The sequence below is a fragment of the Microtus oregoni genome, unplaced genomic scaffold (assembly GCF_018167655.1).
Source record: "Microtus oregoni isolate MIOR12 unplaced genomic scaffold, Mior012 000005F_ref0000423, whole genome shotgun sequence".
In the NCBI taxonomy this organism is placed as follows: Eukaryota; Metazoa; Chordata; class Mammalia; order Rodentia; family Cricetidae; genus Microtus; species Microtus oregoni.
The window spans coordinates 29822443-29942407 of NW_024543064.1; the positions used below are offsets into that span (position 1 = coordinate 29822443).

The 119965-nt window shown below is 46.3% G+C and overlaps 2 protein-coding genes across 5 annotated transcripts; one reads left to right on the forward strand and one right to left on the reverse strand.

The window, feature by feature from the left end:
- Nucleotides 1-26571: 26571 nt before the first annotated feature.
- On the forward strand, nt 26572-54443 carry Cap1 (cyclase associated actin cytoskeleton regulatory protein 1). 4 transcript variants are annotated; one of them, XM_041651686.1, is made up of 13 exons: nt 26572-26718; nt 41136-41257; nt 42133-42233; nt 43889-43966; nt 45907-46050; nt 46140-46225; nt 47449-47554; nt 48652-48829; nt 51181-51365; nt 51537-51660; nt 51791-51873; nt 52188-52331; nt 53339-54443. In XM_041651686.1, the coding sequence occupies exons 2-13, from the start codon at nt 41146-41148 to the stop codon at nt 53420-53422; spliced, it is 1425 nt and encodes a 474-aa protein (XP_041507620.1). In that variant the 5' UTR covers nt 26572-26718; nt 41136-41145; the 3' UTR covers nt 53423-54443. The 4 variants fall into 4 exon arrangements, with proteins under 4 accessions (XP_041507620.1, XP_041507618.1, XP_041507617.1 ...); XM_041651684.1 differs by having other exon boundaries at nt 26576-26737; nt 41133-41257; XM_041651683.1 differs by having other exon boundaries at nt 26577-26737.
- A 941-nt stretch (nt 54444-55384) lies between these two features.
- Ppt1 (palmitoyl-protein thioesterase 1) lies at nt 55385-76433 on the reverse strand. Its single transcript, XM_041651688.1, has 9 exons — nt 76306-76433; nt 69365-69474; nt 68896-69023; nt 68236-68306; nt 66484-66586; nt 60901-60991; nt 59277-59375; nt 57717-57788; nt 55385-55881 (listed from the first exon to the last, which is right to left on the reverse strand). Exons 1-9 carry the CDS (start codon nt 76427-76429, stop codon nt 55759-55761), a joined length of 921 nt encoding a protein of 306 aa, XP_041507622.1. The 5' UTR covers nt 76430-76433; the 3' UTR covers nt 55385-55758.
- Between the last annotated feature and the right edge of the window lie 43532 nt (nt 76434-119965).

Genomic DNA, 119965 nt, shown 5'->3' on the forward strand with positions numbered 1-119965 from the left:
CACACCAATAATAAGTAAACAATTTTAACTAGATGTCTCCCGGACAGAACTGCCACGAATGTATTAACAGTATTCCAGGAGCAGGTGTACCGTCAATGCAGGCCTGGTCTTCTCGTATTTTCTTACTGAGTGGCACCTTTCACCACATTAAACCCACATCACATGCGATCCCAGCATCCTGGATTGCCCAAGCTCCAGACCCATAGGCTGAGTCAATTTCGATTCATTATGAATTATCCAGTCCCAGGAATTCTGTTACAGCAGCATAAAACAGAACTAAGACACACCTCTGGACCTCTGCTCCAGCCCCCTTCCCAGGAAACATTCACTAGGTAGGGGGTCGGTTGCAGGGCGTAGACAGGGATCGATCCAATCTAGACCTTAGCTGGGGCTGGGACTTGATGGTAGAGAGACTGCCTTGCACATTCGAGGGTCTAAGTTTGATGGACTCCCAGCTCACAAGCCAGTAGGGGTGTAACCACAGGCAAGCTAGAGACCCTCCCTGAGCCCTGCGCACATGTTAATCAGCAAACACAAACAATGGTAAGGAGTCAAGAGAACCACAGGCTTTGTCCCCTTCCTTCTCCCTTTCTCCTGGCTCCTTGTTATATAATGGCGCAGGCACAGCCTGGAGGAGTAGCAGGGTTTAGTTTCAAAGCTTTGGCAGAGCCTTTGTGCCATTGTGTAGAAAAGGGAGAAGTCATTAAGAGGTACCTGATTCTTCAATAGGCTTGCCCGGTATTCCCAGCAGGCCTAAAAGAGCACGATTTGAAAGGACGGGGATCAAAGAAAGAAAACTGCTCTTCCTTGCAGAGAAGTCCCGAGCCCTTTGTGAGAGAGGCAACGTTGCGAATTCTGGGAGTCAGGCTGCTAGGGCAGGAAGCCCCAGCGGGGAGTTGTAGAAACCTTCAGGGAAAAGGAGGCCAGGAGGTGCAGTATAGGCCAAAAGTGGGAGGTGCAGACTTCCCCTTCCTGTTCTGATAGAGTTGGTGGCATTAGGACTACCTCTATACCATAGGGCGCTGGTGCAAGTTATAAATGCGCGTCTGCTCCCTGAGTGTTGTCTCTCCCTGTCTGGAAAGAAGGGTGCCAGTTGTGTGACTTCAAGGTTATGCTAAGCAGCCAACCCCACTTGACAGTCCTCATTGTTGTCAAGTGCAAGAAACACCTGTCAGAAGGGGCCAACTGGAGGTAGAACAGGGGTGAGGCCTGAATGTGCAAAGCTCTTTATCCTCGGACATCACTTCAAATCAGCTCCAAATCCAGTCCTAAACCCTGCGGGGGATTCCACACTGTTCTTAGTAAGAATCTTGAATTCCCAACGACTGCATTCTCGGGCCATCCTTCTGGTTTTCAGATTCTGTCTCTTTTTCTCCTTGTGGTGCTGGGAATGGAAATCAAGACTTTGCTTGTGCCAGGCAGGTACTCTGCAGTTGGGCTGTGTGTTCTTCCCTGAGGCTCACTCACTTTCTTCCTTTTTTTTTTTTTTTTTGTGGAGACAAGGTTTCTCTGTAGCTTTGGAGCCTGTCCTGGAACTAGCTCTTGTAGACCAGGCTGGCCTTGAACTCACAGAGATCCACCTGCCTCTGCCTCCCAGTACTGGGATCAAAGGCGAGCGCCACCACCACCCGGCACTTCCACATTTTACAAGTACCACTGGTTCTAAACATGCATGTGGGTATCAGTGTGTTCTAAAAGATTAGAGGGGGCTGGAGAGATGGCTCAGAAGTTAAAAGCATCAGCTACACTTCCAGAGGATCTGGCTCTGATCTCCAGCACCCACACGGAAGCCCACAAACCTCTCTAATTTCAGTTCCAAGAGAGCCAACGCCCTCTTCTGGCTTCTATGGGCACTGTGTGTCCTTAATGTACACACATACATGCAACGCGAAAATCCCATTCGTAAAATAAAACTAAATAAATCCTAATAAATAAGTAAAAAAAAATATTTGAGGCCGAGGGAAAGAAAAATGAAGAGTCATTTGTCTGTTTGTGTGGCTCAAACCCAAAGCTTCCTGCAAGCCCGTCTCAGTCTGAAACCAATGTCTGTAATAGTTGAGGTATACTTAGACTTCGCAGCAGGAGGAACTCCATCTCAAAGTTCCTCCCAGTTACCTAGGTACCCTAAAGTTGCACACTTCCCCATCTCTCAAAATTATCTGATTTCCCTTTCCTCTGCTCCCATCCCCGTCCTAGGACTGCCTTCTGTAGTCCAGGTTTATTTCACTCTGGCATGCAGATCAGTGAAGAGATCCCCGGTTCGGCCCTTAGCCCTGGTAACTCTGTCCACTGAGTCGAGTCTTGTGGTTAGTGGGAAGCATCCTCTCTCACGCTATGTCATCTAGCTTACGGTGAGTCGACCAAGAAACCCAGCTGATGCGGTCTCATTCGGCGCTGTCATTTTCTGGTGACTCTCTGGGCTGTACAACTCGTCATAGAGGAAGCACAGGACAGTTAGCAGAGTTGGGAGGGTGAGCTTTAGCCAGACTAGCAGCTCAGGCTGTGGCGTTGACTGCTGGAAAAGACAGGTGTTCCTGCACGTCGAGTTTAATGAGGAGTGTACTGACTTTTCTTTACATTGGAATCAAAGTCTCTCTAAATGAACACTTTAATTTGCCACTCCTTAAAGCACAGAAAGGAGTGAAGTTAGTTAGCTTAGGTTTGGGATTTTGCTTGTTGATGCTGTTGTTATTTTGAGACAGGGTCTTGCACGCCTTCCTTGTGATTTTTATTTTATTTTATTTTTTGAGACAGGGTCTCGCTATGTAGCCCCAGCTGGTCTGGAACACACACTTGTAACATCCAGAATACATTACATGCTTCCTTATTCCCAGAGGGAGAAATCAGGGCACAGTTATAAGAGCAAATCAAAATCAAAACCCAACAGGGTGAAAATGCCCACAGATTTGCCCATGGGCCCCTCGGACGGAGGTTACTCTCAAGCGACTCGAGTTGTGTCAAGTGGCCATCAGACGCTAACTGTAACTGGGTGCCCAACTCTGGAGGTGCCACCCTGAGACTGGGTGAGTCTCTGATGAGGACGGTGCACATGGCAGGAGTGAGCAGTGGAGTGAGCAGTGGACCGAACTGCATTCACCTCAAGAGAAGGAGAGGCAGCTGGGGTACCCAACTCAATAGTTCTCAGAAGACCCCGCCTCCAAGGGGTACTACCACCTCCCCAGTGTTGCCATTTTGTGGGGATCAAAGCCCATAACTTCAGGACATTTTTGAGGCACTCATTAGAACCATGACAGTACAATTACTTGGGGTAATTTTTACTTAAAAATGGGGGTAGAGCTACCTCTGTAGCGGCAGTTTCTAGAGGCTTTGATCATTCAGAAATTGGAGTGGAGCCGGAAGCAAAAGGCCTCAGTTACAAGCAAGCTAAAGAAGCCAGAGGTCTCCCTGTGTACCGCGGAATTTGACTGCATCACGCCAGACATCAGTGAATCACAATTCCAGGTAAGCAGGAAGGAAGTAGGCCAAGTGCATCTGCTGTTTGCACACTGCTCTCACTGTTCCGTAGAGACAAGGCCAGTGCGCTAACAAAAAAGCTATCTAGAAATGGGGCGGGAGGGATGGCTCAGTGCAGCTGCTAACCAGCCCTAACTCCAGTCTCAGGGGATCCTCCACCCCCTGCTGGCCTCCACGGGATCTTCATGCACATGGCGCATAGATATACATGAAGGCAAAATACACATATTGAAGGGAAAAAAAAAAACACCTTTCTTAACGGGGCCTTAGCAATGTTGTAGTCTTTCAGGATTGTTTTTCCCCAAGACAGGATTTCTCTGTGTTGCCCTGGCTGTCCTAGAACTCGCTCTGCAGATCAGGCTAGCCTCAAATTCATAGAGATATGCCTGCCTCTGCCTCCCAAGTCCTAGGACTAAAAGCATGCCCCACCAGGCCCAGTAACATCTTTTAGAGTTCTTAGCAAGCCCTTTTTGGGTTTGCTGAATTAAGGGCGTGGTTGCCAAGTGACCCGAAAGGATGACGAGTTCTCAGAGGGTTGATAACTCTCCGGCAAGCAGTTGGAGAGCCTTGGGGACTCTACTCCCTGTTCTCTTCCCCTGTGTCCTCATACTGCTCAGATCCTCAATTTCCTGTTCCTGGGAGCAGCCGCACAGCCTGGGAAGCGGGTCAATTTTTTTAAAAAATAAGTTTTTACTTTACAGGTATAGGTGTTTTGAGTGTATGTCTATCTGTGTACCACATGTGCACCCCTGGAGACCGGAAGAGTCGGAGGAGGAGGAGCCTCTGGAACTGGAACTACAGACAGTTGTGAGCTGCCACATGAGTGCTGGGAATCAAACCCAGGTCCTTGGAAAGAGCAGCAAGCGCTCTTGATCACCGCGCCATCTCTCCAGCCCATACTGGTTTTAATTATCTGTTGGCATGTGCACTTGAGTGCCGGTGCCCTCAGAGACCAGAAGCCTCAGATCCCCTGGAGCTTGAGTTACAAAGAAAGTTAAGAGCCATTTGACAGAGGTGCTGGGAACCAAACTCAGCTCCTCTGGGAAGGCAGCCGGTACTCTTAACCGCTGACAAGTGGGACATTTTCTTTAAAGGAAAAAGAATACTGGGGCCAGTGAGGTGCTCAGAAGGTAAGAGTGCTTGCTGCAAATGCCGAGTGACCAGTTAGATCCCTGAAACCCACATAAAGGTGGAAGCGGGACACACCTTTAATTTCAGAACTGGGGAGGCAGTGGCAGGTAGATCTCTGTGAGTTCAAGATCAGCCTGGTCTACAGAGCAAGTTTCAGGGTAGATAGGGTTATCTAGTGAGATCCTGGTCAGAAAAAAAAGAAGAAGAAGTAGGAGAAGGAGAAGGAGGAGGAAGAGGAGGAGGAGGAGGAGGAGGAGGAGGAGGAGGAGGAGAAGAAGAAGAAGAAGAAGAAGAAGAAGAAGAAGAAGAAGCTGAGAAACCATCTATACAAATCTGTTGCCCTCCTGACCACCACATACATGCTGTGACACACAAGCCCCCTCTACATACACACCATGTGCACACATACAATAAATGAGCGCAGGGAACGGAGACATAGCTCAGTTAACAGAGAGCTGTGTAGCATGCATGAGGCCCTGGGTTTGAGAAATCAATCCTCAGCACTGCATAAAGCCTGGCTTGGTGGTACACACCTGTAATGATGGCACTTGGGAAGTAGAGGCAAGAGGACCAGGAGTTCAAGGTCATCCTCAGCTACACAGTAAGTCGAGATCAGCCAAGGGTTCGTAAGAATCTGTCTCAAAAAAAAAAAAAAGAAAACATTAAAAATATGAATACAAAGTTAAGTACATGGTCTTGGAAGGGTGTCATACAAGAAAGGGGTCATAAATTAGACTCCGCGGGTTTCACAGTAAGTATGCCTCCAAGTCTGCCCGAGATTTAGAAAGTCTCTTCCGGCCCACTGTATTTCTGGCCATCTATTCTTCTGGAAGACAGCATGGAAAAGAACCAAAGGCCATGGCATTCATGTCTGCTGAATGGATGGCATAACATCAGAGCAGCCGGGTCACAGAATCCAGCCTCTTTAGTCCATCAAAGGCCGACTTTGAAACGAGAGAAGCAACTGGACATGGCAGGAACCTATCTGGAAAACATCCGGGTTATTATGACTGTTTTCCAAGCGTTCTCACACTGATTGCTCAGAAGTTGTTCGCAGCGTACAATGCAGCGTGGAGAAGAGCCAAGCTAGGCTATTTATAACTTCCTATAGCAACAACATCGCCCTGCCCGACCTTTTTTTTCTTTCATTTCATGGGGCCTGGGAGTATGGCTCAGTGGTAGAGAAAGTATTTTATACTTTAGCATGCATGAGACCTTGGTTTCACCGCGGCAGCTAATAAATAGATAACTAGATCATTAATGGGACGGCCTCCCGGCTTCTGTGCTGCGGCCAGGAGTGGCGGGGCTAAGTGTGCTTGCTACCTTTCAAACAGGCCTATGGTGGACCTAATGTGTTCTGATCTTGGCTGCGGTTTGGAGAGCTCCTGGTGGAACAGGAATGAACGCCGGTGGATGGGTTGGAGTAGTGGAGGCGAGAGGTGCCGGGGTTTAGTCTTGGTACTGAGGACTTCCAGGAAACAGATTCTGGGTACCTTTGGAAGGAAGCGCCCACGGGGTAATGATGAATGAGGTGCAGGGTGGAGACGGAGGGACAAGAGGGGAAAAAGAGCTCAAGGTTGTTTCTAAAGTAAACTCCAGAAAAGCACACGTTTGGAAAAAGACGAGAGCTCTCTTTTGGAGAAGTGGGGGTAGAGAAAGTTGGCCAATGGGTGGTGAATGACAGACAGGAAGTTCTGGTGTGCTAATATTGTTCAGCAGGGCCTTGTGTAGTCTGGGAACTGTTCTATCACTGAGCTAAGTCCCCCCACACACACTCCCCGTCCTATTTGTTTACGGAGAGAGGAGTTGGGGCTAGAGAGCTGGCTCAGCTGTTCTGAGAACAGAGGACCTGGTTCAGTTCCGAGCACCCACACACTAACTCGCAACCTTCTCTACCACTTCCGGGAGATCTGCTGCCCCCTTCTGGCCACAGTGGGACAGGCATGTGGTGAGCAGGCAAACATGCTGGCAAAGGCTCACAAAACATAAAGCTATCTCTTTTATTCCTAATGCAAAGCGTCATGAGCCTCACTCTGAGGAGGGAGCGCTCAGCCACTCAGTGGACAGGCTAACTCAAGGCTGATAAGCTGATTCGCCTTGGAAAGTTTCGAGAACAGGATACAGCCTTGAGCATATATTTATGTTTCCAGGAGTGCTTTTCCTGGAGACATTCAGGTTTTTGCCAAGTGTCCTCTCTACAGTTTTAAAATGGAGTTTTATTTTATTTAGCCGTTTGATAGAAAGGACAGTGCATTTTGTTTCCATTTTCCACACGAGAGCAATTAATTGGTCTTTTGGAATGGGACTTACTATGTGGGTGCTGGGCACTGAACCCTGATCCTCTGCAAGACCAGCAAATGTTTTTACTTGCTGAGTTGTCTCTCCAGAGTCCCCAGATAAATAAACCTCTTTTAAAAAATGAGAGATCTTGGAGGCTGGAGAGATGGCTCAGAGGTTAAGAGCACTGACTGCCCTTTGAGAGGTCCTGAGTTCAATTCCCAGCAGCCACATGGTTGCTCAAAAACCATCCCTAATGAGATCTGGTGCCCTCTTCTGGCCTGCAGGGATACATGCAGGCAGAACACTGTGTACATAATAAAATAAGTAAATCTTTTTTTAAAAACACACACATATGTATAACAGAAAAGTATCAATTCAACGTCCTCTTCCCCACTCCCCAAAATGAGAGATCTCATTTCCAGTGTAGCTTTGGTTGGCCTCCAAATTAAAATCACCCTGCCTCAGACTTCTCAGTGTTAGGATTGTAGGCTACATCATTGCTTCCAGCTTTACAAAACAATAACAGCAAAAACCCAAACCTTTTTTTTTCCTTTTTAAAAGATTTATTGCTCAGTAATGTGTGCAAGTGTGTCTGTGTGTGGGTATGTGCATGTATGTCTAAGTATGTGCATGTGTATCTATGTGTGGGTATGTGCACGTGTGTCTGTGTGTGGGTATGTGCATGCGTGTCTGCGTGTGGGATGTGCATGTATGTCTAAGTATGTGCATGTGTATCTATGTGTGGGTATGTGCACGTGTGTCAGTGTGTGGGTATGTGTGTCTGTGTGTGGGTATGTGCACGTGTGTCAGTGTGTGGGTATGTGTGTCTGTGTGTGGGTATGTGCACGTGTGTCTGTGTGTGGGTATGTGTGTCTGTGTGTGGGTATGTGCACGTGTGTGTGGGTATGTGCACGTGTGTGTGGGTATGTGCACGTGTGTGTGGGTATGTGCACGTGTGTCTGTGTGTGGGTATGTGTGTCTGTGTGTGGGTATGTGCACGTGTGTCTGTGTGTGGGTATGTCACGTGTGTGTGGGTATGTGCACGTGTGTGTGGGTATGTGCAAGTGTGTCTGTGTGTGGGTATGTGCACGTGTGTGTGGGTATGTGCACGTGTGTCTGTGTGTGGGTATGTGCACGTGTGTCTGTGTGTGGGTATGTGCACGTGTGTGTGGGTATGTGCACGTGTGTGTGGGTATGTGCACGTGTGTCTGTGTGTGGGTATGTGCACGTGTGTGTGGGTATGTGCACTGTGTGTGGGTATGTGCACGTGTGTGTGGGTATGTGCACGTGTGTCTGTGTGTGGGTATGTGCACGTGTGTCTGTGTGTGGGTATGTGCACGTGTGTGTGGGTATGTGCACGTGTGTCTGTGTGTGGGTATGTGCACGTGTGTGTGGGTATGTGCACGTGTGTCTGTGTGTGGGTATGTGCACATGTGTCTGTGTGTGGGTATGTGCACGTGTGTCTGTGTGTGGGTATGTGCACGTGTGTCTGTGTGTGGGTATGTGCACGTGTGTCTGTGTGTGGGTATGTGCACGTGTGTGTGGGTATGTGCACGTGTGTCTGTGTGTGGGTATGTGCATGTGTGTGTGGGTATGTGCACGTGTGTCAGTGTGTGGGTATGTGTGTCTGTGTGTGGGTATGTGTGTCTGTGTGTGGGTATGTGCACGTGTGTCTGTGTGTGGGTATTGCATGTCTGTGCAGGCGCCTGTGGAGGCCAGAAGCATCAGACCCCCTACAACTGGAGCTGCAGAGACTCTTTATGAGTTCTGGGGACTGAACTCCTGTTCAGCAGGCACTCCTAACCCTGAGTCATCTCTCCAGACTCAGGAATTTCTTTTGATCACGAAACTGACCAGCTCAAATGCCCTAGTCTGTGGGATGTGACTCTAAACAATTTGAATTTTCAGGTCAGTCCAGGAGTGGGCTCTGGAATTACCAATGCAAAGAGCATATGTGTGCAGGTAAATTCTGTTCCTTTTACCCTAGCATGCAGACATTCACATCCAGTCAGTATTATAACTAAGTCAACACAGCCAAATTCCACTTCCCCTGGAAGGTCTCTCAATCTTAAACAAACAAACAAAACAAAACAAGTATAAGAAGTAAACTCAGGATTACTTGATTTGTAATTTAAACGATGATATTTGGAAGGCAAGTCTCAAGGATAAATACCAGCGGTTCTGAAAGAGAACCACGTCCTGGGGACAGCAGTCTTCTGTGGGCCTTCCCGTTACTCATTTAGCTGATTAATATAATGGTCTCCTTCGTGTGCGAAAATCTGCTTCTCTTCTCCAACGAGAGACAATGCCCAGCCGGCTCTGTCATTTCTTCTTCCTTGTTTCACTTACTCATTCTCTAACCTTTAGTGAACCCTTCTGTGCACCAGGCACAGTGCTAGGCCACCTGGACATGACTGTGAGCTCCGGCTCTTCTGGATCCTTCTTTCCAGTTGAAAGGTAGAAAAGTAAACACTCGGGTCTTCCAACTTCAGTAATCCCGTAGATTAGACAAGTTGGAAAACTCCTTGTTCCACACTGGCTAAAAAGAGATAGCTAGTGGTGGACACATTTGGATCACATTTATACAGTTATTAAAAAGTAAAGATGAGAGAGCCGGGCGATGGTGGCGCACGCCTTTAATCCCAGCACTCGGGAGGCAGAGGCAGGCGGATCTCTGGGAGTTCGAGACCAGCCTGGTCTACAGAGCTAGTTCCAGGATAGGCTCCAAAGCCACAGAGAAACCCTGTCTCGAAAAACCAAGAGAGAGAGAGGGAGAGAGAGAGAGAGAGAGAGAGAGAGAGAGAGAGAGAGAGAGAGAAGTGATTTCTAATGCAGAAGACTCTTCAGGGTCCAGAATGAATGCAACTAAACTCCAGGCTGGGTGTGAGAGGAGAAGACCCAGCTATGCTATTCCAACATTTGGAAATATTCTAGGGTCTTCTAGGGTATACTTCAGGCCGGAGAATGCTACACAATGGTGTAAATATCAGGAGATGGCCGAGTTCCACAAACCACTTGGCAAAGCACTAAATCAAGTGAGGTGCTGGCCAGTCAGTGGCCAGACAGTATGGATTGGGAGTGGGAGTACAGAATTACAAATGCCAGGAGGAGGTGCTAGAGAGATGTCCCAGCAGTCAAGAGTGCTTTTTTGCTCTTCCAGAGGACCTGAGTAAGATTCCCAGCAGCCACATACTGGGTGGGGAGATGCGGGGGCGCTTGCAATGGTTCCTAACTTCAGTTCTAAAGGATCTGCTGCCCTCTTCTGGCCTACGGAAGCACTGCACTCATGTGCACTCTTTTCCTCCCTCCTCGCATTATATAATTTATAAAACAACAAAAACAGAAACAAAACCAGGTGTGGTGGCACACTCTTCTAATTCCAACCATCTGGAGGCAGAGGCAGGAGGATCTCTGTGAGTTCAAGTCCAGTCTAGTCTACATACTGAGTTCCAGGCCAGCCCAAAAAGGATACCTCCCTTCCAGACAAAACAAAAAAAGAAACTGTAAATGGGGAGCTTATCACTTCTTTTACTATGTATCATGACTTCTTTTATTTGTGTGTTTTTGGTTGAAATATATATATATATATAATACTATGAATAAAGTTAGATATATTTAAAAGGGAATAATGGTGATGGCGAACATGCCTTTAATCTCAGATGGATCTCTGAGTTTGAGGCCAGCCTAATCTACAGAGTGAGTTCCAGGTTAGCCAGGGCTACACAAAGAAACCTTGTCTCAAACCCTTCCCACCGCCCCACCCCCATGCCTCCCAAAAAGCTAATTATCCTTCTCTTGCCCTAGAATTGCGTGTGTTGTGGGCTGGTGTTGGTTAAATCTGTCATCTGCCCACAAGTTACAATGGAGGAGTATCCTGACCGACCCCGGGGTGTGTGGGGAGGAATGGCTGCCCTTCCTGGGCATGGGCTGTGTCTTTTTGGAAGGAGCTGAGTATGTCTTTTGTTTGCCTTTGAAATAATCATATTATGTGAGGCAGAAGCATTTAAAAATCGTATATGGTATTTTAAAACGTGGGAAGATGTTGCTTGGCAACCCGTGGTTGGAATGCAGGGGACATCTGTTGTTTTCCTCTATCAGCCTTCTATCGCCGTCTTTTGGAGAAGCCCTTCCCCCACTGCACACTTGGTGGGGCTGTCAGTCACGGTTCAAAGCCCCCCTGGTCAAAGGATGCTATCCCATCACAACCAGGCCAATTGGAAGTTCTTCCTCTTGGGGAAAAAAACAGTGGGAGACGAGAGGGCAAAACACTTGGAATTGATGTAGCGCTGTGATCTGTGTATTGGGAACTACTGACATCCCTGGATATTTTAATAGAATACTCCCCTGCCCTTTGGACATTTTCCTCAGATTGTTTTGAGTCTATGAATCGTTCACATTTTTCTTTCAACAAATATTTTAATTTTTGACGCAAGGTCTTGCTAGGTAGCCCAGGCCAGTCTTAAACTAAGGTCAGTCTTCTTTCCCAGCCTCCCGAATGATGGGACTAGAGGGCAGGAACCACAGTTGGCTGGCTGTTCCTTCTTAAGTTTGTCAGAGCTGGTTGCTCTTGCTTGTAGCCAGAAAGCTTTAGTTCCCAGTTGCTCCGTTGGCATTAGCTCGGCTGGGAGAATACCACAGCAAAGGGGACACGCGAGTGAGAGGAATTATAATGATCGAGCTTCTCTAATATATGCGCATGGCAATCTTCTCCCCAGGCATACCTCCACAGTGTGGAAAGTTAGAAAAGCGCTCTGGGAAGACGCCAGAACTTTCTGACGCACTGTACTGAGAGCTACTCCCTAAGGTGTGCCTGTATGAGTTGGGTGCCACAGGCAGGCAAGAGAGCTCAGGTAAAAAGCATTTGCCCTGGAGGCCAGAGTTTGATCCCTGGAACTAAGTTGCGGTGGGAGGAGAAAATCAACTCTTTTGAAGCTTGTCCTCTGGTCTCCACGCATGCACGGTGGCACAAACACAGATTCTACACACATACACAGGAATAATAATGACATGCACTGTGAAAGCCTCAGGGAAGTGTCGCTGGTGCAGACTGTGGTGTGAACGGGCCCAACAGGGGGCGGGGCACGAACAGCCTAATGTCCATTAATTGATGGATGTATAGAAACGTAAGCGCCCCTAAATGAAATATTGAGCCCCTAAATGAGTGAAGTGGCAGACGCTACACATGGATGAAGTCTGAAGGCATTGTGAAGGAAACAAAGGCCACGTACTACACGCTACTCCTAACGTGAAGTGTGGAGCGGGAAGCGGAGCTTGCCGAGTGCCAGGGGAAGGGACTGGAGAAAGGCTGCTAATGAGCCTGCCGCTTCTCTTGGGGGTAATAAAACTTTCCTGGAGTTTGATAGCGACAGTGGTTGCACAACCTTATGTAAAGGTACATATTATGTACTCGGGAGGGTGAATTTGATAGTGTGTGAACTGTGTGTTGATAAAGAACACCAGAAATGATAGCGAGGTGATTCCAGTGCTCGCGGACTTTGTTAACACCACCCGGCGTCGTTTTCCATCAAACTGTTCAGGAAGAAGGAAAGCCTAAGGGTTTGGGGATGCAGTCAGTAGCAGCGTTCTCCGCGAGCACGCATGTAGTTCTATATCCAGCACTGCCCAAGAGGTTATTGCTAGAACAAGATTATGGATTACGAGCCTCTAACTTTGAAAAGCATGTACAGTTCTACTTACGAATGTAACACAAAGTTCTGCAAAATGCAGGCAATGCCTGCGCAGATAGTGTAGAAAGTCAGCGTCTCCTTTATCTCTACCAGGAAAATTAGAGACACGTTCATACTTAACACAGCAATCCCAATATCTCAGGTGCATAGTCGATGCCTTTCCTTTTTACATTTATGTATCTATTTGTATATGTGACTATGTATGTGTGTGGGAACATGTGTACAACAGCACACATGGACAGCTTGTGGGATCAGGTTCTGTTTTTTTCCACCATGTGGGTTCTGGGGATTGAACTTAGGTCTTCAGTCTTGGTGGCAAGCGCCTTTCCGTGCTGAGCCCTCTCGCCAGCCTTGCTTTAGTTTGAGTCTAAAATCTAAAACAGGATGACAATAGCTTGTACTTCTTTTTAAAGTTTGGGGTATGTGAAGCCTGGTAGTGGTGGCGCACGCCTTTAATCCCAGCACTCGGGAGGCAGAGGCAGAGGCAGGCGGATCTCTGTGAGTTCAAGACCAGCCTGGTCTACAAGAGCTAGTTCCAGGACAGGCTCCAAAGCTACAGAGAAACCCTGTCTTGAAAAACAAAACAACAACAACAAAAAAAAAAAAATTAAAAAAATCTGTAAGGTTGCACAACCATTGTCAATACCAAATTTCCGATTTACCGTTCGGGAGGTAATTCAGCGGTCACGACTGGAGGTGTGTGGCACTTATAAAGCCTAGAGCAGCAGCTCCCGACCCTGGCAGCTGGAGCGTGCAGTTTGGCTTGCTATATTCTGGCAAATCAGGGAAGAGACGACTCAGGTGGGAAGTGGAGCCTGTCTGTAACCCTCACAGCCCACACGCGTATCTCTGATTGCCAGCTAGGCCCCATGTGCAAAAGGCTTCTTACCTGTTCAAAACTGTCATCTGAGGACCAAGCAGCAAACATGCAAACATGTGCACGGGGGTGGGGGAGGGGCATTTTATAACCAAACTTTAAAGAGAAAATTACTCTGGCAGAGTTTTTATCATCTAGGGCCTATTAGGGCAGATTAGATGAAGTGAGGGAGGCCTTTGCCCCTACCCTCCTAGAGGCAGGAAGTAGACTGAGCAGCCTAGTCATTCGTAAACTTAGTTTCCCTTTGGAAGAGAAGGGATGATTCCGGAGGGGGCGACTGAAAGCCCAGATGTTGGAATCAAAGCCACAGGAAGTGACCCTCAGACAGGAGAGAGGCCTAGGGTTTCAGGATTGTCTTTGCTCCCAGTTTGCTCTGTTTCTGAGGGTACTACTACAGAGGTTACCCCATGCCTTTCCGGTTTTTGGAAGAGGCAGAAGAAACCTGCCTGTTCAGTTCACTGTGTAAGGAAGGGCTGTCCATCTAGGAGGCAAACCAAGGAGTATTATGATCGACTACGTAGGAGATGACGGTGGCGTGGAGCGGATAGCTGGCGATAAAATGACTATGTGATGAGACTCAGAACATGTCTTGAAATTAGAGACCACAGGCTTCGTTGGTTTATAGGAAATGATACACAGTGGGCTGAGGCATTGGATATGACTCAGCAATCTTTACCTTGAAGAACTAGGTACTCTGTGATTCCTTAAACATTTTACATATTCCCAAGTACTGAGACTAAAGGTGTGCACCACCATGCCCAGCTAGGCTTATTTATTTTTATGTGTTTGAGTGTTTTACCTGTGTGTATGTATGCACCCTGATCCGTGTGCCTGGTGTTCACAGAGGCTAGAGAGGGCGATGGAGTCACTGGGGCTGGAGTGACAGAAGTTGTGAGCTGTCACATGGGGATTGAGAACTGGACCCAGGTCCCCTGAAAGAGCATCAAATACTCTTAACTGTTGAGCCACTTCTTTAGCCCCTCCTCCATGACTCTTTTGGACCGTTCCTTTTCAGATGAGGATTTTACTTATTTATTTATTTATGGTTTTTTGAGACAGGGTTTCTCTGTAGCTTTAGAGCCTGTCCTGGAACTAGCTCTTGTAGACCAGGCTGGCCTCAAACTCACAAAGATCCACCTGCCTCTGCCTCCTGAGTGCTGGAATTAAAGGCGTGCGCCACCACTGCCTGGCTCAGAAAACCAAAAAAAAAAAAAAAAAAAAAAAGTAAAGATACATCATTTTAGATTTATGATCTTCCTTGCAAGAGAGTCCAAAATCAGTTAGGCAACGTTGGCACGAGCCTTTAAACCCAGGCCGAGGCAGGAGGACGACAGATTGAAGCCTTGGCTAAGGAATGAGCTCAAGATCAGGCTGAGCAGCTCTGTGAAGGTTTCACAGAGATACAGGATGGTGGCATTCCGGCCACCAAGCCCTGATCCACCTCTCCAACCCCACACGTGGATCTTTATTTGATCGTCATTCTTGTTAGTCTGGTTACACTGCTCTGTCAGATTGGCCAGAATTAATTTTCCCTAACGTAATTTAAAAGAAAAGCTTAAATAACACCATTGCAGAATGAAATTTAATTCTTTACTGGGAGATTGCCACCCATCTTTGGGTCAGAAAACTCTGGTTTCAATTTTAGACCCTAAATTGGCTCAGGTCAACTTTAGTTTCATTGTCTGAAAAAGGGATTAACCCAAATTTTTCAAAATTAAAAACAAAAATTCTATATACTGAAAGACTCAGGAGAACAGGATCTCAAGAAGTCTTAAGATTTCAGACCTAGAAGCTTCTTTTATATTGAAGGTTACAGGACTCCTTGAAGCCAGAACTGGCAAGGCTGCCATCTTGTGGCGACTTAAGTGTGTGCTAGCTAACGTCATTCCCAGCAACTAGAAATAAAGCTCTACCTAAGTAAATCAGACACTCCAGAGAGAAGCTGAGATAAAGATAACAATAAAACAAAAACAAGGTTGCGCCATACTGGATAGAGCAAGAAATAAAGGACCTAAGAGGGGATTTTGTTGTTGTTGTTGTTGTTTTTTGTTTTGTTTTGTTTTTCAAGACAGGGTTTCTCTGTGGTTTTGGAGCCTGTCCTGGAACTAGCTCTGTCTCGAACTCACAGAGATCCGCCTGCCTCTGCCTCCCAAGTGCTGGGATTAAAGGCGTGCGCCACCACCGCCCGGCTAAGAGGGGAATCTTTAAAAATGAAATCCTGGAGAGATGGCTCAGCGGTTAAGAGCACTGACTGCTCTTAGCACTGACTGCTCTTCCAAAGGTCCTGAGTTCAATTCCCAGCAACCACATGGTGGCTCACAACCATCTGTAATGAGGTCTAGTGCCCTCTTCTGGCCTGCAGGCATACACACAGACAGAATATTCTATACATAATAAATAAATATTTAAAAAAATGAAATCCTAGCTGGGTGGTAGTGGTGCGCCTTTAATCCCAGCACTGGGAAGGCAGAGGGCAGATCTATGTGAGTTTGAGGCCAGGACAGTCAGAGATACACAGAGAAACCCTGTCTCAAAAAACCAAAATAAAAGAAAAAGAATGAATCTTAGTACGGCGATGACGGCCCACGCCTTTAATCCCAGAATTTAGGAGTCAAAGGCAGAAGGATCTTAGTGAATTCAAGGCCAACCTGGTCAACAGAGCAAGTTCCAGATCAGTCAGGGCTACACAGAGAAACCCCGCCTCGAAAAACAAAATAAAAACTCAAAAACAAAAAAATGAATCATCTCATCTGCTCAGAGCGGTGGTTCCTTTAATCCCAACACTCCAGAGAAAGAGGTTTAGCCACCTCTGTGAGCTCAAGGCTGCTGGGGCGACACAGCCAATTTCTTGGTTTCCTCTGCCCTCAGGCTCGGGAGGGTGTACTCCTCATCAGCTTTCTCACCTGTTGAAATAAACTTTGCTTACTCTTAAAACAAAACAAACAAACAAACAAAAAACCAAACTCAAACAAAACACCGTGTCCCAACAACAACAACAACAATATTTATATCTAGTAGGGAACTCTGAAAAGGGGAAGAAACAGTTGATTTGGGCTGGAGAGGTGGCTCAGAGGTTAAGAGCACTTCCTGCCCTTGCAGAAGTCCCAGGTTCCAGCACCATAAGACAGCTGGATTCCAGTCAGCAAAGGACAGGAGTGAGTTCGTGTGACCAGGAGATTCAATTGCGACGGAGCTTCTCCAGCTTTAAGGATGACTGGGAAAACAGAAGTTGCCGATGCTGATATAGGGCAGTGCACTCCAGAAGAGAACTTTACCTGTAACTCGGGGTCCAAAGGAGTCCATGTCCTCTTCTGGCCTCCACAGGTCCCAGACACTCATGTGGTGTGCAACCAAAATCAGGCATGATGCTCATAAAACGAAGTCAAATGTTTCCTTCGTCCTGGGGATTTCTCCGAAGGGTTCCTTCTCTGGGACTTCCCATCATTCAGTCATGAAGGCTGTCTCTTTTACTTCCTTTCAGCTGTCTGGCTTACTAAAGCTCCAGGTTTTAAAGGGAAATCCTCTTCTTCCCTTTATGGTCCTGTTACTCTGTTGTCCATACATTGTACTTTTCTTTTTAATGCTGTTTCATCTCAGCATCCATCATGAGACCATGATCCAGGCCCTTTCTCCCAATAAAGTGGTAGTCCAAAAGGGTATTAATGTGTTAGCTCCTTTTCCCTAACGAACCGATCATCTGTGCCCTGCCTCCATGCAACACTGAGGATTGAATTTAGGACTCAGAGTAGGCCAGAGAAACACACACACACACACACACACGCACACACACACGCACGCACACGCACAAAGGAGGAGGGAGAGACAGAGGGGGGTGTATGGATAAAGACGGATTCAGTCCATATATGACAAACTCAGCCATTGTCCCAACCTGAAGCTATGTAGAATGCACTCTACTGGATTCAACAGAAACACAGGGATATGTGCTATGGCAGGAGTGGGGCTTTTAGGACGTGGTATGCCTATTTCATGTCTTCTTTTTGTTTTCATTGTTGAATGAAGACAAAGAGAGTATAGAATGGACAGGGGACGCGTGCTGTGAAAAGCTACTGACTGAGGCCTTGCGATCAGTCCCTGGAAGGTTTCTTGATATGCTGCTTAATATTTACGCATTGGACCTAACTCTGTCCTCCTACCCCGGTCCCTTACTACAGTTGTGGCATATCGGAGTGGCTCACTTTAAAGTCCATAGTCGGCAGAGCATGAAGGTGTGTGGGGGGGGTCTTTTTTCTTTTTCTTTTTAAATTGTTTTTATTGAGCTATACATTTTTCTCTGCTCCCCTCCCTTCCTCTCCCCTCCCCTTCTACCCTCTCCCATGGTCCCCATGCTCCCAATTTACTCAGGAGATCTTGTCTTTTTCTACTTCCCATGTAGATTAGATTCATGTATGTCTCTCTTAGGGTTCTCATTGTTGTCTAGGTTCTCTGGGACTGTGAACTACAGGCTGGTTTTCTTTGCTTTATGTCAAAAAGTCACGTATAAGAGAGTACATGTGATATTTATGTTTCTGGTTCTGGGTTACCTCACTCAATATGATGTTTTCTAGATCTACCCATTTGCCTGCAAATTTCAAGATGTCATTTTTATTCCACTGTGTAGTACTCCATTGTGTAAATGAACCACATGTTCTTTATCCATTCTATGGTCAAGGGGCATTTGTTTCCAGGTTCTGGCTATGACAAACAATGCTGCTATGAACATAGTTGAGCAGGTGGGGGTCTTTATGGAACTGGAAGAAGCATGAACATTACCTGGAGACCCTGGACTCCTTGCTGGATGAAATACTGGAAGGGACTTTACATTGCTTCCATTGTTAGGGTAGAAAGTGGGTGTGGGACATGCTATTGGATTATAAAGGAATTGTTTGAGGTCTTGGGGGTTTGTTTTAGTTTTTGCACTGTAAGAATAGAGAGAAGGGTGTATGCTGATGTGAGGCACTCAGAAAGGTTTAGCATATGTGCATCTGTCACTCTGATGGGGCCGTCACCTGCATCCCCTTCACACTGGCCTCACTGCTGTCTCAGACTGCTTGCCAGAAACAACTGAAGCAGAGAAAGGTTCACTTTGAATCACAGTTTCAGAGGGATCTTAGTCCATCACAACAGAAAGGGACTGGAACGTGCTGTGGTCATCACAGAGGAGGGATCCCATGGCAGAGCTGTTCACAATGGCAGCCACCCAGGCGGCAGAGAAGGCAAATGAGAACGGTGGGTGAGCAGGACCTTCAAAGATAGCCTTCTGGTCATCCATTTCCACCCGCCAGGACCCGCAACTGAAAGGCTCCATCCACAGCCTCAAAATAGGGCCACAAGTGGGGACCAGGTATGCTCAAAGGGAGCACCTGTTGGGGCACATTCCAGATTTCAGTCATAGCAGGCGGTTATCCCACGTGTGAGGGTCTGAGAGCGGCTGCCTTCTCTACCAAAGCTGACACTGCTCACCGTGGATTTCCTAGTGCACTAGGCCCAACCAATTCCACTCTCTTTTAAATGGACTTTATTTGTATGTATGTGTGCCTCCTTGTCTGTAGGTACACACGTGTGTACAGGTGCCCATGGAGGACAAAAGAGGGATTAATTATAGGTGGTTGTGCGCCATCCAGTGTGGGTGCTGGGAACCGAACCCGGGTCCTCTGTAAGCAAGCGTTTTTAACCACGGAGCCATTTCTCTCGTCCTTTCACTCTCTCTTTCCACAGTCAGCTGTAATTACTGTTATTTAGTGGTATGTGTATTTGGAGGTTGGAGGGACACCGCTACATGTCACGGTACACATGTGGAGGTCAGGGGACAACTCTGTGGAATCAGTTCCCTCCTTCCCACTTCTGTAGGTTCCAGGTACCAAACTCAGATCACCTAGCTTCTGCAGCAAGTATGTTTACCCACTGAACCATCTCTCTGAGTTCCCAAAGACAAATGAGTTCAAGTGAGTTTGAGTTATCTGACCTGTTTGTTTAAAGACAGAATTGCGTCTCACGCTAGCCCGGAACTCACTTAGTAGCCCAGGATGACCTTGAACGTCTGACCCTCCTGCCCCCACCTCTCTAAGGCTAGGATTAGAGTCACGTGCCAGTATATCTGGTTTAGCAGTACTGAAAATCAAATCCAGGGCTTCGGCCATGTTAGGCAAACACTTTACTAGCTGGGCTACCCCTCCAGCCTGACAAATGAGGGGAGAAAAGACAACACAGAATTTGTGAGTGTCCTGGCTGGTCAACTTGACACACAAACCAGAGGTATCTGAAAGGAGCGAAACTTAACTGAGAAAATGATGCCATAAGACCCAGCTGTAGGGCATCTTCTTAATCAGTGATTGATGGGGGAGGGCCAGTCCATGGTAGGTGGTGCCTTCCCTGGGCTGGTGGGCCTGGGTTCTATAAGAAAGCAGAGGGAGGGGGCTGGAGAGATGGCTCAGTGGTTAAGAGCATTGCCTGCTCTTCCAAAGGTTCTGAGTTCAATTCCCAGCAACCACATGGTGGCTCACAACCATCTGTAATGAGGTCTGGTGCCCTCTTCTGGCCTGCAGACAGACAGAATATTGTATACATAATAAATAAATAAATAAATAAAAAGAAAGCAGAGGGAGTAAGCCATGGAAAGCAAGGCAGTTATTAGCACCCGTTTATGGCCCCTGCAGCAGTTCCTGCCTCCAGGTTTCTGCCCTGTTCAAGCTCCTGTTCTGACTTCCTTTGATGATGAACTGCAATGTAGAAATGTAAGGAAAATAGACCCTTTCCTCTTCACCTTGTTTTTTTTTTTGGTCATGGTGTTTCATTGCAGCCATAGAAACCCTAAGACAGCGAATGAGAGGTTATAGCTATGGGCAAGTGGGCTCAGGGCCTTTGGGGAGGAAACATTGTGTAATCGAAACTCAGAAAGGTCCCTCTGAGAGACAGGGAAGCTGAACTCAGCTCACTGAGATATCTGGCTATGGGACCGGAAACAGGGTCTGCGTTGTGGGTTCTTGAGAAAACTTCAGCTTTCCAATTTCAGACACTGCCTCTTCTTCTCTTTCCTCTTTCCTTAAATATGATAAGACAGCTTCGGCTGCTGCAGCTTACTTGCAGCTGAAGGGGTAAAGATGGGAGTCAGTGGGGGTGGGGACACACATGCCTTTAATTCCAGGACTCAGAAAGCAGAGGCAGGTGGATGAATTAATTCCAGGTCAGCTAAGGCTGAAGCATGAGACCCCGTCTTCAAAAAAAAAAAAAAAAAAAAAAAAAAAAAAGTGGCAAGGGGAGGGGTCAGAAGATACTGGCTTTGAAATTGAGCCATTAAAACATTTTCTAAATGCCATTGCAGCCAGGTTTTCTGTTATTTGTGGGCAAAGCATTTCAGACTCCTAGCTGATTTGCTTTGGTCTCACTTGTAGCCAAGAACACAGTCCCTGACCCTGACCATCAGATAGCCATGAAAGCAAACTGGCAAAGGAGAAATCTTTCTGGTGAGACGGCATTGGCAGTTCTGGAGGCACCGGCTGTGTGTTGACACTTCAGATCCTATTTTGCTCTCTGGTGGCCTTCACCAGGGGCACAGACAATGGGTTCTTTGTTCTGAGTACTAGCTGTTAGCATTCATTGTTTCCTAAGACCCAACTGTTTTTATAAACGGTATAAATTTGCTTTCTTAATCTTTATCAGCCATTTCAGCTGGGTATGAATTTCCTTTGTGGAGGTTAAGTGAGGATAATTCCAAGATCACACAGTAAGTAGCAGATTGGGGTTCATTTCCAGGTTCTGGTGACCCAGAAGTCAAATTTTAACCATCACATTTCATCCTTGCTATTTCTGTTGGCAACTCCTAAGTGTGGCCGAGGGTGCCTTTTCTCAGGCTGCAGCCTGCCCCCCCCCCGCCCCCCCCCCCCCCGCCTTAGGAAGGGGAGAAGGACGGCAGTCTCCTGAAGACTGTTGTCTGCCGTCAGTCCCTCCTAGCAGAGCAGAGGATACAGGATCTGCCCGGATGCTGCAGGCGCTGTGCCAGGCTACACAGATCACAGATGCACCCAGTCCTCTGAGCCAGGCTGCAGGGATCCACACTGTCCATGAGCCAGGCTGGGAAGTGCTCCAGATGAACTGTCAGAATTCTGGGTCTGAAACCCTGAGAGATAAGGAGGGGACTTGGGTACCCAGCCCTCCCCAGACAAAGCGATTCTGCAGACCTAGAATGTGCTGAAACCCAGCCCCCACCCCAGCAAAAAAAGAAAAGAAAAGGAAAGAAAGAAAAGAGGTGATAATATATGCAAAGAGTGATGGCAATTCCTCTTTGTAAACTGATCCACCACAAGTCTTTCCTCCCTTCCCCCACCCCAGACTAGAGTTTAAGTTCTCAAACTCAAAGCCTCCAAACCCCCAAATCCTGTTCTGCTCTCGCTTGCCATCACCAGCACCCCAAGTCTCAGGGCCACCTTCCTACCCTTTTCATTTAGTCAAATTTTTCCCATAAATATTTATTATCAATTCTGTGCCAGACACACAAAGAATTGCAAGGAGAAAGAAACCAACAGGGGGGAGAAAGACATTCAAAGATAATTGCTTGCGCCCAGCATTTGGGAAGCAGCGGCAGGTGGATCTCTGTGAGTTTGAGGCCAGCCTGGTTTATATAGTGATTTTCAGGCTAGGCTGTGCTACATAGTGAGACTCGGTCTCAAAACAAACAAGCAAGCAAGCAAGCAAGCAAGCAACCCACCCCTCCAACAATTAGGATTATAGTGCTCACTGAGGAGGAAATGTAATATTAAGTAAAAATATACACGCAATGTCAGTCCTTCCAGCTACTATAGAAAAATGCCTGAGACTAAGAAATTATTTTCTAATAGTTTTGGAGGTTGGAAGTCCTCAAGCTGTCTGATAAAGTCCTGCTCTGGGCTTCTGAGATGGTTTCTTGTTGCCAAGTCTTTACAGGGTAGAAGGTAGGAGAGCAAGTAGGCAGAGGTTTCAAGCCTTTCAAAGGCATCAGTGCCATCCATAAGGGCACAGTTCTCAGAGCCTAATCATATCCTAAGAGGTCCATCACTTGCTATTGATGAGGATTGTTTCTATGTGAGTTTTAGAGGAATTCCAGTGGTAGTCCTGGGGGACCAAATGTACCCTAAAGGATCATATTCATCTATCCTCTTTCTATCCTCATGATCAATATTCCTTTCATAAGAATGGTATATTGGTCCGGGTGGTGACAGTGCACACCTTTAATCCCAGCACTCGGGAGGCAGAGGCAGGTGGATCTCTGTGAGTTTGAGGCCAGGCTGGTCTACAAGAGCTAGTTCTGGGACAGGCCCCAAAGCTACAGAGAAACCCTGTCTCAAAAAACAAAACAAAACAAAAAAAAAAACCCCAAAAAACATTATTTATATATTTTAAGAATTATGTGCATGTATATATATCTCTGTGTGGGTATGTGCATATGAATGCATGTGTTCACGGGGGCCAGGGATGTCAGATAATCCTGGAGCTGGAGTTACAGGCAGTTGTGAATCACCAGATATGGGTGCTAGGAACCAAATTTAGGTCCACAAGCGCAATACACTCTTAACTGTTGAACCATCTCTCCAGGGCCTGTCCTCTTTAAAAAGAATAGAAATGATCAAGTTATTATCATTGTTTTGTGTGTGTGTGATGCATATGCTTATGTGTATGCATGCCACAGAGCCATGCAGAGGTCGGAGAACAGTTTTGTGGCGTTTTTCCCCTCCCACCCTTCTGGAGGTTCCAGGGATAGGACTCAGGTCACCAGGTCTTTGCAGCAAGTACTCCTACTCACTGAGTCACTGTGCTGGCCCTCTTTCTGCCCCTGTCTCTCTGTCTTGCTTACTCGAGTCCGTGCTCTACAGCACAGTGCTAAAATACAACCGAATAGCTCTCCCATTAAAGTCCATCTTGCCAGTGGGGGCACAGCCCAGGACTGCACTGGACCGCAGCAAGTTCTGCACGTTCGACTCTGGTTTAGCCTCTTCATCCAGCCATGTGTCGAAGTCGTCTTCTTCAGGAACTACTCACCTCATCTTGGCCGAATTCCCGTCTCCACTGTTTTACCCCTCCGCCTTAGCTCAGGAAATGACACTTCAGCATCATCCAAGGCACTTATTAAACACGTGCTAGATGTGAGCAGGCTGTGGACAAGACATGGGGCCTGGGCACAGAACAGCATCAGTGAGAAAAAGAAACCTGGAAGCTACTGTTCGATCACAGTTGTGGAACTTGAAGAAAAACCATAGCGCTTGGTACATAGGAAGAGCTGAATATGTTTCCTTCAATATCTAGACAAACATGCGATGGGTAATGTTTTTATTCTGTGACTGGACTTACAAGTGCATGCATCTATGTATGCATTCCAAACAAGCAGTTTCTTAGGGTATGGGCTCTAAGTCATGCGTTCATTTTCTATAATAATCTTAGAAAATGACTTCAAAGGCCGGGCGGTGGTGGCGCACGCCTTTAATCCCAGCACTCGGGAGGCAGAGGCAGGCGGATCTCTGTGAGTTCAAGACCAGCCTGGTCTACAGAGCTAGTTCCAGGACAGGCTCCAAAACCACAGAGAAACCCTGTCTCGAAAAACCAAAAAAAAAAAAGAAAATGACTTCAAAAAGGTCCTTGTTTTTATTTCTCATTGCAACCTCATGAATTATCATTCCAGCTTAGGTAAGGAAATGGTCTTTCACTTATGTATGCATTATGCATGCGTGTATGTGGGCATACATGCCATTTCAAGTGTGTGGAGGTCAGAGAACAACTTTGGGAGGTGGTTTTATTTGGGTAACAGGCATTTTCAGGCGTGCATAAGCACTTTTAGCCCATGAGCCGTCTTACTGGCTCTGTTCATCCCTTTTCTTCCTCTTTCTCCTATTGCTCTTAGATGTATGTATGATATGCACATTTCTTGCCCCTATTCAAGAAAGGGATTTAGGAGGGTGAGATAGATTGGGGGGGGGGTGTTGGGTCTGAGCTTCATACACACTTAAGTTTAACCTTTTGAATTTTTTTTGTTTTGTTTTGTTTTCAGATAGGTTGTTGCTATGTAGCCCAAGCTGGCCTCAAACTTAGAATCCTCCTACCTCAGCTTCTCAAGAGCTAAGACCACAGGTGTGCACCACACCTGCCTAATCTTCTGATGCCAAGGTGGTGGAGGTGCATGCTTTAAATTCCAGCACTTGGAAGGCAAAAGCAGGTGGATCTCTGAGAGTTCAAGGGCAGCCTGAAAACTCTGCCTCGGAAAAAAAAGAGTATTTTTGGTTAAATATACATATATATTTTTAAATTAAAAAATATTTGACCAGTACACCTTTTAATTCTAGTACTTAGGAGGCAGAAGCAGGCATATCTCTGTGAGTTTGAGGCCAGTCTGGTTTACATGGTAAGCTCCAGGCCAGCCAAGGATATGAGAAGTTGTCTCAAAAAAAAACAAAAATTTAATTTTGTGTGGGAACTGAGGGCATTTAAGTCATCAGACTTTGTAGCAGGTGTCTTCACCCCACTGAATAATTTTTCCAGTCCAAATGTATTTGAGATAGGGTCTCACTGTGAATCCCTCGCTGGTTTGGAACTCACTATGTATATCAGGCTGGCCTTGAACTCACAAAGGTCTATCTGCCTCTCCTTCCCGAGTGCTAGAACGAAAGGTGAGAGTCACTACGCCTGCCTCCAAAATGTACATATTTTAAATATACACTTTGTCAGTTTGCCATGTTGTCATTTTTCTTTTAAACGTACTAGGATCATAGAATTGGGAGAGGCCAGTAAGGTGTCTGAATTCAGGCCCCTAGTAACAGGCTCAAATCAGGAATGGAACCCATGTGTATCTAGAGCCAGAGGCATCCAATGCCTCAAATGATTCCAGATCGATCTATCACTGGGGTTAATTAAACTCATTGGTTTTAAGAATCAGTTCTGTCTTCCGTTCAAAGTTCCAACATCTACTTTGTGACCTTGGCAAGTTATTCAGCTTCCTCCTTTGAAATTCCGAGGATGTAATGGTACCTACCACAGAGAATTGCTATTAGGATTAAATGAAAATGGTTTGAGCACTCAGCACAAGCCTGGCATGTAGTCAGCACGCAGTAAATGGTAGCTATTATTACAAGAACTGTGTTTATTGAGTGATTGACTCTGGCATATAACACCTGCATTCAACTTGAACATGGAGCTGTCAGTCACTCAGTCTAAGGGGTAAGAACCCTAGCACAGCGCTAATTTTTTTTTCTAGAAATAAATCTTTGTGTGAGGATAATGACCGGTTGGGAAGTGTTAAGTCCGGAGAAAACAAAGACGTGACATCCTGTCTAAGAAGCAGGGAGGCGAGGACTGCCCAGCAGGGTACAGTTCTCAGTGGCACATGAATTCATTAGCGGGCACCTGAGACTACGTAGCCTGGGGCGAGGACGCCTCAAAAGCAAGATTTTTGAGGAATGGGACAGATCTCTAATTCTGCTCATTTCATTCTCAGGGACCACACCCCGCTGGATGGGAGGAAGGACTCCAAAGCCTCGGGGCGGAAGCTTTCAAGCGGCCACAGACCTGACCATCTATGGTCACAAAGCGCACAGTGCAAACAGGAAGTGGGGGCGCGAGTGGAAGGTTTTCTCCACCTTCCCCGCCGTAGCCACAGAGCCGAGCAAGGGTGGGCATGCCCAGACGCTCAAAGCCGAGCCTGCTACGCTCAGCCTCTGGGAGTCCAGTGCTTTTCCGCACCACAGACAGGGAAACCAAAGTTCGTACGCCCAGCGAAGAGTGGAGCTTGGCTACGATCCTCACCACCAGAGGCTCTGGCTCTCGGAGCCTTCACAGCGTTACTGTTGTTCCTTGAGCCGCTTCCGGAGTGAGGGCAAAAAAAAAAAAAAAAAAAAAAAAAACAAAAAAACGGACCAGCCTCAGTCACCGAGCACAAACTGACAGGAGACTCAGCCACTCATCTGTCCTCCTTTGCGGAGGCGGGGCTTGGCCAGGGACTTCTGATTCTCATTGGTCCGGGCTTCGGGGCGTGCCCAATCTGCAAACCCGCCCCTTCTCCTAGTCGCCCCACGCCTTGGAGGCGGAGCCCTTCCCCAAGTGCTCCTGGGCCGGAGTCTCTCTCCGGTGGCGGGGAATGAGGGCGGAGTCACGAGCCGGGTGGCCAAACTTCTTCCTCTCTCCCGGGCTAGCGTTTCAGCCGGTGCTTCATTTCCGGTGGGGGTGCCGCGCCCAGTGAGGGCCCGGAAGTGGGTCGCGCGAAGACCGCTGGGCGGTTCTTGCCGGAAGTGGAGAGCGGCTGATCGCAGTCCGGAGGTGAGGCGGAACTCTTAAGGTGAGGGTTGGTGTTTGGATAAGGATTGGGGTGGTCTTTGGAGCCCACCCTTTCCTGGTGTTGGTAATGGCCTTGTTAGCCTACTTGTGTATGGGGAGCCCTGTAGAGGGGACCGTGGTTCTTCGGCGATCTCGGGTTCCTGGGTGCGGTCTCTTGAGGTGGGGCCGGGGTATCAGAATGAGCCGGGAGATCCCGAGGAAGCCACTTTCCTCTCGATTTCGCAGCACTGCCTACAGCCTCCGCTGAGGCTGGACTCTGCGAGACCTTAGCATTTCATTCTGATCGGGTCTCATTCCCATTGCACGGATGGGTAAATTGATCTCGGAGAAGAAAAGAATCTGAATTTAGAGAGATTTCCAGTTTCGGGTCCTTTCTACGTTCATTTCTTTGGAACCGCTCTAACTTGGGGTAGTCTTTCGATCTGGGCAGCTGCAGGTTGAAGGCTACCTGCTTTGTGGAACTAAAAAATAAATAAGTAAATTTTTGGAATGCCTGTTTAAAATAGTAAGCCCTGCGTTTACTTTCAGAGAGCTCCCCTTGCTCTTAGACTGCCGCTATTAATAGGAAGCCAAGCTTAACTTTATGGGAGGTGCTGTCTACTTCTGGATCCGAAGTCAGATGGTTCAGGTTGGGTCTGGCTCAGTCGTCCGGTGCCTGTAGCCGTAGGATTCCTTATTTAACTTTTTTTAATGCCTGGTTTCGCTCGTCTTTCACGTGGAGGTGTTTGATCTCTTCACAGGACTAAATTCAACAGATAACAAAATTGTGTTTATTCTGTGTCAGCAATGCGGAAGTTTGGTCCAATACAGCTTTGGAAAGTCTAGTCCTTGCCCCCGTGGAGTTAGCAGGGCAAAGCCGGTTAAGAAGTAGTTATAGATGTGTTGAGGGAGCTGTGGAAGGACGCAGCAGGAGAGTCAGAAACACTGTGGAAGATGAGATGGGGCTGAGGATATTTTAGACAGAGGTTAGTATCAGAACTGCCCGCTGTAGCTCTTTGTACTGTTCCCCTTGAAGGGAAGCTCCAGGGTGAGGCCAGACGGCACATTCATCATTCGCTAAGAATTTATTGGACCTTACTATGTGTGAAACACATTAGTTGAGGCACTTAGCCTTTGTAGCTAGGAATACACTTGTGGAGTTTACAGCATGGGAAGGGGCCAACAAATCAAGGATAGCTGAGTGTGTGTACTGTGTGAGCACAGAGTTGCTGAGAGCATAGAGGAGAAATATCCGAGCCACACTTCTAGGCAGAAATGGAGGACTTAAGTCTTTCAGGATTTCCTTAGGCATATAAAGAACGTAGAAAACACATCTTGAGGCAAAGAGTACTATGGGTACTCTATGGGACATAGAGACCTGAGCCTGTGGAAGACAGTGACCAGTCAGCCTTGCTCAGTTCCATTGTTACTTTGGAGAGAATGAGAGGTGCTGGTCACGTTCTGGAGGCTCTTGGAAGCATGCTAAAGAACTGGATTTTAGCCTGGAGGCTATGAGGGGTTTGAAGGGTTTTCTCACTTGGCAGAATGGGAAGGGACCAGACACTGCTTAGACCAATATGTAAAAGATGCTGCCATGTCAGGACTTGAACTAGAGAGGGGAAATGGAAATGGCCAGGAGGGGTTGTGTTTGAGCAGTTTCAAACTGGAGTCTCAGCCATATGTAGTGGTGCACGTCTGTAATGTCAGCACCTGCAGTTTGAGGCAGGAGAGTCACGAGCTGAAGACCAGCCAGGGGCAGATATCAAGGCTGGAATCCAGAGAACTGGAGGCTTGTTATTTCTAGGCGTGAAGAAGTAGTTGTAGTCTAGAAATTGTTGGTATTCTGGCCTAAGGAACCGGGTGGTACCATTCAGACAAGGAATGTAAAAGGCTCGAAGAAAGGAGGACTGAAGTTGTGGAGTGACCAAGCAGAACAAAATCCGGAGCCTCCCAGGTATTTGTAGTTCAGCCAGCCAGGCCAAAACATCTCATATGGTGGTCCAGGCAGAGCACCCTGCAGGAGTTCAGGTGTGGGGGCCGCAGCGGGGCAGCAGCGGGGCTGGTCTGTACTGCTTAGACAAGTACTCAGACCTGGAGTTGGGCAGAAACTGGGGCTGGGGGATCTGCCAGGTTGTTAGGGGCTTTCAGTGTCCAATCCGAATGGGTTTGGGTTTTAGTTTGTGGCTGTCAGTTTGCTGGTTGGGTGGGTCAGCTAGAAGAGCTTTCTGTAGTAAAGTATTTCCTAGTCTTCCAGAAATACTTCAGAGATCACCTGAGTATAACTGATGACTCAGAGAAGTTTAATAAAAATGGAAGCAATAAAATACTTTAAAGTATCACCTAGCCTTCAGGCCAAGAGGTAGCTAGCGCTGTAGACTCCCTTAGGGCATCCAGCTCTGAGGAGGCAGTGTTTGAAATGTTTCCATCCTGACTGGGACCTCTTCATTCATGTTCTTGGTAGTGCATGCAACTTTTAGTTGATTAAAAAAAAAAAAAACTGGGCGGTGGTGGCGCACACCTTTATTTTATTTTATTTTATTTTTTTGGCTTTTCGAGATAGGGTTTCTCTGTGGCTTTGGAGCCTGTCCTGGAACTAGCTCTGTAGACCAGGCTGATCTCGAACTCACAGAGATCCGCCTGCCTCTGCCTCCTGAGTGCTGGTATTTGGCGCATACCTTTAATCCCAGCACTCAGGAGGGAGGCAGAGGCAGAGGGATCTCTGTGAGTTTGAGGCCAGCCTGGACTACAAGAGCTAGTTCCAGGACAGGCTCCAAAGCTACAGAGAAACCCTGTTTTGAGGAACAAAAAACAAACAAACAAACAAAAAAAAAAAAACAGAGACTGAGCCTTTAAAGTTATGACTTCTTCATTTCAGTTTTCTGTGAGACAAGATTCATTGTGCTTAGAAAAGCAAATACAGAGTATTACTGGAAGTTAAACCCTTTGGTTTGAAATTTAATGCCAAGGTTTGAAATCTGAGGGCCATATACTTTATCTTACCCAGTGGTTGTGATATTCCTTTAGATACCATCATCAGTTTATCTACCACTAGCCTGTCTTCTGTTCCTGCCATTCCACTTTCTGCACCAGAGTGAGTCTTTGAAAATTCTTTAAAACGAATAGTTTTTTTAGCCTCTGTCCATTATTCGCGTTATTATTGAAAACTTCACATCCTAAAGAATCAAGTCTAAATTCCTTTTCCAATTTATGGTGTCTCCACGACTAGACTCTTAAGAGTTGTCTTGTGCTGTGCCATGTTGTGTTGTGTTTTGGAAGTGCTGGGTATTAGTCTGGGCCTTGCGCTTGCTTGTCTACCACTGAGCTGTAGCCGCCCCACTCAGACACTTACCTAAATTAATATGCACACTTGACTTTCTAACGCAGATTAGCATTTTATGTGAGTCATTTGTACTCCCTTATGCTTCTTATATTAGAACAGTTTTTTTCAGCCTTGGCACAGTTGACACTCGGGGCCGTCCTATAAAGATGTTTTGGCAGCACCCTTGGCTTCTATCAATTGCATGCTGGTAGCACTTCCTCAATTGTGACAACCAAAAATGTCTTCAGACTTTGCTAAATGTTCTATGGAGGAAAGAATTTCTCCTGGTGGAGAACTGCTGAAGACAACTCCGTAGGCGCTGGTGAGGTGGCTCATGATGCAAAGGCCCTTACTGCTAAGCACGGCCACCTGAGGTGTATTCCTGGGACTCACGTGGTGGGAGAGAACCGACTCCTGCAAGCTGTCCTCTGACCTCAACACATGCACTGTAGCATGTGCGCACCCACACAATACATAAGTGTAATAGACAGCATAGCTGTGCTTTCTTCAGGGGCTTCTTTCCTCCGCTTAGGGATCTGAGGAGGCTCTGTAGCTGCATTGAGCACATTATAAGCATTTCGTACTCTGGAACGAAGGAATCACTTGTTTTCATTGAGGCACCGGAAAGTTATTGTGCTTTCAAGAAAGTCCTTGGTTGTCTTCAAAGAACTTACCACCCTCCAGGGCATCCCTCTGTTTCAGTTATTACTTTTTTTTTTTAACATTTATTTATTTTATGTGGATGTGTGCCCAAGTGATGTATGTAAATCACACTCTTGCTGCTTGTAGAGGCCAGAAGGCAGCACTGGATCCCCTGGAGCTGGTTACGAACAGTTGTGAGCTGCCTGATGTAGGGCTGGCAACCTCAGGGTCCTTTCTGAGAGCAGCAAGTGCTCATAACTGCTGAGCCATCTCTCCAGCACCCCAGTTGCATCTTTTCATAGAGAAAGGCCAATGATTGGCAGGTGCTAGCAGCAAAGTTTGCGTTACTTACCTGCAGGTTAGCAGGTTTGCCTCTCCCAGTGCCATGGCTAATGTAAACTGCTTTGTTCATGTTCATACTGCTAGCCTGCTTGGTCTAGAGGATGGGGATTATAGAGCTGATAGGCTTGTAGTTCTTCTGTTTTTAAATTAGTATAACTTCAGCACTCACCATGAAATTATTTCTTCTTGATATACCATTATATAAGCCCAATTAAAAAAAAACAGCCAAAGCTCTGAAAATATTACTCTGCTACAGTGCAGCTTTGTTTGCCTTCTATTACCAGACATGTGCCAAACTTTTCCATTTGGCTGGAAAATAGTTGAAATGTTTAATGGAAGGAATAAGCAGCCTTGCTATTTTTGTTTGAGGTTCTTTTTTGGGGGGAGAGTGTTTCCGTTCTTTTTCCTCCAGAGGCCGTTACAATTCCTATATTTAAGTTAATTAGAGACTTAGAATCGCAGATCTTCTCATATCTCTCGTTGTAGCTGAATCATGGCTAAGGATGGATTTCATCTTTGAATCTATCTTTATATTTGTGAACAGGGAATGCTGTTCTATTAAAGCAACCATCCAGGCAGAAATCAGCAGTGTGGTTGTTCGCTGTGCAGTATAAACAAGGAGGTAACAAGGGCCTGCTGAATGTTCATAATACTCTTCTCAGGGTGAGGGCAAGGGGGCCCCATAGCCACACAGAGTTGTCTGTTAGCCCCAAACACTGAAACAGCTGGTTCCCCAGTCTGACCGCAGCTCTCGGCGATATTACCCGTTTCACCTAACACTCGTGGAGTCTCAGAGGACCATGGCAGAAGGGAATAGGAGACAAGCCCTGATATTGGGTTGGATCCCTTCCCTCCCTAGAAGATAGGCCTTTCTTTTCTCTTTTAATCTAATCCTCAGGTGGCAGTGACTTGGGCACTAAATGTCATTGGTATCATCAGTGAAACCAAAATCTTAGGGAAGAACAGTGGCTCCTCATTTCGGTTAGATTTAGATGACATCTTTACTTTGCAGAGTCGATTCTTTGGTTTCTGGGTTAAGTCAGCTGGCTTAGTCAGGGCTTCTATTGCTGCAACAAAACTCCATGACCAGAAAGCAAGTTTGAGAGGAAAGGGTTTATTCTGTTTCATACTTCCAGATCATAGTCTATCATTGAAGGAAGTCAGGACAGGAATTCCAATGACAGGAGCTGGGAATGAATGGAGGTCATTGAGGGGTGCTGCTTACTTGCTTGCTTACCATGGCTTGCTCAGTCTGCTCTCTTAGAGAACCCAGGACCACCAGCCCAGGGATGGTACCCCCCACCATGGGTTGAACACTCCTTCATCAATCACGATGGATCTTATGGAGGCATTTTTCTTAATTGAAATCCTCCTTAGATGGCTTTAGCTTGTGTCAGGTTGACATAAAATCAACCAGCACACCAGCCTGTAGGTAGGTATCTCCTATTAGCATGTCTAGAGTCTAGTCCTAAGGATTTCTGTATTGTTAGGGATAAAAGAAAATAATATAACTTTGTGGTAGCTTGAAAAAGATGTCCTGAGAGATAGTGTTCTCCCTCATCCCTTAACCCCTTTTTGAAACAGTGTCTCACTCTGTAGACCAGCTGGCCTCAAACTCAGATATCGGCCTGCCCTGCTTCCTGGTGCTGGGATTAAAGATGTTCTCTCTCTCTCTTTTGGTTTTTCGAGACAGGGTTTCTCTGTAGCTCTGGTGCCTGTCCTGGAACTAGCTCTTGTGTAGACCAGGCTGGGCTCGAACTCACAGAGATCTTCCTGCCTCTGCCTTCCGAGTGCTGGGATTAAAGGCGTGCGCCACCACCGCCCGGCAATAAGTTTTCCCTCTTTTTTTCATTCTAAAAAGTGATATTTTTTTTTAAAGTTTTGGAAAAAAAGGAGAATTTGCTGAAAAGTCCCTCACCGTAATGTGATAGCCACTGTAAATCTTTATTTGTTTTTCTCCTCAGTGTGTTCAGCTGCTCCCCATAACCAGGAACCTCAGGCGCAGTCACTGTCCATGGGTACATAAATAAATAGGTAACCCTGAGAGAACCTCTTGGTGCGGCCACTTCCACTGCATCGCGATAGTTCCTTTCTTTTTTTTTTTTTTTTGGTTTTTCGAGACAGGGTTTCTCTGTGGCTTTGGAGCCTGTCCTGGAACTAGCTCTGTAGACCAGGCTGGTCTCGAACTCACAGAGATCCGCCTGCCTTTGCCTGGGATTAAAGGCGTGCGCCACCATCGCCCGGCGATAGTTCCTTTCTTAAGATGAAGTCTCAGCAGGCATACAGAGGAAAGTCCAAGGACAGCTGGGTTATTAGGAATAGAGGCTGACTGGACGGTTGCTTTCATTTCCGTTTTATTTGAGTTGATGACTTAGAACTCCCACGGGACAAAGTAGAAACCATTTCTTAGGCCTGGCTCTGGAGTTGTGACCAGAGCTGCTGGAGTAGCCCAGCCTGTTGCCTTCTGTATGAGTTAATGAGCAGCAAGAAGTTGTTGGGATGAAGAGGTTGAGAGTTTTCACACGAAGCTCAGCGGCAGTATTTGTGTAGCCTGTACGAGGCCAGGCGTGGCTTCTGTCCCCAGTACTACAAAATGCAGAATGAGGAAAAAAATGCAACTTCTGCAAGAATCTCTAGCCATTTCTAGTTTTTCTTGGTTTCAGGCCACAAAAGAAATTGCTGGAGAATCAGGCTCATCCTTTCCTTCTGCTCTGCATGGTGATGTCATGAAGTTCTTCTTGCCAGTGACTTGTAAACATTATCTCCAGCCTTGATCCTTTCCCAGGCCCTCTTTCTAAATACTTACCCGACATTTTTATTCAGAAGCTTCGTCTTCTCTTCAGACTCCGTACATCCAAAATGAACATCATCTTCTGGCTCTCACTAGAACCGGATAGAACCTGCTACTGCCTTAGCCTCAACATTCTGAGCCCCCCATACCTGTAACTCTAGACTGCCTTTCTCTCCCTCCTCTGAACGCTGTTGTGCCTTCAGTCAGGCCCACGGTCACCCTTGTTCTCTGTCTGGTTCCTCTTGTCAGTGTGCCCTCCAAGGGCAGAGCTGAGAGCAGTGGGTGGGAACTGCAGGGAGGCAAGTTTGCCTCCATATAAGGAATACTTTGAGCTGTTAAATAGAATGGCTGTCCCAGAAGTCTAGGCTCTCCATCACTGAAGGTGCTTGGTCAGAGGCTGCCCAGCTAATTGCTAAGAACATTGAAAAGACTGTTCTGGCATCCAAGGTGATTTCTACAGTGACTTTTAATCAAGAGGCGCTGATTCTATGAAAGCTTTCCCTTTGGGGCAGGGAAACTATTTTAACCTTAAAGAAGAATATCCCAGTCCTTAATTTAGGTGCTAGTTATCCAGTTGCCTAAAGTTTGTAGGCTAATTGATGGTTTTCATTTAGTTTGAATGCCCAGGCACCAATTACTGTAGGGTTTTTTTTTTTTTCCATTGAAACATCATTTATGATGAGTTGGGCATGTTGGCACGTCTTTAATCCCAGCACTCCAGGCAGAGGCAGGTGGATCTCTGTGAGTTTGAGGCCAGTTTGGTCTACATAGTGAGTTCCAGGTCAACCAACACCACATAAGACCCTGTCTTGAAAAAAGAAAGAAGGAAAAAAAAAGAAATCTTTTTGTATTAACCTTTTTTTTCCTGAACAGCTAAAAGATGAATAATCTTACGAACTCTGTTTTTTTCTCTTTCATTCAAATCCTGTTCCGTTTACCACATAGTACCTAGAAATACTTTTCTTTCTTTTATCTTTTTTCATTTCATTATTATATCAAGCCAGACACTATCTGACTTTCCCTGGATATCTGACCTAGCTTGCTTAGCAGCCTTATTTCCATATGCCATACCCTATGCATTCTAGCCTTTTGTTTTTTTTTAAATAGCCTATTTCTATCACTTTTTAAAAGGATTCATTTTTAATTTTATTATTTTTAAGAAAAAGTCTCATTATGTAGCCCTTGCTGGCCTGGAACTTAGATCAGGCTAGCCTCATATAGATCCCTTAAAAAAATAAATGGGCTTGAAAGTAGGCTTGGAGAGATGGCTCAATTTATTCCTATGCCCCTCCCAAAAAAAACCAAATTTAGGGGACTAGAGAGATGGCTCAGTGCTTAAGGACACTAGCCGCTCTTCCAGAGGACCTGGGTTTGGCTCCCAGAACTCACATAGCAGCGCATAACTGTCTATAACTCAAGTCCTAGGGGATCTGATGCCCTCTTTAGGCTTTTTTTTTCAAATTATTTATTTATTTATTATGTATACAATATTCTGCCTGTGTGTATGCCTTCAGACCAGAAGAGGGAACCAGACCCCATTACAGATGGTTATGAGCCACCATGTGGTTACTGGGAATTGAACTCAGGACCTTTGGAAGAGCAGGCAATGCTCTTAACCTCTGAGCCATCTCTCCAGCCCCCCCTCTTTAGGCTTTTTGGGGCACCAGGTATACATGTACACAGACATACATGCAGGGAAAACACACACATGAACATACAAATTTTTAAATATTTATTTATTATGTATACAATATTCTGTCTGTGTATATGTCTACAGGCCAGAAGAGGGCACCAGACCTCATTACAGATGGTTGTGAGCCACCATATGGTTGCTGGGAATTGAACTTAGGACCTTTGGAAGGCAAGGCAATGCTCTTAACCACTGAGCCATCTCTCCAGCCCCATACAAATTTTTTATTTTATTTATTTATTTATTTTAATATTTATTCATTTATTATGTATACAATATTCTGTCTGTGTGTATGTCTGCAGGCCAGAAGAGGGCACCAGACCTCATTCCAGATGGTTGTGAGCCACCACGTGGTTGCCGGGAGTTGAACTCAGGACCTTTGGAAGAGCAGGCAATGCTCTTAACCACTGAGCCATCTCTCCAGCCCCCCCCCCCCCATACAAATTTTTAATTGAAGGAAACTATTCATGGTGTGGGTGTTGGTTCTTTTTCTGACTTGTGGGTCCTGGGTATTGAGCTCAGGCTGTCAGGCTTGGTGGCAGGTACTTTTACCTTCTGTGCTGTCTTCCTGGTCCTAAAATTACATATTCTAAATAAGAAATTATTTCACTTTTAACTGGTACTTACTTTTAGGATATCTCTATATAAATATGGTTTGTGCCTGAAAAGGCAGGACTTATTTTTAGGTGAACATTATTTTTTGTGAGGTTTTGTAAAAACAAGCAAAGAATGATAAGAAGGAGAAAACCACTTCCCCACAGAGATGAAGAAAGGAGAGAGGCCAGGCCTGTGTTTAGATATTAGTAGGTAGGGTGCCACTCAAATTGTTCATCTATCCAGAGGTCTGCTTTTGGATAGCCTGCTGTATTTTTAGCTCCTGTCTTTTTCTAATGCTGGATCCAAAGTCAAGCTATGATCCCAGCCCCATGGTGACAACTGCCTGCTGGTTCCTTTCTCTCTCTTTTCTTTTCTTTCTTTCTCTCTCTCTTTCTCTTTCTTTCTTTCTTTCTTTCTTTCTTGTGTTTGTCCATCCGTCTGTCAGTCCATATCTTTGTTTCTTTTATTCATCCATCCATCTAGCTAGCTGTTGTGTGTGCTCGTCCATTTGTCCATATGTCTGTCTGTGTGTGTCCCTGTCCATCTGTGCAGAAGCATGGGGATTAAAGGACAACTTGCAGGAGTGTTTTTTCCCCTTTATGTGAGTTCTGGGGATCTAACTCAGGGCATTAGGCTTGGTGGCAAGTGCCCTTATTTGGTGAGCCATCTCATCAGCTCCTGCGTTTGGTTATTAAGAAATGATTTTAGGCCGGGCGGTGGTGGCGCACGCCTTTAATCCCAGCACTCGGGAGGCAGAGGCAGGCGGATCTCTGGGAGTTCGAGGCCAGCCTGGTCTACAAGAGCTAGTTCCGGGACAAAGCCACAGAGAAACCCTGTCTCGAAAACCAAAAACAAAAAAGAAATGATTTTAGGGGACTGGAGAGATGGCTCAGAGATTAAGAGCCTGACTGCTCTTCCAGAGGTCCTGAGTTCAGTTCCCAGCAACCACATGGTGACTCACAACCATTCATAATGAGATCTGGTGCTTGCTTCTGGCATACAGGCAGAACGGTATATATGTAATAAATAACTAAATAAACACTTAAAAATATTTTTAAAGCCAAGGCGGTGGTGGCGCACGCCATAATGAGATCTGGTGCTTGCTTCTGGCATACAGGCAGAACGGTATATATGTAATAAATAACTAAATAAACACTTAAAAATATTTTTAAAGCCGGGCGATGGTGGCCCTCGCCTTTAATCCCAGTACTCGGGAGGCAGAGGCAGGCAGATCACTGTGAGCTTGAGGCCAGCCTGGTCTATAAGAGCTGTCCCAGGACAGGCTCCAAAGGGTACAGAGAAACCCTGTCTCGAAAAACCAAATACACACACACACACAAAGAAGAAATGGTTTTAAACCTCTGTGTGGTGGCAGAGATAAGTGCGCAGTATCATGAAAGTACATACGTGGACACGCTCTTTTAGGTAGGTGATATCTTACCTGAGTCTTAAAGGACAATAAGAGTTCCTGAGATAGGGCAAAGTGCAACCAGGCCAATAAGTGAAAGAAGACATGGCTTTTTATAGAAATGCAAGAAAGTCCTGGTTGCTGTAGTGTGGTTGAGCTAGGTGGAGTGAGCTGAAACCAGGTGAGCACAGGTGAGAATGAATGAAAGGCTCGCTTAGGGAAAGGCTCTTTGGACTTCAGCCTGATGCTGAGGGCAAAGCTAAATGGGATCAAATAAAAACATGTTAGTTTTATGGGTCAGGGCAATAGTTCGTGAGTAAACGCTCACTCTGCTCAAACCTGTTGCTTGAGTTTGACTCCTGGAACCCATATTGGAAAAAAAAAAACAGATGCTGGATGCTAGAGCTCACATTTGTAATCTAGGCATTCTTACAGCAGGGTGGGAGGCGGAGGCAAGAGAGTCAACCAAAGATCACATACATGATGCAACTGCAAGAAACACTGAGAGACCCTGCCTCGAAACCTCCTACCTAGAAGGAGAGAATCAACACCCGAAAATTCTTCTGCACCCCCCTCCCCCCATATCCACACACATCTACACAAAATAAAAAATAGGTCCTGATGACATGAGCCTGTGAGATGGGGGACGTGCGTGGTGCTGAATTCCAGGGAGACTAGCTAGGAGGTTACGGCAGCAGTCACGGAACGCCTCAGAGGTTTCTTCTAGTCAGGATGAAGGCAAGGGACATCCATCTGTTCTTGAGATATACAAAATAGAGGCTGTAATGTGTTTATTTCAGACAATATTTCATGAAGCTGACGGTTTCCAGGTTACAGCTTGGGCAGTTATGTGACTGCTGGGCAGTGCACACTGACCGGGCAGTGCAGGATCAGTGAGACAGTGTGGACAGGGATTGCTGGGAAGATGAGGGGTTGTATTTCAGTTTGAGGTGCCTTAGGGACAGTCAGGTATAGATGTCTAAGTGGAAGGTGGCTCTGAGTTAACTCTGAGTCCCAGAAGGATGGCCTGACTTGGATGTGCTGCTCTGAAGTTTTAACGGATGGTGCTTGCGAGGGGGTTGGGTGTGCTTCTACAGTGGCAGCAGTTGAAGGCGGGGGACAAGTGGACATGGCCACCCTGAAGGGGTGTATAGGGTGAGAAGTGTGTCTTGCCGGAAGTGGTGGCTCACCTGTAATCTGAGCTCTTGGGAAGAGAGAGTTGTATCATTTGGTTTGTCTTTCAGTCCTTTTGCTTCTGGACATTCCTTCCCATAGCATGTCAGATCTCACCCTATTCCCACAAAACAAACAGAAACAACCCCGAAGCCCTGGGGTTCCATGTTTGGTTAGTGGGAAGAGATTCGCTATAAATAGTAGCCTTAGCCAGGTAGGTGGTTCATGCCTGTAATCTTAGCATGTGGGAGGTGCAGGCAGGAGGACCTGGAGTTTAGAGTCATCTTTAGCAACTTGGGAGTTGGAGGAAAAATGATTTCTTTTTTTCTTTAATTATGTGTATTTGTGTATGTGTCCCAGGGGCCGGAAGTCACTGGATCCTCTGGAGTTGGAATTCCAGGGAGTTAGGAGCTGTCTGAAGTGGTGCTAGCAACAGAACTCAGGTCCTGTGAAAGAGAAGTACACACTTTTAACCATGGAGCATCTTTCTAGCTCCTAAAGAGTTATTATTGAACTTTTAAAATGAGTGTTCAGGGCTGGAGAGATGGCTCAGTGGTTAAGAGCACTGGCTGCTCTTCCTGAGGACCTGGGTTCAATTATCCACCCACATAGCAGCTCACAGCTATCTGTAACTTCAGTTCTAGGAGATCTGACCCCCTGTTGTAGCCTCTGAAGGCCATCTACATACATAATGTACTTGTAAGCAAAACACCCATTCATGTAAAATAAAAACCAATCTTAAAATAAAATGATACTAGTTTTCAGAGCTGTGGTAGCACGTACAGTCCTACGCAGTTTGTATTGCGTTTTCTGTGTTAGCGCTGGCCTCACTGGTTGCCTTTGTGTGTGACAGAGCACATTGTACAGTTGAGTGCTGTGCATGGATGAGAGCTTCGGGATTTAGTTTCTTCCCCTAGATTTATAGTGTGGATCATATGTGAGTGCCCTGCCCAGAATGGAGCAGGGAAGCAGGATGGCTATTGCTTGATGCTTTTGCTAACGTGAGGGAGAGCGAGTGTCTGCTGTCCCCGGTCTCTGCTTGTAAGTAGGGTTAGATCTAGAGGTTTATCCGCTTCTTCAGGTCAGGAAACGGAAAGGCTGCGTTGATTTCTCACACTCTTAAATAACGTTTGGTAACAAGTGCCTGGGTCCAGAGAGACAGGACCTGTAAACAGAACAGACAGGGGCTGTATTGTCTGGTGAGCTGCTTATCGCCTGCACAGGGAGACCAGTGTGGAAGAGGGAGATACCTGGTGTGCCAACTCTGATTTTGTGGAAGAATCACAATTGTTGTGGGAGTCACTGAGTCGGGTCAGCTTCATTTATTTGAACTACTTAATGTTTTGATTAATCGGAATTTAAGTCAAGGCTTTAGCTGAAATTCTGCACTCACAGTTACCTTGTATGGTGCAGATAGGAAATACTTCACACGTGGGTGTGTAGTCGGGGCCCTTGTCCCTCTGTGGTTGCACAGTGTGTATGGTTCATAAAGAAGGACTGCACACCTCCAGCCTAACCTGCCAGGGAGTGAGTGATCTGGATGGGAGAGTAGAGTAAGAGTCCAATTAGATCAGCAACTTTCTCCTTCTTTACGGTCTTAGACAGTGAACAAGGCTGGTTCAGGAAGGGACAAGTCTATAACAAACCGTCAGGTCTGTCCTCTTCTTCCTGGCTGCATATCTAGACCCTACCCATTCTCTTTGGAGCCTGGCTCAGATGGCAGCTTCATGATAGCCTCATCTGATCTCCCAGCTGATGCATTCGCCCTTCTCCGAAACCCCATGCCACCCTGTCTGCAGCTTTTGTCATCTTCAGCTTTTCCCATTCGCTGGGTAGTTGTTAGTGTATACGTTAAATACCCTCTCTCAACCTTCAAGTCAGCAAGGATGCTATTTATCTTGGTCTATGACGTCCCACTGCAGACAGCAGAAAGTTGGGGTTGGGGTACAAACATATAGCAGGAGATCTGAATGTTGGCTTCTGTGGTGATCAGTGACTGGAGACATGTCATTGACTGTCGCTCAAAACTAAATTTCAGTAGATAAGAATTCAGTAATGGGTTGGGGGTATGACTAAGTGGGAGAGTGCTTGCCTAGCATTGAAGACCTGGGCTTCCCCCACCCCAAAGGAGTATTGTTATTATCCCAGATAGTTGTAGGGGTGGCTTAACCTGAGAAAATTTGTATGACCATACTTTGTAAATTCTAAATTTCCACACAAATATTTGTTAGTATATGCTAAGTACTCAATAAGTATTTGAATAAGATTTGCATTAGTGGACACTTTTTCCTGAGTTGTTTTCTTACGTAATGAAGTCTGCTTAGTTTTGCAAATTTTCTAGATGACTTTCCCACTGTATTTTATTACTAAATTATCCTGTTCCGCAGAACTGGCATCCTTCTCACCCCATGTGGGTATAATATTAAAATAGCACATAACATCTGATCTGTTCCAGCAGGTGGAACATTATGGCCGACATGCAAAATCTTGTAGAAAGATTGGAGAGGGCAGTGGGCCGCCTGGAGGCAGTGTCCCACTCCTCGGACATGCACTGTGGCTACGGAGACAGCTCTTCAAAAGGTAAGCCAGACCCGTCGGGGTGCTTGTGTTGTCCCTGCCTCAGTTTCTGTCCTGGTGAACTCTCTTCTTTAGAGCCCACCTCCCTGACTTAACGTAGGTAGTTCATCTCCTGTGAACAGATCAGGAAGGAAGTGACTTGGCACAGGGAGGTCTGTGGTTAAGTAGTTTTAACACAAGAACTTCCTGCTTGTGTAATGTTCCTGTCCTTTAGCAGAATGACTTTAGTCATTCTGTCAAATGATAAATGATATTAAAGTTTCTTATTTCTAAATGATTTAGCCGATTAACCCTTTGCCGATACAGTAACAGACACAGAGCGCTGGAGCTGAAGGAATCCGGGGGTGAGGGGGGTCATTATGTTTCTTTTCACTTCATAGATGAAGAGCATTAGCCTAGAGAGGAAGGATGTCACAGAGGCTGTTAGTGATGGCGGCAGAGACAGAGCTCTGCTGCCCGACTGCTGCTCTAGTTTTTTCTGCACTGTGTCTCCTTGACTTTCCCCTTTCAAGAACCATCTCCGGTCTGGGGAGATAGCTCAGCAGGTTAAATGCTTACCAAACAAGCTTCAGAACCCGAGTTCAGATCCTCAGACCCCACTTAGTGCTGGCCACAAGGGCATGTGTCTGTGATCCCAGGACTCCGTGTTGAGATGGGCAGCAGAGACAGGAACTTGCCTCCTTGGGAGCTCATGGGCTTGTCAGCCAGGTGTGTGCAGTCCTGAGCAAGAAGGGTTGCTGTGTCAAAGCAGATGGCAAGGACAGAGACCTGAAGTTGTCCTCTGATGTCCACATACGTGCCAGCACACACCACCCACGGAAGTTTTTAAGCCTTCTGTTGCGTGACTGATGGTTCCTGTTGTGTGTCTGCCTCCCCAGGAGCCGTTCCATATGTGCAAGCCTTTGACTCGCTGCTTGCCAATCCCGTGGCAGAGTACTTGAAGATGAGTAAGGAGATTGGGGGAGACGTGCAGAAACACGTAAGGATGCGGGCCTTTCTTTTCCTTCCTGTGTAAGGACTGGCGTCTTTCCTCACTTCTTCACCCTTGGCTTACGAGCCCTCTGGAGCCTCCTGACTCCTTTTCTTCTACCTTCTTTGGTCTGGGCACAGAAACGATTTCATTTTTCTAGGCTCCTGTTTTTATTACATAGTCTGTGTGTTTCTTTTATGAGAAAGCTTATTTGTTCATAAATAGAGCCGTGTTCATCTTTGTGGTGAAGAACGCATTTGTAGTGTTATCTTCATGTTATATAACCAAGCGGGGGGTGGCTTACTCAAAAGGCTCATTATCCTGATTTAGCACTTATGAAGCCATGCTTGATAGTTATTAGCTAATGCTAATATGGGTTACTTTCACACTTATAGTCCCCTGTGAGAACCAGAGTAGGCAGTGGCAGATGCCTGTCCTCCCACGCTCCTTCATGCGCTGCCTCCCTCATTGTCACCACCACCAGCACATATACATCCCACACTCACATATACGTTCCGCTTCTCTGGGGCCAGCACCTTTCTGCTGGGGCACTGAATGATCATCTGGGAACAGTAACCATATGAGGACCTTTCTAGCTGGCCCTGAGCCCCTTGTACACTAGCTGTTGGCAGTGTATAGAACTCTCAGCTCTGTGGAGCTTTGGACAGTTCTGTAACATTTGGGAAAGAACTTAAGAAATTAAGTTTTTTTTTTTTTTTTAATGCATCCAGGTGTTTTGCCTGCATGCATGTCTGTATACCCCTTGCGTGCATGGTGCCCGTGGTCTAGAAGAAGGCATCAGATCCCCTGGAAGTGGGGGTAAGGGATGGTGTGAGCCCCGGTGGGTTCTAGGAATTAACTGTGGGTCGGTCTCTTGGAAGAACAGCTGCAGCTCTTAACTGCTGAGTCCTCTCCAGCCCCTTGAATAAAATTTCAAAACATATGTCATTTTTATCTTTGAAAGTACAGATCCAGATGTATGTAGTAGCTCCTGCCTGTCATCCTAGTCTTGGGAGACTAAGGCAGGAGGATGCCACAGTCTTTAGGTTTCCTTAGGTAGGCTAGAAAGTAAGACCCCATCTCAAAACATCAAAATTAAAGTAAGGAGCTGGAGAGATGCTGCTGCTCTTGCAGATGGCTCGAGTTCTCTCCCCAGCCTCCACATCAGGTGGTTCACAGCCACTTACGGCTCCAGTCCAGGGGGTCTGCCGCCTTCTTGTGGCCTACATTGGGATCTGTACACAAGGAAGTGTATGCATACAGAGACACATGGATAAAAATAAAAATAAATTTAAACACATTTTCATGGGCCTGGGATATTATTAGCTCGGTGGTAGAGCATTTGCCTAGCACTCACAGGCCCTGGGTTCTGTGCCAAGCTCCTCACCAAACAAACCCCAAAGCACCTCATATGAACTCACTGACCTGCCTTCACCTAAGCTGTCGTGATTATCCTCATTTCTAGCCCTGGCGATCTGACCTTGACAGTTCCAACAAGAACAGTAGTAAACTGATTCTGGTATCTGTCCCTGAACTCTAGAATCCACAAGGCAGACAGCATGCTAGGCTTGGATACTGCCAGAGCCTGTGGACGTGGAAGTTATACTTAGCAGGACCTCTCCAGTTGTCATGTGTCATGGATAGCTGATTGTTTTCTCCTGCAGGCAGAGATGGTCCACACAGGCCTGAAGTTGGAGCGAGCTCTCCTGGTTACAGCTTCTCAGTGCCAGCAGCCAGCCGGTGTAAGTTCATTACAAGGTGGTTTAGTTTGTTCTAGGGCTCAAGGCAAACTGAGAAACCTCCAAGCGGCTGTCACAACATGCTCTAATAGACCTATCATACTTGTAGTAATACCCAGTCATTCCGCATCGAGCGCCCTCGAGGGGAGGTGCCTTGGGTAGTTACCGGTCCCTGCTGACTTTTGTTTTCTGCCATTTTGTTCATAACTTGAGTTGCCCCTGGGACGTTGCTGCTTCTGTCAGCAAACAGAGGTGGTTCTGGTTTTATGATGGGTGGGCAAGGCTGTGGTGGGGCACCCAAGCCTCTGGAACTTTCTTTACTGCTTTCTCCCTTTCTCCTTTACTGCTTTCAGAGTCTCCCTTTAACTTGACATTTACTTCAGCATTTTGTGCTACCAGATGTGGAAAGTCAAGTTAGAGAAATGAGGGTCTTCTCAGAAGGAAAGATTCTTCTGTCCTAGGCTTTCCTAGTCATAGAAGCTTATAAACAAACCTTGCTGAAAGCTAGAGTAAAACGCTTGATCCATGCTATGCCTAAGTGATGTGAAAATAATGCAGGGTAATTTAAATGTCTGTCTTCAGTGACGAGTATCTTATCTAAGTCTTCTCCAAGCTCATACTTTCTTAAATAAATAAAGCAGCCAAGATGATTGTAATGTTTTAGACGATTATAATGTTTTAGACGATTGTAATGTTTTAGACAAGGGTTAGCAAAGCCACAGGTTGCAAGGCAATCTGACCTGCTCCCCATGAATGGAAAGAAGTTTCTTTTGTTTCCTTTTTTTTTTTTTTTTTGGTTTTGTTTGAGACAGGGTTTCTCTGTGAAACAGGCCCGGCTGTCCTGGAACTCGATCTGCAGACCAGGCTGAATCAAACTCACAAGAGATCTGCCTGCCTCTGCCTCTAAGTGCTGGAATTAAAGGGCCTGGGTCACTACTGCCCGGCTGGAAGTGAAGTTTTCTGGGAACAGATATTTACTGACTGGTCCTGAAGAGAAGACGTTCTCAGGCTTCTGTTAGGCTGTGTGCATGTAGGAGCTGAGAACTGACGTGTTTAGGAAACTTAGTTTTGAAGGGAGGATCAAAAAATGGAAACATGAGGTTCATCCATTTTGCTAAGCAGCTTGGAGAGGCAGCATCACTGACAGCATTTGACACCAGATCTCTATTCAGCAGCTGCTCTGTGGCGCGGGGTGCCTTGAGGACAAAGGAGAACCCAGACAAAGCCACAGAAAAAGGAAAGCATATTTGCAGCAGGCTTGGTATTACATTGTTAATTCTAGCATTTGGGAGGTAGAGACAGAAGATCAGGAGGAGTTTAAGGACATCCTTTGTTACGTAAAGAGTAGCCTGGGCTGCATAAGACCCTGTCCCACAGAGAAACAAAGGAAAGGAAGAACATTCATGGGTCCAGTGACAGTTTGCAGTGCTGTGTATGGTAAGGTGCCAAGATTGCTTATAGGGACACATGATATCGACACTTGCAGTGGCTGCACGTGAAGCATTTGCATAGGTGGAAAAAGAGAACATTAGTAAAAAGAAAAAATAAAGTGGCATCTTCTTTTAGCGGGTCAGAAGAGACAAGTGGCCGGAATGGTGGGCTTTCCTGGTAGAGAATATGGATCCTGAGCACAAAGTCCCTCCTGAGGAGTTGAAACTTTATGCAGAGGAAGGGTGTGAGCAATGTCTTAGCGATATGACTCAAGGCAGGAAGGCAGGAGGGCTACGAAGCCTAGCTCTGTGCTCGTTGTAGACCGTAACAAATTCTTGCATCATCTGGTATTTTGGCACATGGTTATAATTCCAGGCAGGAGTATCTGGAGTCTAGGCTACGTAGAAGAGTCTCTATAAAGAGGGAGAGAGCTTACCTTCAGAATCAAGAGTCGATGAGCACACACAGCTCTTATAGAAATACTAACCACAGTCTTTCCTCATCTCTCCTAGAATAAGCTTTCTGATTTGTTGGCACCCATCTCGGAGCAGATCCAAGAAGTTATAACCTTCCGGGAGAAGAACCGAGGCAGCAAGTTTTTCAATCACTTGTCAGCTGTCAGTGAAAGCATCCAGGCCCTGGGCTGGGTGGCTCTGGTAAGAGGGGAAGGAGCGACTAAGGGCAAGGAGTTACAGCTGCCGGGGCTCTTGGTCACCGGGGTCACCGACTGCTTCTTTCTCTGCAGGCTGCAAAGCCCGGCCCCTTTGTGAAAGAGATGACTGATGCTGCCATGTTTTACACAAACCGCGTCCTCAAGGAGTACAAAGATGTGTGAGTCTGCCTCTGCCCTGGTGGCTCCTGTGGAGGGCTTCCGAGCTGGCTCTCCCACTTCAGGGCTGTTCTGTGGGAAGCTAGGTGGATCCCAGCTCATAGAAAGTACATTTGCAGGCAGGGGCCTTCATTTCTTTTCCGCCCTGAATGCAGACACGCTTCAGCTTCTAGTCTTTAGTTTTAGTTTTAGGGGTTGTGTTGGAGATAACATGGATTAATGCCTTTTGAGTTGCCCCTCTTTTTTTTTTTTTCTGGTTTTTCGAGACAGGGTTTCTCTGTGGCTTTGGAGCCTGTCCTGGAACTAGCTCTGTAGACCAGGCTGGTCTCGAACTCACAGAGATCCGCCTGCCTCTGCCTCCGGAGTGCTGGGGTTAAAGGTGTGCGCCACCACCGCCCAGCTGGGAGCACATTTTGACAGAAGGCACTGGGCTCATGCAGTCCTTCAATTCCATGGCAATACTTGAGTAATCTTGGCTCCACTGTGACTCCCTGCACAAATGTCTGCCTTTACCACTTTGCTACTAGGTTCTGCCTATGATATATTTTTAGAAACACATTTCTGGTCCTAAAAAAACACTGATTAAACACTGCTGCCAAAGATAGAAATAAACCCACTGTCCCTGTTCTCCTGGAGTTTATTCTAGTTAGAATAAGAGAGTAAGGTTTGATTTTGGTTCTTTTGTTTTGTTTTGTTTCGAGACAGCATTTTTCTTTGTAACCCTGGCTCTCCTGGAACTTGATCTGTAGATCAGGCTGGCATTGAATTAAAAAATCCACTTCCTCTACCTCCCAAGTGCTGGGATTAAGGTGTGCTCACTATGCCCAGTTTTTTTGTTTGTTTTGTTTTGTTTTAAGATAAACATCATTGATAAGAGGCTAAAGAGATGGCTCAGCAGTTGTGAACACCAACTGCTTTTGGGGAGGACTCTTGCTTTGATTCCCAACACCCACCTGGAGGCTCATAACCATCCAGATCTCCAGTCAGGGAATCCAACACCCTATGCTGGCCTCCTCTGGCATCAGGCACACACGTGGTATATATACAAAGATATAGGCAGAACATTCATACACATAAAATAATTAAAAACAAAACTATTATTGTTGAAAGGGAAGCTGCCATTGAGCAGAGCCTAAGAAATGCCCCAGCAGGAAGATGTGAACTCATGGATGGGAGGGGTCTGGAGTTATTATCATTCTCTGAATTTTTTTTTCAATTTCCCCAGGGATAAGAAGCATGTTGACTGGGTCAAAGCTTACTTGAGTATATGGACAGAACTGCAGGCTTATATCAAGGAGTTCCACACCACTAGCCTGGCCTGGAGCAAGACGGTTAGTTAGTTCTCTTCCTTTCTCTTTCTCTCCAGGATAACCTTTGAACTTCTGATCCTCATGTTTCCCCTTGCCAAGTGCTAAGATGGCAGGTACATCCCACCACGACAGCTTTTAAAGAGTGCTGGGGTTTGAACCCAGTATTTAATGTACACCAGGCAAGCATCCAGCTGAAGTCCATCCCCAGGCCTGGATGCTAAATACTGATCAGGGACAATGGCTGGTGCTGGAGGACAGATACAGATGAAAGAGTCATGCTATCCTAGCTTTCAAGGAATTAAAACATACAGATAATAAAGGTGCATCTGCTCCCTTGCATGCACATGTGAGTGCATGCGCACACACACAGACTCACAGACACTACAAATGCAAGGCTCTGGGAGTCGGTAGAGTACTTCACACATGTGTTATCCCAGGGGATAGAGATCTGAGGATCAGGATTTCAAGGCTATGCCTCTGCTACATAGTAACTTCAAGGACAGTCTGGGATACACGAGATCTTGTCTCAGAAAAGAAAAAAAAATGTGTAAATAAGTGTATCAGCCCATATCACAGCCAGTCAGAATCTATTAAAAAAAAGAAAATGGAAAGCCGGGCAGTGGTGGCGCATACCTTTAATCCCAGCACTCGGGAGGCAGAGGCAGGCAGATCTCTGTGAGTTCGAGACCAGCCTGGTCTACAAGAGCTAGTTCCAGGACAGGCTCCAAAACCACAGAGAAACCCTGTCTCGAAAAATAAAAACAAAAACAAAAAAAAAAAAAAATGGAGAGATGGGGCTGGATAGATGGCCCAGCAGTAAACAGCACTGGCTGATCCTGGTTTTGATTCTCTAAGCCCATAGGGCAACTTTGTCTATAATTCCAACACCCTCTCTGTCCTCCCTGAGCACCAGGCACACATGTGGTACACAGATATGCATGAGGCAAGATACCCATGTACATAAAATAATAAAACCAAAAAGTAATTTAAAAATAAATTAAATTTCAAAAGTACCAAGACAGACCTCTATTATAAATTACTAAGCTGAATGCTATAATAAATACCCAGAGCACAACAAATAAAGAAGGATGACTGTATTCCCTGCACTTCCTATTCAGGGGCCTGTGGCAAAAGAACTAAGTGGATTGCCATCCGGACCCTCCGTTGGATCAGGTCCCCCTCCACCCCCACCAGGCCCACCTCCTCCTCCAGTCCCTACCAGTTCCAGCTCCGACGACTCTGCTTCCCGCTCAGCGCTGTTTGCACAGATTAATCAGGGGGAGAGCATCACACATGGTGAGTATTTTGGCAGGAGCAGTTGTTAAAGCAAATTGTTTGGATTAGACTCCACCAACCAGACACAACAGCTATTCTAAATCAGAACTCTGGCTTGCATGTGGGAACATTCATTTGGGGTGCCACTTGCCTTCAAGTTACCCAAAGGGATATCAAACTTGAATTGAGTTGTGATTGAAGGGCCAGTGAGGTGGCTCAGTAGGTAGAGGTGCTTGCAGCACAAGCCTGGTAGTCAGTCCCTGGAGCCCACAAAGTGAAGAGAAGTGTCAGGTTGTCTGCTCACCCTCACAGGCACACAGTGCATGAGTCCCTCCTGCCCACAAGAATCATTCTTAATGAAAGACCAGCTAGCTCAGTGGGTAACAGAGCTCACCCCCAAGCCTGACTGATGGATTGCGTGTGACCCCTGAGACCCGCTTGGTGGAAGAAGAGATCTGACTCCTGGGAGTTGTCCTCTGACTCCCTCTCCCTCCCTCTAATAAATGCAAAAGTGAATACTTAATTTTAAAGAGTAGAAATTCAACATGGGTAATGACAGTGAGTCACTGGGCAGCATGAGCAGCAAGCATGTCCAGGGCACCTTCTTAGCCAGCTCAGCGCTAGCAGGTTTCCCGGAGCCTGCGCCACATGGTAAGTACTGCATGGTCTCTGAAGTCATTGTTTCGGGATGCTAACATCTCAGAGGATCTATACTTGCCTCATGGGAAATTCGCATACAAAGGACTACTGTTACAGAGAAAGTGAACACTTCTCTACCTAGCTGGTGGAATTCTAAATTGTACAACCCTTGACTAAGAATGTACCGTAACAATATATGAAACAGTCATAGACTGTTATTTATAGAAGCCACTAGTGATGTGGTTAGGGAAACACAGCATTAGGGGAAATGCTGTTAACTGAGGTGTGGCCTCTTGATTGCAGACTGCAGCCATGTTACACTTTTTCCACCAAAGGAACCGTGTAATGTTTAAGGAGCAAACAATCTAGTATGTAACTACTACCTCTTGGAACAGCTATGGGGATGCATAGATCCAGCTCCGCTGAGGAAGGTAGATTGCACGGTCCTCCCACCAGCTGTAAGGTACTCACAAAACAGCTTCTACCTCAAAAAGTGAATATATTAGAACCACAAGCAGTGGTAGAGCTAAAACTGGCACTCACTTTTGGTTTATGTAGTTAGCATACTTTTGCCAGCCTGCTTACCAAAAGAAAAAAAAAAGTTAAAAAAATGAGTTGTTTTTTTTTTAAATTGAATATTAACAATTTGTATGGCTGTAACCAAATACAACAGTATGAGTAGAAAAAGACTAGATCACAGAAAAGAGCTGATAGATAAATAAACTCTTCCCCATGCTCCTGTAAGCAAGCCTGATGAAGCTCATGTGTCACACATAGGGACGTGAAAGTAGAAGGGGCTTGTGGGGAAGGAAGGGAGCAGCAGGAGTGGAGGGGGACAGCAGAAGGTAATGGGGTGAATATGATCAAAACATATTTATACATGTATGAAAACCTCACAGTGTAACTTTTTTTTTTAATCACTGTTTTTTTTATTGAGAAAATGAGAAAAAAAAAACAAGTTTCCACCTCCTCCCAGCCTCCCATTTCCCTCCCCCTCCTCCCACCCTTCTCCCCCTCCTCCCACTCTTCTCCCCCTCCCCCCACTCCTTTCCCCCTCCCTCTCCAGTCCAAAGAGCAGTCAGGGTTCCCTGCCCTGTGGTAAGTCCTAGACAGTGTAACCTTTTATTATGTGTAATTAATGCATAGTAACAAAATGCCCAATGGGCGGTGGTGGCACCTTTAATCTCAGCACTCAGGAGGCAGAGGCAGGCCGATCTCTGAGTTCGTGGCCAGCCTGGTCTACATGAGCTAGTTCCAGGACAGATTCCAAAGCCACAGAGAAACTGTCTCAAAAAAACAAAAAGAAAAAGAAAAAAAACACCAAAATGCCCACACTTGATTAGGAGGGGTTGCTATATAGGAGGCTTTTTTCCTAGATTTTCTTCACTGTGACATAATTTCCTCTTTTTATTATGACATACATACATATTCTATGTGTATGTACTTGACACATACCTTTCTAGATTGTTTTTATATATTTGCATATTCTTGTTCCTTCCTCACCTTTGACACACACAGCTGTCTTTGTTTTGCTTTTTAATAAAACCATATAACCAAGAGGACAAGAGAAACCATAAAAGCACTTCTCCAAAACTGCTTGCAAGATGGTCTCTCCCGAGTTTGGGTTCTTGAAGTTTCTGCTAAGGACTAGTGATAGCAGGCCTTGTTTATTGCCTCAGCCCCAGCTCTGGTATGAAGACTAGGAACAAGGTAGCTGTTGTGTGTTCTTACAGCCCTGAAACATGTATCTGATGACATGAAGACTCACAAGAACCCTGCCCTGAAAGCTCAGAGTGGTCCAGTTCGGAGTGGCCCCAAACCCTTCTCTGCACCTAAACCCCAAACCAGCCCCTCCCCCAAACCAGCCCCAAAGAAGGAGCCAGCTGTGCTGGAACTGGAAGGCAAGAAGTGGCGAGTGGTGAGTTAAAGGGGCTGGACTCTGGGGAGGGGGCGGAGCAGTGGTGCTTTACCCAGAATTCAGCTGAAATGTGCAGGGGATGGCTTATAGCGAGGAACAAAGGTTTGGGCTGAGGTGTTGGTTTTGTGGATGTGTGCTTTGTGCTAAGAATCCTGGGGTGTGTCTTCATAGGAAAACCAGGAGAACGTTTCCAACCTGTTGATTGAGGACACTGAGCTGAAACAGGTGGCTTACATATACAAGTGTGTCAACACGACATTGCAAATCAAGGGCAAAATTAACTCCATTACAGTAGGTGAGTCCTTCTTGCTGCCCTAGGCAGGTTCTGACCTAGAGCCCCAGAGGGCTAGAGTCATTTCCACGTCTTTGGAAGTCCTTCCACTCTGTCCTTTGCAGTTACACTGTTGATCTGCTTCTTCTCCTAGATAACTGCAAGAAGCTCGGCCTGGTGTTTGATGACGTGGTGGGCATTGTGGAGATAATCAATAGTAGAGATGTCAAAGTTCAGGTAAATGATATCTCGGCTCCTCCTTTTGGTCCCTGATAGATAATTGATAGATACAGCAGACTCACAGATGCTCCTTGGGCAGGAATCTGATTCTCCAAAGTCTGTAAGCTGAGCTGGTTTGCATGTGGCAGAAGTCGGCTCTTTAAGGAAGCTCTTTCCAGGACTTAGCCCGGCCCATCCATTTCTAGTAGCTGTTGGGGGGTGGGGGGGGGGTGTTTGTGAAATAGTGCAATCACTTAAAACAGTGAACATTCTCTCCGCAGCTTAGTCTACCCTTCTCTGCTAGAACTCAGTTGTCTTGGTTTTCTCTACAGGTGATGGGAAAAGTGCCAACCATTTCCATTAACAAAACAGATGGCTGCCATGCTTACCTGAGCAAGAACTCCCTGGACTGTGAGATAGTCAGTGCCAAATCTTCTGAGATGAACGTCCTCATTCCTACAGAAGGCGGAGATTTTGTAAGTCCTCTCTCTCTCTCTCTCTCTCTCTCTCTCTCTCTCTCTCTCTCTTTCTCTTTCTGTGCCTCTTCCTCAGCCTCTTGTACTCCAGGCCGGCCTGGAGCTCTTTGGTGATCCTCCCGCCTCTGCCTCCCACATGCTGGGATATAGCACAGGGCCGTTTCTTTGCTGCTGAAGATTGAACCCAGGGCTTTGTTGCATGCTAGGCAAGCGCTCTACCAATTAAGTTATATCCCTGAGGAACTTGACATTAAAACCGGAAGAAACGAGCTGAGCCTCTTGGTATACACATGTATTCCCTACATTCAGGAGGCTGAGCTAGGAAGATTTGAGTTCGAGGCCAGCCTGGGTTACGTAGTAAACTGTCTCTTGAAACCAAAGACTTATGGAATTAGAGAAAGCTATTTGATGGACATTTTGCATTCTGTAGGTAAATCCAAAACAGTGCACACAGAAGCCAGGTAGTTCTGTGAAGTGACTCCAAGGGGAGGGTCATTCCTGCCTTTCTCAGCTCACTGAGAGTCAGAGGGCCCCCCCCCCCCAATCAAGCTGGTGTCTAAGGCTAAGCCTGTCAGGGTCGTAGATCACCAGAGAGTGGGCAGCACAGTGCAGCATGGCTGCTGGTGAGGTTTGTCTCACACCACCTACACAGCTCTCAAGGTTAAGTGGAAGCCGGGCGTTGGCAGAAGTGTGAAGTGTGAAACAGAAACCGCCCAGCTCATTCTATAGGCAGGATTCCAACATGTTACCTCCTGAGTCTGTTGATTTGTGGATTTATTTGGATTTATTTTATGGCTGAGTGTTTTGTCTGTATTATGTAGTTGCACCATATGTGTGACTGGTGCCTGAGGTCAGAAGAGGGTGTCAGATCACCCGGAACCAGAACTACAGATTGTTGGGAGCCACCCTTGGGTGCCGGGAATCAAACCCAGGTCTCCAAGAGCAGCCAGGGCTTTTAACCACTGAGCCATCTCTACCTCCATCGACTTGTTACCTCTTTTTTACAGAACGAGTTTCCAGTCCCTGAGCAGTTCAAGACCTTGTGGAATGGGCAGAAGTTGGTCACCACAGTGACAGAGATCGCTGGATAAGCGAATGTCCGCGGGTCCTGCGCCCTCCCCTTTCACACCATGGGATACAGCTGTATGGAGACGGTTCTTTTCTAGATTTCCTCTACCTTTCTGCTCTTAAACTGCTTCTCTGCTCTGAGAAGCGCAGCTACCTGCCTTCACTGAATATACCTCAGGCTGAGAATGGGCGGGACAGCAGGTCAGTGGATCTCTGGCGGGAAGGTGCATGGCTCCGCACCAGCGCAGCTGCACCATAGTCCATGCTTAAGAGCTGCGGGCCCAGGCTGGAGCTTTCAGCTTTGGGGGTCATTCTACCAACAAACAATCCTTGGGGGGAAACATCCTGGAAACAAACAGATCAGAATGTGTTCTAATCTAACAGCCAGCATGGCGGCAGCAGGAGCCAGTGTGACTCCGTAAGGTTCTAACCAATCTAATTGTTCATCGTTGAGAAGTGAGGCCAGGGTTGCACTGGACCAAAGGCTAAGGCTTGCCACTCAGCATTCTAAGCAGACTTGTTTCCTAAAAGCATTCCTTCATTCTGCATTCCATTCTGGGTCAGCCTCAACCACAAAGTAGCAGGCTTTCTGCTCTCAGCTGCAGTAGCAGTACCATTTTTGAGGGAAAAAGTCTCAACCCTTTTTTTCTCCCTCTGGGATGACCACCTTGGTTCTCACGGGGCCAGCTTAAAAAGCAAAGCAAAGCAGCACACCATTCCAAGGAGTCTGGTGGTCCTCTTCCCTGCCCATGCCCGTCATGCTCGGCAGCTTAGCGCCTCACTGCGGGCCCCTGAGCAGGGCGAGACCTCCACCGCAGGTTGTCTGGGTCTTGATTTCCGTACGAATCTTGCACAGCATTGCTATTGTAAATCCCAGCTCTCCCTCTAGGACACACTGACCAAAATATGCAACGTTTTTTGTTTTGTTTTTGGTGGGAAGAGAGATTGTCCTGTGACTTCTGCCCGTTTCCTGAGGCCTGTGGAAATAAACCTTTATGTACTTAAAGTTATACAGAAAATAGAATAAAGTTAATACCAAACTTGTTCAGTTATTCACCTCATCTGTACTGAGATGTGAAAACACTGGAAACGACACAAGGGTAAGAAACTACTCTTTATTTCAGACAGCCTGTAAAGTGAGCGTCACACCCTCCCACTGCCTGCCCTACCCCGTATCTTGTTATTGAAGATTTGAGAAAAGGAAAAACTGGCAAGGGGTGGATTCTGCAGTGCTAAAGTATCATCCAGAAAGTGCTACGGCCTCAGCCTGAGTGCTAACGGGTCCAAGCTCAGATGGCACATGGAGTGGGGGCAGTGTCTCTAACCATCAGAGTCATCGCCGGATACTAACGTAGGAAAAGGAAGTCTACAATTCTCTTCAGTCTTTCTCGAACCCAGTCAGCAGCAGCTTGGAGTATGCTGATAAATAGGATTTGGGGTAGAAGTGTAAAAGTCCCACCTTTTCAGACTTCCTCCTGTTTGCAATAGTGTGAGCGACACTTAGGCCACTAGAGCTATGGAGGCCCTTTGTAAGAACAGTGACAAGAACAGTCACCACCTGGCGTCCACTTCCACTTCCCCTTCCCCACTGTCTCATGGTAAATAAGACACACATTGTGGTGTGCAGGCCTTTGGTCCCCAACACTCAGGGCGGAGGAGCTCTGTGAGTTCAAGGTCAGTCCACTCTTCATAGTGAGTTCAGCCAGCTAGGGCTACAAAGTGAGACTCTGTCTCAAAAAAGTGCATTTCTTCTCCTAAGCCACCCTGCTAGCCGTTCCCTCGTTTTGTGACTAATTCTATCACTGAGGGTTCAAGGCGAGTTCTGTGGGGACATGAAGGCAGGCCTGTGGAGTGACTGCTAGGAGCCACTAGAAGGCAACCCTTAGATAGGAAGACAGCCTTAGGAAATGATGCAGAAACGTGCAGGCGATGCTGTCCGAGCAGCGCCCGCAGCAGCAGCGCCAAGAAAGTGCTGTGTGAGCACCTCAGGACAGCACCATCAGGCTTTTATTTGTTCCAAATTTGTGTGGGTTTATGCCCTCAGTCTGTCTCCCTGCTTCATTTTCTTGTCCCCTTTGGGCACAATCACTGATCTGCAACAGCAGACTCCCTTCTTAAGAGGAAGCCTGACCATATCACAAGGTCGTAAAACAATCGCCATGGTTATTAGCTAATTAAATTTGAATTCAACACCATATGGTTCTAGGAGGCGGCAAAGGATAAGATTCAGATCTTAGATCTTTCCAAGTAGGGCATGTTAGATAACAGGAGAGGAGGGCTGATTGCAAGCTAGGTTAGAGATCAGGGTCGGCCATGGAGAGCTGGGCTTTCCTGAGCTCTGCTGCAAAGTGCAAGGGATTCACTTAAGAAAAGGTATGATGTGGGCATGAAACCATTCTTTAGACAGTTGGAGATGGTCCCCCTCCTTAGCCAGAAACACCAGCTTTCCTGCTTTGTCCATTTGCTTTAGTCCCAGGCGGTCCTGTAGAGAGAAAGGCCATAATGAACTCAAGAGCTTAATGGAAGGTTTTAGACTAACGACAATGTGTACAGCATTCGTCTCAAAGTACATTTTCCCTTCAGTATTAAAATAGAGCTGTGTTGTTGGGGGGAGGGGGAAGGATGCTTCCTTTCAGGATTTTATTTTGGATTTTTGAGCTAAGGTCTTGCTTTATAGCCCAGGCTGGCCTCGAACTTGCAGCAATCCTGCCTCAGCCTCCTAAGTGGCAAGGGGGATTTTACTGTTTTACTATTATGCCTGGCTCCTTCAGCTGCCTCTAAGCATTAAAAATACATGGCAGCTGGAGAGATGGCTCAGTGGTTAAGAGCATGGGCAGCTTTTCCAGAGGTCCTGAGTTAAGTTCCCAGCAACCGCATAATGGCTCTCACACCGCTTCTATAATGCGATTTGATGTCCTCTTCTGCCATGCAGGTGTACTAGCAGGTAAAGCACCGTATGCATTGGGAAAAAGTGGGGGAGGTAAGCCAGCATAGTGACCCATTCCTTTAATTCAGGAGCCAGAGACAGGTGGGTCTCTGAGTTCAAGACCAGCTGGGTTTATATAAAGAGTTCCAGGATAGCCAGGACTACATAGAGATGCTGTTTTTTGTTTTTTTTTTTTTAATATGCAGCTGAGATTGTTCTGATTCTGCTGCACTCCTAACCCCTGCAAGGTGCTAGAAATAACCCCTGGACCTGAGCTTCAACCCCAGTGCCTGTAGTCAGCTTTCTGAAAAGCAGCTGGACAAGCCCCAGGCAAACCCGGCACAGAGCAGCTATTGTGAAGTGGGACTGAGCCAAAGACAGGAGAAAACTGGTCAAATGTTCTAAGATACAGTATATCCAATTCTCAGGATCATGAACTTGGGACCTGTTAGTGGCTTGCAGTTAGAGTGCCATCCCCCAATAGCCAGGCTGTCAGTCTCTTGCTGATAGAAACTAGTGGCAGAACAAGCCGCTGCTTGTCTGTCTACCCCTGGGTTTGAGTTTCATGATAAGGAGGATCTTGGCTGTAATTTCCAAGGCTGCCAGAAACTAGCTTCCCTTTCTTCCACCTCACTCACCCGTAGGCACACCACGTGTACGAGAAAAGCAGAGGAAACCATGCCTCTGAAATTGCGGGGACACACTCAAGTAAATATGAATCAGGTGTGGTTCTTGGGCGCTTGTGAGTCCATCTCCAGTATAAAGTATAAACTCTTCAGTTTGTGGCAGGCCGCACTGGATGTGGTGAAACACTGTAACATCTGCTTGAGAAACAGCCCGGGTCCAGATCTTAAAGTAGCCTGACACCTTGCCCATGTCTGCATTTACTTAGAGGCTTCTGGAATTTGTAGTAAACTCTGCAAACCTTTTCTTCAAAAGTAAAACAGAGATGCAGCTTCTCTTTGTGTTTAAAATGGGATGCAGTAGAAAGCTGTAAACCAGCACCTAGGAAGTTAGTGTGACAAGCAACAGCTGCAACAGCTCAATAAGGCCCAAGTCAGATGGCTCACGAGTGTTCTAGGACAAACAAGGCAAGGGCCTGCCCTCAAACAGGGCCCAGCAGCTCCAGGAGCCAGGGCTGATGACAGAAACAGTGTCAACCTCCCAAGGCAGATCACTCCCTCTCTTACCTCTTTTTTTTTTTTTTTTAATGTTTTCTTATGTGTACAGTTTTCTAACTGCATGTACACTTGCAGGCCAGAAGAGGGCACCAGATCTCATTACAGATGGTTGTCAGCCACCAAGTGGTTGCTGGGAATTGAACTCAGGACCTCTGGAAGAGCAGTCAGTGCTCTTAACCTCTGAGCCATCTCTCCAGCCCCCTCTCTTACCTCTTTGTATATAGTGCTCTCCTGGACAGGAATGGTTTCCTTAGCTTGGCCACTTATGTAAAATCCAAACCACTGCAGGAGAGAAGGAAAAAGAATAGGTCATATTCGACGCTAGCTAGCACCTGAAACTACCAGCAAAATGAACACTGTCGTATATGCAACATAAGCAAGAAGGAAGAATGGGAGTGGGGCCTTGGTTTTGGGGACCTGGAACTCCCTTGTGTAGCTCAGGTTGATCTTAACCTGGCAAGCTATCCGTCTGAGCCTTCTGAATTCTAGAACTATAGCCATGTGCCAGCATACGTAACATACAGGTATATCATGTCATCTCATTTTAACAGCCAATCCTGAGGGAGGACTCTTTCTCCGGTTTTCTATTTCCCTGCCACTTCTGCTTCCTTCACTGAGGGCAGATGAAAGCCCCCGTGCCGCCCCAGTCATTCGAGGATAAATACATAAGCCCCTTCCCCAGACTCCCAGTCTAGCAGGCACAGAACCAGTTCGTTGTTCAGCACTGGGTCAGATAGAGAATCACATGGTTGTGGCTTCTTACTTGGCACTGTGATGCAAAGGGAGCAACAGTATGAACACGGGCAAGGATTTCTAATGGGATGCATTTGGAAATTTGGCATTCATCTAGTTTTCATAGCATAAAATATCTTGATTTTTTTTTCTCCAGTCATTTATATATGTAAAAATTCTGAGCTCGGGCTGGAGAGATGGTTCAGAGGTTAAGAGCATTGCCTGTTCTTCCAAAGGTCCTGAGTTCAATTCCCAGCAACCACATGGTGGCTCACAACCATCTGTAATGGGGTCTGGTGTGGCCTGCAGGCATACACACACACAGAATATTGTATACATAATAAATAAATAGTAAAAAAGAAAAAAAAATTCTGAGATCATAGGCCACTCAAAAATACGGTGAGATTTGGCCCTCAGGCTGCCATCCCCTCCCAGCTGTGATCTGACTGTGAGCAGAGCTTCAGCTGAGGCAGCTGGTGGTTCTTCCTCTCCGTCTTCCCAGCACTCAAAAGGAGAGGGAGAAGGATCAGTGCGAGTTGGAGGCCAGCCCGGGCTACAGAGTGAGGGCTCCAGTAAAGTGAGAGCTGAATTCTGGGAGTAGGGGCCGTGTCCTAAAGGAAGGGACATTGTATTTAGCCTTAGCAAAAGAACAGGAGTTTGTCAGGGGGAGAAGCCAGGGGAAAGCATTCAAAAGACGAAGGCTCATGAAAGAAGCCTCCCAACAGGGTCGGGGCATTTCGAAACAAAAATACGGGAGATGAAGCTGTAAAGATTGTTACCTCTAAATCACGGCAGACCTGGACATCAAGCTTAGGGGCTCATAAATACGGGGCTAGTCATTCTGAATCCCTTTTGGGACATATCTCTGAGAACCTGATTAAAACTAAACTGTACCAAATTTACTGGGTGCAACTAGGGGATTGCAGCTGATTTCCTGGGTGCAAAGTTGGTGGGAGGACAGGTTTGCCCAGGAAGCAGCCGCCGCCTGTGCCATTGACTCCCTACAGTCTCTTGGCACACTGTGGCCGCGTGTCTCACCTCAGAGTCTACCGGGTCCACAATGGAATCGTTGAGGAATTTCACCATCACGAACTTCTTGAGGGCCATCAGGTTCTTCTTGTAGGACTCGTTGACACTCTGGAAGAAGAGCAGTAGTGCAGGGTTGCTACTGTCAAGTTCGGGCAGCGATTCAGAGTTCAGCCTTCCCTTAAAAGCTGTCTGACTGGCGTGTTATCAGCCAGGCTGGATTCTCCCATGAGTTCTGCCCACGTACTCTATATACATTAGTCACTTCGGTCACAGGCTTCAAACCAAGGCAAACAAACAGAATTCTGGGTTGTTCTGTCACCGGATTCAGCATTGTTTCCTGACTTTTTTTTTTGTTGTTTATTGTCCTCTTCAACTTTTTTTTTTTCATTTTTTTAAAAAATGTTCTTTTTTTTATATTTATTTATTTATTTATTATGTATACAATATTCTGTCTGTGTGTGTCCACAGGCCAGACGAGGGCACTAAATCTCATTACAGATGGTTGTGAGCCACCATGTGGTTGCTGGGAATTGAACTCATGACCTTTGGAAGAGCAGGCAATGCTCTTAACCACTGAGCCATCTCTCCAGCCCCCTGTCCTCTTCAACTTTTTGCTTTCAAACAACAAATGCCCTCTACTTAGCCATCATATAAAATGAACCATTCAATTGGCCAGAATGTCCCAAACCATGCTCATGCTTGGGTACAGTCTCTGCCTTTTCTTTTTTTTTTTCTTTTTTTTTTTTAATTTATTTATTTATTAAGGATTTCTGCCTCGTCCCCACAACCGCTTCCCATTTCCCTCCCTCTCCCCCGATCAAGTCCCCCTCCCTCATCTGCTCGAAGAGCAATCAGAGTTCCCTGACCTGTGGGAAGCCCAAGGACTGCCCACCTCTATCCAGGTCTCGTAAGGTGAGCATTCAAACTGCCTAGGCTCCCACAAAGCCAGTACGTGCAGTAGGATCAAAAGTCTCTGCCTTTTCTAGAGTTTCTTAAGTCCCATCTAAGCCGGGCGGTGGTGGTGCACACCTTTAACGCCAGCACTTGGAGGCAGAGGCAGGTGGATCTTTGTGAGTTCAAGGCCAGCCTGGTCTATAGAGCGAGTTCCAGGGCAGCCAGGGCTGTTACACAGAGAAACCCTATCTTGAAAAAACAAAAACAAAGCCGGGTGATGGTGGCGCACGCCTTTAATCCCAGCACTCGGGAGGCAGAGGCAGGTGGATCTCTGTGAGTTCGAGACCAGCCTCGTCTACAGAGCTAGTTCCAGGACAGGCTCCAAAGCCACAGAGAAACCCTGTCTCGAAAAACAAAACAAAAAAAAAAAAACAAAAAAAAAAAACAAAAAAGAAAAAACAAGAACAAAAAAACGTGCTTTGTGCAGTCAGCAACTGTGAATTCCCACTTTGCCCAGCAGGCCACCTACTGTCACCTCATTCTGCTGCTTCAACATGAAGAAAGCGGAGGGCTTCAGGGAGGAGTAGGGCCAGATGGAACTCATGAGTACTGCCTCTCACATTCAAAACCCTTGGTTCTTGGCTTCTGCTTGGGGTATTTTTCGTAAATGGGCACTGGTTGATTTCTTTCTGACAGCCAGAAAGAAAGGCCTAACCACGGGAGCAGTTTGGGTGCTTACCCTTTCTTGATTTATGTCTGCCAGGAAGATGCTGTGGTTGCGGTACACATCCTCCTTGATGGGGTCATGCCAGTACTGTGCTTGCACCAGGCTGAGGAAGAGAAGGAACGAAGGTGCTTCTCTGTCAGCATGCCCGGGGCATGCTCCAGTGCCTAGGCAACCAAGAGACTTCAAAAGATGAAGGATCAAAGCCCCTATGTCCCAAACCTTGCCTTCTCATAGGGATGACTTTGTAGACCTGTCAACAAGACATCTGTCTTACTGAGAGGGGGACAGGCCATTTGGAAGATAGAGAAAGTCCAAATATTTGGGGATTCTCTGTCTATCAAGGACCAAATTCCAAAGATTTTGGCTTTTGATATTCATCAATACTTGGCTTCCTTCTAATCACAGTGGCCCAGGCTGTCTCTCGGCACAGCCCCACCTCCCTACTCTCCTTTGCTTCCTAGTCATCCTGTAAGACGCCCCTTCCTCCCCATTATTACCCCCATCCTTCCTCAGCCAGGCAAGGAGATTTAGCCATCCCGGTGCGACTATCAGGAATCAGAACGACACTCTCTAATCTGTTCATAAATGTATTTGGAGCCAGAGGTGTGGTACCCACCTGAAATACCAACACTTGGGAGGTAGGGGTCAAAAGTTCAAGGTTATCTTCAGCTATATAGTAAATTTGAGGTCAGCCTGGGCTAACATGAGACCCTGTCTCAAAAAATGTATCTGGAAGTTCTAAAAAGTTTAATTTCATTGATACTTCAAAATTCAGAGATATGAGCTAAAGAAATGGCTCAGTGGTTAAGAGCACTGGCTGCTTTTCCAGAGGACCTGGGCTTGTCTCCCCCCACCCACATGGTGGCTCATAGCTGTCTGTTAACTCCAGTTCCCAGGGATCCAATGCCTTCTTTTGGCCTCTCTGGGCACCAGCCACATACATGGTACATGTACACACACAAGCAAAACACCCAGACACATAAAATAAGAATAATATATGAATAAATAAAAACTTCAGGGCTAAAGGTATTCTTAAGAGATAATAGTATTTGTCTGACCTGCAATGGCTTTGATCCCCAGCACTGCAAAAATAATTAGATAAAGAAAAGTTCAACGGACAATTTATTAAGTAGTGCCATCAGTACCGATCTGCCATGCTTGAGTATCACTGCTCGCTCTTGTTCCCTACAGGGCCGGCAGGCCCTTGACAGGCAGTAGACGCTCTAGCCTAAGGGTCTGCTAAATGATGGGTTCACACAGGACGTGAGACAAACTGTGCCTGGATTAGGGGTGTGAGGAGAAGGGAGGCCACAGAGTGAGAACACTGGGTAGGGCACAGATTCAAATGTAGGGCGACATCTTTCCGAGGTGACCGATCCTGGCTCACCAGCACAGTGGGAAGAGATGATGAGGAAGGCCTTTGGACCCAGTCAAGCCAGCTTCCTGGTGGCCTGACTTCCAGGAGGCCAGTGGCTAAGGCTGGAGTGAGGGCAACCATGGCCATGACGCGTCTGCTGTCAAAAGGAGACAGCTAAAAGGAGACGGCAGGAAGATTCCAGGGACATTCCATTGCAAGGGGCTCGATGCCAGTGGCACAGCCCAGAGGAGGCCCGAGGATGAACAGGAGCAGAGGGCCTGGAAGGAGGCTCATGAACAGGCGGAAGAGAAACTGCCTCACTGCCAACTTGTGCCACTGGGGGTAGACTGGAAACTGCCCCACTGCCAACTTGTGCCACTGGGGGTAGACTGGAAACTGCCTCTCTGTCAATTTGTGCCACTGGGGGTAGACTGGAAACTGCCTTACTGCCAACTTGTGCCACTCGGGGTAGACTGGAAAAGGCTGACTAAGCAGTACACAGCAGTAAAGAAACGTCTACGCACTTTGGTTGGTGTTCCGAGACAGAGTTTCACTATGTAGCCTAGGATAGACCCAACTGAACGATCTTCGTGCCTCCATCTCCCCAGTGCTAGGATCACAGACATGCGCCACCACAATCGGACTGTTTTAGTTTGTTTTTATCATGGAAGGCCTTGCTATGTATGTAACCCTGACTGGCTTGGTCCTTCACTATGGAGCCAATACCAGCCTCAAACTGCATTCCAGGTGTGAGGCACCATGCTCTCTGAGGTGCTGGAAACCAAAATTCCATTAATCTATTCTAGTTTGTATGTGTGAGTATACATATATGTTCATATGGGAAGGTATGGGGATGACCCCTGTTCTTGTGGGGTGACAGCGGGTGTCCTCCTCTCTCTCTGCACCACATTCTTTGAGTCAGGGCTCTCACTAAACCTGAAGTTTACAGCTCTGACAGGCAAGTCCCCAGGGGTCCACCTGTCTCACAGTATGGGGGTTGCAGACGCATGCTATCGTGCCCAGCTTTGCATGTAGCTGCTGGCAGTGTGCACCCAGGCCCTCACATTTGCACAGCAAGCATGCTATCCGCTCAGCCGTCTCTCAGCCCCCAGGAAAGTCCTTTTAAGTTTACTGCGGCCTGAGTTGGCTTCTTTCTGGTCATCAGAATCCTCTCTCACGTGAGAGGAAACCTGACAGTGAGGCGGCAGGAAGAAACGTTCCTTCCCTCCACCCCCCACCATGTTGTATGTCTCCCACTGGCCATCTGTGTGAATGAGGCTTTGCTTATATAAACACAGTTTAAAAAGAAAAGGCAAACAACCCGAGCTCTTGAGAGCGCAGAGCGCACAGCCTGGGTGGACTGTGCCGTAAGAGCTGGCTAGTGACACAAAACACTCCCCAAGCCACCTTTCCCTCTGTCTAGTTGTCACCACCTTAGTGTCTCGGCCACCACTGTCTGTCAGCTAGACTATCGCGACAGGCCCCAGTGCGCTCGTCTCTTGGTTTTCTAGCCCTCTCAGAATCCTCTTTCCACACAGCAGTAGAGTCTTCAACTTCAAACCTCCACAGCTCCGCACGCCGTCCCGGAGTCCCAGTTCCCTCCCGGGCTGAGTTCTTCAATCAGCCCCGGCTTGTTTACTCAATCTTCCCACAGATCTCTAGTCATCCTGGCCCAGAACAAGCTCGACTTGTCCCTGCCTTTGTGCCGGCTGTTCTTTGCTTGGCTTCTCCCAAGCTCCTTTCATCTCCTCCTTCACACCCAGATTAGAGGTACGGTGGAGGAACCACCTTCTTGCCTGCAGATCCCATCTGATGTGCCTGTTCCCTCTCCCCAACTAAGCACGAGACCAAGGCACCCAACTAGCTTCTATTCCATGGTGTCTATGGAGCCTATGACCAGGTCTGGCAAATAGTAACTCAGTATTTGATGACATCATGAATCAAAGACCTCACAGCTGCAACTAAAAGAGAAAACAAAATGACACTAGCAAAGGAAACAGAAAGCGGAATGTTTTAAATAGAGCCCAACCACAACAACGGCCCAAACCTTTCTGCAGTGGGAACGCAGGCTGCACTGAATAGCTGATACTCAGCTTGCTTATCCCTAAAAATGACTCTTTATCAGTGCATGCTACTGATCTCTCACGACAGAGGTTCAGAGTGCCCAGGGCCACACTGCCAGCTGTTGACAGAATGAGGGCTCTCCAGCGACCCCCAGAGGAAAACCTGAGAAGCCATCTCCTTTCCCTTTATTTTACTTCATTTCCCCTCATACTGGGTTGCTCCTTGGTACAGGCACACAGGACTCGAGCGGACAAGCTCTGCACCACTGTCTTCTGGGTATGCTGCCCCAGGATTGAACTCTTCAGCCGCATCCTGGCTGGGATCTCTTCTCCGTGCCTGATGCTGTGAATTTCACAGGAAAGCGCTGCAGGGTGGCTTTGTTTTCCTTCTGCTCTTGACCGGGTGTTCAGCAAGCCCGTTTAGTATGGAAGCTCATGCATGTAACAGCTTGGACATTTTCTTGTATTACTTCTTTAATTCCAATTCACCCTTCCTCTGCTTGGAAAGTTCCGTTAGTCACACCAGACATTCTAACCGCTTCTCTCTGTTCTCTTTCCTACCTTTGTTTTAGTTACGGTACTATTGCTGTGAAGAGACACCATGACCAAGGCAACTCTTGTAAAGGAAAGCATTTAACTGGGGGCCGGCTTACAGTTTCAGAGGGTCAGTCCATTATCACCATGGTGGGAAGATGGGGATGGAGTGGGAGCAGTAGCTGAGAGCTCGGTGTCCTGATTCACAGGAGCAGAGAGAGAGAGAGAGAGACACTGGGCCTGGTGTGGGCTTTTAAAACCTCAAAGCCCACCCCCAATGACATACTTCCTGTAATAAGGCCACACTTACTCTAACAAGGCCAATCTCCTAATCCTTCCCAAACAATTTACCAACGGGGGACTACTTATGCAAATATGAGTCTATGGGAGCCATTTTCATTCAAGCCACCACAACCTCTTTGAATCTTTAACTTCTAGAAGATTCCCCAACTTTAGATTCCCACATAACTAACAATTAAAAAAAAAATTGGTTGTGATATTTTCAGTTGCCGAAAGTGTTCACTCTGATGGTTGCTTTTATTTGTGATGTCTTGGAGGAACAGATGCAACAGCATCTTCCTCTCTCTGAAGACAATTTTGGCATTTCTTTTTTCTGACCAGGAATGTGGCTCAGTGGTAGACTGCCTACCTGGCAAGCTGCTCCTCTATGACCAGCTCCTACCATGGGGAGGAGAGGGAGGCTGACTGGAAGCCCTTCCTCTGTGAGCAGAGCTCAGCTGGAGCTCATGATCTGGAGACATCAGCACCCAGTAGTTAGGAGGAGGCTTCGTTAGTCATTTCCTCCAGGGAGAGACCCCGCAAACCCTGCCTCGTACGTAACAAGGTTAGCTCCGAGTCGGGTCTCCCGGTTCCACTGCAGGGAGTAGAATTTGCTTCTCCTGCTATGGTGAAGGAATAGCAGTTCCCTGGATGTGCACGTCAGGGAACTGGGGAGTCAGACGGCTCCTGCCTTAGGTTTTCAATGAAAAGGCCCTGGCTTGGGCCCCACACATGTACTATACACCCCCAGTTCCCAAGCCTTCCTGGGGCTTGAGCATGGGCCACAGCAATGTGCCTTCTGCAGAGGTTAAGCCTACAGTCTTCCTCCTGCTCTCCCACGATTCTTACACCCTCCTGTTCGCTCTCTCAAAAACCTGGACTGGTTCTTATTTCCTCTCTTGTTCTCTTGGCCCTGTGAATTTTATCCCTTTTAAGTCCTTTATTATCTTTTATTTTATTTTTCTATTATTTTTACTTTTTTAAGACAAAATCTCACTGTGTCTGTCACTCTTACTGGCCTGGAACTGGCTTTGTAGACCAGGCTGGCCTCACACTCACAGAGATCCACCTGCCTCTGCCTCCCGAGTTCTGGGTTAAAGGCGTGCGTCATCACATCAGGTCTCATGTTTTAAGAACAATTTTTTTTAGATTTATATTTTTATGTATATGGATGTTTTACCAGCACGCATGCCTGTGCACCACATGCAGGCAGTGCCCCCAGAGGCCGTAAGAGGGCACAAGATTCCCTGAGACTAGAGTTATGCACAGTTGTGACATCATTAGCATTACTCCTAGGGTCACCGAGCGTGAATGCCAGCAAGGTACTCCCCCAGTCTGGACCGGACAGCTAAACGCACTCACCGTTCTTGGACAACTTTGGAGTAAGCACCAGCATTAATCGTTTTCCTGATGAAGTCACAGATGTGCGAACTCTCTCCTGGGCATCGAGGGAGGCCAAAGACACCTGTGTAGGTAAAAGATAACCATGCATTACTCCAGTAATCATGTACTGAATGCCCACTGTACTAGGCACCGTGCAAACAAAAACAAAATGACAAAGAGCTTGAATCTGAATTCGTTTACAAAAAAAAAAAAAAAAAAAAAAAAAAAAAAAAAAAGCCCAAGTGCTGAGAACTAACACCACCACCAACTTCCTCTTGGCACTCCCCCAGGGACCTCTGCCTCAGCCCCACCCACATGTGGCTGCTACACACAGCGCATGACTGCCTCATCCTCTTTCTTGGGAATCATCTGACTCCCTGTCCCCATCCCCCTCCCAGGTCATGCTTTCATCCATGCACCTCCCCTTCCTTTAAATCCCTGTGTAGATTACTTTTGACACCTAAGATGGTGTAAGCACTTCCTGGATTGCCATTACACCGTATTGTTTGGGGAGTGAGCAAAGTCTCTACGTGTTCAGTGCAGATGCGATAGTTCCCATATCCTCCCTCCCCACTCCTGTTCCTCTCTCTGAAGACAGGCAGAGTCTAAGAGAGCCCAGGTTGAACTCAAGCTCTCTGAGGATGATTCTCCTGCCCTCACTCCCTAAATGCTGGGATTCTAGGCACACACAACCACCATGGCCTTTCCCAGAAGAGGTCTCATCCGTGGATCTTTGCATCAACAGACAGGGAACTCATGCATGGATTCAGAAGGCCAAACGTATGCTGGGGTACAGCCCTGAGGTAGAGTTCTTGCCTTACATGTGAACACACACACACACATGCACACACACACGGGCACACACATGTTTGCGCCTAGATCTAGACCATCTCTGCATGCCCAGGCCATGTTCTGGAGATGAGACTTTAGCGCCTGCTTCTCTTGGTAAGGACAGCTCTTGCCCTTCATCACAAGGACTTCTTTCTGTAGCAATCTCCATTTCTATTGGTCAAAATGCAGAGAACAATTGATTGTGAGGTGCCCAACTGCAATGGACACATCTCCAGCCCTACACATCCAGGGAACAGGGAAGAAGGGGGCAAGAGAGCGCAAGGGCCAGAGGGCCAGCACGGCTGCTGGTTAGAGTGTCATCTGTATATGACAGGGATGTTACACCCATGGAATCTCAGCAATATGGTCACCTACACAAGATTTGCATAATGACAACACTAGTTGACGTGCCAGCGCAGGTGGGAGAAACCACACAGGGCCCAACCCCTAGATGAAGAACCAGAAGCAGTTAATGATGGCAGAGGGAAGGAGAAGCAGTCTTCAGGATGAGTCCCTGGTGGGTCACCCAGTCCAAGTGATCATATACTTATGAGCAGCACTAAATGGACTCAGCAGCGCTCTCTCTCTCTCTCTCTCTCTCTCTCTCTCTCTCTCTCTCTCTCTCACACACACACACACACACACACACACACACGGCGTGGTGGTGCCTGCCTATGATCTCATCACCCAGGCGGCTGAAGAAGAACTGCTAAGAGTTTAAGCGTAGCCTAGGCTACCAAACAAGACCTTATCTAAAAAGAAGGGGGAGGAAGAGGAGGGAAAAGAAAGAGAGACAGACAAGAAGGAAGGGAAAAACTGAAAGAAAAAAGAAATACAAAACATCAGCTAAATACGGGTTTGAAAAGAGGAGGAGACCCATGGGACAAGGGGGAACATTACCTTGATGTTGTCCCCCAACTGAGATCAGGTTGATCATGGGAGGCGACGGGCATCTCTGGGCCACTGCCCTCCTGCAGAAGTCAAAGGTGGCTGTCAGCGCTGAAGGTCAGATTGGAATTATCAACAGTCACTTCACAGATTAAGCTATCTACTACACCATGGGTTCCCAAACCATGGAGTTCCTGGGTTTTCCTCCTAGCTGTATATAAATCTTACTTCACAGAAAACACAGCAAGAGGGGCTGAGAAGATGGCTCAGTGAAGCCATAAGGACCTGAGTGTGGACTGCATGCTCCCCCTTAAAAAAAAAAAAAAAAAAAAAAAAAAGCAAAGAAAAAGCCTGGTACAGCAGTTCCGGGAATATCAGCACACACATAATTAATACCAAAATAAAATCCTTAACATTTTTTTCCAAAAAACGTAAGGTTGAGAGTAATTGAGGAACACACTGCACATTGACCTTTGGCCTCCACACACATGCTCATACATGTGCACACACAGAGAAGGAAGAAAGAAGTTCCACACAGCTGCTTACACAGTGACAATTTAAGACTGACTTCTTTCTGTGAGACAGGGGGATCCCCAAATAAGTGCAGCCAATTGACCTGAGCAGAAACATCAGTTCCCTGTGAGGAATGGCACGGTACAGGAGGGTACTTACAGAAACTGGCCTCCCTGGGAGAAGCCCATGGCATTGTACCCCTGCTGCAACTTTGGATCCTTTTCCAGAATCTGGCACACTATCTTCACTTGGGAATTGACATTCAAGAAGAAACTGTTCTCTACATCCTAAAAAAGGAGCAGGGAGGTAAAAGGAAGGAACGGTATGCAGACAGCGTCTTCTCTAAGGCAGGGGCTGACCCAGATCCATGCCCTCATCTGACCACTGGAGTTCAAGTATCAGCTGAGCATCCAGGAACAACCCTGCAGGGAAGCACCTGGGAGGATGAGGCAGGAAGATCACGTTCCAGGCCAGCCTAGGCTACATGCAAAACCCTCCATCCCCAAACAAAATGAAACTGAACCAGTGGGGCTATGGCTTGCTGCTAAAAATGCAAAGTGAAGTATTCAAATAGCACACTTTATCAAGCCCGGCAGCAAACCTCCCAGGGAACGAGCTGCCATCTTACCTCCATCATGTTCTTCCCAATCTCGAGAGACAGGACATAAATCCCAGGAAGTTCCTTTTCAACCATCTTTTTAATGGCACCCATGCTTAAGGGGTTGCAACAGCTGTCTCCTGGCCAAGGAAAATGGTGACGGAAATTGGCGAATCAAAATGTTGTTCAAGAAACAGAAACATTTTATGTCTCAAAGGGCGAAATCAAGGATGTGAAAGGGTGGCGTACAGAGTGGAGAGACCTGAAAACGATGGTCTACCGCAGGGCTTCTCCAGCTGTGCCCACACGGTGCCCTTCTCAGCTTAGAAATGCTTACGAGACCTTGGCTATATGGGTGCATGAAGTATGTATACAAATCAAATATTTACTAATAATAAATCATAAAGAAGTTTATTATAAGACAATTCTTTGGCACAAATTTGACTATTTATTAAGGGAGAAATTAATTTCACAAAATTATAAAATAGAGGTACTTGGTTATATTTCCATAGAGAATTACATTTTAATCTGGGCATAGTGGATCACGCTCTAAACCCAGCACTCAGGAGGCAAAAACAGTCAGATCTCTGTAAGTTTGAGGCCAGGCTGGTCTACATGCTGAGTTCCAGTCTAGCCAGAGCTATATAGTAAGACCCTATCTGTAGTGGTGCATGCCTTTAATCCCAGCACTTCAGAGACAGAGGCAAGAGAACAGCTTGGTCTAAAGAGTGAGTTCCAGGACAGCTAGAGCTACTCAGAGAGACTCCATCTTAAACAAACAGGAATTGAGCTCTGGCTGAATAGTTGATAATGAAAGACACAGAGCATCCTCGGTGTTTCTCATAGTTAACCAATATATTGATTTTATAACCATTAATACTGAAACTGCTGACACAAATATATAGCACAAATATCAGAAGCATGCTTGTTTCAGAAACTGTTGGAAGTGTGTCCTAATCCCCAAACAAAATTCACTTACTGATTTTTAGATGAAACTCAAGTCAGCAACTCAAACAGCAATTTTTAAATTTTTATTTATTTTAACTGATGTTAATGAGGTTTGCTTGCATGTAAGTGCATCGCATGTGTGCCTGGTGCTTGTGGAGACCAGAAGAGGGAGTCAGAGGCCCTGAAAGCGGAGTTGCAGGCAACTGTAAGCTACCATGCGAGTGCTGGGAACCAAACTGGAGTCCGCTGAAGATCAGAAGTTCTCCAGACCTCTCCAACGGCAATTTTAAAATTAATCATTGGAACACAATATGATAGTAAGATTTGGTACTTACACACTGAAGGAAATATTAAGTCTTCATTTCTGACAATAGAACCACTATAAGAGCATAAGACGTGTGCACAGCAGAGCACTGGGGTTCATGACACCAGCAGCCTGGAGTCTGAGCAGAGTGTCCGAAGGCGGTATTTTGTTGTTCACGGCAGGACGGCATGTACAATGCCAAGTGCACGTGCTCTGTGTTCAGAACCAAGGCCCCAGTGGAGTGGGAGAAGCTAACATGGCCAGAAATAACTTGACTCATTTCATCCATGGATATTGAATGAAATTTTGCTCATTGAGGGTTCAGAATACTGTTGCCACACTTTTCGAGATCCCCGCATTTAGTGACATAATCCCATATGGGTCTCTGACCCACAATGTAAGAAGTTAGAAGCCAAAAGTTGAGACGTCAGACTCTAGAAGGAGAGAAAATACTTGTGGAACATGTATCTGAGTGTCCAGATACACAAGTCATTCTTACAATTCAACAAGGCGAACAATATAATTATAAAATGGGGGCGGGCTGGAGAGAGGGTTCAACCATTGAGAATGCTCGCTGCTTGTAGTGGGTTGGATAAGAAAGGCCCCACAGGCTCATATATTTGAATGCTTAGTCAAGCTGTGAAACTCTTTGATAGGATTAGAAGGACTAGGGGGTGTGGTCTTGTTGGAGGAAGTGTGTCATTGGAGGTGGACTCTGAGGGTTTCAAAAGACCATAGCAGGTGCAGTCTGTCTGTCTGTCTCTCTGTCTCTGACCTGTCTGTCTGTCTCTGCTTGTGGATCCGGATGTAGCAGCTCTCAGCTACTACTTCAGTACCAGGCATGTCACCATCTTCCCCACCATGATGATAATGGACTGAACCTCTGAAACTGTGAGCCAGCCCCAGTTAAATGTTTTCTTTTATAAGAGTTGCCTTGGTCATGGTGTCTCTTCACAGCAACAGAACACTGACCAAGATATTGCTCTGTCAGAGGACCTGAGTTTGGTTCCCAGCACTCGTGTTAGATGGCTCACAACCACATGTAACTCCAGATCCAGGAAATCCATCATCTAGCCCCTTGGGCATCTACATGTACTTGACATACACTTACATAGGCACACACATACAGATAAAAATAAAAATAAATATTTTTAAAATGAAAGAAGAGGCTAGAGAGAAGGATCTGTAGTTGAGAGCACTTCCAGAGTTTCTGATCTCAGTTCTTAGAACCCATGTTGGGACCTCACAGCCAACTCTAACTCCAGGGAGCCAGTGAAGCCCTCTACGGGTCTCCATGGGCACACATACACATATGTCGTCAAACAGATGCACATGAATTTTTTAAAAATCTTAAACATAAATCGGGAAAGGATGCAAAGACGTTTCTCCAAGAAGACAGGAAGTCTCCAGCAACATCGCTGTATTTAGATGTGGTTTAAACAGTGAAGTGTCACCTCGTACCCACCTGGATGGCTTAAAAGTAACTCTTATTTATTGTTATTGTTCTTGAGACAGAACCCTGAACGGCCTAGAGCTCCCTACACAGATCAAGCTGGCCTTGGACTCAGAGTTGTCTGTCTACCTCTGCCTCCCTAGTGCTGGGATTAAAGGTGTGTACTATCACACTTAGCAAAAAGTAACATTTTTAAAATTAGAAATTAAGTGTTGGCAAGGACCTGGGGAAATAGGTATGCTTGTACCCTGTTGGTGGAACTATACTGATGCAATCCCTGTGGGGAAGTATGGCAATGAAAAAAAAAATTAAGCATATAACTATAAAATGACCCAGCAATTCCCCTGCTACCTTTATATCCAAGAAAAGTGAAAACGAACATCCAGATAAACCTTACACAAATGCTTACAGTAGCACTGTGGTCATAGCAAAGGCAGAAACTGGGCAAATGTTCATTACTGGATGAACCACCTGTGGTGCGGTCACACAATGGGATACTGTTCACCCATGAACAGGCATGAAGCACTGAAGCATGCTACAACCTCGATGTCCCTCAGAGCATGTTCCGTGCACCAGCCCTACACAGTAGACAGATGGTCTGCTCCTTCACCTGTTCTATCAGAATAAGGAACCGCAGCAGGGAGAACAGGCTGGAGGTTATCAGGAGAGAGAGGAGGGGAGGAAACAAGGACTTAACCATGCGGACGTTTGCCTGGGCAGACAGTCCTGAAACTACAGGGAAGCTGTGGCTGCCTCAGCTGTGACCAGGCTCAACTCCACCGAATTGTGCACTGAAAGCGGTGAAGCTGATGTCACAGGATTGTTCCCTCAGCAGGAACAGATAAAAGAACACTTCCTACATGGCTCTGTCTGTCAGGTGTTAACAAGCTGCAGGGGCCACGTGGGGCTGGAGAAGTCACCCCACTGATGGAGTGCTTGCCCAGCATGCACCAGGCCCAGGACAGGACCATAGGACTGTATAAATTGTATAAAGTTGAGCACACGTGGTCCCAGCTCTTGGAAGGCAGAGGGAGGAGGATTAGAACTTCAAGGTTATTCTTTGGCTTCTTAGGGACATTTGAAACTAGTCTGAGCAGCATGAATCCCTGTCTTAAAGCAAAAGAAAGAAATAGAAAAAAAAATCAAAAGCCAGGTGTGTTGCCACACATTTGTAACCCCAGGGACCATGATGGAGGTCAATGAAATACCCGAGGCACAAAATTCAATGAAATATGCCCTGTGAGCTTCTGTGGTGGAAGAATCTTTTCGTACACTGTGAAGATGTGTCTTTGCCAAGGCACCTTCTGATTGGTTTTTAATAAACATCTGAAGTACCAATAGCTAGGCAGGAAGAGGTTAGGTGGGTCTTCCAGGCAGAGAGAGGAAGAGGAGGTGAGGAGGAGGTGCAGGGGAGATGCCAGAGGACATGGAGAGGGAACAGGAGGTACAGATGGAAGAGAGGTAAAAAGCCATGAGGCAAAACATAGGATTAATATAAATGGGCTCATTTAAGTTATAAGAGTTAGTGGGACGAGCATAAGCTATACGCTGAGCTTTCCTAATTAAGTATCCATGTCATTTTTGTGTGTGTGTGAGCTGGAAGCCCAAAGAAGAATGCATCTACAAGCTTTAAGAAAAGGTTGACCTCCCACTTGTACAAATCAAGAGGGAGAACCTCAGCACCTCTACCTAGCCCAGGAATTGTTCCCTTTTCCGCAAAGAATCAGACCTAAGAACAGAAAGCCAACTAGCCACCGAGACGAGAAGTGTCCACTTTACACTTAAAGCGCAGCATCTCAGCTGGACGGGAAGTGTAAGGAGAAAACACCCCGCCCCAGAGAAACTTCTTTCTTTCCTAACAACATCCACCATGTAATGAGTAGGGACAAAAAGGGGCCTTGGCTACATGTCTAGTTCAATGACAGCTTGGCCTACGAAAGATACTGTCTCAAAATACCAAATGAGCCCAGCCTGTTTGCAAATGCCTGTAGTCCTAGCGCGTGGGAAGGGTAGGGGAAGATCAGAAGTTCAAAGTCATTCTTGTCTAGACAACAAATGCACATTCTGAGCTAGCCTGTGCTACATGAAACCTTGTCTCAGTCAAAAACTAGGTCTGGATGTATGTCTTTTGGGTAGAGATGCCCACTGCCAAGCAACTGGAGTTTGATTTCTGGGACCCACTCGGTGGGAGAGAGAGCTGATTGCTGCAAGCTGTTCTCTGACCTCCACATGTGCGCAATGGTGTAGGTGGTACCCTCCACAATAATAAAAAATACTTTAATAAAAAGGCCCCATATGAAACTAAGCAATACACCAAAACAATAACAACACACCCTTCAAATTCCTACATTAAAGAAGCAAAAGCTTTTGCTTTTGTTTTCTTTCGAGACAGGGTCTGGCTATGTACCTCAGCTGGCCTGGGGCTCAGACCCTACTCTTTCAGCTTCCTGGGGGCTCCAAGTACCAGTGTGTGTTACTTTACTGGGTTTAAAAGAATTCTGACTACGTATATACACCCCAAGTGTGCTCCCCTCCAAGCTACCCCTTCTTGGTAAGACAACTTCACTTTCAAGTTGTTCAAGCCAGAAACGATGGCGTCATCTTTGTCCCCTTGGTCTTTCACACCATATCTAAATCCCATGATGCCACCCTCAAGTGTGTCAAAGTTCCAGCCTTCCTTATACTTCCTGTTACCAAACATCTGTCGCTACACGGCTCTGAGCCACAGCCATCTCTAGGGTTTAAGGGACTGCAGTGTCCCCTTGCAGAGCTCTGTGACACCTACAATCTCTTCTCAGCACAGAAACTAAACCAGAAATAAGGGCACAGTGGGACAAGGCAGACAGGTTACCATGTCTTGACTCCATAAGGTCTGACCCACGGAGTCTCTCTTCTCCTTTTCTTCAGTCTGTGGAATTGTCCTGGCCCTGATCCCTGTTCACCTTGTCACAGGAGGAATAGAACAGCTGACTAGCTACAGGAGAGTCAGGGGGGTCTCCAGGACAAACAGGCCGCTGAGCTGAATCTTACATGTGGACTCTCCTTAAGAGGAGTCTTCGAGAAAGTCAGTCTTCACAGCTAATAAATCCACATCCCCAAAGACCCTGGGACTCGCCGGTTGTCACCTCTGTGGACAAGCAGCCTGGATTCCCTGTGGTCACAGCTAACCCTTCTCCTCTGTCCCTTTCTTTCTAATGACAGCTTCTCCCCAGGGCTCTGAGCCATACTGTTTGTGTCAGTGACCAATAGAAAGGTCCGTATGACCATCTAGGGTCACCAACAGAACAACCCTTTGTTTTCATTTTTAACTTTAGTTAAATATATATTATTATTTATGGGTCTCCCCATGTAACTCTGGCTGACCTGGAACTTGCCATATAGGACAGGCCTCAAACTTGCAGAAATCCTCCTGCCTGCCTCCTGAGTGCTGGAATTACAGGCTCCCACTGTGTTGCGTTTGAACAATCTTTTAAAAATGTAAGTCAGGGAGCTGGAGAGAAGGCTCAGTGGTTTGTTCTTGCAGGGTACGTTCCCAGTGCTAGAATGGTGGTTCACATTCCTCTTCTCTTGTTCCCTCTGCTCCTGCTCCCCTGATCTGGACACTCACATGCTCAGCTCGGGGCCTCTGCCCACACATCCATATAGGCATCTTTATCCACTTTAGACGGGTTCGGTTGCCTCTCTCTCTGGGTGACTCCTTTCCTAACAGTGCTCTCTTCAAGCACATGCTCACACCTCCAGCTCTGTCTTCTAGGCTTTCTGTCTGTCCACACTGCACTCACCAACATTCAACACATCTCCCACTTTATAGTATGCTCTCCCCCCCCCACCCCCCCACCCCCGCCACTGGAAAGTAAGTTCCAGAAGGATGAAGAATTCAGTTTGTTTCATGCTCAGATGTAGTTGTGCTGTACAGTAACTGTAAAAAGGTCGTGCAGGTGCCTAGTAGATCTCCATTCAAAGAGTGAAGGAATGAAAGCATGAGTGTGCCGCCCAGCTCTGCAGGGACCGATGGTCCGATGTCAGTTGCTGATAGCTGATGCCATTGCTGCTAGGATTTTAATAAGGACATCCTAAAACACTAGCAGTGCACAGCTCTCCCTGAGCGCTCACTAAAGACACCTGGCTCCCTTCCTTCCTGTGCAGAGAGCCCCCAAATCCCAAAACCTAGATCAGGCGGGTGCCGTGGAATCACTGTCCTCGTCCTTCCAGCTCTGCGATGTGAACCCAGGCGGGGAAAGGATGCCCCTCTCCACGCTCACTCACCCATCCCATGCCAGATCACCAGCGGTGGCGGCGAAGGCGGATTCAGATTCCCCAGCGACCAGGCGGCGCAGCACCAGGGCAGAAGAGCCACAGCCAGGAGCCACCGTGAACCGGGGGACGCCATCTTAGCCCAGTCACATGACCGCGAGCGCGCCCATGACCAAGGCTTTCAGGGTCCCAGGTGACCACGCCCCCGCCGGGCAGTGTCTACCACGAACCAGACGCTGCTATTGTCCAACGGCTTTCCATCTTTTAATTGGTCTATGCACTGCTCTCATTTTACACCCAAGGATACCCAGGTGACAATTTCTCCCCACGGATTTGAAAGCATGTCTAATCTCTAACAACGGTCTCATTTTTGCTTTAATTTATTTTTATTTTGTGTGGGGGCGTTTATAGGTGTGTGGCATGTGTGCCACAGCGTGCGTGTGGAGGTCAGAGGGCAGCTTGCAGGAGTGGGTTCTCTCCTTTCACTGCCAGTCCTGGGATTTGAACTCAGAATTCAGATCATCAGGCTTGGCTGCAGGAGCTTTTCCCAGAGGAGATTATTTTATTTTAGCACGTGTGCATCTGTGTAAGAAAGGAGGCCCACAGAGGCAGCAAACTATTCAGTACTGTGTTGTACCCACTGCCCTTGGGAGAAAAGATGTGTCTTGGAACTGGAGAAGGGAGACTTGATTTTCATCCACTGCTCGTTAGATCATGGTGGGTTTTCTTCTGGGTCTTGAAGGAAATACAGGATTTCAACGGGGCAAAGATGTACTTAGGGAGGAAGAGGTTTTAGCTCCTGCGGGGAGAAAGGAAGCTCTCAGGAATCCAGTCAGGGCTTCCAGATTGGCGTGGCCTGTCAGGTGAGGGGTGAAGCAGGAAGATGGGGGAACATGGCCACTTCCTAGCCAAGCTACACCCTGGTTTACAGCCAGAGGCTCTTGCCCTCTCTGCCCCCACCTCTTTTCTAGCTTCTCTCAGTCCAGCCCAGCATTTCAATTATGGGGTCAAACATTTCCCCCTTAGAAAAGCAATGAAAACGTTCAAGTAGGATGTGTCCAGGGTACAGTGGGCTCTTTGGCACCGGCTTTGTAGAAGATGAAGTCGTCTTACAGAGAGTGACATGAAAAATCTGGAAGAAAAACCGGTCGCACACCCACCTGTTCCACACCGTTGAAACTAGTAGTTACTAGGTAGTTGAGAAGCCAATTAAATACAGGATTAAGAAGCATTATACAGTGCACAGTTTGATAGGCTTCGGTCCAGCAAGGTGATTCAGCTGGATGAAACACTGGCCACTAAGCTTGGTGACCTGATCCATTCCTCATGGGGCTATGATAGCTTGAGGAAAGAAGCAAGTTGTGCAAGTTGTCCTCTGACCTCTGTATACCCACAGTGACCCTCTCCCTCCCCACGTAAACGCACACAGTAAACAAACAAAACATAATACAAAGGAAAATAGCCTTGGGGCTAGGGAGATGTTGTGTTTGTCTCTTACTCTCCTGAATTACTCTTTGCTTCTTAGGGTTTTTTTTGGAGGGTGGGGGGGCTGCCACTCAGCTCTCAAATAAGACGCTCATGCGGAGGCTTATTCTTACTTATAAATGCCTAGCCTGAATTTGACTTATTTCTAGCCAGCTTTTATTAACTTAAATTACCTTTTGCGTCTGGGCTTTTTCCTTTTCTTACTTCTGTATAGCTTACTTTCACTTTTACTGGGTGGCTGTGTGGCTGGGTGGTTGGGGCTGTGTGGCTGGGTGGTTGGGGGCTGTGTGGCTGGGTGGTTGGTGGCTGCGTGGCTGGGCAGCTGGCCCCAAGTATCTTCTCTTCTTTTTTTGATCCTACCTTACTCTGGCCATTCAGTTCTCTCTTTTTTTGTGTGTGATTCTTTTTTTTTTTTTTTTGATTGATATTTACTGAGCTCTACATTTTTCTTTGCTCCTCTCCCTGCCTCTCCCCTCCCTTTCAACCCTCTCCCAAGGTCTCCATGCTCCCAGTTTACTCAGGAGATCTTGTCTTTTTCTACTTCTTGGCCGTTCAGCTCTTTATTAGACCATCAGGTGTTTTAGACAGGCAACGAATCACAGCTTCACAGAGTTAAACGAGTCAGCAAAAACAAAAGTCACGCACCTGAAAATGATACTCCCCAACAGGGAGACACTCAGGCAGTGAAGGGCTTGCTGCAGAAGCGTGAGAACCCGAGTCGGATCCCATACCCACAGGTGTAGACATGTGCACCTGTGACCCCTGTGGGGAGTAAGGACAAGGGGATCCCTGGGGTGTGCTGGCCAGACAGTCTGACTATGTCACCAAGTTCCAGGGTTAATGGGAAACTGTCTCTCAAAAGTAAGGTGAGAGGGACTGAGGAAGAAACCTGATTGGTCTCTCTCATGTAGCCCAGGCTGAGTAGCTGGGGGTGACCTTGGAATCTTAGTCCTCCTGCCTCTGCCTTGAAAGACCTGGTATTATAGCCCCGGGCCACCATACTCTGCTCATTTATTTTTTCCTTTATACATTTTTGTATGATTTGTATTTTTACAGCAAGGATACATAGCAAGACTCATACTGTGTGTGTGTGTCTGTGCATGTGGAGGCCCAGGATGTCCTCAGGAGTTATCTACTTAATTTTGAGAGAGTACCTGGGGCTTGCTAAGCGGCCTTGGCTGCCTGGCCAGAGATGCCCAGGGAGGGATCTGCCTGCCTCTGCCTGCCCAGTGCTAGGATTACAAGCGCTTGCCACCGTGCCTGGAATTTTCACCTGGATTCTGGGGATCAAATCCAGGTCTTTGTGCTTGCAATGTAAGCATCCTCTTGACTGAGCTACCACTCAGTCCTTTTTCTGACACAGAGTCTCACAATGTAGTCCTGGCTGGACAGGAAATTGCCATGTAGACTGTGCTTGGCCTTCAATTTGAGGTGCTCTTTCTACCTTCACCGCCTATTGCTAGAATTACAGGCATTGCCACCATACTGGCTACGGAAACATAACTTTTAAAATCAGAATTTAATGATACATATACACACTGGAGAAGTTGCATATAAAATGCTTCAGCAGCCAATATAGACTCTGGTTCTGTTGGTAAGTGTGGGGGGAAGGTAGCATTTCCCTCCCCGGTAGTTACAGCTACTCCATAACCTGTAGATAGAGACTGCTCATTCGTTTCCCAGCCGCCCAGACCCAAAATAATTACAAAGAAACTATATTAATTACAACACTGCTTGGCTAATTAGCTCATGCATATGTCTAGCTAACTCTTACATCTTGAATTAACCCATTTCTATTAATCTATGTATCACCATGAGGCTCATGGTTTACTGGTAAGATTTTCTTGTGTCTGTCTCCTTTCACAGCTACCTGGCATTTTTTCAACTCTGCCTACTTTCTCTCTATAATCTCTGTTCATATTTGCCATCTGGCTTTACTTTACTAAGCCACTGACCAAAACAGCTTCTTTGATAACCAATGGTAATAAAACATATTCATAACATACAGAGGGGAATCCCACATCATCTCCCCTTTTCTGTCTAAATGAAAAGGAAGGTTTTAACTTTAATATAGTAAAATTACATATAGCAAAACAGGTATCAAGCAAGAATTGAAGTTATAATATTTATATCTACTTTATCTTTAATCATAACTAAGGAAAACTATAATTATAACTATCTATTCTTCAACTTCATCAAACGCCCCAGAAAGATATAATATTACCTAAGTAAACAGGAAGTGCATTGTAAGCAACTTTTAAAACTCTAAAATTGACTGAGACATCTCACTGCCTGGACAGTTTATATTTATATCTCTGTTTATATTTATATCTCTGTTTATATTTCCCATCTGGCTTTACTCTACTAAGCCATTGGCTGAAACAGCTTCTTTAATAGCCAATGCTAATAAAACATAATTCATAGCATATGGAGGGGAATCCCACATCAATAATCCAAAGGCAGAATCCTATGTAACGGGAGGAAAAACAATTATTAGTTAAGAAAATGAAATAATTTGAGAACCATGTTTAAAATCAGGTACTTACTTTTCTAAATAAAACTTTGGTTTATTTGTATGTGTGTGTATCTGTCTGTATGTATGTCTATTTTTATGTGTGTGTATCTATGGATTTGTCTATGTGTATGAACACACATATACTATGGTGCACATGTGGAAGTCAGAGGACAACTTTTGGGAGTCAGTTTTCTCCTTCCACCATGTGAGTCCCAGAGCTGATCTCAGGTTGCCAAATGGTGGCGGGTGCCTTTCCCTGCTGAGCCATCTTGCTGGCCCAAGTACTTAGTTTTATCTGTGTTCTCTGTTTGAGAAGTATATTCTTGGGATGGTGGTGTGGCTCAATAGTAGAGTGCTTGGATCTGCAGCCTGGTTGGAGAGAGGGAGGGAGGGGAAGAAGGTAGGTTTTGTGTGTGTGTATGGTGGATTGAGGTTTCCACACATGCCCATGAGGTCAGTTGCTTCTGTTTCTCAGATTTTCCATGTATCATTTGTATTCTTCATTTTTGAGTTTGGGGAAAACATGCTAAAATCTCTTCCTAACGGTCACAGCGGGTCTTGTTCTCTTTGGCCATCTCATCTACTGATTGTCCCATGTCCAAATATTTTAGACAAACAGTTAAAATTGTCTAGAGGAGAAGCGATGGAGTTCTTACTTCCTCTGAATTTGGTTTTAGGAGGAAACATTTAGTGAGAGATAAGTAAAGTTCTCTCAACTTTAGTTGTGATTTTAATAAGGAGCCTCCAAAGTCGCAAAGCCTGAATTTCCATGTTAACTTCAAAGAGTACTGAAAGCGGCTAAGCTCTCTGCCAGTTCCCCAAATAATTTGTATCGTGCAAGAAACTATGGGAACTGAGAAGCATTCAAAGAAATGAAAGCGTTTTAGATTTTAACCTTCTAATGAACTCACTTGCTAGTAGTATAAGAACCCATTAGCTGAGGAGCTATTGGCAGCTGATGGCTGCGGAGCTGAGAAGGAGTCCCTTCTCTTCTTTGGGGTGTGGCTGTTGCTAGTTACCCATGTTTACCCAGGCAGCACTGATTAGACTCAATGGATTATAGAAAAGGAAGAATAGGAGGTGAGGAGGAGAAGAAGGAGGTAAGGAGGGAGAGGGAGTCCTTCAGCCCATCATGACGGAAGGTGTGGTGGTGTTTATGGAGCCAAGAGCAGCTCCTGACCGTGGCAGCAGGAGTGTGCAGTTGGACTTATGACATCCTGACAGATCAAGGAAGAGACTGCTCAAGTTGCAAAGACAAGGGGGAGGAGGAGGAAAATGAGGAGCTGGAGGTGTACATAATTAACACACACATATACATGAAATTCACAAGGAAAACATAGAAAAAGAGAGAAAAAAGAATCTAATTAAGTCAGTTTACCAAGAATGTGCCTTACCGCAGAGGTCTGATCTTAGTCATTTTCCAAACCAGGCATGGTGGAGCATACTTGTACACTCAGCATCAGGGAGATGGAGGCAGGAAGATTAGAAGTTCAAGGTCATTTTAGCTATGTAGTAAATTCAAGGCCAGTCTTGCATATGTGAAACCCTATATTAAAAAAAAAATCATCCAATGACCCTCATGTTTTTAGTCTATTTAGAGTTGAATTCAGTTTTCCTGAACCTCTCTCCTTTATTGTAGTAGTATTGAATACAATGTATACACCGTGTCTTTAACTGAACACAAATTCTTTTTGTGTTTGGATATATATCTCTTTTTTCCTCTTTTGCAGGAAGAGGCTAACAGCCAGCAAGAAGCCCGCTGAGCATGCGCATTCGCAACTTCCTCTTGTGTCAACTGAAGTCTGCTGGTGTTATGATGACTTTGGCCAATGAGAGAGAGATACCACAATATTCCAGCTTGGCACCTCCGCTGGGTTCCAAAAGGACCTGCCCATACCCTCAATAAACGAGTTGGCTTTTGCTTCGTTCCTGCTCCTGGAGTTTGTGCAGTTGATTGCGCCATTGATTCCATGCCTTCTCACCCCCTTCCCAAAGAGGCTACCCATTTGGAACTCCCCTGCAACTCTCTCTCTTTCTCTTTTTCTTTCTTTGGTGTGTAGTATGTACAAGTGTGTAAGCTTGTGTGTGTGTGTATGTGTGTGTGTGTATGTGTGGAGACCAGTTGTCAGCACTGTGTGTGTGTCTGTGTGTGTGTGTGTGTACATGTATGGAGACCAGTTGTCAGCCCTGTGTGTGTGTGTCTGTGTGTCTGTGTGTGTGTGTGTGTGTGTGTACATGTGTGGAGACCAGTTGTCAGCCCTGTGTGTGTGTAAGCGTGTGTGTGTGTACATGTGTGGAGACCAGTTGTCAGCCCTGTGTGTGTGTAAGCGTGTGTGTGTGTGTGTGTGTGGAGACCAGTGGTCAGCACTGTGTGTGTGTGTGTGTGTGTGTGTGTAGACCAGTGGTCAGCCCTGTGTGCATTTCCTTCGGAGCCATCTACCTGGAACCTGGGCTCGCTCATCAGCAAGTCTCAGGTAGCCTTCACTCTCTTCCCCCCAGCACTGGGGTCATGCGTGTGCACCACTACGCCTGACTTTCTTCACAGGTGCTGGGGATTCGACTCAGGTCCTCGTGCTGCAAGCCCTGTAACTTTCTCCAAGCCCCCTTTTCTGTTGTTGGTGAGATACTCTCACTCTGTAGTCAACGGTGGCCTGGAATGCACTGTGTAGCTCAGGCTGACCTGAACTGGATGCGATCTTCCTGCCTCGGCCTCCGGAGTGCTGGAATTACAGCTGTGACCCACTATACCCAGCTCTGACTCTGTATCTTTTGAATGAACCTATGGACTAGTGTTATGTGACAAAACTTTTCCTGGGGAGACACAACACACATCTACTTACCCCAAATAGTACGTGAAAGGCCTGGTATCAGCACAAGACACCCCAAGACCAAGTTCTCAGCACAAAGGAGATGTATTTGCCTCAGAGAAACAGAGGACAGGAAGTAGGAGACAAAAGCAGGGGACAGAGGATGAGAGAGAAGAAGAAGGGGACAAAGGAGAGGGGACAGGGATATTTGTCCCCTGGGAGGACAAAGGAATGCCTCTGAATAGAGAGGAGAAAGACAAAGCAAATGGCGGTTTATAAAGATAAAAGGGGAAACCCCATGTTAGGATGTGGTGTTTCATTTTAATTGGACATGTTAAGTAGGTGAACCAAAGGGGCTTCTGATTACTAGACTTCAATACTTCGGTAGCTGAATCTTGGTGGTGAATCAGGAGGAGGAAGTGGCCAAATAAGGGAAGAGAACTTGGTGGTTATTTTAGGAATATAATCTATGGTTTGGGGTCACCACAACATGACGAACTGTATTATTAAAGGGCCACAGCACTAGGGAGGCTGAGGACTATTGCTCTATATAGACCAGATTGGCTTAGAACTCATGGAGATCCACCTTTCTCTGCCTCTCAAGAGCTGATATTAAAGGCGTGTGCCACTATGCCCAGCCCATTAACTTTTACTCTCTTGGTTCTTTGAGGCTCCAACACAGAATTGGTGAGGGCAAAGGCATGCATCGTGCATACCCAAATCTTTCAGTCTAGATTCTACTCTGAGGAAAGCATAGGACCCCTGGGAGCCTGAAGTCTGCTCACTAGCGGCTGCTAAGGGAAAGGATCCAGGCTCCTACACCACGACCTGTGATATGAGAAGAAAGTTGAACATGATCACGAGCAAATAAAACAAATAAATCATGTCACATTGCTGCTATGTTTAGAAAACGTCAACCGAGTCCAGTTTGTTTAAATCTAAAGAACAGAAGTGGAGTCAGGCAAGGACTCTGTAGCAGGTGTCTTGCCACAGTGCTCAAGGACCTGACTGAAGCTGAATACAGTGGCGCAAGCCTGTGCTATCAGCCCTAGGGACATAGAGACAGGAAGGTCGCCAGGGTTCACTGGCCAGCCAGTCTACTTGAATCAGAGAGCTTCAAGTTCATTGGGAGGTGGTTTCAGGAAATAAGCTGAGGCTGGAGGGATGGCTCAGTGGTAAAAGCAATCGCCATACAAGCACAAAGAACTGAGTCTGAGCCTCTGGACCCATGTCAAGAAGGAGGGAAGAACCAGTTCCACAGAGCTGGCCACTTAACTTCTGCCTGTGTGTTGGCATACCACACACACTAATAGTTAAACAAATAAGAGTTTAAAAGATAAGATGGGAAACCTCCATGGGCACACAAACGTGCAGGTACCAGCTGTGGGGTATTCACCAGAGAAGACTGCTCAGACATGGTTTAAAACAATAGAAAATCTCTATTAGCCCGCTGGTGACTACACTGGGTATTCGGGAGCTCAGTGTAGCCTCGAGCCTTTCTCTGGGTGAGCTTTTAAGCACAAGAATCATGTCCTGGGCTGACACACTTCAGTTAACAAGAACAGTCAGCCAGAGGCTGAACAAGAGAAGCCAAAAAGCAAGGTCAGTACATTTAGAGACTTTCCTATAACCACAGACTCTGATGAATTAGGCTGTTGTTTTAGTTTTGGCAGGTGGTGCTGTCTGCGTGCTGAGTTTTACAGCCTGAATGGCACTTCCATCATGGAGACAGTTGTGTTCAGGTCTCTGGGCCTACTAAGGTCTGGGGCCTTCTTATAGTACCCGTCTACAATCATGAGAAGAATAAAGCGTGTCTTGTATTCTATGAGACCACACTGCGTAGACTTGGAATGAACCCTTCAGCTTAGTCTGTGGTCCTTCCTTCCCGCTTCTTTGACCTGGCTTTATTTCTGTCAGTCCCTTATGAGTACATATATTACTATTTTGTATTATCATATCAAAATTACAGAAATAATTATCATGAAAAGAGAAGTATGCCAGATATGGTGGTGCAGGCTTTTAATCCCAACACTTGGAAGACAGAGGCAGGAGGATTTCTGTGAGTTCAAGTCCAGCCTGGTTAGATAAGTTCCAGACCAGTCATGGATATGTAGTGAGACTATAACTCAAAAACTAAAATAAAAATAAAATGTCTATCAGGTGTAGTACTGCGCCCCTGTAACCCCAGCATGTGGATGGCTGAGCCCCGAGCAGCCTACACTATAGAGAAAGACACTGTATTAAATCTAACATGGGGTCAGGGTCGGGGAGTCGCATGGATGGTTTATTCTGTTAGTGAGGACTATGTTAAGTGTGTACTGACAATCCACACTGTTTAAGACTTCTCACTTCTCCTGTATTCTCCCATATCACGCAGGAAATGGATATTTAAGATTCATGTTTTCCAAAATCCCTTTTGGGGAAGGTGTGGGTTAGTTCCCACCCATGGAAGGCATCGAAGGTGAGATGTGCAAAGCCAAAGAGAAAGGGAGCCTGTCCTAGAAGACGAAAGGGTTCGGGGCCTCCATGTGTTTCTCTACAGTCGCCCTCATGGCTATTGTAAGGGGGTAATCGCTGCAGTTTCTAGAGTTTTCAATTCTTCAGCTAAGCTGGCGTCAAATCTGAGCAACGGCTGACTTTTTCTGACTTTCAGTTCTCTGCCTCTTGTGATTTTGTAAAACCTTGATTTCTATGAAAGAAATATTTTTCTGTTTGAGCATTCTGGGGGTGTCATTTCTTTTTCTCTGGCAAAGATAATGAAAGTTAGGAAGATAAATCTGTTTTAAAACAAAATTGACCAAATAAATTCCCAGATCCAGAAGGCAAGAGATGAGGTGCAGAGAAAGCGGGCTGATGCACCCTGGGAGGGGCAGAAGCCCAAGGGGGCCGAGAGCAGAAATACCGAGGAATGAGGCTAGACCAGTACTGAGGAATGAGGCTAGACCAGAGTTTCTCAACCTGTGGGTCGGAACCCTTCCACAGGGGTTGCCTAAGGCCATGGGTAAACATAGATGTTTACAATATCATTCATAATCGTAGTAAAATTACAGTTATGTTGAGTAGCAACAAAAATAATTTTATGGTAGGGAGGTCATCACAACACAGGGAACTGTATTAAGAGGGTTGAGACCCACGAGTCTAGACTCAAGACTCCTCAGCTTTGGTTGCCACATTGTTTGCCTAGCACAGGTCACAGGGAGCAGGAGTATGCTAAACCTCTCCTTACTGTGACCGGTACTTTCTCTGCACTTCAGTTCCAATGCCCTTGGCTGTAATAATACAAAGTCCAACTCAGGCTGGCTCAACCAATAAAGAGAATTTATTAGCAGGATATGGTAATGTAAACCTAGATTCGGAAAACTGAGACATGGGCATCACAAGTTCTAGGTCAGCCTGGACAACTCAGTGATAGGTCATCTCAATCAAAACAAAAATAAAATAAAATTGTGCCATCAAAGTGGTTCATTGTGTCTAAAAGGTATCATGAATAATAAAAAAAATCCTGAGACAGATATTATCTCCTATGGTTGTGGGAGCTTTGTTTCAGAGCTGAGACACATATTCCACGGTATTTCACAAAGGCTGCTGTTAAACAAAACAAGTCTTGGTGGCGAGGATGTGGAGAAACCACAGTCTCGGGTATCATTGGTAAGGATGTAAAAAGATACAGATAATATGGGAGACAATCTGGTACTATCCTCAGAAATTAAAAAAAGGCTCATAGAGCTAGAGAGATGGCTTAATGGTTAAGAGCACTGACTGCTCTTGCAGGGATCTAGGTTTGAGTCTCAACACCCATCTGGTGGCTCACAACCATCTGCAACTTCAGGTCCAGGGGATCCGTCTTCCTATTCTGGCCTCTATGAGCACCAGACACCTGTATGGTAGACATAGACAATGCAGGCAAAGCACCCATACACATAAAATAAAAGTTAAATGTAAAAATAGAATTACCATCTGACTCAGCACTTCCGCTTCTGGGTGCGGGTTCAAAGGCGTGGGAAGCAGGGATTGAGGAAGTACCCGGAGACACATATTTGTGGCAGCTTTATTCACAATAGCTCAGAGGTGTGTGCAATCCTAGTCTATGAAATGGTGCCACCAACATCTAAGGAAATCTTCCAACCTCAGTATTCTCAATCTAAAAACTGTCTCATAAGCATGCCAAGAGGTTTGCCTCCTAGCCAATTGTAGATCCTGACAAGTTAATAATCATTATTAGCCACCACAGGGAATAAGGAGTCATTGCTTAGTGGCGTCTTAGGGTGACAATTGCTGTGACGATCAAAAGCAACTCGGGGGAGAAAGGGTATATTTGCTTACACTTCCCCATCAGAGTCCATCGCTAAAGAAAGTGAAGGCAGGAACTCAAACAGGGCAGGAACTGGGAGGCAGGACCTGATGGAGAGGCCATGGAGGGGAGCTGCTTACTGACTTGCTCTCCATAGCCAGCTCAATCTGTTTTCACATAGAGCACGGGACCACCAGTCCAGGGTTGGCACCACCCATAATGGGCAGGGCCTCCAATATCAATCCCTAATTAAGAAAATGCCCTACACTCTTGCTTACAGCCTGATCTAATAGAGATGTTTTTTTTTTCTCAGTTGAGGTTCCCGCTCAGATAGATGTCTCTGACTGTGTCAAGCTGACATAAAACTAGCCATCACAAGTGGGTACTGAGTTTGAGTTTTGAAAATGAAAAGGCCTCTGGAGGTGGATAGTGGTGACGGCTGTACAATATGGACTCAAGAGATGTCTTGGTAGTTAAGAGCACCTGTTGCTCATCCAGAGGACCTGAGCTCAGTTCTCAGAACTCGTTAGGTGGCTCACAGCCTTCTGTAACCCCTGCTCTAGGGGATGAGACACTCTGGTCTCTGTGGGCATCTAGACACATGTTTGCACACCCCACAAGCCACACAGAACTACACATTACTAAAAAAAATAATAAAAATAAGTCTTAAAACAATAATATGGACTCAATACCTTTAAATAATACACTAACAAATATTAAGATAGGGGCTGGGGCTGGGTGGTAGTGGTGCACACCTTTAATCCCAGCACTTGGGAGGCAGAGGCAGGCAGATCTCTGGGGCCAGCCTGGTCTACAAGTGAGTTCCGGGACAGTCAGGGCTACACAGAGAAACCCTGTCTTGAAAAAAAGAAAAATAAGATACGGTCTTGGGAGATGGCTCATCAGTTAAGAGTGATTGCTACGGTAGCACAAGGACCTGAAGACCCCACGTAAAAAACTGGATGGGGTCTACATACACTATAATCTCAGTTTTGGAGGGTTGCTGGGGCTTTCTGGCTCTCAGCCCTGATCCAGAATCAGGGGAATCAGGTGGGGTGTAGTAGCATGGGACACCTGACATCGTCCTCTGGTCTCTGCATGCACACATGTGCACACACTATACACAGTCACACAAAAGTCTCTCTCTCTCTCTCTCTCTCTCTCTCTCTCTCTCTCACACACACACACACACACACACACACACCTTTGGTTTGTAATCCCAGCCCTCAGGAAGAGGGAGAAGCAACATGATTTTTGTAAGTTTCAGGTCAATTTATACTAAGCCAGTCTCAAAAAAAAAAAAAGTCAGAGGCTGAAGAGATGTCTTGGTAGTTAAGAGCACTGACCACTCTTCCAGACAACCCAGGTTAAATTCTCAAGTTCTCAACACCTACGTGAGTGCAACTTCAGTTCCAGAGATCCATCTTCTTCATCTGGCCTCCTCCTGGCACAGGGACACAAGAGGTGTGCTGTGGTAAGGAGGCCGCTTGTTGGTTCCTGGCTGCTTAGCCTCAAAATAATCACACAGAAACCATATTATTTAAATGACTGCTTGGCCCATTAGCTCTAACTTCTTATTGGCTAACTCTCACATCTTAATTTAACCCATTTCCATTAATCTGTCTATTGTCACATGGCAGTGGCTTACAGGGTAAAGTTCCCAGCATCTGTCTCCATGGTTTCTTTCTGATTCCGCCCTTCTTTCTCCCAGCATTCACTTTAGTCCCCCCCCCCCCCGCCTAGCTCATTCTGTTCTGTTCTGCTATAGGCTCAAAGCAGTCCTTTATTAACCAATGGTATTCACAGCATACAGAGGGGAATCTCACATCAGTGTGCAGACATACTTGAAACATTAAAAAAAAAAGGATTTTCTTTTTGATTTTCTGAGACTGGTTTCTCTGTGTAACAGTCCAGGTTGTCCTGGAATTCAATTTGTAGATCAGGCTGTCCTCGAACTCACAGAGACCCACCAGCCTCTGCTTCCCTAGTGCTGGGATTAAAGTCATGTACTGCCATTGCCCTGCCTGAAAAATTTTTTTTAATGTAGCAAGATAATTAATTTTATGTTATATCTATTTGGTACAGTGGGGGAAACAAACTGGATTCTGGAATGTCAACTTTCCTCTGCTTATGATTCTATTTAATAGCATCTCATTAGAGAAAAACTTATTTATTTATTTATTATGTATACAATATTCTGTCTGTATGCCTGAAGGCCAGAAGAGGGCGCCAGACCTCTTTGCAGATGGTTGTGAGCCACCATGTGGTTACTGGGAATTGAACTCAGGACCTTTGGAAGAGCAGGCAATGCTCTTAACCACTGAGCCATCTCTCCAGCCCCGAGAAAAATGTTCTTAAACCGTGGTGTGCACTTGGTGTTTCTACTACCCCCCCATTTAGTTTTCTCTTGAGCTCATTTTATTTATTTGCTTGTTTATTTTTGAGATAAGGTCTCCCTGTGTGGCCTTGGCTAGCCTAGAACTCTCTCTGTAGGCCAGACTGGCCTTGAACTCACAAAGATCCTTCTTCCTTTGCCTCCCAAATACTTGGATTAAATGTTTATACCAACACTCTCAATCCTTTAATCCCACTCCTTTAATCCCAGCACTCGGGAGGCAGAGGCAGGCAGATCTCTGTGAGTTCGAGGCCAGCCTGGTCTACAAGAGCTAGTTCCAGGACAGGAACCAAAAGCTACGGAGAAACCCTGTCTCGAAAAATAAAAAATAAAATAAAATAAAATAAAATAAAAAAAGATTTTATGTGCCAGGTGGTGGTCTTTCCTGGTAAGACTGGTGCTATATAGATTATTAGATATGGGTAAAAGCAAGATTTGAGAGTTAGCCAGAAAAGGCTAGATATAATGGGCCAGGCAGTGTTTATATGAATACAGTTTCTATGTTATTATTTTGGGGCATAAGCTAACCAGGTGGCCGGGAGCCGGGTGGCAGGAATGCAGCCCGCTGCTCCTTCAACAGAATGGCGCCCAACGTGGTGGCGCACGCCTTTAATCCCAGCACTCAGGAGGCAGAGGCAGGCAGATCTCTGTGAGTTCGAGGCCAGCCTGGTCTACAAGTGCTAGTTCCAGGACAGGAACCAAAAATGCTACGGAGAAACCCTGTCTCAAAAATCCAAAAAAAAAAAAAAGTTTTTATGTTGCTGATGTGGCAGCTCACACCACAGAGTGAGTTCCAGGACAGCCAAAACTATATGGTGAGCCATTGTCTCAAAATATAAAAAAAAAAATTAAAGAGAGAGAGGATATTTTTTTATTATGTGTATATATGTGGGATGGTTTGTGTATATGAGTGCAGTGTCCACTGAGGCCAGAAGAGTGCATCTGAGCCCCGGAGAGACAACGGGAGACAGGCAGTACACGGCGGGGTGTGGGTAGTCCAGCCGGTGGAGTCCAGGAGGAAGGGCTGGCTGGGCAGTGGGTTGCTTGTCAGAGGTAGATGGGCAAGGGACATGGTGCCCAGCTGTGGGAAAGATACACAAGTCATTGTGAGGATAAAGATAAGAAGCCCAGGTCTTGTGCTGAGGAGTGGCCAAAATAAAAGGAGTTTTAAGGGGTCAGTTTAGAAGCCAGGTGTGGTGGTCCAAGCACTCAGGAGTCTGAGGCAGGTAGATGTCTGTGAGTTTGATTCTAGCCTGTTTACATGGCCAGTTTCAAGTCAGTCAGCCCCCCCCCCCCCACACACACACACAGAGAGAGAGAGAGAGAGAGAGAGAGAGAGAGAGAGAGAGAGAGAAAAGGAGGGAGGAAGGGCAGGTGGGGTGGGGAGATGTTGAGATTAGGCTTCACATTGTGGAACATTTAGTCACCTCTTGGTCAATTGAAGTTTCTGGAACATGTGAGACCTAGGATGTGTCGGAGTGCAGGGGAGTGAGGGACAGATTGTCTAGAGGAAGGTTCCAAATGATGCCAATGTCGCAGCCCTGGTGGCAAGGATGACTTTGGATGAAAGGGGTCAGGGTCCAGAGGACAAAATTTTAGTTCTGCTATTTGGAGGGGGTACAAAGTAAACAGGAGCAAAATCATTTCAAAGGAAGTGAGACAGTTGTCAAAGAATGGTCAACTCTTCTCTATGAAGACACATGAGAGAGGAGGCACCGTTCGCTTTCTGGACGGCACTAAAACTGTCTGTCACCTCCATGTCCTTACATATAAGAAGGGATCACTGTGTAAGATCAGTTGCAGGGCAGAAGAGCAGCTTCCAGGCTGGGCTAAGCTCTGAATAAATACACATCAGCAATGGTCTTGTGCAGGGACTGCTCAGGCTGTGGCACCTGGCAGGGGCGTGGCCACCTAGGTCCCTACAGGCACCCTGACTGCCACCCAGGGACATAAGAACCTGTTGGTGTCACTGAGCTAAGATGGTGTTGCGTGGTTCCTGGTGGCTCCTGGTCATCTGTCTTCTGTCCTGGTGTTACGACACCTGGGAGTGGGGGCATCTGAACCCACAGGCAGAATCACCATTCCCCCTGGTGCTCTGGTATGAGAGAGGTGAGTGAAGATGGGCGCAGGGCAGGTGCCCTCTTCCTTCCCCATCCTGGGTTCCCAACTGCGAAGTCAGAGCCGGACAGGCAAGGACGGTGATACCGCAGCCCCTGCCTGGTCTGAGGTTTGGGGTTTTGAGGACCCCTGAGCACTGGAGGGAAGGGAGCCATGTGTCTTTGGTGAGCGCTCAGACAGAGATGGGATCTCTGGGGTTTTTATGGTGTCTTTGTTAAAATCCTAGCAGTGATGGCTCCGGCCAGCAGTATAACTGACATGGGGCCATCGGTCCCTGCAGAGCTGGGTGGCATTCCTTCACACACTGAGTGGCGATCTACCAGGCACCTGCATGTCCTTTATACAGCTACCACACAGCACGACTACACCTGAGCATGGGACAGACTGAATTCTCTGTCCTTCTGGAAACCTTTCCAGTAGGGGAAATAAGGGAGATGTGTCGAATGGTGATGAGTGCAGTAGGGACAGACAGGAGCCTGCAAGAAGACAGCGCTGGAGGAGTGAGCGTGCTCTTGCAGGGAACAGTGTTAGGACAGGACACATTCAGAGAGTGAGCACTGAGCAGATCTGAAGTGGATGAGGGCAGACGCCATATGGATGTGTGGTCAGAGGAGCAGCAGAGGCAAAGGCCCAGGGCTGAGCCTGGAAGCGTCCAGATCAGAGGACAGGAACAGAGGGAGCAGGGGAAGAGAGGGTGGACACATCTGTCGAGGCTCTCAAGACTAGTGTAAGGACCTGGAATTGAATTAGGACCATTAGAAAGTGAAGCTTACCAAGATGGAGTAGCCTATAGGATGAGAACATCTGAGGAGTACTGTGTGTGTGTGTGTGTGTGTGTGTGTGTGTGTGTGTGTGGTGTGTGTGCATGTGAGTGCACAAACGTGCACGTTGGCACACGACCTCTTATGCATGAATGCCCAGGTCAGCACACGTGGAGGTCTGAGGACAATTTTTGGGAATCAGTTCTCTCCTTCTCCTGTGTGGGTCCCAGGGATCAAGCTCAGGCCATTGTGTTTGGCAGCAGGTGTCTGTGTCCACTGTAGCACCATGCCCTATGCCAGCCCTGCCTATTGTCTTCTTTAATCCCACGTAGACCATGGTAACACAGAATTTTCCTGTTTTTTTGGTTTTTTCGATTTATTTATTTATTATGTATACAACATTCCTTCCATGTGTGCCTGCAGGCCAGAAGAGGGCACCAGATTTCATTATAGATGGCTGTAAGCCACCATGTGGTTGCTGGGAATTGAACTCAGGACCTCTGGAAGAGTAGCCAGTGCTCTTAACCGCTGAGCCATCTCTCCAGCCCGTAACACAGAATTTTCAATGTAGCCAAGGATAGCCTTGAAATCCTGTTCTTCTTTCTTCTGCCTCTCAAGTGCGGAGACACATGTTTGTGCTACTATGCCTGGCTAATATGATTTTTGGCAAGGGTAGACCAGGATGTCCTTTTTTTTTATAGATTTATTTATTTATACAGTATCCTGCCTGTAGGCCAGAAGAGGGCACCAGATCTCATTATAGATGGTTTTGAGCCACCATGTGGTTGCTGGGAATTGAACTCAGGACCTCTGGAAGAGCAGTCAGTGCTCTTAACCACTGAGCCATCTCTCCAGCCCCCAGGATGTCCTTGATCTTGATATGTAGCCAAAGGTGGCCTTTATGCTTTTCTTTCTCTTTGTTTCCTATGTTTTATATTTTATTTAAAGACAGGGTCTTACTTCATTTCCAAAGCTGTCTTGGAGATCACTATGTAGTCCAGGCTAGCCTCAAATACCCCGATGATACCCTAGCCTCAACCTTCTGAGTGTTAGAATTACAGTTCGGAAGCCTACAGTTGAAAGGCCATGGTCCCAAAGGTAACCTTGAACTCCTGATTCTCCTTTCCAAGTTGTGGGGTTACAAAAATTGTACTGCTATACCCAGCACATTTTTGGAACCAGGTTCAGTGTGTAGTCCAGGCTGACATTGGATCAGGATCCGTCTGTCCCACCCTGGAGTGATGGGATCACAGGCATGTGATGACGCACCAGCTTTGTATATAGTAAATCTGATGTCCTTTTCACAGACCTGGGGTGTTACAGAGGGTTTTTCAAGGGTGGGGACTTTAGTTCAGAGCCATTGGCCTTCAGCTTGAATTTAAAGTCCTGTCATTGGGTAAGGCCACCCCAGGAGTGAATGTGCCAGGAGTGGGAGACACCACCTTCTGGAGGTGGAGTTGATAAGGACGAAACAGCCCAGGAGAGAACCCTCCTGAGGATTAGGGAGGTCAGGAGAGTTCAGTGTCCTGAAGTCACTGAAGGAAATGTTCCCTGAAGAGTGACAAGCCAAGAGCGATGGCGGACACCTGCAGCCCAGCCGCTGGGGAGGCCCAGGAAGGTAGATAGATGGCTGCAAGTTCAAGGCTAGTTGGATAATCCAGAGAGAATTTTGGTGAGTTTCTGCACGCTCTGGAGTGATACCCCACCTCAAAAACAACCAGCAACAAAAAATCCCACCGCCGCCATCAACACAAAGGAAGACAGCAGGTCAATGAACCACAGGGAGACAGGTCCATGAGGAGCACCTGGAAACTTAGCCATGTGAAGACCTGTACCCGTCTTGACAGAAGCAGTTTGAGGCTGAACTTTTTGGTATGGGTTAAAGAAAACCACAGAGAGGAATTAGAGTCAGTGAACACGGACAGCTCTTGCAAGGTTGCTTCAGAGCCCAGGGCTATAGCCAGGCTCACAGAGGACGTGAGAGAGACGCTGCCCTCTCCAGCACTCGGCTATCACTGAGCAAAGCTGCGCTGTTCTGGATGCTGTGGTGCAGGGGTGAAAGAATTCACCAGAGCAGAACTGACGTTAGAGATTAATGGAGAACAGACACTGTGGACAGAAACATGGCAGGCTGGTTCTGAGAGAAAACTGCACCCCAGCAGGGGTGGGGCACTGTCACCACAGTTATGAACGGTCACCAGGCCTCACTTCATTCTGCCCTCTGTGTAGTTGTTTGAGCGGACAAGGTGGGAACCCCACAATATGTTGAGCAGAGACTCCTATGACCCCATTTGTCCATTTGGGGTGCAGGCTCTTTGAGCTCTGATTGTTTATAAAGCACCACAGGTCACTCTGTCAGGATCTGAGAAGTAGGGAGTTGGTTTTCATTTTAGCCTTTGATTGTGTGTGCCTCGGGCACTTCACGTCCCTCATCCTGGTCCTGGCAATCCTCTGCTTCAGTCTTCCGAGTGATGAGATTATTGTCACCACGCCTGACCTCCCCTTTGTTGTTTTTACTGTGTTAAGTAGCTGAGAATTAACCCTGAACTTCTAATCTTCCTCCCTCTGTTTCCCAAGAGCTGGGACCATGTGTGCTCAACTTTATACAGTTTATACAGTCCTGGGGTCCTGTCCCGGGCCTGGTGCATGCTGGGCAAGCACTCCATCAGTGGGGTGACTTCTCCAGCCCCACGTGGCCCCTGCAGCTTGTTAGCACCTGACAGACAGAGCCATGTAGGAAGTGTTCTTTTATCTGTTCCTGCTGAGGGAAAAATCCTGTGACATCAGTTTCACTGCTTTCAGTGCATAATTCGGTGGAGTTGAGCCTGGTCACAGCTGAGGCAGCCACAGCTTCCCTGTAGTTTCAGGACTGTCTGCCCAGGCAACATCAGCATGGTTAAGTCCTTGTTTCCTCCCCTCCTGCCTGTTCTCCCTGCTGCGGTTCCTTATTCTGACAGAGCAGGTGAAGGAGCAGACAATCTGTCTACTGTGTAGGGCTGGTGCACGGATCATGCTCTGAGGGTCATCGAGGTTGTAGCATGCTTCAGTGCTTCATGCCTGTTCATGGGTGAACAGTATCCCATTGTGTGACCGCACCACAGGTGGTTCATCCAGTAATGGACATTTGCCCAGTTTCTGCCTTTGCTATGACCACAGTGCTACTGTAAGCATTTGTGTAAGGTTTTATCTGGATGTACATTTACATTTTTCTTGAGTATAAAGGCTGGAGTGGAGTTGCTAGGTCACTTGACAGTCACATGCTTAGTTACCCTTTAGGCAGCGCCACACTTTCCCACAGGGGTTCCATCCACCAGTAGGGCCTCCATGTCACTGTTTCTCCACATCCTCAAGTCTGTCTGGGTAGAATCAGAACTTTGCTGTTTTAACTTGCTTTTCATTAAAGAGCCATGGTGCTGTGGGCCATTTCCCGTCTTCTTGGACGCATGTCTTTTCATCCTTTCCTACTTCCTTGTTTATGATTTCATTTATTTTGATGCTTTTGAGTTTTATTTTTTATTTTATGTGCACAAGTGTTTTGCTTGTATGTACATCTGTGCCCCGTGTGCATGCAGTGCCCACAGAGGACAGAAAAGTGTGGTCGAGCCCCTCGAATTGTTACAGACAGCTGTGAGCCACCCTGTGGGCACTGGGAGGAGCCACCAGTGCTCTTTACTGCTGAGCCATTGCTCCAGTTCTATTTAGTTGTTTTGAGAGGGTCTCATTATAGGTATGAAACTTGCTATGTAGATCAGGCTGGCCTGAACTCCCGGAGACCTCCCTGCCTCTGCCTCCAGAGTTTTGGAAGAAAGGAACCCACCACCGTACAAGATCGATTTTCAAAGTTTTTTCAAGCTGGGACCGGAGTCCTGGCTATGTAGTTAAGAGCATTAGATGCTCCTGCAGAAATCCCAGCACCCACAAGGCAGCTTAGGACTGCTTGTGCCTCCATCTCCAGAGGATTCCGTCTTCTTCTTGACTCTTCAGGCTCCAGGCACACAGGAGTGTAAATACCAAATTAATGTCTCTTTCTATTATATTTTGTTTTAATGTTAGATTTAAGAATTTGCTAATTGTCCAGGCTGGCTAGATGTCTCAGTGGTAGGAGCATTAGAGGACCTGAGTTCACTTCTCAGCACCCACATGGCAGCTTACAACTGTTAGTAATTTAGTTTCAGAAGACCTGAGATCCTCTTCTAGCCTCTATGGATGCACACAAGTGGTGCACAGACATACATACAGTAAAACACACACACACAAAATAAAAAAATCTTTTAAAAGTAATATTTGATTGATGACTTCCATCATTGTTTTTGTTGGCTAGGAGACATTAAAGTGGAAGCCTTTATAAAGTTTGCTGAAAAGGCAATGCCTGGAATTTATGTCCTGCCTGTAGAGATTGGGAAGAGCGTGGTGCGGGTAAGATGCCAGCTAATGGTTTGCTACAGACTTTGATAGATGGTGCTATTTGAACACTTTGCCTTGCAAACTGTCACCCCACTGGTTTGGTTGGGTTTAGGGGTGCAGGACTTTGCTATGTAGTCCAGGCTGGCTTGGAACCTGATCTCCCTGGCCCAGCCTCCTAGTACTGGGATTACAGGCATGTACCATCGTGCTCATGAGCTCTCATGAAGACAGGAGGGTCCCCTGTATACGTCACTTTTCTGCTGCTGTGATAGAAACACCAGGATGAAAAGCATCTTTTTTTTTTTTTTTTTTTTTTTTTTTTTGGTTTTCGAGACAGGGTTTCTCTGTGGCTTTGTCCCGGAACTAGCTCTTGTAGACCAGGCTGGCCTCGAACTCACAGAGATCCGCCTGCCTCTGCCTCCCGAGTGCTGGGATTAAAGGCGTGCGCCACCACCGCCCGGCGATGAAAAGCTTCTTACGTGGAGTTTGCGTGGGCTATGGTTCCTAAAGGATAAGAGTTCATCATGGCAGACAGGCATGGCAGCAGAAGGAGGGTGAGAGAGCACAGCTTCATCTGCAAACAGGAAGCAGAGAGAGCAGCCTGGAAGTGAGGCAAGGTTATGAGCTTTTAAAGCCCACCCCAGTGATTTACTTCCTACAGCAAGGCCGAACCGCCTCATATCATCCCCAAACAGCACACCAACTGGGTTCAAATATCTGAGCCTATGGGGACATTCTCATTTAACCCCCCCCCCCCCACAGGCAGTTCCCCTCTTAGAGATGAGGACAGTCACCAACAGTCCCAGACTTTGCTTTCCCACTGCTCCTGTTTTAGGATGTAGAGAACAAGGCCTTGAATGCCAGTTCTGAAGTGTGTCAGATTCTTGCTCAGGATCCTAAACTGCATCAAGGCTATGTTGCTGTTACATTCTCCAAGAGACTCCAGTTGCTGTGAGTATCCTTCTATTGCACGGCAGCACTTACATGGAATAGATGTTTCGTCTGTTCCAGTCAATTGACCGTAATGATTCAGACCCTCCCATTGCAAAGAAAAGATGCTATCCTTAATATGTCCCTGTGTGAAGCTTTGTGGACATAATTCATTATCTGTGCGTGCATGCATGCATGTGCGTGTGCCCACATGTGTGAACGTGAGTTTGGAAGTCAGAGGTCAATGTTGGGTGTCTTCCTCTACCTTACCATTTTAGAAAAGTTTTTAAATTTTATTATATATTAATCATATGCACATGTGGTGGCGGGGGTGGGGGTAGGCATGTGCACATGTGTGTACAATGCCACAGAGGCCAGAGGAGGGCATCAGATCACCTCTTGCTCGAGTTACAGATGATTGTGGTGGCTAGGAACCAAACTTGAATTATCGGCCGTAGCAGGAAATGCTTTTAACTGCCAAACCACCTCTCCAGCCTTCCACTCTACTGTAGAATTTTGAATTCTGTTCATTTCCTTAGTGTGTACATGCTAGATAACATGGTGATAATGATGGTGATAAGAAGGAGGAGGAGAAGAAAAATCTCGACAGGAACTTGTAGTTTGTTATTCAGCTAGACTGGCTGATTGGGAAGCCCCCGAGTCCCTCCAGTTTCTCCCTCCCCAGGGGTGATATTATCAGATTACTGCTATACCTAAATAGTTTGCATTTTTTTAAACAGGGCAGCGTGCAGTCCAGCCTCAGTTCCTCAAGCTTGCATGACGACAAGCACTTCACTGGCTGAGCATCACCCAGCCTCTCTTGATTTATTTTCTTTCTTTTTTAATTTTTATTTATGTATGCATTTTTATGTATGAGTGTTCTGTCTGCATGTATGTCTTCATGATTGAGGAGTGTACTGGAACCCATTACAGATGGTTGTGAGCCACAGTGTCATTGCTGAGATTGAATTTAGGACCTCTGGAAGAGCAGTTACTACTCTTAAACCGCTGAACCATCTCTCTAACCCCCTTTTTATTTATTTTCTATGAAAGATTTGTCTTCATCCTTAGGGGAGGAAGATCCTGTAACTGTGGTTTGGGGACCCATGGTTTATTAAATAGTTTAATCCGTGAAGCGACTGTTGATACATTCCAATCTGACCTTCAGAGCTGACAACTAACTTTGATTTCTCCAGGAAGGACTTGGCTGAGAAATGCCAAATACCTACCATGAAAGATTTGATCTCAGTTTCTGGTAGAAAGTTTAAAAGGTAAGTTCTGCTTTTAAAAACATTTGTTTTTATTATTTGATGTGTATGTGTTTTCCCTGCATGTGTGTTTAAGAGAATGTCTACACACAGCCATGGGCTGCCAGGTTAGTGTTGGGAAACAAATTGAAGACCTCTGGAACTTATCTATCTTAAGAACCTTAACTCTCAACTGCTGAGCCAGCTCTCCAGCCCCTTCTTCCACTTCTTCACCCCATTGCTCTCTTTTCTCACCTGTATCCATCTGATAGTTTGAATTTCTGTTTCCCTTTGAGATAAAGTCTTGCTTTGTATCTCAGGCTGGCCTCAAACTCCTGCCTCAGGCTGCTGAGTGCTGGGGATATGGACATGTGCCATCACACCCAAGACCTACTTATTTAAAGAAAAACAATAATATTCGAAGTGTACACTGACTCAGTCATCCTTGTCAAACTGATTTCTGCATCACATAACAAAGCAGCCACGACTAATGAGGAAGCAGGAGGGGTCTTGGGATTATGTTGGGGAGAGGTGATCATCTCTTTCCCCCCAATATAATTGACAATATTTCATGGAGGTGCAATGGTTCCAGCCATGTGGCAGGTAACAGAGTGTGTGTGTCTGTGTGTCTGTGTGCATGTGTCTGCAGGTGCCAGCGAGGCCAGAAGAGGGTGTCAGATCTCCTGAAACTGGAGTACAGGCATCTGTGAAGCAACGAACATGGGTGTTGGGATCCTAACTTGGGTCCTCTGGAACAGCAGTGCGCACTCAATGACTAAGCCATCTCTCCAGCCCCTTATATTGTTTTCATTACATTTATTTATGTATTGTGTGTCGACATGTGTGTTGTGCTTGTAAAGTTAGAGGGCAAGCTAAGGGAGTCAGCTGTGTCTTCCTTATGGTACTCAGGGACCGAACTCAGGTCGTCAGGCTTGGCAGCAGCTGCCTTTGCCTGCTGTACCATCTCCACAGGGAGGAGCTAAGGATGTCTCCAAGTTCTCAGTTTGAGTAACTGGCTAAATAGTATTGTCATTTACAGAGACAGGGAGCCACTGGGGAGGAAGAGAAGGTGTGTGTGTGTGTGTGTGTGTGTGTGTGTGTGTGTGTGTGTTTAGGCAGGCAGTTTGGCTGTGCTATGAAAAGACAGTTTGAGATAGCAAGCAAAGAGAACTGTATTTCAGGCCACTGAAAAGATGCGTCTGAAGTTCAATATGGTGACAGGGCTGGATGCATTCAGACATGCATATATACATAAACATACATTATATACACAGTATATACATTAATCCTGTTTACCTTAACTTTTACTGTGGGAAAATTGTAAATATATATAAAAACAGGGAGTAATATAGTGAATATCTCTGATCCTACCTTCATCCCTTCTTAACATTGGTTAACTTTGGACGGGTAAAAAGGCGCAGCGGATTAAGAGTGGTTTGCCAGGCAAGCCTGACCGGCTGACTTAGACGGTCAGATGCCTGGTGGAAGGAGACACCAACTCCAGAAAGTTGTCTCTGCCCTCCACACGTGGCGGTGGCACCCAGATTCACACTCAATCTTATCCCTCATCTCCACATGCTCTCCTGGAGTCAGAGTCGTTTAAAGCAAAGTCCCACACTGTGACCCGTGAATGCTTTTCAATCAGAGAGAAGAAGCATTTAAACTGGGGGTGGTGGCACGTGTCTTTAATCCCAGCCCTCAGGAAATGGAGGCAGCAGGACCTGAACTTCAAGATCAGCCTTGGCTACACAGTGAATTTGAGGCTAGCTTTGTATACATAAAATAGTGGCAAAAAAAAAAAAACCAACAAAACAAAGAACCCAACTCGGGTTTAGAAATATATTATTTCCTGGAACATTGATGCAAGAATTTGGTCAAAATGGGTTCAAAAGTAGCTGGAGAAGCTAGGTGTAGTGACAAAGGCTTTGATTCCAGAATTTGGGAGTCAGGGACAAGGCTGATCTCTGTGTTAGAGAACAGCCTGATCTATGTAGTAAGTTCCGAGACAGCTAGAACTATATGGTGAGACCCTTCCTTGAGAAAAAAGAGGGTGCTGAGGGTCAGGAAGGTGGGCTGGCGCGATGACTCGGTGTCTAATAACTCTTAACTGCTCTTGCAGAATGATGAGACGACTCTCCAGCTTCTTTAACCTACCGTGACTGGTCCCAAAACAAGTCCACGGTGTGTGCAAAGCATCGTGACACAGCTGTGCTCTGCACCCCATGTTCACTCTTGAGACACAACCTAACCACAAAAGGCAACCCTGTCTGCAAAGAAGAACTAGTCACTCGCTTGAACAAACAGTCTCCTTCTTCTTGACCCCTCCTAGCTTGGTAAAGGTTCCTAGTCTGTCAGAGAGGCATGCTCGCTTAGTGTGAGCTCCTCTCAGGTTCTCTGAAATAAACCCGCCTGCATTGGAGTTCAGTCTCCTGACCTCTTCTTCCACATTGTTTACTAACATGGCTCCCAATCCCAGAACTGGCGCTTGAGCAAAGGACCCTCTGGTAACTCAGGAAGCAGATGCAGTCGCAGCTCATCCAGGCAACGGCAGCTCTCAAAATACTTGGGCTTGTTCTTCCAATTGCCCCCTAGTTAAAATGCTAGCCCCTCTTCTTTTCTTTCCCTCTCTCCCCCAAACCTCTATCCATGCCCTCTTTCTCCCCCTAATTGGCACCAGAAAAAATTAAGGTCATAGTCATCCAACCTGAGGCCATCCTATGGCCTGTGAGGTGATGAGAGTCTTCTGTCTAGGTGAGTTTTTGGGACTCCCTCATCGTCTCTGCATTGTTGTGGGATTTTGATCCCTTTAGCCAATGGCTTTTGGGAATTACTAAACCTAGGGCATGGTCTTGTTTGTGGACATGACAACTTATAAGCTTAGGGAGAGGGCCTCATGCTCTCTTGCTCCCACACTCTTGGGTGGTCAGAATGGAACAGGCTCTTCACCCCTGGCCAGAATAACTGAAGGCAGCTGGATCAGCAGCGGCATCTAAACCATTCTGTATCAGTGAGTATTTACCCCTATTTTATACCTAAATAAATTCTCAAGAACGTGTAACAGACTCTTGTGGCTTCTCGCTAAAAGCGACACCCAACATGGGGCTGCCATACAATAGATATGTTTTTAGGATTTCAGTAGGCAAAGACTTTGAGTTCTGAAAAGGCTGATTCTGTAATTGCACACCTACTAGAAGTCATGGGAATCATGGGGATACCTGTATATATTAAGACTGACAATGCTCCAGCATATGTCTCTAGTAAAATGAAACAGTTTTTTGAATATTATAATCTAAAGCACATTACAGGTATACCACACAATCCTACAAGACAAGTGGTTATAGAAAGATCTAATTGCACTTTAAAAGAAATGCTTAATAAACAGGTAGATGGAACTAAGATTCCCCCGGAGATACATTGCCTAATGCCTTATTAACTTTGAATTTTCTTAATGCTAATGAGAAAGGAACAACAGCTGCAGAGAGACATTGGACAATAGAAAAAACTGTGGAATTAAATCAGGCTGTGTAATTCATTTATTTATTTCTGTTTTTTTAAAACAGTGTTTTTCGGCCGGGCGGTGGTGGCGCACGCCTTTAATCCCAGCACTCGGGAGGCAGAGGCAGGCGGATCTCTGTGAGTTCGAGGCCAGCCTGGTCTACAAGAGCTAGTTCCAGGACAGGAACCAAAAGCTACGGAGAAACCCTGTCTCGAAAATCCAAAAAAAAAAAAAAACAGTGTTTTTCTGGGTATCTCTGACTGTCCTGGAACTCACTCTGTAGACTGGGTTGGCCTTAAACTCATAATGATCCTCCTGCCTCTGCCTCCCTGAGTGCTGGGATTAAAGGTGTACACCACCACCGCCCAGTACTTTAAAGATACACTGCCTGTGTACTTTAAAAATGTATTGTCCTCAGAATGGAAACCAGGACGTGTGTTACATTGGGTAAGGGGTTTTACTTTTACTTCCATAGGAGAAGAGCTATGGATACAATTTAAGAATATTTTTGTCATATTGCACTATACATTCTCTACCTCTGATTAAGATATTTTTGTATATTGTCATAATTTAGAGGTCATTGTCCTCATGCTGTGCATCCGTTTAAAGATTGTTTATTTTTATAATATGAAGCTTTAGTCTTTAAACTATATATATAGGTTGTTAAGAATTACAGGTTTATAATCACCCATGTTTGTCATACCTATAGTTAGTTAGGTTCTCTAGATGCATAAAGATGTATTCCATATAGCTAGGTGATCTTCAAACACTTCAAAGACCTACAGAATATGACATTAAATGTTTTAATAACTTAGAATTCTGTTGATGTGAGACACAACTCATTATATAATCCTGGGTGGACTGGAAATGGCTATGCAAACCAAACTGGCCTAGTACTTTTGACAATCTTCCTGTCTCTGCCTTGCAACACTAGAATTACAGGCATGTGCCGCCATTTTTGCTATGGAAAGATAACTTTACAAAGCAGAATAAAATCAAATAAAATATACACACAAAAAAACTGTGTGTAAAATGCTTCACCAATCAGTCCTGGTAACACACAACTTTAATCCCAGCACTTGGAGGCAGAAGCAGGAAAATCTCTGTGAGTTCAGGCAGCCATGGCTACATAGTGAGTCCCTGCTCTAAACGAAACTGGCCTGGCCAAGAAGAGACTAGTTCTGTTGACAGGCATGGGGGTAGATGGCATTTCCCTCCCTGTGGTTGGTCATTGAAATCACTCCACACCTCAAATGGAATCTATATCCTGTGCCTTCATAACACAGAAGCATCACCTTCCAGAACAAACACATAGAGAAGGGCAGCACAGCATGAGTGTAAAACACACACACACACACGCATGCACGCATGTGCACACACACACCACACACACACACATGCACACACACACACACATGCACACACACACACATGCACGCACACTAAATATATGAACATAATACAAATTAACGTTATGTCTCCAGACATGGTATAGCACCAAGGGCACAGACTGCTCTTCTCCAGGGCTTGAGTTCAGAACCCAGCTCTCTGCTCAGTTGGCTCATGACTGCCTGCAACTCCAGCTCCTGAGGATCTGATGCCCTCTTCTGTCCTACACAGGAACATGCTCTTATATGCACATATTCCCCCACCAACATTTTTAAATAAATCATTTAAAACTTTTCATTGCTGGCCAAGAGAGATGGCTCATCAGTTAAGAACACTGGCTCCCCTGCTGACGATCCAGGTTCAATTCTCAGCTCCCACATGGGGCTCTTCATTGCCCGGAACTGAAGTTTTAGCAGATCCAAAACCCTCTTTTGGCCTCCATGGGCACTAGGTATGCATGTGATATACAGACATACTTGCAAGTATATATAGCCCAAACACATTAAAAATAAAAATTAAGTTAAGCAGTTTCTTTAAAAGGAAAATTTCATTTTGGCCCGGCATTGTGGTCATACCTGTAATAAAAGCCCTCAGAAGACTAAAACAAAAAATTTAAGAGTTTAAGGCCCTTACATAACAACATGCTGTATCAGGAAGGAAGGAAGGAAGGAAGGAAGGAAGGAAGGAAGGAAGGATCCTGCTGTTTCGTGAGTCGTCATAAAAAATCCCACAAGATTCCCTCAGTTTTTCTGTCCAGACCGCTCTTCCCTGGCACCTGCATGGCCAGCCCATCACTCCTGCTTCTAAGACACTGTGGGTTCAGTAGAGAGCATGGACACATGAACCTTCAGCAGGGCTTTAGTAAGAGAGCTGGAGCATTGTGTTCACAGACAGCCATGGGGGGGGGGGGAGCTTGAAGGGAAAGAACCTTTGGTTTAGAAACACAGAGGAGGTGTCTCGCTCTTTCAGGGTTCCAGGAATTGGGGAAGGGTTCCATGTCAGGTGACCCTTGTGTTATAAACCAAGAAAGCACAAGATGAAAGAAGGGCCATTATAGGGTCATACTGTGGAGACACATGCCACCATGAATTCACATCAAGCTGGATGTTAGCTTTGTGTCTCTGATTGTAATGACTTCAAGCAATGTGAAGAGGGGAACATTGTTCTGGGCAGCTAAAGATAATATAAATATCTTCCATGAGAATTCAGTGATTACATTTAAGTATTGCATGATATATACATGTAGAGGAGGAAAAAAGGAAGGATTAGTAAAGAGCCAAGGGTTGAGAGGCTGCAGTTTATCCATTAGGTGAAAACTGGCTTGGGACTGTGGATTTACTCCACCATGCCCGGCCTTCCTCAGCCCCAAGGCTTTGTTGTTATTCCTGTTACTTCTTTTTGTAAGGTTTGTTTATGTGTGAGTGTTTTGCCTGCATACATGTACGTGCACAGCATGTGTGCCTAGTTCCAGGAGAGGCCAGAAGATGATATTGGATCCCCTGGAACTGGAGTTATGGATGGCTATAAGTCCCCCTGTGGATGTTGGAAACCAAACTTGGATTTTCTGTAAGAGCAGTAAGTGCCCTTAACTGGTGAGCCCTCTCTCCAGCCCCAAGCTTAAATGTGCTTTCCTGGCTAAGTTGGAAGTTGTTCGAATTCTTTCTTCTCAGGCATTTGTTTCTTTTCAGTCCCAGGAATTGAGCCCAGGGCCTCCCTCACACATGCTAGGCAAGCACTCTAGCACTGAGATAGGCCTCAGCCCTAATGTTCCTGTTTCTTTCTTTCTTTTGGTTTGGCTGGGGATAGAACAGGTTTTCTCTTTTAGCCCTGGCTGTCCTGGGACTCACTCTGTAGACCAGGTTAGGCTTGGACTCAGAAATCCACCCGCTTCTGTCACCCACTTATGTGACTACAGGGGAGAGCAGTCACAAAGGAAATTAAAGGAGTCATTTTAAAAGGAAGATGGGATGCAAAGTAGGAATTCAGAGGAGACAATAGTTTGGGCAGAGAGGGGTCCCGGAGGGGAAGTGGCGCTAATCCCAGACAGCTGTGAGAGGGGTGGGGATGGGATGACAGCAGCAGAGTGAACAGGCTCTAAGGGGAGAGTGGCCTGCAGATGTGGGCTGCAGAAAGAACAAGGAATGAAGGTTGGGGAAGTTTATGGCGTCTGTGGAGTCAGACACAGAGCACGTGCTGGGGGAAGTCGGTTAGATGAAGTCTCACTGAGAAGACCCAGGCAGACTGGAGAGTAGGGAAAACTGTAGGTTTGGGTAGACAGGCAGACCCAGCAGTCAGAGGCCTGTGGGTAATCTGACTAAACAGCTTGTGGTAAGACTGAGGAGGAACGTGCTCTGTGAAGGAGAGACAGGCAGTACACGGCTGGGTGTGGGTAGTCCAGCTGGTGGAGTCTAGGAGAAGGTGCTGGCTGGGCAATGGGTTGCTTGTCAGAGGTAGATGGGCAAGGAACACGGTGCCCAGCTACGGGGGAGTCTCTGCTACTTGTTAAGCAGAGACTCCCATAACCCCATTTGTCCATTTGGGGTGCAGGCTCTTTGAGCTCTGGTTGTTTGTAAAGCACCACAGGTCACTCTGTCAGGATCTGAGAAGCAGGGAGTTGGTTTTCATTTTAGCCTTTGCTTGTGTGTGCCTCGGGCACTTCATGTCCCTCATCCTGATCCTGGCAATCCTCCTGCTTCAGTCTTCCGAGTGATGAGATTATACATTTGTGTCACCACACCTGACTTCCCCGTTTGTTTTTACTGTGTTAAGTAGCTGAGAATAACCTTGAACTCATAATCCTCTCCCTCTGCCTTCGCAGTGCTAGAATCACACACATGCTCCCTTTGCCATGCTGTTCAGGGCCTGGTGCATGCTGGGCAAGCACTCTATCAGTGGGGTGACTTCTCCAGCCCCATGTGGCCCCTGCAGCTTGTTAACACCTGACAGACAGAGCCATGTAGGAAGTGTTCTTTTATCTGTTCCTGCTGAGGGGACATTCCTGTGACATCAACTTCACCGCTTTCAGTGCACAATTGGGTGGAGTTGAGCCTGGTCACAGCTGAGGCAGCCACAGCTTCCCTGTAGTTTCAGGACTGTAAGCCCAGGCAACATCAGCATGGTTAAGTCCTTGTTTCCTCCCCTCCTCTCTCTCCTGATAACCTCCAGCCTGTTCTCCCTGCTGCGGTTCCTTATTCTGACAGAACAGGTGAAGGAGCAGACAATCTGTCTACTGTGTAGGGCTAGTGCACGGAACATGCTCTGAGGGACATCGAGGTTATAGCATGCTTCAGTGCTTCATGCCTGTTCATGGGTGAACAGTATCCCATTGTGTGACCGCACCACAGGTGGTTCATCCAGTAATGGACATTTGCCCAGTTTCTGCCTTTGCTATGACCACAGTGCTACTGTAAGCATTTGTGTAAGGGTTTATCTGGATGTACCTTTTCCTTTTTCTTCCGTATAAAGGCAGGAGTGGATTTGCTGAGTCATTTGATAATTACATGCTTAGTCATTTTTAGGCAACGCCACACTTTTCCATGGGGGTTGCATTATTACAATTCCACCAATAGGGCACAAATGTTCTTATTTGTCCATGTCTTCAAAGTGTGTCTGGTAGGAACAAGTACTTTGCTGTTTTAATTTCCATTTCTTTAGAGACCAATGGTGTGGTGGCCATCTCCCGTCTTCTTGTAGACATGTCTTTTCATCAATTTCTTTTTTGATTTTGTTTTGATGTTTTTGAGAGTTATTTATTTTATATGCATGAGATTTTTGCTTGTATGTTTTCTGTGTACTATATGCGTACAGTGCCCACAGACGGCAGAAGAGCTTGTTGGATCCTCTGGAATTGTTCCAGACAGCTGTGAGTCACTCTGTGGGTACTGGGAGGAACAGTCTGTACTCTTGACTGCTGAGCCACTTCTCTGGCTCTATCCATTTATTTAGAGATAGGGTCTCACTATCTAGCCGTACATCTTGAGGCTGGCCTGAAAATCAAAGGCACTTCTCTGCCTCTGCCTCCTGAATATTGGTAGAAAGGAATGCAATGAAAGATTGGTTTTTACATTTTTTTTAAAGCTGGGGCTGCAGACTTGGCTGAGTAGTTACGAAATTTGATGCTCTTGCAGAGGACCCAGGTAGGGTCCCCAGCACTCACAACTTACAACTGCTTGATCTCCATCTCCATTCGGGGGCTCGTCTGAGATCTCCCACTGGGACCACCACTTGTAGAGCCTTCAGTCGGTTGATAAATTTTCTGTGTTTACTTTTATTTTGTATCTTTCTGCTTTAGATATCCTTTTTAAGTGGGCTCTTTGAATATCCTTTTGTAAATAGACCATGGTTCATAAAAGCCTGTAACAGTCCACACAAATGCGCAGAAGGACCACAGGTGGGGTACCTGGGAGACAACTGAGCACCCTTTTGATTGTGATTGAATACCTTTGGTTAATTCATATAAACAATGCGTTTCAGCTTTGTCTTTGGTTCAGTTTTGTCTCCAGGCTCTAGGAGGACTCTATATTGTTCTGTGTACTGTTTTTGTTTTGTTTTGTTTTGCTATTTGTTCATCTTCTTTCTGACTTACAAGACTGACACTGATGATATGGGGTGGACTCTTGACTTCGATTTTGGATCACTTTCAGGACTTTAGAGATAGGACCATAAGGGTAGAGTTTGAGACTGGAAAAAAAAGGAGTTTATTTTCCTGAAAGGGATGAGGCAAACAGCCTCTACCCATCTTGAGTCCTTCAGAGAAAAGAGGCAGCCTACCTCTGTCGCTCTTGGTCGATAGCGTGCTGGCAACACGGGCAAGCAGGGCTGGGCTTGCCCTGGCATGCCATACAAGCACGGGCAGGGCTGTGGGGCAGCACACTCCCTGGTGTGGGGGACAATATGCCTACCTATAGTGCCCTTACCAGGAAAAAAGGCCCAGAGTTTTCAATTGATGGGTTTATTAACTAAAATAATTCTGCAATAAGGTAAGACATTTGATCTTCTTTATGCAGAACCTAAGAGGTATTATACAGCCTTAAAAATGATTAGTTCTATATAAATCTTTCTGGATTATAATCTGGCTGTACTCAAAGATCAGAGCTACAGAGCCTTAAGAATGGCAATATATGCAAATGCCACTGTCTTTAAAAAATCTGTAAGCTAATGGTACTGAGGTCCCAATACCACCCCCTTGAGTGCCTAGGCAGGCAGGACCCATGATTGTGTCCTGTCATTGGTAGTTGTGAAAGGAGGGATTGTGGGGCCAGGACAGCATGGCCACACATATGGGTCCCAGGTTGTATAGCTGCCATGGCAGGCTTGATAGGGACCAGCTAAAAAGTAGGCCTGAGTTTCTCAATTAACTGGTAGGCAACACCAGGTTCCAGGAAAAGCCACAAGCTGAGGGCCAACATCTAAAGGGAAGTACCTGACATTCTAATCACTAGAGATAAGATTAGATAAGATCACCAGATGTCCCCGAGTCCAGAACTCACCTATTCCCCTTTTGCCAAGATTCCCCTAGATAAGTGTCAGTGAATCAGGGTTCTGAACCCTGGAAATCCCCTCACCCCAACCTCTACTATGATAAAAAACCCTACCCCGACTGGGCTGGGCACTCTCTGCTCTCAACCACTGAGTGGGACAGATGGAGAGTCTAAGCCTGAGGTTGAATAAAGGGTCTTTGTTTTTACATAAGGGATTCGGTCTCGGTGGTGGACTCTGGGAGTTCCATGTGATCTGAGCAAAGCAAGATCTTCTTCTGGCCTCCATGATTAATACACACAAGGGGTACACAAAAATATGTGCAGGAAAAACACCCATACACACAAGGGGTACACAGAAATACTGTAGTAATAGGAGCGGTGGGGCTGAGTCCCCAGCACCCCGGCCGCCTGCTAGCTTATGCCTTGAAATAATTACACGGACACTGTATTCTTTTAAACACTGCTTGGCCCATTAACTCTAGTCCTTACAGGCTAATTCTCATATCCCAATCAACCCATCTCTAATAATCTGTGTAGCATCAGTCTTACCGGGAAAGATTCTAGCCTACGTCCATCCTGGGTCTGAGCTTCATGTGTCTGCCCGGGAGAGGGGAGCAAGCCTCTGCTCCAGAGAGCAGAGCTGTCAAGTCTGAGCTCACTTCCTCTTCCTCCCAGCATTCTGTTCTGTTTACTCCACCCACCTATGTTCTAACCAATAAAATGGGCCAAGGCAGTTTCTTTATTAGCCAATGACCTTCCTCCATCATTTCCCCTTTTTCTGTTTAAACAAAAAAAGGAAGGCTTTAACTTAACATAGCAAAATTACATATAACAAAACAGTTATCAAGTAAAAATTACAATAATCTTTATCATAACTAAGGAAAACTATAACTATAACTAACTATTCTTCAACTCCACCAAAGACTCCAGAAAGATACAATATTATCTAAGCAAACAAGAAATAAGCAACTTTCAAACTCTAGAAATGACAGAGACATCTCGCTGCCTGGACAGTCACCCAAAGTTCTTTTGTACCGCTGGGGCATCCATCTTCGGCCTATAGGCCCATAGTATCCAGAGACATTTCCATGAAGCAGGAAATTTCAAAGGCAGTTCAGTCACTATCTACTGTGTCCTGCAGAATGTCTTGCAGACTCTTTCATGAATCAGGAACCCGGAAAGATCATCTCACCTTTAGGCAAGTTCAGTAGTCCTCTCTCTGTGGGTTCTCTATGTCCAGTTTATGCAATAGTCCAGGCAAGAGCAGTTTTCTTGCCCAAATGGCTATCAAACTCCATAAAGATCCTCTTCGATGCCCATCTTCTTCCTGAAGTAGATTGGTGCTGCCAGGAGCAGAATGTCTCATTGTCATGAAAAACCCTAAGTTATTAAAACATTAAATGCCATATTCTGTAGTCTTTGAAAGACATGAGAAATGCCTATCTGACTGAAATATATAACTATATATCTAGAAAATCTAACTAACATGACTACAAACTTGACTATTATTGATTATCCATTAACAACCTATATACATTACATTTTTAAGTGAACTACACAATCACAATACCTTAATCAAGATCAGAAATACATATACATATAACAAAATTGACCTTAAATTTAAATCACTAAAGCAAAATCCATATCAATGCAAATTATTCATATCTATATCACATCCCCCTTTAAATGTAAAAGAACATTTATAAACAATATTTGGGAACATGGGTGCAGTTTTTTCTCTCCAAACTGCTTCCTGCTGAATGGGGGCGCTGTTATTCAGGTCTTTTATGGGATAACCTGTCTGCTAGGTTCATCTCAGTCGGCAGTTGAGCAAAGTAATTTTTGAGGGTGTTCACAGCCACCTTTCAGGAGGGCGAGGTCTATCATACCATATTGGGATAGAAGCAATCCACAGACTCTCACCCTCTGTGAAAACAAAATAAGAAACTCCTTTCCAAAGCATCATGTCCTTAGATCCAAATTTTAAAGTCAAGGCATTTTCAAAATATCTATGTTGGATTACTTCAGCAGCATTTATAAACAAATATCTTTTAGTAGCTGTTGCTCTTTTCTCAGCATTCAAACAATTCAAACAGAGCATAATAGCATACAGTATCAAAATTCTCTGTGTATTTTCCATCTTTATGTGTTTTATTTTAACCTCTATTTTGTTTATTTTTATTTTTTGCTTTTATTTATTTATTTATTTATTTTTTGGTTTTTCGAGACAGGGTTTCTCTGTAGCTTTGGAGCCTGTCCTGGAACTAGTTCTTGTAGACCAGGCTGGTCTCAAACTCACAGAGATCTGCCTGCCTCTGCCTCCCAAGTGCTGGGATTAAAGGCGTGCACCACCACTGCCCGGCTTATTTTTTGCTTTTTGAGACAGGTTCTCTATATCTTTGACCTGGAATAACTCTGTAGACCAGGCTGTCCTTGAACTCTCAGAGATCTGACTGTCTCTGCCTCCCAGGCATCGGGATTAAAGGCATGTGCTACCACACCTAGAAGTCACAGAGGTCAATCTCCCTCTGCCTCCCAAGTGTTGAGATTAAAGGTGTGTACTACCACACCCAACAACTCTCTTCCCTTTTTTTTACTTTAAGAACTTCAAACTGTTAGCCTGCATATATTTTTAACACACAGTAAACCATTTAGAAATTTTCTTTGTCTTTGAATCTCTCTTTACTGTATCTCTCTCTTTTTCTGACCACACGAGCCTTTAAATTACTGAGCAATATGGGTGGGATTAAAGCCATGGCTTTGGCAGCTAGATCCAGCCCATTCCTTAGCTTTCCAGCCTCATGGCTGAGGTACTGGCTGTAGCTGTGTTTACTGCCACAACTCTATGGCATTTCAAGGTCCCTGCCAGCAAGTAAGTTGCAGCATTATGTCCACAGACAACACACAAGTCCTCTCTCTGTAGTCGGCCCTCCTGCCTCAAATAGTCAGAGTTTGCCCTGGCAGGACGGCCCAGAAAGCCAGCATTTTAAACGGCGCAGCTTTTTTCCTGCTACAACTGAAAACCGAAAAGCATGCGTTCAGCTTTTCATCAACACTGTTTAAGTGTTTTGTGGCAGGACCTCTTAATGAGCTGCAGGGATTTGCAGCTAAAGCTGAGTCAGGAAGCCTCTCTTAGATGAGAGTGCTTGCTTGCCTCTAGCAAGCAGAGCAGACCCGAGAAATTGCTGCTACTAAGAAAACATGCTTTACTCTTTCCCAAGCTTTCTCAGGCTTTCAGTGGATTCAGTTGTCCACACGTCTGGGCACCATTTTGTAGTAATAAGAGCAGCGGGGCTGTGTCCCCAGCACCCCAGCCGCCTGGCTAGCTTATGCCCTGAAATAACAACACACAAATTGTATTTATTTAAACACTGCTTGGCCCATTATATCTATCCTCTTCTCGGCTAACTCTTGCACCTGGACTAGCCCATTTCTAATAATCTGTGTAGCATCAGTCTTACCGGGAAGATTCTAGCCTACGTCCATGGTGGGTCGGAGTTCATTGCATCTGCCTCAGAGAGCAGAGCTATCGCATCTGCCCGGGAGAGGGGAGCATGGTGTCTCTCTGAGCTCACTTCCTCTTCCTCCCAGCATTCTGTTCTGTTTACTCCTCCCACCTATGTTTTAACCTATCAGGGCCAAGCAGTTTCTTTATTGCTTAACCAATGAAATCAACAGATTGATATATGACACTCCCACATCAAAATACATGCAGGAAAAACACCCATACACACAAGGAGTACACAGAAATACATGCAGGAGAGCCGGGCGGTGGTGGCACACGCCTTTAATCCCAGCACTTGGGAGGCAGAGGCAGGCAGATCTCTGTGAGTTTGAGGCCAGCCTGGTCTACAAGAGCTAGTTCCAGGACAGGCTCCAAAGCTACAGAGAAAACCTGTCTCAAAAAACAAACAAAAAAAAATACGTGCAGGAAAAACACCCATATACACAAGGGGTACACAGAAATACATGCAGGAAAAACACCCATACACACAAAATAAAAAATTATAAATCTTTTAAAAGTAATGTTTGGATTCATGATTTCCATCATTGTTTTTGTTGACTAGGAGGCCCCTTAAATAGAGATGTCATTGAAATGGTTGAAATACCTGGGATGTAATCCTGTGTTTATAGCATTGGAGGAACACAGAGGAAGTAAGATGGCAGCTCGTTCCCAGAGAGGTTTGCTGAGTGGTTTGATAGACAGTGAATGCTTCACCTTATGATCCATATCCCCACTGGTTTTGTTTAATTTTCTGTGTGTTGGGGAGTGCAGGACTTGGCTACGTAGTTTGGCTGGCCTGAAGCTAATCTCCCTGGCCCAGGCCCTTAGTGTTCATAACTGTTGAGCCATCTCTCTAGCCCCGAGCTTAAGAGTACTGCTATTTTGGGCAAATTGCAAGGTGTTCTATTTTTTCTCAGATACTCATTTCTTTTTGGTCCTGGGGATTGAACACAGGGCCTCACATATGCTAGGCAAGCACACTATCACTGACCTAGTCCTCACCCCTAACTTTTCTGTTTGTTTCTTTTGGTTTGCTTTGGAGACAAGGAGAGACAGGCAGTACACGACTGGGTGTGGGTAGTCCAGCTGGTGGAGTCTAGGAGGAGGTGCTGGCTGGGCAGTGGGTTGCTTGTCAGAGGTGGATGGGCAAGGGACATAGTTCTCAGCTATGACTTGGACCCACTTGGACTCTGTGGGTACTAGCTACACCATGGGCTTAGAACAATTCTTTGCCAATGTAAAGTAGGCGGCTTGGGCTATCCATCTCCCCAAAAGTTCCTAGTCCAATTCCAAGTCTTGAGAGCCCCCAAGAGATGTGCCCACCCCCGCTTCCCCTGCTCCCTTGGCTCCTGTTCTCTGATCTGGATGCTTGCAGGCTTAGCTCTGGACCTTTGCCTCTGCTGCTCCTCTGACCACACATCCATACGGTGTCTTCCCTCATCCACTTCTGATCTGCTCAGTGGTCACTCTCTGGGTGACGTGTTTACTAGTGTTGTTCCCTACAAGGGCACCCTCTCACCTCCAGCTCTGTCTTCTTGCAGGCTCCTTCTGTCTCCACTGCACTCATCACCATTCGACATGTCTCCCTTATTTCTTTATAGTGTGTTTCCCTACTAGAAAGGAAGTTCCAGAAAGGCAGCGAGTTCAGTCTGTTTCACGCTCAGGTGAAGGCAGTGCTGTGTGGTAGCCTCTGACAGACTCCTCAGACTGAGCCTTCTTTGCAGCGGAACCATTACTGACGTGTTTTCATTGAGCTCTTACAACAGACCAGAAGCAGCTCTTCTGTCTTTAGCCTATCTCTACAGCAGCCCATTTTCTATGTAAGGACAAGGAGGAGGCAATTTTAGTGTCCTCTGGTCCCTGGCCCCCTCATTCAAAGTCATCCTTGCCATCAGGGCTGCTGTCCTGGCGTCATTTGGAACCTTCTTAAAAGGAGCTCCAGGCACCCCAGTCCAGACGATCTGCCCCTCATTCCCCTGCACTCAGGCACAACCTAGGCCTCCCATATTCCAGAAACTACAGGTGACCAAGAGTTGACTAAATGCTCCCCATCAGGAAGCCCAACCTCAACAGTTCCACCCATCTCTGTGTGACACTGGTTAACCTGAAACTGGCCGTGTAGACAGGCAGGCCTCAAACTCAATGACATCCACTTGCGTCCTGAGTACTTAGATCACCACCACTCCTGGATTCTAAGCTGGCCCTTTAAAACACCTTTTATTTTGGCCACTCTTTAGCCTAAATCCTGGGCTCACAATGACTCACAGACACATTTCTGTCTACAGAAGGAAGTAAACTACAGGATACAACAGTGCTTGAGACGCTTGGGCCATGTTGTGAGAAGGAATGATGGCTGGTACCTGAAGATAGCACTGCCTGGAGGAGTGCATGGGAAAAGACAAAGAGGAAGGCCCAGAAAACGCTGGCTAGACAGCGTAAAGGAAGACTGTGGAACCTTGGGTATGACAATACCGCAAGCATCTAGGATTGGAACAACTGGAGAACCGCCATAAGTGGGCTGCCCATGCAGGCTTAAGCATTGTCGGGGCATTGATGATGATGATGATGATGATGATGATGATGATGATGATGATGATGATAGAAAACCACAGAGAGCTATTAGAGTCAGTGAATACCGACGGCTCTTGCTAGGCTGCTTCAGAGCCCAGGGCTAGAGCCAGGCTCACAGAGGACATGAGAGACGTAAGAGATCAATGAAGAACAGACACTGTGGACAGAAACACAGCAGGCTGGTTCTGAGAAAAAACTGCACCCCAGCAGGGGTGGGGCACTGTCACCACAGTTATGAACGGTCACCTGGCCTCACTTCATTTTGCTCTCTGTGTAGTTGTTTGAGTAGACAAGGTGGGCAGCTCACTGTTTGGTTTTTTGTTTTTTTGGGGTTTTTTTTTTTGTTGTTTTTTTCAAGACAGGGTTTCTCTGTGGTTTTGGAGCCTGTCCTGGAACTAGCTCTTCTAAACCAGGCTGGTCTCGAACTCACAGAGATCCACCTGCCTCTGCCTCCTGAGTGCTGGGATTAAAGGCGTGCGCCACCACCACCCGGCTCAGCTCACTGTTTGTTAAGCAGAGACTCCTATGACCCCATTTGTCCATTTGGGGTGCAGGCTCTTTGAGCTCTGATTGTTTGTAAAGCACCACAGGTCACTGTCAGGATTTGAGAAACAGGGAGTTGGTTTTCATTTTAGCCTTTTTTTCTGTGTGCCTCGGGCACTTCATGTCCCTTATGCTAGTCCTGGCAATCCTCCTGCTTCAGTCTTCCGAGTGATGAGATTATACATTTGTGTCACCACACCTGACCTCCTCTTTGTTTTTTTTTTTATTGTACTAAGTAGCCAAGAATAACTTTGAACTTCTACCCAATCCTCCTCTTTCTGCTTCCCAAGTTATGGAACCAGATGTGTGCTCCCCTTACCCAGTTTATACAATTCTGGGGTCCTGCCTGAGGCCTGGTGCAGGCTGGGAAAGCACTCTATTAGCATGGCTACTTCTCCAGCCCCACATGGCCCCTGCAGCTTGTTAACACCTGACAGACAGAGCCATGTAGGAAGTGTTCTTTTATCTGTTTCTCCTGAGGGGACATTCCTGTGACATCAACTTCACCGCTTTCAGTGCACAATTCGGTGGAGTTGAGCCTGGTCACAGCTGAGGCAGCCACAGCTTCCCTGAAGTTTCAGGACTGTAAGCCCAGGCAACATCCGCATGGTTAAGTCCTTGTTTCCTCCCCTCCTCTCTCTCCTGATAACCTCCAGCCTGTTCTCCCTGCTGCGGTTCCTTATTCTGACAGAACAGGTGAAGGAGCAGACCATCTGTCCACTGTGCAGGGCTGGTGCACGGAACATGCTCTGAGGGACATCGAGGTTGTAGCATGCTTCAGTGCTTCATGCCTGTTCATGGGTGAACAGTATCCCATTGTGTGACCGCACCACAGGTGGTTCATCCAGTAATGGACATTTGCCCAGTTTCTGCCTTTGCTATGACCACAGTGCTACTGTAAGCATTTGTGTAAGGGTTTATCTGGATGTACCTTTTCCTTTTTCTTCCGTATAAAGGCAGGAGTGGAATTGCTGGGTCATTTGATAATTACATGCATAGTTACTCTTAGGCAGCATCGTCCTTCTCCATAGGATTTTCATTGTTGCTCTTCCACCAATAGGGCACAAGTGTTGCTGTTTCTCCACGTCCTCAAATCTGTCTGGGTCGGAATCAGAACTTTGCTGTTTTAACTTGTATTTCATTAAAGAGCCATGGTGCTGTGGGCCATTTCCTGTCTTCTTGGACACATGATTTTCTTTTCATCCTTTCCCACCTCCTTTTTAAGGTTTTATTTATTAATTTTGATTGGTTTGAGACACATATATATTTATATTTTTATTATGTGTGTGTACGTGTGTTTTGTCAGCATGCAGGTCTGTGCACCATGTGTACACAGTGCCCTCAGAAGCCAGAAGAGGGTGATGGATCCCTTGGAACTGTTACAGACACTTGCGAGCTACCTCTGGGCGCTGGGAAGAGCAGTCAGTGCTCTTAACTACTGAGCCATTTCTCCAGCTCTGTTTATTTACTGTGAGACTAGGCCTCACTATCTAGCCAAGTTTGGCCTGGAACTCAATAACCAGTCTAGCCTTGAACTCCGAGAGACCTCCATGCCTCTGCCTATAGAATGTTGGACATAAGGCATTCACCACCATGCAAGATTGAATTTTTCATTTCAGCTGGTGGCTGCAGACTTGGAAGAGTAGTTAAGAGCATTAGATGCCCTTGAGGAGGACCCAGGTAGGGTCCCCAGCACCCACATGGCCCCTTACGACTGCTTGTGCCTCCATCTCCAGAGGATACAGCGCCCTCTTCTTGACTCTTCAGGCTCCAGGCACACAGGTTGTGCACACACATCCATGGAGGCCAAACACTCACACACATGAAAAAACAATTAAACACCTTTAAAGTTTTTAATTTGTGTACATATATGTGTGTGAGTGTCTTGTGTTCAAGTGCCCACAGAAGACAGAGAAAAGAGTTGAACCCCCAGAGTTGGATTTACAGGTGGTTGTGAGTCGGCAACCTTAGTGCTGGAACTTGGGTCCTCTGCAAAAGCCGAGCACAGCTTCACCACTCTGTCACCTCTTCAGCCTCCCCTGCCATACACCCATGCACTCACGCACGCACACTCAGGCACACACCCACACACACGCCCATGTGTGCGATCAGTCACACAGACACTCACACACCATTTGCTAATTATACTATTTGTCTTACTATGTTGTAAGAATTCTATTCTTTATATCTTTTAGCCATTGAACTCAGATACATGTTTCAGAAATATTCTTTTATTCTGGAGGCTGGCCTTATTCATTAGCTTCCAGTTTCTTTTTCTGTGGGGTGAGACTCCAGTGGAGATTACATCACTGAATGTGGGCTTGAGATTAATGTGGCAACAGCATTCTGAATGCACGATGAACAAAAGTCAATTCAAAAGCATCGGTGACGGGAATCGAGTGTTCCGGCAGTATTTGCACCTTCCTCTCCCCTGGAGCCTTGCTTCTGAACACCAAACACATGCACTTTGCATTGTGCATACTCTCCTGCTATAAATGCCAGCAAAGATGCCTCAAACACTCTGCTATTGTATGTTATGAACTCTAGATCTTTTATTGTGCTTACAGTGTTTATGCTCTAATAGAAACAGTGGTTTAGTTGCACGAATCAAGACTTTTTATATTTTCTTCATATGTAAATACCAAATGTCTCTTTTTATTGTATTGGATTTTAAAGTTGGATTTTACAAATTGCTGTTTGAGACAGATGGTGATGGCACATGCCTTTAATTCTGGTATCCAGATCTCTGTGAGTCCGCAGCTAGCCTGGTCTATAAACTGAGTTCCAGGGCAGCCAGAACTCCGACCCAGGATGGACGTAGGCTAGAATCTTCCCCGTAAGCGCACCTTGGGGTGCTACAGCTTGCAGTCAGACATCCAACCAGGGGTCATCCTCTGACCTATGAGGTGATGAGTGTCTTCTGTCTGGATGAGTTTGGGACTCGCTCATCATCTCTGTGCCTTTCTCTCTAGGAGAGGATGGCCATCTCTGTTAGAGGTAGGGACCCCATACTCTAACAGACACCCTAACTTCTTACCCCTCCTGGATTCTCAAAACGCAGTTCCAGGAATTGAACTCAGGACCTGGGGCTTGGCTGCAGCTGCCTTCACCACCGAGCATATTCTAGTTCACATGTGTGTGCACATGAGAATTAGGTGAGGTCCATAGGGGCAGTGGCTCTACAGCACTGTGCTTCGTGGAGAAGAGACTGTGCAGATGGAAGGCAGGACTCTGCCTTGTGTTGGGACTGGGGAAAGATAAGCTGTGCAGAAGGGAGACAGGACTCTGCCTTGTGTCGGGACTGGGAAGGACACTTGATTTCCATCCAGAGCTAGACATGGCTAGGTGGTATTTGTTCTGGATCTTGAGGGAAAGCTAGGATTCCAATAGGTAAAGATGGAATTGCAGAGGAGGAAGACTTAACCAGTGAGAGCAGGATGGTGTCTTATTAGAAACTCGTTCAGGGCTTCCAGACCATCATGAAGGGCATGTCTTGAGTGTAGCAAAAAGGCGTGGGAGCATGGCTTCTTCCTCCGCAAGCTGCAGGTTGTAGCCACAGATTCTTGTCACTCACGCTTCCTCTCTTTAATACAGTGTGTGTTCTGAAGCCAGTTTATTTTTTCTTATTCTAGAGTCAAGGTATCAACCTCCTGCTCAATTTTTTTCCCTGAAAAACATGAAAATGTTTAAATGAATCTGTTAAGTAGGATGTGTGCATGGTACCGTGGGCTCTGG

Bases quoted from the DNA above. Each gene is read 5' to 3' on its own strand.
- Ppt1 (XM_041651688.1), bottom strand. From the start codon at position 76,429: ATGGCGTCCCCCGGTTCACGGTGGCTCCTGGCTGTGGCTCTTCTGCCC. The intron at 68,307-68,895 runs GTAAGTACCCTC...TGACTTCTGCAG, and splicing joins TCCCAGGGAGGCCAGTTTCT to GAGGGCAGTGGCCCAGAGAT. The intron at 59,376-60,900 runs GTAAGCACCCAA...CTCTTCTTCCAG, and splicing joins CAGACATAAATCAAGAAAGG to AGTGTCAACGAGTCCTACAA.
- Cap1 (XM_041651686.1), top strand. From the start codon at position 41,146: ATGGCCGACATGCAAAATCTTGTAGAAAGATTGGAGAGGGCAGTGGGC. The intron at 43,967-45,906 runs GTAAGTTCATTA...CATCTCTCCTAG, and splicing joins AGTGCCAGCAGCCAGCCGGT to AATAAGCTTTCTGATTTGTT. The intron at 51,874-52,187 runs GTAAATGATATC...TTTTCTCTACAG, and splicing joins GTAGAGATGTCAAAGTTCAG to GTGATGGGAAAAGTGCCAAC.